This window comes from Ixodes scapularis, unplaced genomic scaffold (genome assembly GCF_016920785.2).
Source record: "Ixodes scapularis isolate PalLabHiFi unplaced genomic scaffold, ASM1692078v2 ptg000154l_1__unscaffolded, whole genome shotgun sequence".
In the NCBI taxonomy this organism is placed as follows: Eukaryota; Metazoa; Arthropoda; class Arachnida; order Ixodida; family Ixodidae; genus Ixodes; species Ixodes scapularis.
The window spans coordinates 310,345-454,523 of record NW_024609924.1 but is presented as its reverse complement, the minus strand read 5'-3'; the positions used below and the strand labels follow the sequence as shown (position 1 = coordinate 454,523).

The 144,179-nt window shown below is 46.0% G+C and overlaps 1 protein-coding gene across 1 annotated transcript; it reads right to left on the bottom strand.

Annotated features, from left to right (window-relative positions):
* Positions 1–48,438: 48,438 nt before the first annotated feature.
* Positions 48,439–129,570, bottom strand: LOC120838454. Its single transcript, XM_040500247.1, has 5 exons — positions 129,406–129,570; positions 59,214–59,276; positions 49,486–49,947; positions 49,287–49,413; positions 48,439–48,956 (listed from the first exon to the last, which is right to left on the bottom strand). Exons 1-5 carry the CDS (start codon positions 129,568–129,570, stop codon positions 48,439–48,441), a joined length of 1,335 nt encoding a protein of 444 aa, XP_040356181.1.
* Positions 129,571–144,179: the final 14,609 nt, after the last annotated feature.

The following is a 144,179-nucleotide window of genomic DNA, read 5'->3' as shown; positions in this document are numbered from 1 at the left end:
ATAATAACAGCCTTAAATTGTACACCTCTAGGTGTGTGGATGCGAAGAGAACCGTGCTTCTTTTCTCACCGCAAACACAAACTTCGCGCCGCCAAACACTGCGTGGACGTCAAAATGTAGCTTGGTGTTGGAACCAGATGCAAAAGTTCCGAATTGTCCGTTGTCCGACTCGACAGTAATAACCGATTTTCAAAAAATTTGAATGACAAAATGACGATCAACAAAGTCCGCGAATACATGGAGATCAATGGCTTCTGATACTGAGAACAGGCCCTATTTTATTATGCAAAATGTTCGAAAGTCGCTTCGAAACTTTGAATCAGACCACGGTAAGTTCTGGCACACTGGCATATGATTTCAACCACTAGAGCTAAATTTAGGCGTAGACTGATTTTTCGGCGTGGCGTAGTTTATTTTCTGAAGAAGAAAAGCACGTTTTTTCCTATAGGCACGGTATATGTTTACCCTTACATGTGAAGATGAATAAGTTTACACTCGCAATAAATTATAATTGAACACTTACGTGACGTCAATGTAATATATTCATGTACACGCTTTGGTGCTATCATTCAGGCTCTACTAAAGACGCTGTCAGCAAACGAAGGCCAAGGAGATTTTTTAGTTAACGAAACAGGTACAGAAAATGAGCGCACAAAGTGTGCACCGTGGCTCCGATGTACAGCTGTAGCTGCTGCGTTGTGGAAGGAGGTCGCCTTCAGCCAGTGTGCTGTACAATGTTCGCAATGGGTTCTTTCGCTTTCAGCGGAATTGATGGAGGAGGCGCATGTGACGAGATGTGAGTTTTGATGGAACGATTGTGCGAGGTGTTGTATCTGTTAAAGAAGGAAACCGAGACCTTCTTTTTTCTTTGGCTGGATAGTTCTTTCAGAACGGGGACGCCCGTCACGTCACCTGCGGTGGAAGAAGCGAGTACGCACGGCCACTGTTGTGTAGAGGCGCGGAGAGTAGGGAACCTGGGAGGCGGCACCGGGGAGGCGAGGGAGCGTGTCCGCACAGCGGGAGCACTTGGATATTTCGCAAAGACGGCTGCCGGAGGGTGGGTGTGTGTGTGTGTGGGGGGGGGGGGAGGGGGGGGGGGAGCGGGGGGAGGGGGGAGGAAGGGAGGCGTAGCGGGAGGGTACGTGAAGGAACGATGTGGAGGCGAAGAGCGCTGTCGGTCGGCTCTCGCCGTGATCACGTGGGTTCTTCGGAACACCGCAGTCCTACAGGGGCGAAGGGGGGGGGGGGGGGAGGGGGGAGTGAGAGGGAGCATTATTGTGTGTGAGAAACGATGGGAAGAGGGAGAGCAGTGCTTCTGCTGTAGAGTAGGGTTTTGCGTTCGTACATGAGTCTTTTTTTTTGCCGGAAAAAGAAATAAAGATTAACATAAACAACTACCAATGTAAAATAAAAAAAAAAATTCTTCGTTATTGTCTGTTTTTGTTCTTGCGCTATCTTAGAGTCAGAGAAAACCCAGTTTTTTCTAGTTTCACGGTCTTTAGACTCATCTAATCTGAAAATTCCCCAGAAAAGAATGCATGATTGAAATTCCACAATATTAAGACAGGCACGCTAATAGGGTCGATGCTGATTACCGCCGATAAAAGTCAAGGAAAGGCGGGAGACTGCAATATATGTTTGACTGCAAACCGAGAAAAGTGAACCATGTTTTTCCTACTGGAAAAGGGAAAACTATGTATCGTCAATCGCTCCAGACTCAGTTACAACATAGCACTAAATGACATGAATGATATCTGACTCTAAAGCTAAACACAATTTCTGAAAAAAAAAAAAAGAGAGTTCGTTTTTAGCATCAGACGCTACTTGCCCCGTAAATTCGCGGAAAGTACTGACCGCTCGCCATTTTTTTATTGAATACTTTTAGAAAATCGTGTTTATTCTTTAAACTAGATAACTTAAGCTATAGAAAGAAAAAAGAAAATACTCTTACAAAACATCGCTCGCCTTGGGATGACACCCCCGGTGTACGTTCTCGAGTTAATGAACATTGCCCGAAAGGGTTCTGCTCATCCACGAACTCGGCTTCCAAACTCTACTCGTTTTTATCCAAAATAAAATAAAAAAAGCGAGTTTTGCGTTTTGCTTGTACGACCCGAAATAGTTCTTACAAGATTTGGTTGTCGGAGGAAGAAACGATAATTTTGGAGTTTGGAAAGTGCACATCTTGATGCGATAACATATATCTCATTTAAAATGCCCCTATATATTTTAATTCTCCACATAAAGAAGGAACCTATATACTGTTCCGTAAGAAGTCGGAAGTTTTTTTTTTTTTTATTTTTTTTTATTCCCGTTATCGGGGTGAAACCAAATATAAAGCTGAAAACTTCAGAGGAGACAGAGACGGGCAAAATACCATGCAGACGTAACAAACATACCAGATAGAAGATCTATGATGGATGGAGAGGTCCGTACGGCTGGACCATATAAAGCTGGTGGTGACTTGCGCCACCGATATAGCGTAAAAACGACATCCAATGGGGGTGAGTTAACTTCAGTCGGAAGACCGTCTCTGCGGCTCTTCAGGCCTGCATAGCCTTGGAAGAGTAGCTGACGCACGTTTTGTGATAGCGCTAGAAGCTCCCGCATGTGGAGAACTTGTTTCCGCTACTCTTCAGAAGTCAAGACTATGCAGCTAGATTGGAGAGGGGCGATGATAGATAAATTAACGGTCAGTGAAACTACATTAAAGGGGGATGGTTGCTATCGTGTAGCTCTTTAAGAGAAAGGGTGCGGTTAGAGTATATTGCTGATGCCTGTACTCACCAAGAGAGGCAAAGCTTGCCCCGATTTAGGATTGTACGGCCGCCACTAGGAGCCATTTTTACGCAAAAAAGGTCGCCCTCTGGAGAATGAAAAGTCGCATCATCATTATCATTTCTATCCGTTATATCGCTTAACGTTGACTTTTTTATTGGGAGGAGAGCAAGATGAAGGGCCCGCTGCCTCTGAAACGTCAGGCGCGCTGGACACCCAGGCAACCTTCGAAGGTTGGATTGACGTGGCCGAGGGAGCGATGGACATCACGGGCGTCGGCCTGCAGCCTCGCCTGGAAGCGAACCGGTGGTCGCTCCTCTACTTCGCCCTGTTCCTCGTTGTAGGCGGCCTTCTCGTCTTCAACCTTTTCGTGGGAGTGGTCATCGACAGCTTCTACGCCAAGAAACGGGAGGCAAGTGGTACTGGACGATACCACGTCGAAAGACAAGCCCCATCTGTGTCCGCTGTCGATTGTAGCGTGAAGGCTTCAAACTTCGAGTGCCCAAACCTTCCTATACTCCGTTTCAGACCATCCGCATGTAAAGCTACGATCCGATTTGGCCAATCAAACAGCGCAAAAAGAAGTGTACTGTCACGGCGCTCGTCTTCTTTGTACGTTTTCTATCACCGTTTAAGGCAACAACGCAGAGGAAAAAAAAAAATGCAGAATGACGCCACATTCAGTGCGTGTGATTGGTTCAGCCGATGACAGCAAACGCACAGAGACGACGAGCGCTATGACGATACACTATTGGCACTGCCTCATTGGCCCCATCGTATCGCTGGCTACGGTCGAACATAATAGGGAGTTTTAGGGAAACGTTTTTGTGCATCTGTTAGGGTACGATAACCCCTCGGTACGAACTGCGCATGCGCTACTGCAGAAGTCTCCCATACGCGCAGTTCGCACTGGACGTCACCGTTTTTGCACGTCCGATATGGTACGATGGGCCCTTCGGTACGAACTGCGCATGTGTGAGACTTCTGCGGTAGCGCATGCGCAGTTCGTACCGGAGGGCCTGTCGCACCGCATCGGGTGTTCAAAAACGGTTCCCTAAAACTTTCTAGTAGAGTGTTTTAGGGAGCCGTTTTTGCACGTCCGATATGGTACGATGGGCCCTCCGGTACGAACTGCGCATGCGCTACTGCAGAAGTCTCCCATACGCGCAGTTCGCACTGGACGTCACCGTTTTTGCACGTCCGATATGGTACGATGGGCCCTTCGGTACGAACTGCGCATGTGTGAGACTTCTGCGGTAGCGCATGCGCAGTTCGTACCGGAGGGCCTGTCGCACCGCATCGGGTGTTCAAAAACGGTTCCCTAAAACGTTCTAGTAGAGTGTTTTAGGGAGATGTTTTTGCACGTCCGATATGGTACGATGGGCCCTCCGGTACGAACTGCGCATGCGCTACTGCAGAAGTCTCCCATACGCGCAGTTCGCACTGGACGTCACCGTTTTTGCACGTCCGATATGGTACGATGGGCCCTTCGGTACGAACTGCGCATGTGTGAGACTTCTGCGGTAGCGCATGCGCAGTTCGTACCGGAGGGCCTGTCGCACCGCATCGGGTGTTCAAAAACGGTTCCCTAAAACTTTCTAGTAGAGTGTTTTAGGGAGCCGTTTTTGCACGTCCGATATGGTACGATGGGCCCTCCGGTACGAACTGCGCATGCGCTACTGCAGAAGTCTCCCATACGCGCAGTTCGCACTGGACGTCACCGTTTTTGCACGTCCGATATGGTACGATGGGCCCTTCGGTACGAACTGCGCATGTGTGAGACTTCTGCGGTAGCGCATGCGCAGTTCGTACCGGAGGGCCTGTCGCACCGCATCGGGTGTTCAAAAACGGTTCCCTAAAACGTTCTAGTAGAGTGTTTTAGGGAGATGTTTTTGCACGTCCGATATGGTACGATGGGCCCTCCGGTACGAACTGCGCATGCGCTACTGCAGAAGTCTCCCATACGCGCAGTTCGCACTGGACGTCACCGTTTTTGCACGTCCGATATGGTACGATGGGCCCTTCGGTACGAACTGCGCATGTGTGAGACTTCTGCGGTAGCGCATGCGCAGTTCGTACCGGAGGGCCTGTCGCACCGCATCGGGTGTTCAAAAACGGTTCCCTAAAACTTTCTAGTAGAGTGTTTTAGGGAGCCGTTTTTGCACGTCCGATATGGTACGATGGGCCCTCCGGTACGAACTGCGCATGCGCTACTGCAGAAGTCTCCCATACGCGCAGTTCGCACTGGACGTCACCGTTTTTGCACGTCCGATATGGTACGATGGGCCCTTCGGTACGAACTGCGCATGTGTGAGACTTCTGCGGTAGCGCATGCGCAGTTCGTACCGGAGGGCCTGTCGCACCGCATCGGGTGTTCAAAAACGGTTCCCTAAAACGTTCTAGTAGAGTGTTTTAGGGAGATGTTTTTGCACGTCCGATATGGTACGATGGGCCCTCCGGTACGAACTGCGCATGCGCTACTGCAGAAGTCTCCCATACGCGCAGTTCGCACTGGGCGTCACCGTTTTTGCACGTCCGATATGGTACGATGGGCCCTTCGGTACGAACTGCGCATGTGTGAGACTTCTGCGGTAGCGCATGCGCAGTTCGTACCGGAGGGCCTGTCGCACCGCATCGGGTGTTCAAAAACGGTTCCCTAAAACGTTCTAGTAGAGTGTTTTAGGGAGATGTTTTTGCACGTCCGATATGGTACGATGGGCCCTCCGGTACGAACTGCGCATGCGCTACTGCAGAAGTCTCCCATACGCGCAGTTCGCACTGGACGTCACCGTTTTTGCACGTCCGATATGGTACGATGGGCCCTTCGGTACGAACTGCGCATGTGTGAGACTTCTGCGGTAGCGCATGCGCAGTTCGTACCGGAGGGCCTGTCGCACCGCATCGGGTGTTCAAAAACGGTTCCCTAAAACGTTCTAGTAGAGTGTTTTAGGGAGATGTTTTTGCACGTCCGATATGGTACGATGGGCCCTCCGGTACGAACTGCGCATGCGCTACTGCAGAAGTCTCCCATACGCGCAGTTCGCACTGGACGTCACCGTTTTTGCACGTCCGATATGGTACGATGGGCCCTTCGGTACGAACTGCGCATGTGTGAGACTTCTGCGGTAGCGCATGCGCAGTTCGTACCGGAGGGCCTGTCGCACCGCATCGGGTGTTCAAAAACGGTTCCCTAAAACGTTCTAGTAGAGTGTTTTAGGGAGATGTTTTTGCACGTCCGATATGGTACGATGGGCCCTCCGGTACGAACTGCGCATGCGCTACTGCAGAAGTCTCCCATACGCGCAGTTCGCACTGGACGTCACCGTTTTTGCACGTCCGATATGGTACGATGGGCCCTTCGGTACGAACTGCGCATGTGTGAGACTTCTGCGGTAGCGCATGCGCAGTTCGTACCGGAGGGCCTGTCGCACCGCATCGGGTGTTCAAAAACGGTTCCCTAAAACTTTCTAGTAGAGTGTTTTAGGGAGCCGTTTTTGCACGTCCGATATGGTACGATGGGCCCTCCGGTACGAACTGCGCATGCGCTACTGCAGAAGTCTCCCATACGCGCAGTTCGCACTGGACGTCACCGTTTTTGCACGTCCGATATGGTACGATGGGCCCTTCGGTACGAACTGCGCATGTGTGAGACTTCTGCGGTAGCGCATGCGCAGTTCGTACCGGAGGGCCTGTCGCACCGCATCGGGTGTTCAAAAACGGTTCCCTAAAACGTTCTAGTAGAGTGTTTTAGGGAGATGTTTTTGCACGTCCGATATGGTACGATGGGCCCTCCGGTACGAACTGCGCATGCGCTACTGCAGAAGTCTCCCATACGCGCAGTTCGCACTGGACGTCACCGTTTTTGCACGTCCGATATGGTACGATGGGCCCTTCGGTACGAACTGCGCATGTGTGAGACTTCTGCGGTAGCGCATGCGCAGTTCGTACCGGAGGGCCTGTCGCACCGCATCGGGTGTTCAAAAACGGTTCCCTAAAACTTTCTAGTAGAGTGTTTTAGGGAGCCGTTTTTGCACGTCCGATATGGTACGATGGGCCCTCCGGTACGAACTGCGCATGCGCTACTGCAGAAGTCTCCCATACGCGCAGTTCGCACTGGACGTCACCGTTTTTGCACGTCCGATATGGTACGATGGGCCCTTCGGTACGAACTGCGCATGTGTGAGACTTCTGCGGTAGCGCATGCGCAGTTCGTACCGGAGGGCCTGTCGCACCGCATCGGGTGTTCAAAAACGGTTCCCTAAAACGTTCTAGTAGAGTGTTTTAGGGAGATGTTTTTGCACGTCCGATATGGTACGATGGGCCCTCCGGTACGAACTGCGCATGCGCTACTGCAGAAGTCTCCCATACGCGCAGTTCGCACTGGACGTCACCGTTTTTGCACGTCCGATATGGTACGATGGGCCCTTCGGTACGAACTGCGCATGTGTGAGACTTCTGCGGTAGCGCATGCGCAGTTCGTACCGGAGGGCCTGTCGCACCGCATCGGGTGTTCAAAAACGGTTCCCTAAAACGTTCTAGTAGAGTGTTTTAGGGAGATGTTTTTGCACGTCCGATATGGTACGATGGGCCCTCCGGTACGAACTGCGCATGCGCTACTGCAGAAGTCTCCCATACGCGCAGTTCGCACTGGGCGTCACCGTTTTTGCACGTCCGATATGGTACGATGGGCCCTTCGGTACGAACTGCGCATGTGTGAGACTTCTGCGGTAGCGCATGCGCAGTTCGTACCGGAGGGCCTGTCGCACCGCATCGGGTGTTCAAAAACGGTTCCCTAAAACGTTCTAGTAGAGTGTTTTAGGGAGATGTTTTTGCACGTCCGATATGGTACGATGGGCCCTCCGGTACGAACTGCGCATGCGCTACTGCAGAAGTCTCCCATACGCGCAGTTCGCACTGGACGTCACCGTTTTTGCACGTCCGATATGGTACGATGGGCCCTTCGGTACGAACTGCGCATGTGTGAGACTTCTGCGGTAGCGCATGCGCAGTTCGTACCGGAGGGCCTGTCGCACCGCATCGGGTGTTCAAAAACGGTTCCCTAAAACGTTCTAGTAGAGTGTTTTAGGGAGATGTTTTTGCACGTCCGATATGGTACGATGGGCCCTCCGGTACGAACTGCGCATGCGCTACTGCAGAAGTCTCCCATACGCGCAGTTCGCACTGGACGTCACCGTTTTTGCACGTCCGATATGGTACGATGGGCCCTTCGGTACGAACTGCGCATGTGTGAGACTTCTGCGGTAGCGCATGCGCAGTTCGTACCGGAGGGCCTGTCGCACCGCATCGGGTGTTCAAAAACGGTTCCCTAAAACTTTCTAGTAGAGTGTTTTAGGGAGCCGTTTTTGCACGTCCGATATGGTACGATGGGCCCTCCGGTACGAACTGCGCATGCGCTACTGCAGAAGTCTCCCATACGCGCAGTTCGCACTGGACGTCACCGTTTTTGCACGTCCGATATGGTACGATGGGCCCTTCGGTACGAACTGCGCATGTGTGAGACTTCTGCGGTAGCGCATGCGCAGTTCGTACCGGAGGGCCTGTCGCACCGCATCGGGTGTTCAAAAACGGTTCCCTAAAACGTTCTAGTAGAGTGTTTTAGGGAGATGTTTTTGCACGTCCGATATGGTACGATGGGCCCTCCGGTACGAACTGCGCATGCGCTACTGCAGAAGTCTCCCATACGCGCAGTTCGCACTGGACGTCACCGTTTTTGCACGTCCGATATGGTACGATGGGCCCTTCGGTACGAACTGCGCATGTGTGAGACTTCTGCGGTAGCGCATGCGCAGTTCGTACCGGAGGGCCTGTCGCACCGCATCGGGTGTTCAAAAACGGTTCCCTAAAACTTTCTAGTAGAGTGTTTTAGGGAGCCGTTTTTGCACGTCCGATATGGTACGATGGGCCCTCCGGTACGAACTGCGCATGCGCTACTGCAGAAGTCTCCCATACGCGCAGTTCGCACTGGACGTCACCGTTTTTGCACGTCCGATATGGTACGATGGGCCCTTCGGTACGAACTGCGCATGTGTGAGACTTCTGCGGTAGCGCATGCGCAGTTCGTACCGGAGGGCCTGTCGCACCGCATCGGGTGTTCAAAAACGGTTCCCTAAAACGTTCTAGTAGAGTGTTTTAGGGAGATGTTTTTGCACGTCCGATATGGTACGATGGGCCCTCCGGTACGAACTGCGCATGCGCTACTGCAGAAGTCTCCCATACGCGCAGTTCGCACTGGACGTCACCGTTTTTGCACGTCCGATATGGTACGATGGGCCCTTCGGTACGAACTGCGCATGTGTGAGACTTCTGCGGTAGCGCATGCGCAGTTCGTACCGGAGGGCCTGTCGCACCGCATCGGGTGTTCAAAAACGGTTCCCTAAAACTTTCTAGTAGAGTGTTTTAGGGAGCCGTTTTTGCACGTCCGATATGGTACGATGGGCCCTCCGGTACGAACTGCGCATGCGCTACTGCAGAAGTCTCCCATACGCGCAGTTCGCACTGGACGTCACCGTTTTTGCACGTCCGATATGGTACGATGGGCCCTTCGGTACGAACTGCGCATGTGTGAGACTTCTGCGGTAGCGCATGCGCAGTTCGTACCGGAGGGCCTGTCGCACCGCATCGGGTGTTCAAAAACGGTTCCCTAAAACGTTCTAGTAGAGTGTTTTAGGGAGCCGTTTTTGCACGTCCGATATGGTACGATGGGCCCTCCGGTACGAACTGCGCATGCGCTACTGCAGAAGTCTCCCATACGCGCAGTTCGCACTGGACGTCACCGTTTTTGCACGTCCGATATGGTACGATGGGCCCTTCGGTACGAACTGCGCATGTGTGAGACTTCTGCGGTAGCGCATGCGCAGTTCGTACCGGAGGGCCTGTCGCACCGCATCGGGTGTTCAAAAACGGTTCCCTAAAACTTTCTAGTAGAGTGTTTTAGGGAGCCGTTTTTGCACGTCCGATATGGTACGATGGGCCCTCCGGTACGAACTGCGCATGCGCTACTGCAGAAGTCTCCCATACGCGCAGTTCGCACTGGACGTCACCGTTTTTGCACGTCCGATATGGTACGATGGGCCCTTCGGTACGAACTGCGCATGTGTGAGACTTCTGCGGTAGCGCATGCGCAGTTCGTACCGGAGGGCCTGTCGCACCGCATCGGGTGTTCAAAAACGGTTCCCTAAAACTTTCTAGTAGAGTGTTTTAGGGAGCCGTTTTTGCACGTCCGATATGGTACGATGGGCCCTCCGGTACGAACTGCGCATGCGCTACTGCAGAAGTCTCCCATACGCGCAGTTCGCACTGGACGTCACCGTTTTTGCACGTCCGATATGGTACGATGGGCCCTTCGGTACGAACTGCGCATGTGTGAGACTTCTGCGGTAGCGCATGCGCAGTTCGTACCGGAGGGCCTGTCGCACCGCATCGGGTGTTCAAAAACGGTTCCCTAAAACTTTCTAGTAGAGTGTTTTAGGGAGCCGTTTTTGCACGTCCGATATGGTACGATGGGCCCTCCGGTACGAACTGCGCATGCGCTACTGCAGAAGTCTCCCATACGCGCAGTTCGCACTGGACGTCACCGTTTTTGCACGTCCGATATGGTACGATGGGCCCTTCGGTACGAACTGCGCATGTGTGAGACTTCTGCGGTAGCGCATGCGCAGTTCGTACCGGAGGGCCTGTCGCACCGCATCGGGTGTTCAAAAACGGTTCCCTAAAACTTTCTAGTAGAGTGTTTTAGGGAGCCGTTTTTGCACGTCCGATATGGTACGATGGGCCCTCCGGTACGAACTGCGCATGCGCTACTGCAGAAGTCTCCCATACGCGCAGTTCGCACTGGACGTCACCGTTTTTGCACGTCCGATATGGTACGATGGGCCCTTCGGTACGAACTGCGCATGTGTGAGACTTCTGCGGTAGCGCATGCGCAGTTCGTACCGGAGGGCCTGTCGCACCGCATCGGGTGTTCAAAAACGGTTCCCTAAAACTTTCTAGTAGAGTGTTTTAGGGAGCCGTTTTTGCACGTCCGATATGGTACGATGGGCCCTCCGGTACGAACTGCGCATGCGCTACTGCAGAAGTCTCCCATACGCGCAGTTCGCACTGGACGTCACCGTTTTTGCACGTCCGATATGGTACGATGGGCCCTTCGGTACGAACTGCGCATGTGTGAGACTTCTGCGGTAGCGCATGCGCAGTTCGTACCGGAGGGCCTGTCGCACCGCATCGGGTGTTCAAAAACGGTTCCCTAAAACGTTCTAGTAGAGTGTTTTAGGGAGCCGTTTTTGCACGCCCGTTACGGTACGGTGGGTCCTCCGATATGAACCGCGCATGTGCGAGTCGTCTGCTGTGGCACATGCGCATTTCGTACCGGAGGGCCTATCGTACCGTATCGAATGTGGGTAAACGGTTCCCCGAAACTTTTTAATAGGGACATATAGTAGACCGTATGCGAGAGATTCGCTTTGTTGCCGGTAGCTCGTGCCGTGGCTTCGAAGCACCTTTCGAGCACGCGCCCACTGGGCCCGCTTTCCGTAGGGTACCATCTTCTAAAATTCTCAACTGTCTCGGTACAGCGCCTGGAACGCATCTCAGACTGACGTGCGTACCGCGTCCACGTGTGTGCTCCCTCGATTTCCACTTGGTGATGTAACACCTGTGTCATGTCGTTGCCCGCCGTGGTCTTGGCCGGTGGCACAGCAACGGTTGTGGATACAACACACTCGTGTTCTAATCTATGGGTCTCTGTTCAGCTTGACGGCGGTCCACTGGAACTTCAACTGCCACAAGATCGGGACGCCGTCATGAATGCGACACTCGCGTTCGCTCGCTCTGTTTTGCCGAAACTTCTACAAAGAACTGCCAGGATCGCGACATGCAACAGCATTACACGCCGGCTTCTGTGATGTCATTTGTGGCCACCTCGAGACCCTTGACGCGTGGGCTTATTAGGACGCTGAACGCACCACTCAAAGATCGGTTCATAGGCGCCGTAATTTATGCGGAGAGAAAGTGTCTGCTTCTAGCACAGGAGCTGCGGTGACGTCAGGACGACACCGAGCTATATGATTAGCTTTGATTAAAAGGATAGTGGGTATGACCTCAATGGCTAGATGCCTCGAGGTCTACCCACTATATTTTTTTTTCAATCAGCCAATGAGAGCTCGGCGTTCTGACAACATCGCTAGCCCTTCAAAGAAGCAGACGAACTTGCGCTCTGCATAAGCACTGAGAGGATGAGAACGGCAGGGCACCTTTTTTCAACACCCGGCCTCCGGCACACACTCGTGGCCTTCCGCCGTGCTTTAGTTTCGCGTGCACGCTCGACGCTCACGAGACGCCAAAACCTCGTCGAAGGTCGAAAGCTCGTGCTAGAGGCGGATCAACGGAATGTTCTCTCTGCCGAGGGTGTAAGATAGACAGGTGGGGAAACGGCCCATAGAAACTACCGCAGCGCCGTGACCGAATTGTGTACTCGTCTGCTTGCGGGTACCCCCGATTTACGACAGATGGTGCTGCGGCGAGAAGAAAAAAATTGGAATCGAATTAGCATAGAACTTTATGGGAGAGTGCGCAAAATGAACCGAGAGAATGACAGCCCTTCATTGAAAATCCACGAGAAACCTCCTCCGTCGGTTTAGCCGGTCGCCACCGTTCGCCCACCCGGAGTGAGAGTTCGCGGTGCTCCACATAGATGACGCCACAGAAAAAAAGAAAACCGAGGGGGACACAATCCGGTCGCTCATTTGCTCTCGTTTCCCCACCTGTCTATCTTACACCCTGTCTCTGCCGTTTTTATCTACGTGCGCAGGGGGTACCCTGTCTACGGGACACCTAACACTAAGCATCTTGTCGGCACCTTGGGAGCGGTCCAGAATAGTTCTGTGCGCTTTATTATTACTAATTTTCATTGTAGATAACGTGTAACATAAATAAAAAGTACACTCTCAGAAATAGGGTGTGTACGGGGGTACACACTTTGTCCCATATGTAACACCCCAAAACTACATTTCAACGTTTTGTCTACCGACGTCAAGCTGGCAATACAAACTTTTACGAGCGGTTTTATCGTCGAGTGATACAACTTATTAAAATAGCTAATGTATTCATTAAAGGCTACAGTAAGCTAACAATAAGCTTTTTTAGCTCTGCTGCGAAACCTCAGGGAATTTCTTATGGTCTTTGATACTCACATTAGCTATTTAGTATGTTATATCTAGCAGCTATCAAGCCGCTCGTAGGAGCTGGTAGTGCCAGCTCGACGCCAGTGGACAGAATGTCGAAATGTACAGGGTGATTCAAGGAGAGTCCAGGCTCTTTAAATCGACTGCAAAATTCGGTGTCTTAACCTATCGCCTACGGCTTTGTGCAGCGTTGCCCACAGATGGTGCATTTATTTTTGTAAAATTTGCAAAGAGCGGACTTACCTGACAAAAAAAGTAAACAAAAAAAAAAGGCTTAGCTCCTATGGAAACGCAGCGAAGCCACCGGTCTCCAAACAACGCGGCGCCGTTTCGCACGGGAGACAAGAGATGGTGCAACGAACGCCGCCAACGCACGAGCATACGGCGCCGAGAGCCAGCGTCTTTAGCAGACGATCTTTTCGACTCAAAAGCGGCGCGCGTTCCGCAGGCGGCGACAGGCGCGGTAACAACAAGGAACTGCAGTTCCTTCTCTGCTAAAGACGCCGGCTCTCGGCGTCGTATGCTCGTTCGCTGGCGACAGTTGGCGTCGCGACCGCTTGCGCCATCTCTTGTCTCCCGTGCGAAACGGCGCCGTGTTGTTTGAAGACCGGTGGCTTTGCTGCGTTTCTATAGGAGCTAAGCCTTTTCCTTTCTTTATTTTTTCCTCAGGTAAGTTCGCTCTTTGCAAATTTTACAAAACAAATGCACCATCTGTGGGCAACGCTGCATGAAGTCGTAGTGCGATAGGTTAAGAAACCGAATTTTGCGGTCGATTTAAAGAGCCTGGCCTCTCCTTGTATCACCCTGTAGTCTTGGGGTGTTACATATGGGAAAAGGGGTGTACCCCTGTACACCCCCTATTTCTGAGAGTGTAGTTTATCTTTGCCTAATATTTTTTTAGAGTGAAACTTTTCTCGCTTATGTTTGTTTCAAAGTTTTTTGTTTTTTTACAAGCCAATTTTGAGTTCTGAACTATACTGGAACCATTCTACATATCTTAACGCAGCGATCACCTACATAAAGTGGGGATTTCACAGTGTTACACCAATGACTGCTCTCTAAATCATATATATATACCTCTTACGTTTAAGGAAGACAGAGCCGAAAAACCGAAAGAACTAAGGCAAAAGGGTCAAGGCAAGGTGTACAGTGGTTAGCGATATGAGCTAGAATGCGCAAACGGGGACCAGGTTATACAGACCACGCGGTCTAGCAGGCTGCGAGTGGAGAGTCAAGACGTCAGTACAGGTGCATGTGTATACACTAACCCGCCGCCTACGATACCTCTCCGACTTCGACGCAGACACAGTAACGGTGCTACATCGTGGCTTGTACTGCCCGGTGGACGTTCGCGCATTCTAGCTGATATCGCTAGCCACTGTACATTTATTGACTGGCATCACCTTACCACATCCATAGCCACAATTCTTGATCATGCTGATATTGAAAAAAAAAATGAAAGCCGTTTAGAACTCCCTCTAACGCCGGATTAGAGCGCAGCTCTTGAGGAGGAGGGGAAGGTATGTCCTTCCTCCCCCCTCTAACGCCGGATTAGAGCGCAGCTCTTGAGGATGAGGAGAGGAAGGGTACTGGAGGTGAAGGTGTATCCTTCCTCCCCCCTCCTCACCTCCTCATCCTGTCTGCTACTGCTCCCTCCGAGCGGCGTCGCAGTCGTCTCACGAGGGTCACGTGACCTCACGTGCGTCACGTGACGACGGCGATGACGTCATCAGTGACGTCACTGATTTCGTCATCAGTGACGATGTCGATGCGGATGCGGATGACGTCATTAGGGACGATGACGATGCAGATGCCGATGACGTCATCAGTGACGATGACGATAACGATGCCGATGACGTCACTGATGACGTCACGCGTCCCATAATGCACCGTGCGGTTACGCCGACGGCGACGCCGCTCAAGCCGGAAACGGGCGCCTAGGAGCTGCGCTCTTAAAAGGAATACTGTTTCCGGATCTGCTAGAGTCTGTCTCATAATTTCCTTGATTTCTCTAATTTAGTTTTCGTTATAATCCCCCCCCCCCCCCCCCCCACTTCCCTCTCGGTAATGCCCCACGACCCTGAAGGTACAAATAAATAAATAAATAAATTCTGCGACGCTCAGTGAAATTTAAGCTCTATGATAAGTTGTCAATCACTTGACCGCACACCTGTTATCAAATGAGGCGTAGGTCACTAAAGTCTACTTTCAGAAGCAGCAGCACCGTTCCACATGACCAACCTGATAAAACAGAAAGACCGACATTAGCTCGAGAAGCGGGCATGAACTTTCCATTTAGCCGCCGTAGTTCGATTTCTCTACCAAGGGCGCAGCCGATGGTCGCTTGATAGGGCGTCCCTCGCTGATTGGGGGGCCCGTATCGATTTGCTCTTTCTGAACGACGGTCAAGGTTCGTGGGTGACGGCTATCTGGACGTTCGTCGTCGGCGCAAGTACTTACAGTGTTATTTGAGGCGTACATTTTGCTAAAAACAACAGTATAGCGCCGGGCAGGTGTGCGGCCTTACCAATGACTTAATAGGGAGTTTTAGAATAACGTACGCAGTTTTAGCGCACGCTAGCTCTAAATTTAGTGCTTGTATTAGCGCACGCGACGCAAGAGAGTTTTAGAATAGCGTTTCTCCGTCGCGACGCAAAAGCCCAAGCAGCTCGCGCTTGCGACGCCACCAAGATACAGTAACAAATTTGATTTCACGCACGAAATGCTGTAACTTTAGAAAAAAACAAGCTTTTTTTGGTTCGGAGCACCATTTTAGATTTGTTTAAACATGAGAATGCGACACGAGCGGTTCACCGGTCGTGTCCGCTTGCATCGCCTCAGCAAGACAGGTCTCGTGTACTAACCTTCTCACATCGTACCTTCACCGAGAAATGTTTACGCGTTGCAAGCATCAAGTTGCCAGTGATCGTTGCTAAACCGAGTATACAATGTCGTCCCGAATTGAAAATCGCAGTCGCGAGGATGCCGCCGACGTCGCACTCACGACGCCGCCAAAGCAGCCGCCGACGTAATCCTGTAAGCCGCCATTTTCTTAACTCTGCTCGTCTTGGCTTTAGCCAACTTCTCATCACGAATCCTCCTTGGAGAAGCGCAAAAAATCGTTGCGTATGCACGCTATTTCCGAGAAATAGCGCACGCTAAAATTGCGCACGCAAAGCGCAAAACTTGGTTTGCGTTCGGAGCATGCGCAGTGGCGACGACGCAATTTTTTGCGTACGCAAAGCTTTAGCGTGCGCTACTCTAAAACTCCCTAATGTCTACAAGCTTGGGTCTGCTTTGACTCTGCATAAACTCTAAAGGCCTCTGCGCTCAAACGCCAGCTGTTTTGGCTATACACGAGTTTCACGTCTACGGCTTGTTTTCTTTCAACGGGAGGGTGAGGATTATGTCAATGAAATTCACCAGCTTACCCTCGACGATTATAAATTTAAAAAAAATCAGTTTCGAAAATTGCTACAAATTAGTGGTTCTGCGGTCGAAACACCTGAAATCAGATGTCTAAATATATATAAACAAATTATTTCGTAAATCTTCAGAGTTCTAAATCCAGCCTAAAAAGAATGAGTTGACTGATTTACTGGAAAGTCGGGACGTGTCACTTACACGCAGGCAACGTCTGTGCTCAGAACACCTGTTCAAAATTGAAATAGGTGTCCTAATCACCCCTCTTTAGCAATGAATAAAATAATAAATGATTTCTGGATGCTTACCCTTTAGGAACTCTGACAAGGCGCCATTACATTTATAAACCTTAAAAGCTAAGATCATAGAGAAAAACCTAAGACATATTGAAGAATATTGTACATAAGATATTGACTACTTATGACGAAGACACAAAATGCTATTATATAGCTTTATTTTGTAATAAAAAAAAAAAAGAAACATACGACGCAGTTGGCTTATCTTTTATGAGGAGAGCCAAGAAACTGCTCAAACACTGGTGTCAAGGAAACGAGATATGTGATGAATTTTTTTGAACGTTTTGTCTTCTGTATCCAATGTTTATTAACTTTCTGCCCGAATTACTTTGCATTATTCATCCTGTATTCGACCATAAAGTGATACTGTTGAATGCTGTTTTCATTGTAGTAAAAGCACGTGCATAATTTTTGAAATAATGAATATTTACTGTGTTTAGGAGTTTTGTAGGTTTGCCTGGCCCACCGAAAATCAGTCTTTGTTTTTGTGGGCCGGAACGTTCTTTATAAATTTTCATGAATATTTTACACACAAATAAGTAAACAAATAAGACGGAGGACAGGACACGACATCTTTCAACTAAGAACAAACAAGAATAAGACAAAACCGCCCACCAAACGCGTCAACGAATATCGGAAGGAGAGGGATAAATCGTGCTAGTGAAAGATGTGTCGGGTTTTGTGCTCCGTCAATAAAGAAAAAAAAAAGTTTTGTGCTCCGTCTTATTTGTTTATCCTTTCGTGTGTGAGATTGAACCCCACCAAGACTTCCAGTCTTTCAAATTTGGGGGTTTTACGTGCCAAACCAACGGCGGGCATCTGGCACTTTCAGTCTTTCCTTTTTTCATAAATAACATTCGGTTCAACCGCAATGTCTTTGGCCTAGCAGGGGATTGGAACAGGGAATTATCTTCGTTTCACAACTATGCTGGTTTTGCAAGAGAACCGCCATAGGGTAAGGACAGTGATTTTCTTGAGAGTTTTATGCGAAACTCAGAGTTCATAAAACGTCAGCTCCGGTGGTAGGTGTTGCGCGCGTACGGCTGGAAGCACTGCAAGCTCAAAATCAAGCGTTTCAGCGAGGCTCCACATTCACTGTTACATGAAACACTGTCAAAAGGCTCCCTGTGTCCGCGAGTTTTGGATCTGGTAAAAGTTGCTACTGTCTTTTCGTGTGGTGTTTCTTCCGCTTGTCCCTCGTGTCATCCGTGATTTGCGAAATCTGTGCGCACCTTCATGACTAGCATTTGGACTTCGCGTGGGAGGCCTGCTGGCAATGGATCATCCAAGAAAGAAACATGAGATTGATTGTTTCAGTCGTTTCAGTTCTTCTTCACGTCTGTGTTCGAGGCCGTGGAGATGCACTACGGGTTCCGAGTGGTGAGAAGTATGTGTCACGCTTGGAAGCTCGCGAGCTTCCTCTTTACCTCTACTGCCGGAGTGGCCCGGGACCCAGCGGACCCGAACCGCAATGTTCTTGTCCATGAGAAGTTGGTTTGCAGATTCCTTTGATGGTGTGCTTCGTGGTGCCAACTCTTGCAGGGCCCTGTAGAGTATTAAGGGCTTCGTTGCAGCCCGAATACACCGAGTTCCATTCTGTATCTACCACCACATCCACATCTTTCAAGTTTTTATTTCCATGGAGTTTGGTCATTCTTTACTCAAGGACAGCTCTTGTACCGGTCGTTTTTCGGGCATCTCCGATTTTTATGAAACCGGCGGGGGAGGGGGGGGGGGGGGTTAGCTTTCGGCGTTTATCGGTATTTACTGAAATAACGGAATCCTACTAATAACGCGAACCCACTTGAGGCATGCGAGCAGGCGGAGTTGGGCAGTTGGCGGCGCAGGTGTTTGGCAGGAGGTCAGCTGTGCAGCCTTCCACCTGCGTCCGAAGGCAACGCCTTGAGACAACACAAAATCTGAGTTGACTTGGGTTAGAACAGCGGTTGAAGCTCTGCTGCCGTAGGACCTACGAATAAGAAAATAATATCGCGTCAAACATCCGCCCCCCCCCCCCCCCCCCTCCCGGCTTTTCGCGAGGCGAGAAGCCTTTCGATTTAAGTTTATAAATACTACTCCACAAAATTGCAGTTGAAATTATATTTCACAGTTACTATGTATGTGTGAATTAGATTGCCTAGAAAAGCATTGCCCTCCCTCTCCTTTTCCAAACAAAAAAAAAAAAAAAAAATCACAAAATAATGCTACCCGAAGGAAAAATCCATCAATGTAACGCTGTTTGGCAGTCAATGTTTTCTAGTGGACCGCTGACTGTGCCTGACTGTACGTCAAGCATGTCTGATTGGCCAACAAATTACTCTGACCTACAGTCAAACTCCAGTCAGACTCCGCTTGTCAGCTTTCTGATGGTTTCCTGGTGGCAGTCGGCCGCCGCGAAATGCCATCAGGATGTCTTGGTGGCGATTCTAACTGTACATCGATTGTCTCTGACTGTACGTCAAAAAGCTTTGACGTGCAGACAGACGTACGGTCAAAGGACGTAAAGTTCGTTCGGATACCACTATTTCGTCAAATCTATGAATACAAAAAGTAATCTATGCACGAGAAAACGATTTCGGGACGTGAGCCCATAAAACCGCTGACGTTAGAGATATGACAGGCAGCGGACCGACAACCTTGGTCACAAGCCCGCCGAAGCGCCGAACACGACACTTCGCCGACTTCGCTTCGCCCAAAGAGACGTCGCCGAGCTTTCATGAACGATCGCTCTCGACTCGTTTTGTTTGCCCGCTTGCTTTAACCTGTCGATCCTGCCCGGGCTCTACAATGTCTTATGTTTTAATAGAATTTCTACTCGACAAGACCCAACCTGTTGTGAGTTCCGACGATGTAAGGGACTTTAGCGGTGTAGTTGAAGACGACAAGGTGTACCAGGTCTACTGGGCCGGTGACGCGCGAACAAAAGGATCGCTCTACGACGCGAAAGTACTGTACATGGCAGGTGAGTATAACTGAAGTACGGCGAGTGATGTACGAGTGCTTTGCATAACACGCTGACGACTTAACTGCATTTGTAGCCGAAGCATCTCGTATAAATCGAATAGTCAAATCGACTTTCCAAAGCGGAGGCATAGCATAGTGGTTAAGATGCCCGATTTGTATGTAAATGGTCGCGGACCAGCTTTTTTTTTTTTATCATTTTGTTTTATTGAGGCATTTGGCGATATTTGTGAGTGCGTATAGCTTTACTCTTATATAAATGCCGCCCTTGTTGATGAAACTCCCTTGGCAGTGGCAGTCAGACGTCATCTGATGGACCATCAGATGACGTCTGATGGTCCATCACGTTCCACCAAGGCTGCTGACTGGCAGTCAGTGTCCCAAATTACGTACCTTGATGGAATTTTCAATAGGGTATTAGGAAGTTTTGGTCAAAATGATTAAAGTGAGCTCTTAGAGCACTGTTTCTAAAAACGAGGGCGGAGTTTGGATAAGGCAACTCGCCATTGCCACTTCGTGACCGCAGATCGCGCAGATCAGATACAGCTGGTTGGGGGGGGGGGGGGGGGGGGGGGCGGCCCAACCAGCTGTATTTGATCTGCGCGAACCCCGTTGGGGTCCCGACCCACGGTTTGGGAAACACTGGGTCAGAACACAACTTGACATTAATAATTGACGCCGTCGACGTCAACGAGCGCAGATGGAGGAGTGCTTGTCGGAGCCTACGGCCAACGAGGCCCAGCGCCGCTACGCCCGGTCGCTACGCCGGCTGATCTCCCGGAAGCCAGTGCGGACGGCACCCAGGCCTGCTGGGAGGCTGAGAGGATTCCTCTATGACGTCGCCAAGAGCAGGGAGTAAGTGACGTCGCCAATACCCAAGTCGTGACGCGCAATGTCGAGGAGAACAGTTTTGGCGACGTGCGTTGATCCAGAACATCGCTGTTGGTAGGCGTAGAAGATTGGCTAAGCAATCACTATGACGTCTTTAGCTGGACATAATGACAAACGCGCTCAAAAGGACAGGATATAAGGAACGAACAGAGAACATACACGCGCACTGTGGTTGTGAGTTTTATAGTGTCTCACGATTTATGAATCTTTTATATTGGACATATAAAAATAATTCGGGCCGGTTATGACAGCGAAATTTGGCAAATACGCACTTGAAGACCTCCAGGTAACCCAGAACGGCACAAATTTTAGTCCTATTTCTCTACGTGGTCCTTCGAGGTGTGACGTCGCCCGCTATCACATTTTCGTTGACAAGTAGGACCAGCAGTCCCCTCTCCATTGCAGCCTTCTGTTGTTTCAATTTACCATGAAAGTTTATTAACAAACTAATATTTTCCGCGCCGCGATATAGTATTGCTACACATCTATGGTAATATTGAAACGCGTTTTTCTTCTTTATGTAATTTTGGGGGATCTTCACAAATTGTGTACAAAAATTTCTCTTTTATTACGGTCCTATTAGAACCAAATGTGACATGCATATACTATAGAATATATAGAATGCAACTATATGGGTTCGGTTTGATTGTGCATTTTTATATTGATGATAAATTGAGAAAAAAAAGTCTCTTAGGTCATTGAATTGTCATTTTACTTTTTTAAATTGTTTTAGATTGAAAGAGACGTCACACGCATTTTTTTGTTGTGCATTGCCCTCATTGGTTTTGAAGAAAGATATTTGATTTATTTTACTAGGCTTTCTTAAGGGTGTTTCCATGACTCACGTGTGCAAAGGGACGTTTTTTTCTTCATGTATACATTGAAACCAGAATCTAAAAAACAAGCTATATCAAAGTTAACATTAGATTTATAAAGGGAGGACTAAACGCCATGAACTGTAAAAAATTCGTTTCGTTATCGAAGGGTATATATAAAAAAAAAAGATAATGTTTCTACTGGCGCATGAAGCCCCTAAAGGCTTACGACCAGACACGTGATTCTGCAAGGCAGAAGATCCTCCTCATCCCGGGGGGGGGGGGGGGGGGGGGGTGAGGAAGGCAACGGTCGACAGGGTAGAAGGGGGAGAGGAAGAAGCGGTGGAAAAGTGGAAAGCGGAGCTGGTCGTCGGTCCTTAAGGAAAGTGAAAGAAGAGGAACCAGGTAGCGAAAAAACAAACAGAAGACGCGAAAGTTTCAGTTTTGGGTCAGCGCCTGTGTGTTCTGTGTTTGTTCCTTCTGTCAATTTTTGTTTTTTAAACGCGGTTCGTTAAGTTTGTTCAATATACCTAAACCTTCTGCACCGGTGTAGATAAGTGTAGGGCGGTGTACTTCCGGTCATATTTCGGTACAAATAGCGGAAGTACACTGCCCTACCCTTTTTTTTTGCGCCGGTGCAGGAGTTGCAGGCAAATTGAACGGGCCTAGTATGTTCAGAGAAAACTGGCTAGCCCAACTTACAACCTTGCTGCAGTATTTAGCTAGATTGTTTTTGCTTTCATGGATGGAAATTTGAGACTAACACCAGACTGCCCACGCTTACGGTGCTGGTTTAAGTATGGGACGACTCCAAGTTTCCGTTGTGCGTTTATACACCCCATCGAGCTGACGTCACGGCGTGGCAAATTCTAATCGTGACATCACGAATAAAAAAAAAAAATCTAAGAAGGCAGCACCACTATATCAACAGCCCTGCGCTAATAGTCACTGACAAAATAGGAACGACACGGCGTCCCTCTCCGATGCCCGCACCCCCAGTACGTGTTTGTTGTCTCCTGTCGTTCTTTTGGTAGCGCGTGTACGTTTGAGGTTTACGAAAAGCCGAAGCGTTATCTAAAAGAGAAGGCTCCTGCAAAAGACGGAGCAACTATTAAAGTACTTCCCTACCGCTCTAATTCCAGAGCGATTTAATTCTGTGCGTTTTAGAAGTAGCGACTAGTGCGACTATACACGAGGCTTGTGCCTTGTGCGGCCTTTTTTGAGCAGATGGCGGCGTATCATTGTAATGAGTCAAGGCGCCGGGCTTTTCTTCGAGTACTCACTCTTGCCTAGTGTTTCGTGCTTTTTCCATGACTGTGGCTGTTGGTATACCGTATTTTCCGGGCTATAGTCCGCGGACTATACATGTTTAAAAGTTGAAATTTCTGGCTGTGCGGACTATCTACGCGTGCGGACTATACAGGAATTATGTTTTTCAAGATCGTTGATTATGACGAGACGTGACGAATTTTGTGCACGAAAGTGTATCTTAATGATGATTTATGCACATGATAGGCTTTATTGTGAGCTAAAAAGCAGACATTTGTAAACGTGTGCCGTCTATGAGAAGATTTTTTATGTCGACTGAGCACCAGGTTCGGACTATGCACCGGGTGAGGGCTATGCACCGGGTGCGGGCTATCTAAGCAAAATCTTTTATTTTCGACCCCAAATTTCCCCCTGCGGACTATACACCGGGTGCGGACTATAGTCCGGAAAATACGGTACTTGTAAAACACGAGAAGTGTGAATGTCGTCAAGGCACTATGGTGCGTAGAACGCGTCTCCGACTGGTGCGTTTAGCGTCATGTGCCGCCCATACACGCGAAAAGTAAGCCCTAAATGGCAACAAATGACTCCAAAGAAGCCGGAGTGTCACGGTGTCTGGTGTTGCGATCCTGGCGGTTGGTCGTATATTTGCTGCCTCCTAACTTGTTGCGGCCGAAGCTTCCATGAACTGTCGAGCTGGACAGCGACCTGTAGCTGAGCAAGCCGCTGCCACATTCGCCACAGCTGCTGTAACACCGCTAGGGTCGCGGCCGGCGACAGCATGACGTTTGTATGACGACCTCAAGCGGAAATTGAGGAAATTATTTTTTTGACGTGGTGAACACACTAGTTGGAGACGTGTTCGAGGCACAATAGTTTTAACGGTGTGTTTATCGCATCCTCTAATGTTGTCCCTCGAGTTGCTCGTGAAGACGTCGTAAATGTCATGGTGGAACCTTTGGTGATTCATACAGTGACTCAACTGCAGAGGATGGTACGGCAGTCTCTTCTTCTGCTATAGGTCGCTTTTCAGATTTACGGTCAGTGAACGCTTCAGCTGCCTGCAGTTGGGACGTTGAGACGACAGGGTCCCAACATGGCTGGGACGTCTTTAATTAAATCATTTTATGCTTTTGATCCAACTCGGTGTTTGAAAAATAGTTGCTAATTGCTTTTTTCTTTTTTCTAGGAATAAAGGGCTGTTTAGACAAAACACAATTTCTGCTGTGCATGGCAAAAAAAGAAAAAGGCGTGCGCGTTTTTGAAAATTTTAACATTTTGGCGCGCATACGAATTTAATGAAAAAATCAACACCGTAAACAGCGTGATTTTTCTCATTGTTCCCTCCCTGTTGTCTCTTCCCCTTTCTTGTTTTCGGGAGGTTGGGGACTGAAAACAGCAAAGGAGACCTTGACGACAGCTAGCAAAGTGTGTGAACGGCTACGTCCTGCCCTGCGCAATGAGCACGCTCCATGGCTTTTTCTCAGGGCGCTAGCTGAGGGTGACTTCCCCTCCCAGGAAAAATAATACAAAACAAAAAGAGTCTTAAAGAAAACCGGAAGAGGAGGAAGCAGTGCACAGCACAAAGCGTCTCCTGTGTGGGCAACCTTTAGTACCCAACCTCGCGAAAACAAGAAATGGTAGGCGACAACGGCGAGCAGTCGAGGTGGAAACCCAAATAACACATGGTCATCCCAGGGACATTCTTGGGAAATCTCATTGTGATATTGAAATATCCTAGGGACGTGTACCAATATACGCCAGATATTCTGGGGACGCATCCTCAGAATGTACAAATGGCCGCTTTAAGTTTATCCCAGGGAGCTACGTGACAAAACATCAGAGGTGACTGCAGGACATTCGGAGGAATATCCTGCAGTCAACCGGGGGGATATTGTGCGTTACCTGGGAAGCCGCACTGTTTGCGTGACTGATGACCGCACTGAAAACGTACGCGCACGATGGAACGTTCACATTTTCTAGACGGTCTTTTTTGTAGTGCGTAAGCATTAACTGTCTTATGGAGCGAGCTGACGTCATTAGTTTGAAGCGCGGAAAGGGCTCCTAGTTACCACGATTTCGCCATCGGTTCCATATGGGCTAGCGCGCGTCGACGGGGCTCCCATTGGCCGCTGCGCCATGGCCTCCGAGATCTCGAAGAGAGCGCGCGCTGGTACGCGGCAGACGACAAAGGGAGCGGACGAGCGGCTGGCATGCATTCGCATTCACACTTCATAAAAAGTGCCCAAGTGTACGTCGAGCTTTTTTTTTTTTTTTTTGTTGTTGTTGTGTACACGTAGAACGCGTCCTGTGTGGATATTCCTTTACCCGTCTTCTTTGTGCTCGCCAGATTGGAGTTTGTATCGACGTTGAAGGTGCTGCTTGACGGCATGCTGCTGGCGAGCGAGCAGCACAACTGGAGCTACGGCATGCGCCGCTCTCTGGGCAAGGCCCACATCATCTTCCTGGCCGGCTACGCCATGGAACTAGGCATCCACGCCGGGGCCGTCGGAGGCGCCTTCTTGGCCTGCAAGTGGAGGCAGTTCGAGTTGTGCACGCTGCTGCTTTCGCTGCTCGGTGAGCCCTTGGAACGTCATAGGAGTTTGTGCAACACCTCCTAGATAAGAAGGGCTTAGTGCCAATTTTTTTGCGTCCCTAAGATAGGTCATAGAAGGGCGCAGATTAGACTCGAGCGCTGCGTCATCCTTGGGATGGGATTCGTGATCTGACTCAGTGAACACCAGTTCCTGCCGAATACCGACGAGGCACTTGTGGTGGATCATTTTAGTGACGCTGAAAAATGTATCCCTAAGGGTTTCTTAACTGGAAGGTGTGGGCCTGTGCACCAGAAGTTCGACGTTACAACAGTGAGATTGAATGAAGGAACAAATTGGACACGAGAGCTGGGCCTTTTCTCCAATCAGTGCGTCAAAGGACGCTCGGGATCGGGCTCAGGCCCAATTGCCGAGTTTTCGACATTCAACTTTGATGACCGTTCCACGAGGGCAGAGGAGCATGTCCGCAAGCCTTGCATATTCTAGGTGGTGATGGTAGAAGCGGGTAGGAAAAATTCCCTTTCGTACGCTGTCGGCCTTGCAGAAGGAAATTCACTATTAGCGCCGAAATGATTCAGTGGCGCCCTTTCATGGTTCCGATTTGAGACGGCACAATCAGTATTGACCCCGCCGTGACGTCACGAGAGGTTAACTTGACTTCTTACTGTCAGTAGCGAACGGAAAGCTCGATGGTCTGTGTGGAGAGCGCGGTGGAAGATTGAAGTAGTCGCATTCTTAAACCAACACCGCCAACGTTTAGGTCTGACAATGTACTTTTTTTCCGTCGACGAAAGCATAAGTAATCCCTGTTAAGAACGTCGCACTGAGCGTTTGGCAAATCCTGAAAAGTCAACCGCAGCGACGCTTTTGGTTGAGCACGTCACCGTACTAGTAGGGAGTACAAGAATAGGGAGGGTGTGGCCTCCCCGGGCGGCCGTTAATTTGTTGCGATGTGCAAGCACGCCGGTGAGGGCGCTGTTTTGTGGCAGAGCGCGGCCATCCGACGGCTGACAGAGGCCTTGTGGTCACAGCAGAGACGCTTTATTCGACGTGAGAATGGTCGTATTCTTCGCTCATATTTGTATCCTCGGCTCTGAGAAAGAATAGGTTTCATCTTATCTCATACACCTGCAAAAAAACGTGACTCGCGCGAGCGACACAAGCTAATGCCGTTTGGGAGCGGTCGGTGACTTACGTAGTCTCTCTTTTTTATTTTTTTTATTTTTCTTCTTCTTTTGTTTTGTTGTTATAGAAGAATAATTGCCTTCTTACCTTACATACCAGCATTGAGAAAGCGAAATTTGATTATGACATTATATGCGATGCTTTTCTCTTTACTTTAGTTACAAAGCTCTTATAACTATTTGACAGATGTATACAATTTGCGGACCTTTAAACATATAGCTTTTGTTTTGGTGTGAATTTATCTTTCTTAGAGCGGAGCTGTTAAGGGCCAGGTTCCCCAGTTTTGTGTCCATGGACGAATAAATCTCGACAGAACCTTCTGGTCAGCTACCGCCATTTATAAGCGACGGCGGAAACCAGACAACCGGCTTGCCGGTTGTCTAGTTGTTGCCGACGCTCACTGATGGCTGCGCATAGTACAGCTCCGCTGCTCTTCATTCTTTACCTGAGTTAGAAGGCTGAAAGGTTTGTGTAGCATGGATTAAAAAAAACGAGCCTTTCTTGACTTCAGCATTCTCAGTTCAAGGATATCGCCTTGGAAATTTCCTAATTTATTTGATCTAGTAAGCATTCATCATGATAAAACAAACACCAAGACTGGCAAGGTAAATGGAGCTACTTCTATTGCTTGGAATGAAGAGCAATCCCACTTCGACCGCTTGGAGTGAAGAGCAAACCCGCTTGGAGAAATTCGTTTTCTCCGACATGCCACACAGGTCAAACTTTAATCTTAGACTTTTTTTTTTCTGAATCAGATTTGGTTTTTACTTTTATAAATAAATGCCAACGCTTGACGAAGTACCATTTTTTTTTTTTGAAAGGGATGATTCTATTTCGCGATCAGAGAGGCGTAGCTCGGCGTCCGAAATGAGGAGTGTTTTTCTTTGCATGTGTTGTGGCCATGGTTGCACGCCGGTAGGAAACACCATCGCTCTGTCTTTTTCTTCGCAGTATTTGACGTCGTTCTGAGTGTCTTGTCTGTTCGGCACAGCTAGAAGTCACACAACATTGTATAGCTTCACACACTTAGCAAGACAAGAAAAAATAGTTACTACGCTTCCCAGGCCAGCCTCGCTAAAAGATGCCCGACCGACCTCCTGGCCCCACTGTGACTGGCAATGCCACCCCAGGTCCCTGCGGAAAAATGGGGCAGCACGACACCTAGCTCCTATGGAGAGGCCGATGCGGTCGCCACACCTCCTAGTTCTAGTACACCCTAGCCTTACTCAGCGATGTGACAGGCGTCTGGAAGAACAGAGAACCTTCTAAACTTCTTTATATTATGTTATAGCCAAATGATTTTGAGCCTCAAGAAAGTTATTTTTAGCGCCCTTCCTTCAGCACAGTCTTGGTTTCCCTGTAATATAACCCTGACTGGGCAGACAGGCTAAAGACTGACGTATGGAGGCTTTAAGTAGGTTCCAGATTACAGCTTTTATTGCTGATCTTCTCTTGTCTTACTGAAATACCGAGCCACTGAAACGGCCATTGACGAGCCTCCACAAAGGCCAATGCTGGAGAAAACAACACAATAGAAGCTAAAGTGACAATAACCTGGCTCGCTAGATCTGTTAATGATGAAGTGAAGTTAACGAATTAAGGAGAAACAAAAACTGAAGGTCCGTAATGGTGGCGCCTATGCACAGCTGCTTGAAAGGGTCTATAGCGTCTGAATATCATCGTGCGTTTTAAAGGTGCATACAAATCTATCCGTAAAAACAGCAAAAAAAGAAAAAACGAGAAAAACAAAAAGGAATGAATATCTTAGATGGAACATAGAAGCTATAAAAAGACACTTAAAAAAAAAAAGACAAATTACATGGTGCGAGACTTTATTTTGAGTTTGGAGCAAAATCAGCGTGTGCTTTGTGCTTAGCTCTCAATTAACGGGAGATGCGATTGACGCTTGGACTGTCGGTTATACGATTTTTGCGGCGTGCGGTGATGGTCTTTTGTTCAAAATACTCTTGTAGTCGAGAAGCAAGCGATCAAAATGAAGTCCCTAATGTTTGTAAAATACTATCTGTACTGCCTTGTGTACATAATACAATGATGCTCAAAACGCGTCTCCGACTGGTCTCTTTATCGCATTCTCAAATATCGTCCCTCAATATCCGCCTGATGACTTCATAAAAGTGTCATGCTGTTGGCTGTTGCGATCCTGGTGAGGGCACAGCAGCAAAGATGGATGTGATTGACGCCCGTCCTGCTGCAGGCCGCTCTTCAACTCGACAGTCCACGGGAGCTACAGCAGCCAGGAGTGGGAACAGCACTGCGACAGCGACACTCACATTCGCTCTTTCTTTTTGCCTGACCTTCTACGACCAGTCGCCAGGATCGCGAAATCCTCCAACGTGACCGGACGGCCCCCGTGACCTCCTTTGTTACCACTTTTAGATGCATGAGTGATATCGGACTCTAAAACATGTCAATTGGAGGGAGGGTGTAAAATGGGCAAGTGGGTAAACGACCACTGAAATCTGCCGCAGCTGTGCGACCGGATTGCGTCCTTCTGGTGGTATCTTCACGACAGGTTCCTCCACCTTGCGATAGATGGCGCGGCGGCGTACGGAAGGCGACGGACTCGGGTTTGTGTGGAACTCTGCGAGGGAACGCAACGTGACAGCAATGTGGAGCGCAAGTACGTCTGCTACGTTTGCAGGTGTTGTTGTGACGTCAGGACGCCGAGCTCTGATTGGCTCTGGTTCAAGAGTAGTGGATAGACCTCAAAGCAAGCTGCCTTGGTGTCTACCCGCTATCCTTCAATCAGAGCCAATCAGAACTCGGCGTTCTGACGTCACCACAACCCCTGCAAAGAGAAGCAGACAAACTTGCGCTACGGATATTCTTTATTTGGTAGTAGAATTTACTAAATTCTGGCAAAATTAAATTACCACACGATTACATAACAACATTTTGCTTAACCTTTATGCATTTTCCAAACCGCGTGAGTGGCTAGCAATATGGACTCGTCTGAGAAACATCTGACGTGCTGTTTGCTTTTTGTTTTGTTTGTTTTGTCCCCGAACACGCTTGAAGCGGACGAATTTTCTGGTAGCAGACGAAATTGTGATTTCACGCCCTTTTTTGACGCCTCGGGACGGCCAAAAGTCTTGAGATGTGGACCGCTGGTGCTGTTTGTTGAACTGTTGGTCGGGTCACGACCCGAAGAAAGAAAAAGCGGTGATATTTAACGCGGGCGATGGTGAGTTCGAGTTACTCTGTGGTACTAAGCAGCGTGACCACAGTGTAGCGCGATGGCGTACCGCTGGCTTCACATAACGTCGAACTAGAGCTTACTTTGCTCACACGTAAGCTACGTAAACTTATAAGCTAGATCACCGAACACATTGGCAGGCGGAGTGAAATCGATGCCGTCGAGGCATTCTAGACATGCCTCAGCTTTGCCAGCGGGTCGCGTTGCGTGCAAATCTCTTCAGGATATTTTGTTTTTTGTCCCTTCTCTGCGTGGCGCAATCTATGTGGAGTGCCACGAAACCTTCCCGAAGTGGGGACACAGTCAGATTGCTCAGTCGGCCTCTCGCACCCTAGTCGGAGGCTCGGCCTTTCCGGCACCGAAGTGCAATAGTGAACGAAACGCGTCCTCGCCTTGTCGTGTGTTTCGAGTCCTGTCCCGCCGCCCACATATTAAAAGCCTGTCTCGAAGTGGCAACAATATTTTGTTTCAGCTTCGATCCGAGCGCGACCGATGTTATGAGCCGAAGGGCCAATCATACAGCGCAAAAAGCGCAGCGTCATGGCGTGCTCTCTGCGCTTGATAGGACAAGCCGGCGGAGGAGCGCACATAGAGAGGCTGCGAATACCGGCTGGTCCTATCAACTGCAGAGAGCACGCCATGACGTTGGGCCTCTTTTGTTTTTTGATTGGCCATTCGGCTCATAACATCGGGCGCGCTCGGACCGAAGCTGAAACGAAGTATAACGACGTCACAGGAGCCACCGTATACTCAGTTTCTCGTTAAGTGCCGCTGAAGCCGAGGCAACGATCTGATGAAACGAATCAAGCAGCGCTAACAGTGCATCGTCACGGCACTGGTTGTCTGTGTTCGTTTGATGTGACTTGGACTAAAGTTATCACGCGCAGGATCGCAGCGCACGTATACCGTGCGTAGCTTCGGCTATAGGGTCGGACTGAAGTTGAAACGCAGCAGAGCACATCGTGCTGACTGCGACGTCGGGGCCGCAGGTTCCTTCGGTCTCCCGCTGGCGCGCCCACTCGACGCACAGTGGGCCCTCCTACGCGGCCTGCGTGCCCTGGCCGTCCTGAAGGTGTTCCGCAGCCTGGTGTCCGTCCGGGCCGTGCGGCAGATGGTGCTCATCTTTGTCGCTTCCGTGCCGGCCTTCACCAACGTGGCGCTGCTGCTCTTCCTCGTCATGTTCGTCTACGCTGTGCTCGGAGTGTCGCTCTTCAGCCAGATCCTTCCAGACGACACCGACAGGTCAGAGAGAGACGACGCATACATGCAGCCCGTCATTGACGAACACCTTGCTGCTAGCAAACCAGCTTTATTGAATTTCAGGCTGATCGGGTGGTCGCCTGAATTTCAGGCGACCACCCGATAAAGTCTCACGAAAAAATTTACTCTGACATAAAATGGCGCGCAACCTGCGCCCTCGAAGCGGCTGGTCGCCAAAAAAAAAAAAAAAGTCGTGTGGTACGGGGTAAGTTGGAGTTATTTTTTCAGTGGCCACCGGTCGCCTATTCGCGACTCCAACTAACTATAGGTGGCGCCACTCATTTTCCAAGATGGCGGGTTTAGTGAGGGTCAGAGATGCGTGCCGCTGTTGAGCCTGTCTAGTGTGCTGGCTTCACTGAGCGACATAAATTATTTCTGGTAATACGAGGAAGGTAATGTTTTATGAGCGCAGGTCACCTCTTTAACCTGAAAACAAGAACGGTGTTTAGCGCGTTAATTACGGAAGGATGCGCGTTTTAATGCTGGATCGAAACCGAAACTTACCTCTATTTTGGATTTCATTTCTCGACAGAGGTCTTAATTTCGGATTCTTGCATGACTCAGGATGTGTCTCACATCGTAATTATTTACTTAGAAGAGTTGTTCGCGGAAACTTTATTTTGTGACATACTGTTCGGTCCAGGCTGATATTCGTAGTTGTTGAAAAAATCAGTGCTGATATCTGTGCGTTTTCGCTGCCTTTTTCTCGCTCAGATAATTGTCAAGGGAAATAATGAAAATTACCCAGCACAAGATTAAGAGAATAATTCCAATTATTACAATATGTCCACGAAGTGCATAAACTAATAAACGCTGCTCTCACTGCAACAACCCAAGACGGAATCCGAGTCGGACAGCTGAAGTGCGTCTGTGTGTGTTTTTATAGCACCGCGTGACGCGTACGACTTCATATTACATCCAGCGTTTAGCTGTTTATCTATCTTGATGACTATGTCAGAGTTTTTCATATGCTAAAAAGAAAACGGAAATATAGCTTTCTGGAAAGACTATTATGGTTAAATAGAGTATTCTCGTGATCTTGGCGTTAATTAGAGGAATACATTGCCGCGATTTGTATTAATAATAATAATATTAAAATTCACATATTTGAATAAGTAATTCTTCAAGCTCTAACATAATTTGTTGCTTATTATCTAATTTTAAACGCGCGAAGAAATATTACAATGAAAACTGCTAATTATCATCACTGATTCCAATTGCCGCATTTTAATTACAAATAAATAAAAAATAATCTAAAATCAGTGAAAACATTCTAGCTAATCTGAGAAATCCATGTATAATTACATTAATTGTGGGTAAAGTATATTGTGCTTTCCAGTTCGAAGGAACGCCTACCTGCTTGCACGTCTGCTCACTGCAGCACGTTTCGTTGGCGTTGGAAGCCGGTGAAACCGTAGTGAGTTTTAACATTGCGTATACGAGCGAACTCAAGCCCTGTGTGTTTGCGTTAGCTTTGCGCGTTACACACTGCGCGTGCGCGGAGCCCGAAATCGCGGTCTTGGATGGCGCATGGCGATGAGGCGCACGCACAACGTGGGGCACGCAACTCTAACGCAAACGCACACCGCTGGCGTTTGCTTCTATGCGCAATACAAAAGCTCTCCAGTAAGGTACAATCCCATACCGGCTGCAGCACTACGTTGGGACAGTGAAGAGTGTTGTTTGCATTCGGAAACGACATTTCGCGAGCCATGATCGCGAGCAGTTCCCCCATGCCCGCTGAGCAGGAGAGTCGGGGGACCCTCACTAGGGCGCTTCCCGTTTCCGCCGCTGGAGGGCGAGCGTCGAGCTGGAGACGCGAATAGAGGGTGCGAGTTACGCTTCATTACAAGTGAAAGTCAATTCATCCTTACGTATAACTTCTCCAACTTGAAGACTTCTCCTAAAATCGTTATACAATCACATAGAGACTCGTTCATACGCTTGCGTTTGCGTGTGTTCGAGTGCGTTGTGCTCCCTTGTAATTACTTTCGACTAACAAACACACTGGTGCCATTTAAAAGGGTAACCCTGAAACGCTTTCGTTTTGCGCATATTTAATAATTATTATTTTGCCCCCGTCATGCTTTCGCCATCGGCTTTATAAACACCTGACAATGTTATATAGGCAACCATTTCTCATAAGATAGCCCTTATGTTTGATCTTTAAAAGACTGCAATGACTTCAGTCTCGCTGCACGCAGTTTCCGGGCTAACCGAAAGATGGCAACAGGGTGCTAATGGGTTCTCTGTTGGCCTGTAGATTACAAAGAGTATCAAACTGATAACACGTGGTTTAAGGTTCGTATTTGAAATACGAGTTACGAGGAGGTAACGTTCCCGTTTTGTACCGTCTTCAAACGTTACAGCCTTTCTGCCCGCTTTCCTCCTCGCCACCCGACAACGCAGCGCATGCGCACTCGCGACCGATGTCCGCGGGAGGCGTCCGCCATTAAATTTCAAACGCTCTCCACGATTAGAGATGGACCCCCTCTCGACATCCTAGGCTCTATAGCAGGGTTCTCAAACATGCGGGCGGAGAGCTGTATGTGGCCTGGGACCAGAAATGGCGAAATTACTTTCAGAAAGTAATTTAACTACATTACTAATTACTTTTCTGAAAACTGCAGAAATGTAATTAAACTACATTACATATTATCGAAGACTAAAGGTAATGACATTACATTAGAGTCACTTTTCAAAAGTAATTAAATTACTTTGACATTACTTTTGAATATCTTGAGGCAGTAACTCGCGCTTTATTTATTTACCGTATACACCAACACGGTGTGTAAAAAACAAGCCCTCGTTTGCCCACACAGCGCGTGTGCAGGAACCCGATCCGGGAGAAGCGAGGTGCTGCGCATGCGCAGTGCCGACAGCAGCGCCACCGCAGGGATGTGGCGTCAAAGAGCTGAGTTGGTCTATATGTACCCAAACTCAGATCTTCGTGTTTACACAGCAAAAACCTTATGTGCCTCAGAGTGAACCACAATAAACAGTGGTTTTGCTGGCGCACACGACGTAAGTGTTAAACATGATGAATAGCTTGTTCAGATGTGGCTCAGAAAGACAGTCCACTTACCGGTTTCGCTGTTCATTTAACGGTAAAGGTTCTTACTAAAAAGGTGATGTGTCTTCCTGATTTGAAGTGTCAGTTTGCTAAGTCGGGAAATAACGGCTCGTTTTTACGAAGTCGCCATGTGAAACGTTTCCCTTCCGCCTTTGACGCAATATAATTCTATTCTCTTATGAGCACTATACTCGGCGACAACGTTTCTTTGCAATGCAGTGGAGGGGAGGAGAGCCCGCGCACAACTTTATTCAGTGCTCAAAATGGGAGAGGGAACGCGTGCCTGTACCCTCTACTGCATTGCCAAGAAAATTTGTCGCCGAGTATAGTTGACCTATTCTCGGTCATTCCTTTCAAGGAGCATTTTTCCAAAATACCCCAAAAGCCCAATTTTTTATTTTTAATTGATGGAAAAAGAAAACACGAAGATATTGATAAGGTTTTTGCGCATTGTTACACAAGGGGCCTGGATAATTGCTAAACAGAAGCGTTGGCAGCTGAGGAATGGCGCGGGCTTCCTAAATTGTGTACTTTCCCAACAAACGGGGGGCGATATCTGCTTGTAGGATTATTCCCGAATAAACTTCCCAAGGATATGCAGCGAGGCATACCGCGAGCGGCACCTGCTGTGCTCGAGGACGCACGAAACGTTGTGGGGCTTTGACAAAGCATTTAGAATTTACTATGTATTCCGGTCGTTTGTTGTTCACAATGGTCAAAGCTTGCGGTTTGACCTTGCTTAACAAAAGCACGAGGCTGGGAATCTGTTTGTCCTGTCCTCTCAGGTTTAAAATTATTTTAACTTGCTGGTGATGTGACCGTCGCCTTGTGGTCTATGAGCCGTTCATCCCTAAGCTGACACACCCTCAGCTTAGGGATAAACGGTGGAAGCTACGTGTTTGTTGGAGCAGTCAGACATCTGTCGTTCGCCACGTAACCACGCTCTTGTTCATACGCACGCGCAGAGAAAGGGACTGGTCGGGTGATTAAAGGAAGGTGTTTGATTATTTCTGGGTAGCTTGCAGCTCCCACCGGACTGAAAGCTTAGGAATGAGCTAAGTACAGTATCGTCGTGATGACGCGACGCCATAAATCTGTCGTGCCTGGAGTTTGTAAGCCCTTGCCTTTCAGCGATGTCTACACGTAAGCTTCTCTCCCTCGCCTTTCCAGCCCTCCTCTGTACGTCTGTCCAGCTCTTCGCGCAAGGATTTGCGCTCCGGTGGTCTTCGTTTATTATCTCTGATGCTCCTTCACAACATTCCACCATGCAAAATAAATTTTCTTTTCTTTTTTAAAGCTTGCAGATGAACTTTCTAATTTAGGATACAAGTAATTGTAAAAGTAATGAGTAATTTTCTCGAAATTACTGCCTTAAAGTAATTCATTACATTGCTAAATTACTAGCCTAGAGAAGCAATTCATTACATTACTGATTACTCCAAAGTAATTACAGAATACTGTAATTACTGCAATAGAATTACAGTAATTATGTAATTCTATTACAGTAATGCCGTTACTGCCATCTCTGCCTGCGACCCGCTGGGACGCGGCCCGCTGACAACTGGCTGGGAGCCCTCATTCCCATACCTTGAGCGCTTGAAGTGGCATGCGATATTATGATCTCATGTTGACGATATATTTCTGCTCGAAACGTAGCTCTGCCCTTATAACGTATTCACATAGTTACTATTCTCTTTTTTATTTGCCTTGTGTCTTTCTTTACTTTTTGGTTTTCCAATGTTTCGTCATATTAGTCACCTGTACCACAAGTTAGCTTTTAAGTTGCAAGCTTTAGCACTTTGCTCAAGGACGCACTTCGGCTGCAAAACTCTCGCTTAGCAGAGGAACTGCCAGAGATAAAGTAAAGTGCTTGAGATTTTCGCCTTCAGAAAAAATCACCATTCAACTACAAGTGTTTTTGTAGACTGCTGCTATCAGGAATCCCCAGAAAACCAAGAACTATCACATGAAGAGATTTCCTCTTTTTTTTCTTTAGAAATATTCACATGGAACAATTCCCGAGTGAATTAGGTAACAGAAGCGACAGGGCTCGTTCTCGTAGGAGCGGTGCCATTTTAATTTTTGTTATCACATCAGGGAATGGCCCAAAGCAGTCCTATGAACAAATGAATGCTGAAGATGTCACTGACTAAACAGCGAGTTTGCAAAAGCAAAACTAAAGAAGAAAGGAGAAATGAAGCCGCAAGTGATACCGTAACGTCACGCGTCGTCAGGTCATGTGACGCCGAATAAATATTCTTGCAAAATATTTTGCCGGGAAATTTATGAACGATATCTTCTTCATTTTCCGAAACGACGTTTCGTCTTCTAAGCGACCTTGATCGATTGCTCCTTAAATACTATATGCCCTACATTATAGAACCTCGGAGATAAAGGTCGCTTGTAATTTTTATCACTTAACGTTATAAGAAGCGGAAATATCCGTGCTTCGTATGTCTCGTGCAAAGCTATACATCAAGCAATTGTCACGATTCATAAGAGGCACGGATGTCACAGTGACTCACGGTCCAAACCCGACACAAGCTGATGTACGCTCCTGTAGCGTAACGCAAGGTAAGAAAACAGTACTTTGCAAACGGGCCTTAAGTGGTGTAGTACATGCAATTGTAAAAAGAAAAAAAAGTAATGCAGGTGAGTAATTTAGCTGCGGAACAAGTAGATGTGTACACCACTGGCAATATGAAGGTGAACACCTTACCTGGTTTCTTGCCTGTTTTACGGCTCCCTAAAGCTGTATTAACTCTTAACGCCTCAGATGATACGAGCTTGGGGGTCTAAACTTTGCGTTCTAGCCCTCTTCTAGAACAGAGCGTGTTCCGAAACTTGCAGGAGCGTCAAAATCAAGAAGAGGGCTGTTGAAATTCATATCGCTCACGGGTGTACATCTGCGTGAGTGTTTCGGGGATATACTTCGCCGCTTTCTGCACGACTCACGCCAGGCGTTCTCTCGGCGTTTATGTGAATTTTCATTAGCTCACGTTCATAGGTAGTACGTGTAGCTCCAGCGACGTGCCCTTAATTCCCTTTCCTTTGCTTCAGATTTCGGCCGAAAGGCCGCGGTAGTAGTCCCATTGCAATTGGATAAGCGGAAGCTCTCCGCTTCTTTCTGTCATGTCTTTTTTGCATGGTGGTGTCTCCTCCTCTGGAGCTCAGTATAGACCTTTTTCGCAAGGGCGCCGCCATCTTGAATTGTCGTCACTTCCAGTATGGGCGAAAACATTGTTTTGCCGTCGCCGCGCCAATAGAAGTCATTTAGGATATAAGTGTAACCGCCACACATTCTCGTTTTGCCTCCCCTCTATTTTTTTACTATTTGCAGGTTGAAACATTCTCATATTTTTCCGTCGCCCATACCGGATATGCCTTCTTGGATGTCGGGGGCGAAAGTAAGCGGAAAAGGTCTATAGCGGGCACGTCTTCTGGTAGTTCAAAGCTCGCTGCTTTTGTAACTGTTTTCACTAAACAAATACTTGAAAGCAAATATCCCGAAATACATACACAAATATGTACATATGTATATTAAGGTCAAGGAACAGATGCTGATATACATGTGTCTTTCATGTAATAGGATATCCCTGAGTTACTGCTGGGAAAACGTCAAAGCGTATCGCGGAATACAGATAGAGATACAAAAAAAGAAATGATTTGTTCCCCAAATGGTGACTGGAGACAAACGTGCAGTTCATAGCGAATGCTCTTTGTGTCGGTTTATGCACCTCCTCTCACCACGAACCCATCTATTTACAACTGCCGTCCCGAATGACCCTAAAAAAGAAAACACAAGGGGCTTCTTGCAAATTGTTACCGTGCTCCGCGTGCCCAACTACTGGAGCCTTTGAAGTTTGCTTTTAAACGTGCCCCCGGAGTGATACCACGACCGAGGCGTGAGCGCTTAAAAGCTTACTTCAAAGGCTCCTGTAATGCGGTACGCGGAACACGGTGACGTTTTGATAAAAGTCTCTTTTATCCCCTCTAGTGACTCATATAGGTACTAGATGCAAACTACTAGCTGCAATGCTTGACGAAATACGTCTGCACCAAGTTAACCTTGTTTAACGTGAAGGTATGACTTAAACTGTGGTAGGAAGTTATCCTTAGACAGCCAGAATGGGGAGATTGAATAACAAATACAAATCTCAGATAGTCTGGACGAAGCCTGTTGCAATATAAAAGGAAGAGGAGCTTCTCTTAAAAGTTTTCTACTCTACATGATCTGTGGTTTTATCTTTACTCTCACGCGTCCTAGCTTTCCATCCGCTAAAATAGAAATAGCGGTCTGCTTTATGAAAGGAGCTTATTCTGCTTTTTTCCGTTAACACTTGAGAACAAATATCACAAAATACATAGGCCTGGCATCGTATCGCGATACATGTCATACGTCGTAAATATATTTCACAACTGAGATAAAAATATCGTTTTTTAAAGTTATCACGGTACAGAGATAAAGATACCGCATTTACTCGAGTAATGGCCACACTATTTATGAACAAGGCCCTTGCTCCTATTTTCCCGCGAAGCACATTTACAACCAATCATCGCGTTTCACATAAATGACATACCGAGTAATTAGATCGAGAACATGATTCTCCCTATAAATGTAATCATTACGGATGGTATCTTCGCGCGAAGACGTTATCTCTGTCCTGTAAACCGCTGGAATCATGCTGCCGATCGCGGTGATTGGCGATCGGCGTGCTCCACGGAAAAGCGAACCCTCAGGTTTCTTCATAAACAGTGCGGCTATAACTCGAGTGAATACGGTACTTAATATTCTCTCTAAAATACTATCATGATACATTTGTATCGCAATGCTGCCCAGCTGTCAATGTCTCAGCAAGTGTAGGCAAACATGTGGAAATACAAGCCTGTCAGAGTTTCATTCACGTCCAGAATGTGCGAGCTTTCACATTGGGGTACGGGTCGGGACACCACCAAACACTACCAAAAGGCGCAGGCGCTCGAGTCCAGCTCTGTTCATTGCTCAGCTTCCACAAGCCGTCGCATAAGCATCTTGATATCAAGAACATACACCAAGTTATGACGAATGCGGAGGCTTGTTTGCGTGCTGTCATTTTCTTCAGTTTTACAAATCAAGTTTTTCGTCCAGTTAATTTTTATCCACATTTCATTGATAACAAGCGTCGCCCCCTGTTTCACGGGACCTAGTTTTGACTCTTAGCACGACTAAATGTGTGGCTGTGGTCAACTTTCTACGATTGGCCAAACCACGTGCATAATAGCACATTGTCAGAATGTCAACTTTGACGTTGATAGGTTCAGAATGTAATGGCTCCTAGCTTCTACTGTGCTTTTTAAACACACGATCAAGCTTGTCGTCGTAACTGATAATAAGTAGCTCGGCAGCAACCCTTGACGACACGGAAAGGCCAATCCTGGTTGTGAGGTTAAGGATAGAAATCATAAGATGAATTCACCGAAACATATCGGCGCGAGTACTAATATGTCATTGCCCTATGTTTTTCTGTGTACGACGGGTCTGTATCTCAGCTTACTAACGTTTTTTTTGCGTTGTGCTTAGGCCACAATAGCTGGATTAGTAGGCGGTCGTTATTAGGAGTCAAGACGAGTAGGCGCTAAAGCAGATTGGCTCTACACCAATATACCTCCAGCTAAAATAACGAAACTATTGCGACGAAAGACAGAAAGAAACAATTTTGTAGGCCCGGATTTGCGTGACAGGAATAAACACACAAATATGTTATGCTCCACAGATTATCTTACTGGTGTAGGTACCACCTAAACTGGATACTTACCATAACCACGAATTAATCAAATTAACGGTCATTTAGATGTGGTGGGATAAAGGTAAATGGGTGTCACCAGCAGGGCCCCTACTGCTTTCCTCAAGTGGAAGGCCTCATCACGCCGATTTATACCGGTTTCATTGGTTACATTGGATTCTGAAAGCAAAGTCTGCATAAAAGACAGCTGTATCGGCACTTCTGGCCGATTTATCCAATAAATACCTATCGTAAATTGAAAATTGAAAATTCACTTCGTTAGTTTTGTTTATTACAATGACTACACTCTGCAGTTACAAAATTAGGCCACATTTATGAGAAGGTATTTCTTTCCCCTCAAACCCCAGGTTTACGGTGAACTTCAGCCGGTTGTGGCGAGCATTGCTGTTGCTCTTCCGGCTCTCAACATCGAGCTCCTGGAACGACCTGCTGCCTTGGCTGATGCCGACGGGCAAGGCCCTTGCCGTCACATACATCGTGACCTACGTCTTTGTCTCCAACTTCATCATCTTCAACTCGTACGTGGCCGTCCTCCTAGACGGCTACGAGCACTCGCGCAACACGGAACTCAGTGGTATGACGGACTCGGACCTGCTGGAGTACGCGGCCGGATGGGCCCGCTTGGACCTAGAGGGCAGAAACCTGCTGCCGCTGGCTTCCATCCCTGTCCTCCTGGACACGTTGCCGCCACCTCTGCGCCTGCCACTACCCAACAGACTGGTCCTTGCCATCATGGATGTGCCCATCCTCCAGGGCGACCGCGTCCACTACGTGCACCTGTTGGAAGCCATGTTGCGCGTGCGCATGAACATGTACGAGCCACTCGCCGAGGAATTGGACCGGAGCCTAGAAGCCTACGTTGCCACGGTCTATCCGGAGCTCCGGGATCCGGAAATGAAACCGGTGTCCAGTACTATGATCCGGCAACTGGAGCTGCGCGCCGCCCGTGTTCTGGCCGAGTTCTTTACGGAAGGTTGCGAGCAACTGCGGCTGGAGCATGCCGCCAGGGTCCTGCAGCGGTCCTACAGAGCAAAGCGTTTCCGCAGGGTGGTGGACATCACGAAACGCGTGGTTCCGTTTCCCCTGGTCATTCTGACCAGAACAAATCTGCAGTACTGGTAGACCTCTATGAGCTCTTATTTTTCTTATATCTTTCTCTTTATCGTGTTCTATATATTCGAACTCTTGTCATCTGCTACGGCGAAATCTGGAAACCGGTTTTTGTGAAACCTTAGGTCGCATATATGGACACACACTTATTAAAAACACGCGTGCAAACACACACTTAAGAACACGCGTGCAAACACACACAGAAATAAGGAAGAAAGGACGACACGTGTCATTTCTCTAACATCCTTTATTTGCCCTGTAGAATAATTATATTTCTGTATATATTCATTATATAGACTTGACCGTTCGGAAATCTCGCTCGCTCGTAATTCGCCGCTATGTCCGCACCCCTTGCTTCGTCGGTGACTCGGTTTCTATATCGGCCTTGATCCTAAAGACTGAGGCTCCAATTCTCCGGTTTTGTCGGGCTTCCTAAGAAGGAGTTTTATGGATTCACCACAACGCAGGCTCGTATTGCTGACGAGCCAAAACCCCGTCCTAGGAGAGTGCTGCGGTGTCAGCGGTGTCCCCGTCGAGTTTCGACATGAACAGTCCTCGTATTTCGGGGTCCTACAAGCAAAAGCTCCCATGTTTTAAATGCAAAAGTGGGACGTTTATGAACCCATTTGCAGCGCACGACCTGCGTGATTGAACAAGAGTTGGTCAAATGCAGATGATGTTTGACGCACTCCTCTTCGCTGGTTCACTTCAAATATTTGTTTCAAATAAATGTGTTACAAACGTACGAGCGCCTTCGAGTTTTTTTGTATATCAAGCTATGAATAGTGGGGATTCAATTTTATTAGTTTGGCATTTCGGCTTTCATAAACCGGGTATACCAGTTGCTAAGTGGCAACTCAGTTTGAGTAGCGAATTTGGAATTTTCGTTAAAAAAAATGAAAGAGATCGCCATTTTTTTTGTGTTTGAGAAAATCACAAATGAAGTGGAATTGTCATAAATAAATAAAAGTTTGAAGATATAGGTTAAGCCATCACAGTGATATAACTAACTTTTCTTTTTTTCTTAAACGAACGCTCCAATCTCTTACGAAAATCAGTGATTTTTCCTTGACGACATGATGAAGTCGTTCAAAAAATTATTTGCTCTAAAACATTTGGAAATAAAGCATTTGGTATTGTCACACGGAAGCGCTTTGTGACGTCATGGTTGAGCATCACGTGATTGCGAACCACTGACGTCATGGTTGTTGATAAGATGAACAGGTGATAAGCGAGCTTCTTAGCTCGCAGACGGAATTTTGAGATGAAAGTACGAGCGTGTCCCTAAAAATTTTAGGTGGCACAAGCATCCTCGCGAGACCTTTTGTACTGTGCAAAAATAAAGACTGAATTTATAAGCCAGAGTGCTAAGATAAGTGTTTACAAGCTTAAAGAGGAGACAAAAACGGGTTGTTGAAGTTTTGTGTGATAATTGTTTCTTTCTTTGTGTATTTTTCGCTACGCGTTGTCCTTTTCTTTATTTTTCCTGTTTGAAAATATTCCTGAGGAACTCTGCGTTGTTATAGTCAATCGAATTTTAAAATGCAGAACCGAAGTAGTTAGCGCGTAGTGGAACTTAGTGGATCTTTGTATTTATTCAGTTCATCGATTTGGAAGGGTGTTTAACGCAAGATACGAGACTTCGGACAAGTAAAAGTGTCCGTGATTGACCATGTAACCAACCGAAAATTGCTTACACTGCAAACGCAGTGACGTAGCATATTCATCACGTTTGATTGGTCGGCAGGCAGTTATATTAAAAATGCAACCATAGTCTCACAATTGATAGTTCTTTCTCCTCGCGTTGAGTAAAGGAGACTAGACTACAAACCGGGGAGTATTCGAGGTGCCATCGATTCTCATATCTCGGGTACCCAACCGTATAATTCACGATTGAAAAACGGTCACACTCTGATGATATTATTGTGGCCATTCTTGTTTCTAGAATTTTCAGAGTAAAGCAATTACACTTCATTCATTTGAATTATTTTATGTTATTTTTATTATCCTCACTATTAACATTGCACGTTAATCGAAGATAACACGAAATGAAGGAGTGCTAAGCTGGCCACTTTCTACGCATTTGAAAATGAAAATCAGAGCCGCCTTCTAAGAATGTCCAACGCACGGCTACACGTTTGAGACGCAGTAAATCAAGGACAGCGGAGGGCACGCTAATAATTCGGATAAGATTTGAGATTGATGGAATCACGGAATAAATAATGACCGACTGCAGAATCTCTGGTGAGAGGGACTAGTTCAACACCTTGATGAAAATCGTGAAATTCAACAAGTGAGAACACAGCGGCCACTACAGAAAGAGTCACACTTTCGGCCTGTCCGGGAGACGCGAGAAGAGAGTTTGTCATCTCCGATTGAGTGACGTCACACGCCAAGTTACGCGGGATGCGGTGAGTTTAACCAATCAGCACTTTCTTCGCTCGATAGCTTCGCTTAACGTGGCAGGATATAAAGAAACCGTTACTTTTTTTATTATTGGTCGCTATGTCCTGTCACGAGTTTGAGAAACACTTCATAGAAAACTATGGGTAGTATTAACTGGCGGTCATAGTTGAGTTCCTTGCTGCTGAGCGCGAGCTGACAATGAGCTACAACAACGCTTCCGGTATGTCCATTGTACACCACCGGGGTCGGAGTTCTTTTGAGAAGATGAATTGTGGCTGGTTCTGAGCATGCGCCGTAAAAACCACTCTCAAATATGTCGTCTCGTCAATACCAGTTATTGTCTATAGCCTGTTGAAGGCCAAGGAAAACCAGCAAATTCCTTTCCACGAGGCTTTCAGCTTGCCATGATTGATGGTTTTTTCCTCTCCAGCGTTTGATCTGCTAAAGTGGATATCTTCGCAGGAGGAGCTTATTCTGCTATTTTTTAGCTTGAAATGAGCCAACATGAGATGCTAGTTTGAAACATCGGAAACCAAAACGGCCCTTGTCTGAACTCAACGGGACTCAGACCTGAAGCAGTTAGTTGTTCCTTACAGCTACGGCTTTCAAATTCAAATTGAAAGCCGGCGGTCAACTGGCTTTCAAATCCTACGTCGGTTGGGTGTTGATTAGTGTTTCGCAGATACTTAACCGGTTTAAATGCGAGTTCGCCCACATTGGTTCTGACCAAGAAAGGTTCTGCGAAGACGGGGTGCGCGACTTAGGCAGGACGAGAGCGTGGAGATCCCCGACGGAGCACTGAGCTAAGGCACACCGACTGTTCCGAATCCCACGGCGGCACCGGCTCCTTCCACGGCATGTGAATACGTAGGTACGCCAAATCCCTACCGGTTTGTGTTAGACCGTAATGAGGAAAAGCAGGCGGCAGATTATCTCCATACCTGAGATTCTCTTAAGGTGCAGTTGCTAGGGAGATTGAAAATGTAATCTCAGAAGTTTGCGTACTTTGCCTTTTTTTTTGTTGCTTTTTTTTTTTATAGAGAGAAAACATTGGCGCTTTTTGTTATCAATATATGTAAGTTATTGAATGAAATGCACTACTCTCGTGAACGTCTCGTACACATTCCTTGAACTCGAAACTCTGCTCCTTTCATTCATAGACTCTCTCCGCATAATAACTCGTCGCTCCTATAAAGCATTTTCCTTTCATAGTCTCAACTCCAAACTTAACAGCAACATGGCGTAGAGCTTGTAAAATAAGCGTCTGGTTCTTGAGCACCTTTGAGCATCCTCAACGGCATAATAGCGGTTCCTTTTGCGACCCACCGTACTTACACTCTTCGTTTCGCTATTATGAATACGAACGTGCGATGCGATGCCCGTGTTTTCTCACGCCGGGGGTGGGCACTGCGCGAGCGCAGAAACCCGATGCTCGTGAGCTGAATGGACCGGCATGCGGATGTGACGTCACACCGCAGCGGTGGCGCCACTGGTGGAAAGGCGCATGTGCAGACGCGCATTTCCGCCAGTGGCGAAAACGCGGGTTTGTTGACAAATAGCGCTGGTGGCAACGTACTCGCACTGATTGGATCGGGTTCGCTCGCACTTATGGTGACACGAAGTAAAGGCGCTCATGGAGCCTAGAGCCCTCGTACATTTGGTCAACAAAAATGAGGGTTACGGTACACTATAACCGGCGATTGCAATGTTCGGCCGTCACCTGACGAATTCATTCGCCCCTCTTGTCTCACCATCTACCGCTTGTCTCACATAAGTAATCGTATCAAAAGAGATATTCAGGAAAAGATTCAGGAACGAGTGTTCCTGCACATAGAGTTCAGTAGGCCATCATCTCGAAACGGCATCGATAATAACGCGGTCTGACGGGATCACATCCGCTTCGATAATTACGAAAAAGGGCAACGACTGTAAACTCACCTCCTTGTCTCAGCGTCTTTCTATAGAACTATATAATTCTTTCTATGCACTCTCTATGAAACTACGCTCTAAAGAACTGCAATGTGCGCAACGTGGTACGACAGGTAGACCACTTGCCGCCGTGGGCCTTCGGCTGCACAACACTCAATACTGGACTTGGGTTTGTTTTCTTTTGTTTTTTTTTTTTCCTCGACTTTCTCGGGAAGACTACGGGAAGAAGATTGTACCTATATGTACACGAAGAACTCCTGGCTTCAGGGTTTGAGCCGGAGGGGGTTAATCGGGCTTCGCTCTTTTGGCACGTGCTGTGGTGTCGTCGAGCATGGAAGCCAAGGTGAGCGGGGCGTCCCCACTACTACGATGTCCCGAACGTGTCTTGCAATGGTGTGTTTAGAGCCCTATCTCGCCCATGAATCAAAAGCGCTCCCAAAGTGGCAACAAAATGACCTCTCTGGAGCCGTCGTGTCATACCAACTCCACCTAGAATGAATCAAAGACCGTAGACTAGAATTGTGACGTCATCGCAGTGAGATCGAGCGAAGACACAGATTCGAATTAAATGTTGCCTCAGCGCTCGGTTAAGCCTCGTGTCCAATCACCTTGTCGAAGGAAGTTCGGCCTCGGGCTCGGGTTTAATTGCTGAGTTGGCGCCATTCGACGGTGATGACATTTCATGGAGGAAGAGGAGGATGTTCGCAGGTCGGCACCATCGTTCTACGTGGTGCCGGTCAAGCTATTGGGTGTCGTAATTGCGGTGGTAGGTCGTGGAACATCCGGCCAATAAATACGAGCGAACGCAAGTGTCTTGGCTGTCGCGGCGTCCTAGCTCCCGGTACCTGAAGCTTTTGTGTGCTGTCTAGCTGGGAAAGCGACCCGCAGTAGTACAGGGGTGCTATGTTGCGCTTTTTGCACTCCTAGGAGACTTGGAAGAGGGAAGTGACGTCAACGACACAGCAAACGCAGATTGGATGTTGACAGAAGAAAACGAAATCGACAAACAATCTGCGTTTGCTGTGTCCTTGACGTCACTTCCCTCTCCCTAGTCTCCTGGGGGTGCAAAAAGCGCAACATAGCCCTCCAGACCTCTGCCGTCTACAGCTCCGCTGCTGAGCCACAATCGCAACAGGCAAGACCATATCCCTCTTCTATGACCTCATGAGGAGGAAATCGGGGGACCAAATTTAAGAACGCGATAAACACACCAGAGAAAGACGCGTTTTAGGCACCACACCACTACAGCGTGGCTCCCAGCCCCCGCTCCGGAAGCTGGGAGCGACCAGGGACGCTGCCCTGGTAACTGGCGGTCAGTGGCGCTCATCAATTCGGGATTGGTAGTGGAAGATGCACTTCTTCGAGTCAAGATCCGAGTGCTCCCTCTGGCAAAGCAAGGCAGAGCCGCTTTATATAAAAAGGGGTAATACGAAGAACAAGGGCGGCAGAATCTGAAGAAAAGCAAGAAACCGCTTTTCGAGAAAGCCTAATAAGATCATCCAACGTTTGGTTAAGGTGTCTACTAATGATCACAATATGACTGCGTGAAAATTGAGGTGGGTGCTTGGTGGAGTAAAAGTTTTATGATTGCTTTCAAGTCAACTTCAAAATTACAAAACTAAACATATTTCATTGTCATGGTTACGTGCTCGAGTTTTACGAACACGCGAAGTACGAGATAGGGTTCAGATGAATCTATGTGTGTTGCATGCGGTAAAAAGGAAAGACTGAAAAGAGAATTCAGTAAATGTAGGACCTTCTATATACCTCGCTTCCCTAGTAAAGTTTAAGCCTTATATGAGCGGCATGTTTTTAAGGTTTGTGTTTAGTCGGAGAAAAATAACTTGCTGGAAAACTGTTGTACACAAATGGGGTGTCCGAATTCGTCCTCATCTTGGCGTGCATTGCTTCGTCGGATGATAGTCCGCTCCTGACTCAGCCGGCTGTCTTCTTCGATTTCAATCAGGTGTCGTGAATCAGTATCTCCTGCAACGCCCTGGTAGCGACTGAGATATCAAAAAGCAATATCAGCCATCTTGATCACAAAACTTAGCCTGTTACTTGAGGGATAATTTGGTATGCCTCACGTTCATTTTTGGCTTAAGGGGTTAGCCGCGCTCGGCCTAGCATAAACAGGAGTGGAGCGTACGCTGTTCGGTAAGACTGAAGTGCATCCTGCCCCTACCTATGGAATAAAAAAAAAACGCTCAGTCCCTATTCAGGATCTTACGCCCGATGTAGAAACCTTTTGCCTAGCTTCGTAAGAAAACGTATCTCAGACATCTTCACAATGGAATTGAGTGCTGCAGTAAGCAGGTGCCAATAAAGTAAGCTTGCTCTAGATTGTGAGATTCGATTGATTGGTTTGGAAGAACTCTGATAGCGAATTATAAAAAGAAATGTGTGCTGCAGGATTCGACAAGCTAGCTGCGGCAAACCGAAGAATCGAGCGGCTAAGCGTATTTGAACATGTATGCACAGATGCCTCAATGTCAATGTCTTTGCAGGAGGGTGTCATCCGTGTAAGTATGAAAACACGTGCGGCCGTCATGTCAATTGCACTTCTTAATACGAATTCTTGGGTTGATCTGCAAAGAAAAGCGCTGATCTTCCTCAAGACATTCCCATAACTACAAAGATTTCACACCTGGTAAAGAACGTTGGCACGGTTATTACGAAAGGGATGTCACCGCCGCTCAACCAGAACACTGACACCGAGGCATCTTCAGACACGCTTTTACGATGACCCTTCACATGGCCCGTTGATGAGCGCCACTGTGCCCGGAATGCTGCCTCGACACGAGGCGGAACGCCATCCGAGGGAACCCAGGATTTCCAGTTGGGTCCAGGGATGCCACGGGGCGACTACCACGTGACCACGACGCAGCCACGGGTTCTGGGCGGCCCCGTCGGTCACTTGCGTAGGCGCCGGTGGGTCCGCCGTCATAGAACGCTCCGCGCTGTGTCGTCGTCATAGCCGCCGTGGATTCGTTGTGGTGCAGCAGCTCTTTGTTGGGCGAAGAGGTCCCCGCCTGCATTCTAGAAGGCGGGACATCATCTTCTGTTTTGGCACCTGTTTTTTGCGGCCGTCGTGCGATCCTCCTCGGCGTACCGCGTGTTTACTTTGAAAAGGCTGCCAGGACTCCCTGCCGTTCCCGGAGAACCAGTTGCCTTTTGACCCATTGGTTCTGAGGAACCCATTGCGGAGAAAGACGCCGCGGTGCGGTGTCTTTCTCCGAGCGGGTCCTCCTGCCGGCAGGGTCGCACACTCTTGCTTTTCTTGGGGGCTTAGTTGACGTCTGGCACCCGACGGTGCCTCGCCCCCGCACGAAGAGCCCTCAATGGCGAACCCAGGAGACTCGGGAAGCCCGCCATCTTGGAGCGCAGCTGGCTCCGCAAGCTCCGCGATCGGCGGTCAGGTGAATCCGGTTGGAGCAGCGGCGCCCGGTCCTGCTGGAGCACGGATATCTTGGGCGACGAAGCGCACACCAGCAGATCGGACGCTCCGGGAGCGACGCGGCAGAAGGCGGCTTCCAGCTGAAGCCCTTCGGGCTCTTCTTTCTCGGGGATCGGAAGCAGTGGCGTGGGACGTCGCACGTGCAAATCCCGGAACCGCTCGAACCGGGACGACGGCCGTGGAGGCTTCACCAGGGGCTTTACCAGAGGTCCCCGGACCGCGAGTGGGAGGGCGTTACCGGGACTCACACGATGCAACTGCCCACCGCGTCGACGTCGGATCTCGCTAGGTGGAGGAGGCAACGTCACGGTGGCGAGGGCAGCCGCGGCGAGAGCTTGAGGGCTCGGCTCTGGTGAGGGAATGTTCCGAGGTTCCGGAGACGCCGTAGTTCTGGGCGGCGAAGGTGACGTCTGCCGAGCCGTAGGGGACGCAGTCGGCGTGCGACACGTTGGCAGCGACGTCTTTGCAGCTGGAGCCTTGATAGGCTTAGGTATTGTGTGCCGATCTGGGGAAGGCTTGGGCGCACTTGTAGCGTTTTGCGGCAACGAGCTTCTGGAGCTCGCGTCTCGAGGGATATCTAACGACGATGAAGACGACGATGGTGACGTTAACGACAAGGACGACGGCAACGAGCGCGGCAGCTTCTGAGGAGTAATTGGCGCTGCTCCCTTGGAAGTACCTGCAGGTATGCCGGAGGGACCAGGAGAGACGGAAAGCCGGTCGACTTTCGGCGGTGACTTTGGGGCGTCAGGCGGTGACCTCGGCGGTGGATGCACCAGCGCTCGGGTAACCCGCCGTCCGCACAGCTCCTGGTTTCTGACGTCTTCATCGGGTGATGACACAGGCTCCTGACACCGGGGTCCTGTTATCAGCGTCACTTCTTCCGGGCTGCAGACGGGCGAGCAGGGCAGGGACTTCTCCGGTGCCTTTGTCGAGCAAGATGCACCGGACGACGATGACGCCGACGGTTCTGCGAGCTCGGACGTGCCGTCGCGATGTCTGTGGAAGCGGCACGCCTGGGCGCTGTGCCTGTAGTGGCTGGCCGGCAGTGGTTCGACGGGTTGCTCCAAGTCATGGGGTCTGAGGAAAGGCCCCGAGGTCTCGCCCAGAGCCTCACAGGGCGCGAGGAGGGCCCTGGCTCCCGGCATGACCGGCGTGGCTCGTCCGTGGGACGAGTGTTTGAGGCGCACGATCTTTGTGCGGCAGATGACGCATCGCAGGGGCAGAACCCTCTGGGACACGGCCACCTGGATGGTCTTGACGAAGCACTTGCGGCACACTACGCGATGGCCACACGGGAACGTCTGCATGCTCGCCTTGGCACTCACGCACACCACGCACTGCGAACAAAAAAAGATGGTCACGTTACAGGCCGGAAGGCTACAGCGGGACATGCTTAGAAGATTACCACTGATATGTAATATAGCAAACACAGCCGTCTAAAACACGCGAGCGGTGGCAGTTTCGTACTCACAACATCTTGCACTTGTTCTTGCACTTCGTGATTACACCTTCATTTGGTCGTCTGCTAGGCACGAAGCAAACGACGCCACAGCGATTGCCGTTGCTATATTGAGTTGTGTCCATGATAATATGAGAAGCAGCAGAAGTATGGCCGCGACTTTCTACAAAAAGAAATTAGGGTATATTGTTGCTATCAAAGTTAACTACATCATAACACAGGGAACCTCTTCTTGTTTCGGTCACTTTCTAAGACAGTTGATTTTGGCGCAAGACTGTAAATTTCGAACTACTTAAAGCGTTTCTTCCGCGCTTCTCAGCTTTAGCGTCGAGCGGCGTCTTTCAGCACCAAAAAATGCGAAGGACAATCGGCCATATTGGCGCAAATGTGGCGAGCTTCATCGGGCGTCAGCACGGGTTGTCAATTGTAAGATGCGAAGAAAAACGTACATATCCTAACAATATGCAAGCCTATATCGTATTCTGTTTTTCATCAAGGAATTTATGTGTACTTTTAAGCGCTGGAAACTAAAACGTCATTAAAACCTGACTACAAAAGCGGCGATGATATTTCAGCCATATCAGTTTCATCCTCATTTTGGTAGACTTGGTTTGCTTGACAGAGTATTGTTGTTGCGCCATGGGCAGATGTATCCTCCTGTTTAATGAAGCATGCTTCCGAGATTCTTGGCGAGCAATGTTCTCCTCAGGCCCCTCCAAACGCTCGTTTGGCCAGCAGAAGGAGTGAATAGCACCGCTTCTCCAGAGCTCCGGAAGCGAACCTGATACAGAGCAGGCATCAGGATCTCAAACGTTACATTTGTGTACGTGGCGTAGAGCGTGCATTCTTGTTGCAAATGCAAAGGTTGAGCTGTGCGAGCGCGTTGAGACACGATTCAAGTGCCGCTCATCTCGTAAGCTGGCTGAGGCAGTGCTTTCTTTCACCCGGGCTTTGCTAAGATGCGGCTTCTATAGCAAGCCGGCCTTGATTATCACTGAACAATGGGAGAAATTGCAGTAAAAATTTCACTGCGGCGAAAGGGCTAAAGTCGTCAAAGTCCTGCCAATAGCGAAGGAAGTCATCTTGAGACGACTTCCAAGAAAGAAAGTGGATAGTTTGGCCAGTTGTTTAAAAGTTTTGAAATGTAATAGTGCCTTGCGTTGTATCTTTTGGTTTTTCTCTAAAAAAAAATTGAAAGAAACGCAAATATCGACAAATGAAAACGATTGGTGAAATTAGGCATACAGAAATATAAACCAGGAGTGGACACAGTGACATGGGGTTAGAGCCGCAGACAAAACTACAAAAGTTAAGAGAACCGGAGGAAAAAAAAGAAGGGTTGGGGGGGGGGGGGGCTTTTTTTATCAAGAAATGATATGGAGGAAACAGTCCATTCCAAAGAGGACAAGTATAATTGTCAACTACAACAAATAGCACAAGGCAGCACAACGTGTCTTCAACCGCTAAGCTAAAATGAATGCATGGTTCGCTAGCCGGCTACTGCCCCAGACGCCCGTTATGCGTATCCGGTTCGAAATTACTTTTAATTTAATAAAGAAAACAAGGTCACTGGACGCATTTACGTGTCAAAAAGCAGTCCAGCTGTATGTACGTAGTATAGTACAAGGCTTTCAAGACGGTGAGCGTTTTCTTAAATACTAGAACAATTTCGCCTTGGGGACAGAAAAGGCAAAGGGGGGCACGCTTACCAGGGAGCCGCGAGCCACACTTGGACTCAAAAGAGCCGCATGCGGCTCGCGTTCCCCAGTTTGGCCACCCCTGATATTGACGAATGCAGGCAAGGCCACTGGCCGTCGCGTTGTCTCTGCTCGTGCGTACAAGCCTGTGAAATTTCAAGCTTGCCAAAGCTATGTTCACGAGCAAGCTGCACGTGTTTGCGCTCACGGGAGAACAATCGGGGCGCAATTCTTGCATTTGTCTAGGGAACAACTCTCGGATTTTAACCAAACGCTTGTTTGAAAAACCAACTTCCGTTGTGCGGAGTGCAACTGGGGCAAACCAGCGTATTTTTACTACCCGGTCCACTACCCAAGCAAGTCCGAAGATGACGATTTTCGGCCCTGTAACTAGCGCTACCCCAACAAAAACAAGCACAAGCCCCCTTTTTTTTTGTTTTATGTCAGTCTTTCCAGGCGTATGGAGTAGCCGGATGCGTGCTTAGCAGGCCAAGAATCTCGGAGGCCATGAATGAAGATGACCATTTGTAGAAACTGTCACATGGACACTATGCCTTAAGCTATGCACACGCGCGAGTGTTTCTTTTTCTCATTCTTACTTCCTAGTAACTGTTGAGAATGTACGCGAAAATAAGTGCAAGTTTAAGAACCACTGACTCAGAACTTCTACCGAATATGCCTTCTGATCTCAAAGTTACTGCACTGTACCTGTTTGTTTTTTTGCGGGGATGATTTGTTTATGTTTTATTTCACCATCTCAGCGAAGTTAAATCATGTAATAAAGTTCCCCTGACGAGAACCTGGTGTATTAAAAATGATTTGAAATAGAATTTACGCGAAACCAAATAACTATCGGAGTAATGCACAAAGTAATAGGAGCGATTTTCAAATCATCTTAGCACGTCCAGCTGCCTCCCACACTCATCGCGCGTAGACAATGGCAGTTGTTTATTCATTTGCTCATTGGCGTACTCCGAAGGATTTTGTGCTCATGGATGGTTTATGCATAAATACTAACCAGATGATCCATGTTCCAAAATCTACTCCTGGGCTGAATCTTGTAGACGACACTCCCTACTGACGTAAATAAAACGGAAAAACAAAAGTACTGACAAAATATATTAAGGGTTCACCGCAACGAAGCTAAGAGAATCCGAACTAGGAAGTCCCACACCTGTAGTCAGAGGGCTAGCGGTTTTCACCCGGGTTAGAAATTCAAGTAGGGCCTTGACCTATCAAAAGTTTATTACGCTTTTGAGTTTCATAAATGTAAATCTGGTTGACGATCCAAAAGACGCGTAAACAGACTAAAAGAATCGCGTTTTATGGTTTAAATAATGTGTATTTTCCAGCTGGAAAATGAACCTCTGCCATCCGGAAGAAGCTCTCGCTGTGTCACTGCACAAACACCAGCCAGAAAAAGTAGCTTCTATTGGTTGTACTCCGTCTCACATTATCAAGGTCGAACTGCAAGGGCTGTGCAAGCGCGATCGATTAGCCTTGGCCGCCTTGACTGGAGCACTGGCAGCTCGAGCGCTTGTGCAGCCGCCAAGGCTTCACCCAAAGCAACTAGCTCGCGCGTGTAGCATGCGCGGCTAACAATAGTTCATGCTAAAGGGATACAAAGTATAGTCTTTAGATGCTTGACATCCTAAAAGACAGGTCTTAAGGCCACGGTCCCACTGAATGTGGCAGTTTAGGTACTTTTCGGCAGGCCATTACTCATCTCCTTTTAAATACTGTTTTGTGGGATTGATGTCATTTGAAAGGCAATGCAATCCTCTTTCATTTGATATTATGTATGTGTTGGTTTTTACTGTTCATGCGCATTTGTAGCGTTGCGAATATGATGGCGCGGACCCTCACATGCTCCGCTAGTTCATGTTTTATGAACGATCCATTAAAGATAGCACGGTTCCAATATAGCAGTTTTGTTAAGATGATGTCGGAGCAGAATCTAACGATCCACTTTTTTGATATTTGCACTACTTTGTTTTTTTCATCCCTCCAAATATTGCCCTAAAATTGACATTTTTCCGCACAAATATGTTTTTAATGACAAGAGCTAGGGCAATGAACTTAGCTACACATGTAGTGCTTATAATTGGTAATATGCAGAAAAAAATTTAATGTTGTGTAAATTTTTTTTGTTTAGATATTTTATATCAAACGTAGCACTTTTTTGTGCTTCGTGTCATGGTAGTTCAAATGCCGCTGAAGAAATAATTAAACTATGATAAAATCTTTTATTACATTTAGAGCTACAATGGTTGCCCAAGAGGTGGACGATGGCTTTTTTTCATTTTCAAAGTCATAACGCTCCAGGAGCCCTTCAAACTTACCTGTTTTTGACGCATATCTGTTTTGGACATCAAACAGATTTATTGGCATTTAATAACATTTATTGTTTGGAATAGATATACATTGCGATGTATTAAATTTTCACAATGATATTGCTTTGGTTTCTTAATAGGTGTAGAGCTTAGCTAATTTTAAAAACAATTAAAAACTGTTTGGGTGTTTTGTTGCGCTACCTGGCGGATGGCAGACAAACTGCTGATTTCTAATGTTCAAAAAATTTCCGAGGGCGGCGTTGGCGTCTGTATCATCATCAATCTCCGTGTCTTTTTACCCTCACATTTAAAAAATATATTGAAAGATTTACTATCGATAACTGAATGGTTTAAGTACTGGGTCAGGCTAATAAATCTAAGACCAATATTTACACAAGCGTAGCGTAATATAATGTGTTCATTATTCGATATGATTGAAATCAATAAACAATGAAGACGAAGAGGAAAAGAATACACCCGAGTTCACTTTATGCCTAGAGTCACTAAATGAGCTTTAAAGTATCGGCACTCCGTTCCCCAAAATTGTTTTGGGCGCCGCCATTTTGGGTCTTGCTCAGAGCAAACGCAACTGCCGATCATCGTGATCTAAGAGTACGACTTCCTCAGCATTAGATGCGGTGCTAGGAAGCTGATGCAATATTGCAATGCTCTGTCGCGGGTTGTTTAAACATTTGTGAGGGAGGGAAAAGCGTTTCCAGTGATTTTAGATAAAGCTTCATATAACTGGCAACCATGATTTTAAGCCACAATATGGCCAAGTGTCGTTACTCTGAACCGTAGCTAATTTACTGGCACAAGCGGGAACAATGAAGAAGAGGCAGGTGTCAAAAGGTAGTGGCTTGTGGAATCCACGGGGCTTACGATATGGCCCCTCCAGGTATTACTGGGTGGAGCACTTCATGTGCCCTTTGCTTAGGGTGGAGCACGACATCTGGGCATTTTGTCCCCCTCTTTTATTTTTATTTTTTGTTCAGAAGCGCGTGAAAGAGCGTGTCCCTGCACGCGCTCGTGGCGCTGATTGTGCTATGGCGACATTTTGTTTTCGTCGATTTCTTTGTATTTTCCCCGTGAGCGCGTGCTGTCGGCATCGGGTACTACAGAGGGTGGCATCACCCTAAACAGAAGGACATTGAGGCACCCTAGGTATTACGAGCCTCTTGAACAAGAGCATGAATAGTGTTATTAAATAAGCTACGCTTCAGAGTAGCCACGCTTGGCCTTAGTATGGCTTAAAATTATGGTTGCCAGTTATTTGAAGCTTTATCTGAAATCACAAGAAACGCTTTTCCGTCCCCCACTTTAAACAGTTTGCGACAAAGCAAAGCAACATTACATGAGCTTCCTCACACCGAATGCTGACGATGTCGCACTTTTAAATCATGACGATCGGCAGTTGCGCCTGCTCTGCACAAGCACCAAAATGGCGGCGTTCACAACACTGTCGGGGAAGAGAGTGCCGATACTCTAAGCGCAGCTCATTTATTGGCTCTAGTTGCCGCGAAACTCCTTTTCCCTGACTGAAACTGAAAGTAAATATGAATAATACACCATTATTATAGCTTATTTAGTTATAACCAAATACACATAATGAGAGGAGGAAGCGGGCGGGTAGGAGAAACGCGGGTTTTATACGCGACCGTTCTAACCGTCTCAAAAGAGAGAACGCACGACCTTGCGCTGGTTTAGAAAAAAAGGCATCCAAAGAAAAGAGGCGGCACACTGTGTTCTTTGTTATTATGCGTCTAATTGCAAATTGTTGTGTGTATGTTTATTCAGCCGGAAGTTAGTCTGCCTTAGTGGGCGTCTGGTGTCTCAGCTGTAGATGAGCAATTTAGCCAGTGCGGTACAACCGAAAACCTTGGGTCTTCAACGTGCGCCACGCAGTAGTGATGCACGACCGCACGCCGGTACGATGCTCTTCCAGATCGAAACGGGCAGGGGCGGAGGGGGTTCTGCAGCGCGAGCTTTCGCTCCCAGTGCTCCGAGCTGGTGTGCGCTAGACCATGCACTCGGCAACCAACCCCCCCTTGTGCGTCTAATTTATATACAGGTATAAGTATTTGAAGATCGACAATGGACGTCGATCGTCTCGAGGTAATGTAACGTAATAACATTATATAAATTATAAACTGGTTGAAGGACTGAACGACTTAATTTTTCAATTCTTGGATTGTAATCTGGCGGTAGCCTATTGTACTTACTGTTGATGAAGAGCAATATGAGGTGACGAGGTAATGATTAAATGATGAGGCTCTATAAGGACGACGACATTAATGGGTGTTGAACCACGACGTACAGTGCCAGACTTGTTTCAAGTATCGTGTACCCAAAGACTTTCTTCACCCGCAACAGTATATGGTAGAATCAATGAGGATGTTGCTTTACAACTATACGTGGAACAGGAAAACTGCACTGTGTAGAAGCGCGGCTTATTCGTTAATATGAGGGACGGATTTCTAGCAGCATTCCCTGATTGACTACTTGGAACAAATGGCCTCGTTGACGTAAAGTGTCCCCGTTCCAAAAGATTCTTGAAGCATACTTAAACTGCAAAGGAGTATGAGGCGAAAAATAAGAAAAAGGAGTCTGGTGTAAAAGGTCCAGATCACCACCGTAGCTTTTACTATCAAATACAAGGGCAGTTACACAATACACAAAGAAAGGTTTGTGATTTAGTTATATTTACACTTAAGGGCATTGATATCCAACCTATTCAGAGAGATGACACCTCCTGGTCAACCAACATAGAGCCTTTTCTACTCAAGTTTTACATGGAAGGCCAGACTTCCGCTGAAATTCCTCACGTAGACGAGTTGTCCGACCGAATAAACTGCCATTACTCCCGATGTGGTTATTTCTCGATCTTTGTTCGTAAGCGATAGTATCATGAGATCGAGGGGTGTGGCTATTCTTCCGCCGAATATTGCTTCGGCGGGTTTTTTTCCGTGTAAGATGAGACCGACGCGTGCTGCCGGAACAAGAACCTGGCGATTCTTCACTGAACTGCTCCTTCCGTAAGCTTCAAAAGGGATTTTTTTTTTTTTTTGTTTCGCACACCATCTGTTCTGCTTGCCCATTAGTTGCAGGATGGTATGGTGCACTAATTTGATGCCTGATGCCATTTTGTTTCTTCAAAAACTTGTTTATTTTGTTTGAAGAAAGATTTGGCGCGTTATCAGAGAAAAGTATTTTCGGTAGGGCAAAAGTAGGTAAAAGAGACCGTAGAACGTCAATGACGTGTTTGGACGTCGTGGCAGACATCGTGTAAACTTCCAGCCACTTAGAGTACGCATCGTACATGACTCCGCAGATGTGGATACGTTTCGCCACCCACCGACTGAATAGTGGATCGTTTTCAGTTACTGTTCGAGTCTTTCCACAAAGTTAGCCCAGGTGCCAGGACTTCTGTCGAAAGCGGTAAGTGTTCGAAACGTTGACAACGTCGGTAGCCAGGTGTTGTGCTTGAAACTGGACACTTACCAATCGCTGAGAAGAAACTTGCTTGTTCGTCTGCCATGAGTCGTCCGATATCCGGTCATCACCACAACACCATCTCCCGACAAAACTGGTCTTCATTGTCCGCATGTCCATGGTTAGCAATCACGTCAACTTATAAATTTCCAAACGCTCATAACTTGCCGTCGCTAAACGCCGTTCATTCATAGCGTCTTCATTGCAAATAAACGTCTTCCTATTTCTTCTGATGGTTTCCCTAAGCTGTACTTACAACATAATCTGTGTCGGTACTTCCGAAAATATTGCAACGGCGTTTGTTTTCCGGGAACTATAATATAACAACCTTTACAACATCTTCCGGACCCCGTGAAACACAATATTTCGTGACGTTATTTTAGTCGTCATTAAAATGGTGAGGTAAGTACCGTAAATCGCGAAGCGGTTTACTTGACGTCCGCTTCCACTGGTTGAGTCTACTGAGCGTGCATTCCTGCAGAGGAAATTTTCATTGATAGAATATTGACACGTCAATCAACATTTGATTCCTTCTGGGTAAGGTTTATTGCGAAAGCACGTTACAACCGCCGACCGGATCTCCCTATATCAGACAACAATTTATAATGAATTATGAAAAAAACCAGCTGAACTAAGGAAGAGGTAGAGATGGTTCAGCTGGTTTTTTTCATAATGAGTAACCAACTAGCTCAGATTACACCAATCGTTAAACAATTTATACCCAGCCTGACATTCTCGCATACATCCGTTTGCTGGGCCACGCTACTTGAGCTAGCTGAGCAAAGCTGGCAGCCGCGCGAGCAAGGCCACGAGGGGAACGTGATGGTGCTCGAGCCATCCCACTGTGAACCAATGTTTCGGCCACCCCACGGGTGCGTGTCGCCATCTATTGGTTGAACTAACGCCTTGTTCAAGATGGCTGCCGTGGGACCGCAGCCTTAAACGCCCGTTTTTGATGAAGGCACTGTAGGCACATGCGTTGTTTTTTGTCAGCTTTTCAATAATATTTCCCGACCGTGTTGATTATTTTCTGAGCCTTATTTTGGCCTACCTGTCGAAAGCCTAGGCGATAAAAAGTACTGTTAAAAAAACAGTGAGCCTGGAATAATAATATGTAATATTGAAGATTTACTTTTGCCACTCAGAACCGTATGATGTGAAAGAAAACGTTTCTACGTCGTTTCAGCTTGAGTCCAGACGCAGTAGACGCTGCGAGCTGATGGTATACTTCGTTTCCCCTTATGTTGTACCGCAACGAAGGCTAGAAGCGCGAGCTCATAGCGTTGGCAGCCGCTCTTAAGTCACAAGAGCTTGTGCCGCCGAAATGTGTCCCAGAGCAGGGAGCTCGGGCTTGTAGCCTTTCCTGCGGTACATCACAAGGTGAAACAGTATAGTAATCAGACAACGTCAAAAGCGCGCCATCATGGCGCTCGTCATGTTTCTGTACGTGTTCCATCTATCATCTCTGAACCAATCATAAACATAAAAGGACTGGTGATTTCCGCTTTTGACGCTGCTTGATATGTCCCGTTACCTGGTAGCGTCGGCTGCGTTTGGATTTAGGCTAAAACGAAGTATAGTATGTAGCCTATCGGCAAGACTGCAAAGAAACACATGCTTACTTCTTCCTCTTGACTGGTGGCTAGTTCCGGCTCATGCTCTTCCAACTTGGTGAGCAACTTGTCCTGCAAAAGAAGTAATTATGCAAATAAAATTAATTATCATCGTAAAGTGAGCGCGTCAGCGTTTGGCCGAAAAGGCCAATTATACCTATAACTTGGGGAGAGCAAACATTTGCTTTATGGCTAGGCGGGCGGGAAAGCCCATAATGCAATTCGCTTTTATATCCGGCCATATAAACGATTAGGTGTCTGGGGAAAGCAAGGAGCCAACGATCGTATGACTCACTATATGCTCGCATCCCCCAATACAGTAAAACGTCTCTATTTGAGAAGTACGCGCATCGTCTGTTGTGTGCATTACGAATATTGAGCTCTCATGAACTACGCATACAAATGTGCGATCTAGATTTATTAGCACAATAAGCATGACACCAATGCAGTCATCACACTGAATTTGGCCTAACCACCACTATAATACTTGCCACAATGTGTATATTCTTCCCAATATCGGGAAAAATATGCTCACGCACATAGTAACGTCTCAGATTTCAAATCACCCTAGCACGTCCAGCTGCCTTCACACACTCATCGCACGTAGTCTTTCACCGAGCAAATAGAAATAACTTTTAAATGAAGCTTTGATAAAAAAGTTCAATGCAAGAATAAATAAAAAGTGAACTTATCTTTTTGAACAGTTTTTCTGCCATTACGATGTTCTATCTTATCTAATACTAGTTTTATAAGCTGTACGCTGTACGTACGCTGTACTTCATGGAGCGCTTATTATATTTTTGTTCGGCTGCCGGTAGTGATCAAATGTTAAACTTCTTCATTGTGCGTAGTGCAAGTTGCCTGGTTCTTGCGCGGAATGACGCCGAGGTCTGATTGTCTTTAATTGAAAGGATAGTTGGTAGACCTCATTCTTAGATGCCTTAGGGTCTACCCACTATTTTGTTTTGATCAGCCAATAAGAGTTCGGCGTTCTGACCTCATCACAAGCACTGTCCAAGAAGCAGACGAACTTTTACGCTCCGTATGACAACATTGGCGCCTCATCAGATCATTTGGCGCTAAAGTTGCTTTGATGCTCCAGACAATGTACATCTTCTGAATAAACTAGAATACAGTGAAATCCTTGATGCGGGGGTGAGTTTGAGCAAAGACTGGTGAACACGTTTGCATTTGAGTGTGATTGAGTGTGTTCTGCCAATACGACCCAGAAGGCAGAGATGTGCGCATGACGTCATCTTTAGTACATTCCAACGTTACTAGATTACCTTAGTTGTGGAACTCCCGCGGAACGGGGTACCCCTCTTACTCACTTCTGTCCGCTTCCCGTCGTTCGAAGCGCCATCTTGATTTTTGTTTATGAACTGGAACTGTGTGTTCCATAGATTTCGGTGGAGCGCCATCTAGATGCTGCGCTTCGAAACGTACGTATCCCATAGAATACCCTGCGGTTACGAGATCAGCATTCCGGCGCGTCAAAAGAATGGAGGCGAGTCGGGGTGAGTGAGGCGGGTACTGCCTGTGCATGCAGCGTCTATGAAGAGTTCCGTAGCTGAGCTAATCTAATAACGTTGGTAGATCCTCGACCCGCCCCGAGAGGGAAACACGCTGAAGGTCGTCGAAAGACGCCGCCAGGCGCGCCCGTCCTGGCGTCAACGCGCGGCAGCGTCGCACTCCTTGTGAGACGCTATGAGATGCGCTAGATGTGTCTGCCTGCTCGTGACTCTTTACGATGAAAGAACAGACTGGTGAACTGGCGCCATTTAAAAGTTAGCCCTGGAACTCCGCGTATATCTAGATTGAAGGTTTTACAATATTGGAGAGGTCTAATCCACGTACTATGTAAATGAGAAATAGTCAGTCGTAACGTGCTCGGAAATATTTCGGATCAACAGGAAATAATGATGCGCCAAAAGATAGAAATTATATACGCTGACCGGATACGTTCCAGGCCTACCTCATAGATGGCGGCAGTGTGGTTTTTCGTCGTAAATCAGAATAAATGAGGAAAGTAAAAAAAAAAAAAAAGCTCTTCCGCAACTTTACATTATGCTGAAAGAGCCATGAAAGGATTTTTCTACTTTCGCTAAATACTACTTAGAATCTCTCCTTAAAGTTAATAAAATAATAAACTTGCCTTAGTTTTTTTCTTTTTAACAAGCAATGGCAGCGCCAAAAAAAATTCGAGAACTATGAGCATCGATCATCCCCTCAACTCGACGCAAGAACAAGCGGCGACTAATACTCTTGCCACACGGGCAACTCGAATGCCATTTACAACGAATGACATTTGAACGATCGGCCAATCAGCGCGTGACACTCCGAGTGTGGGGCGTGCCACGCGCGACAGATCGCAAGCCGATTCGTTGATCACGCGAATGTCATTCGTTGTAAATTTCATTCGAGTTGCCCGTGTGGCACGGGTGCCTACCATATGCCATGTGGTTACGGTTGATTTGGGCGGCCTGGTGCTTACCATATGCCGCCCCACCATAACCACGCGCTACGGTCGGCAAAGTAGAAAACGCGTGCTGAGCTCCAGATTTTGTTAGAGTTCGGCTATTCTCATCACTGCAAGCTTGGAACACGAGCCTCTACCAGAGTGTCCGCCGAGGCATTGATTATTACGAGCCGAAGTCAAGTGCTCACGCGGTTCTCTTGTTCAATCCATGAGGCACGCTCAACTGTCGTCAGGTAGGTGGTTTCGATCTATACAACTACGTCATCAAGTTTAGCGAAGGCAAGATTGAAAGAAATAGTCCCGGTTATCCCCTGCAATTTCACCACGACAAAGAAGCTTATGAATCAGTGAAGGTCTGTGCGTGTATACTTGGGCCAGACTAGGACCAGTACGCCTCTGCAAAGCCATGAAGAGTCAAACTCGATATCGTTTCATCAAACATTTTAGTGAAAAACCCGAGACTGAGGTAATGACAGACGACGACAAGGAAGAGAAGGAGAACGTCTCAAACACACCTAAACCTTTCTTGAGGACAGAACCCTTTATATAGGGTTAAAAAAAGAAGGAAGGAAAGGGAACCCTTCTTCACATCACCTCTCTCCACAAAAGGTACGACACCAACTCTCTCCACCAAAGACACGGCACCGGACCTCTAACAATGGGGTCCAACCAACAAAAGAACTGACAGCACCAAAGATGACACATCAAAAAAAAAAAAAAGCACTGGGAAATTAGCAGGTTGCACTGGACCTTTCACTGAAAAAGTCAACGATAAAACGACACAAAAAAAGTTTCTAATACATTAGAGATTCAGAAATCGCTTCCATTCCGTATCTAAAGACGAATAAGGCTTGTTCACTGCAATCTCATGCATCGTTATTGCAATGGACTCTTTCAACAGGCGCTTGTGCTCCTTTTTTTTCTGTTACAATTGTGGTTGTAGTGTTCCATAAAGGCACGCAATTCCTACACTTCTGAAAATGCTTGAACACCTCGGAATACGGATCCTTGTTTTTTACGCAACGTTTGTGTTCACCTAGTCAATCATTATTACAACGCTTCGTTTGACCTATATAGCATAAACCACAATCAAAAGGAATCTTGTAGACTATATCTGAAATACATGTAACACACTCGTGTGTTACATTTCGCGCTTCAGAACGACCGAATTGTTGACGTAAAGCACATTCGTGATTAAACAACTTGCGCAACACTCGGATAAAAAAAAAACGGTATGTTTACGTAGTTACAACGAGTCAATCAAAATTTAAAGTGCACGTTTAAAACACTCATAATTTGTAAAGGCATCTAAGGACATATTTAGGGATACGGCATTGAAGACACTTGTATTCGGGTGATCTGACACACTTTCTCCAAACAACCATAATAGAAATAACGAGATTGCCAGCTGAAACGTAGAGGTAAGTGAAAGTTAATAGAATAAAGTAAGCTGGCACCAATTTGGCTACAATATATAATATACAACCTTCACATATTTCGTGCAACTCTACGACTTAATAACTTCTGTAAGGTATGAGTATCAAGTATGCAGGCATAGTCCTAAAAATATTTTCGCCCAAAATTTAGACCGTAAAGAACTCGAACCAAATTCGTTTGCAGTTTTTTTTTCTTTTCAATTTGCAATTTATCGGTTGCTGCCAAAAAAATCCCGCACAACGCTTGTAAACTCAAGGCCTAAAGGAGCGAATTGGACTACAAAATAAGTGTATAAAATACGCAATGAATCAAAAAAGTTCCCGACCCAAAGGGCACATCGGGCCCAGCAATCTTACAGTAGAACCAACAATTTGAAAGGCATGGTGAGGTAGGAAAAAGAAAGACCACCATCGAAATAAACACCAAGAAGGTCACAAACTACACACTCACGTAAAATAGGAGCCAGATGCCAGAAGGGTCGTATGACACGTCGGAAAGATACCCCCTTAGATTCACAGTGCGCAAGGCACCGCGAGGACTGAAATCGTTCCAAACGTGCGCGCCATCTACGAGCTGCTTCGGCAATTATACGAGTATGTCATTAAGTTTGATGGCGAGCACGCATTGTACACGAGGGATTCGTCAGCATTCGACTTGCACTCAGCTCGGCTCGTGACAAAAAGAAGCGTTCCGTCATCGTTCGGCAAGGACTCGGATTCAATCAGATGCCATGTGCTCATGAACGTATGAATGGATGAATGTTAATGGCCATACCCTTTGTAACGGGCGGTATCTTGCGCCACCTAGCCTAAGTCTAAAATGACACAGATGTGATTACTCTCGCCTTTCTAAGCCAATGTTCTCCCCCCTAACTATCACCAGGCAGTGTGGGATATCACCAGGATGACCTTTGGAAAGCACCAATGTTGCCTGAGGTTTTTTTATCGAAAAGGGTCTACTACAGGGTGGCTCGACTATCGGCCAGGCTCTTTAAATCGACCGCAAAAATCGGTTGCTTAACCTGTCGCGCTACGATGTTTTTTGCATCGTTGCCTACAGGGAGTGCATTGTTTCTATAAAATTTGCAAAGAAGGAACTTATCCGAGGAAAAACTAAAAAAGAAGAAAAGCTCGACTCCTATGGAAACGCAGCAAAGCTACCGGTCTTCAAACAATAGGGCGCCGTTTGACGAGAGACGAGTTAGCGCAAGCGGTCGGCAACGCCAACTGCCGCCAGCGAACGAGCATATGTCGCCGAGAGCCGGCGTCAAATAGCAAACGATATTTTCGACTCAAAAGCGGCGCAAGGTTTTTTGATGTCAGTTGCCAATGCATGATTTTATCATCCTTACTAATAAGACACATTGAATGGAACATAATCGATTAAAAAAGGGTTTGTCGGGTTATTTTGAGTTTTTTTTTTTTTTTTCGAGGAACTTATGTCCTTTGTTTTGCAGTTCCTTGCTGTTACCGCGCCTGTTTTTGTTTCTGCGACTGTCGCCGCCTGCGGAACGCGCGCCGCTTTAGAGTCGAAGGGACCGTCTGCTAAAGACGCCGGCTCTCGGCGCGGGATGCTCTTTCGTTGGTGGCAGTTGGCGTCGCGACCGCTTGCGCCATCTCTTGTGTCCCGTGCGAAACGGCACCGTATTGTTTGAAGACCGGTGGGTTCGCTGATTTTCCATAAAAGTTAAGCCTTTCTTTTCTTTTTTTACTTTTTCCTCGGATAAGTTCTTTCTTTGCAAATTTCATAGTAAAAATGCACCACATCTGGGGAACGCTGCAGAAAATCGTAGCCGAATAGCTTAAGAAACCAATTTTTGCAGTCGATTTAAAAAGCCTGCAGCCGCTATTTGAGAAACCCTGTATTATGACCGCCAAGATTCGAAACAACCAAAACAAATTTGACGTTTCTGTTTCGACAGCGGATACGGTCGGTCTGCACTTCGGGGTGTACGGCGGTTTAGACGTATGTGAGGAATGTAGCCAGTGTAGCACCGCTGACTGGGGTTTCCATCATGCACTACGCAGAAACGGTAAGCTGCCGCACGCCGGTTTATGATGAATATCCCGATAGAAACAGGAAAGTGTGGGGAGTGCAACTCTTTCGAATCGAGTGCGGAGTAATCACCGATTACTCACACCGCCAAGATTTCAGCGTTGTGCGAGGCACATGTGCAGCCTTTCGTTTCCTCTGCTTGTTTAGATGTTCAAGGCCCGACAATCTCGGAGGTCCTGGCTAAATACTACCTCGCTGAAGTTTCGTCCGGAATTCGGTCGTCTTTTCGACGCGTCTAATACGACCGGTGGGACGTTCTGTGATTAGTTTTGTCGCGAATGGGTCTGGCGCTGTCTGTCATGACTCGGTGGCCGATTTGGTTGGCGCACCGCAGTTCGCAGCGCGGGGAGCAAAATGAAGTGACCGAAGGAAGTTGAAGAATTGGCAAACCAGCGGACGCCCTGGGCAACGCTCCATGTCAAGATTGTCAAGGTGATTTGTGAATAGCTACCATGGATTTTGAAGGCATGCTATTTGAAAATACTTATATGTCATTTGAAAGGACTAGAATGTCATTCGAAAAGACTAGAATGCCATTTGAAAGAACGGAAATATCGCTTCGAAGGACTCGAATATAATACCCGTGCCAAACGGGCAACTCGAATGCCATTTGCAACGAATGACATCTGATTGGACGGCCAATCAGCGCGACACTCCGGGTGTAGCGCGTTCCACGCGCGACAGATTGCGAGCTGATTCGCCGATCGCACAAATGTCATTCGTTCTCAATGGAATTTGAGATGCCCGTGTGGCACGGGTATAATTTGAAAAGACCGTGTGACATGCAGACTTGCGCCCATTTCTTCCAAAATATAATGAATTACAATTACAAGTTTCTCAGTATTAAATTTAATAAACTAGAGGTACTTATTACCTATTCAAAAGCTTTATAAGTTCTTTACTTCCCGCGGTAAAAATCAATACGCTGTAGGTGGAATAATGGAATGCGTTTATGAAACAAACAAGCACAGGTGAAGAGTATTTTTTGTATACATTTGTTATGCCGAAATATACCTGTAATATACTTTTAGTGAACTTTTCTGTTTATCACTGCGTTCCGCGCGTCGGTTCAGTCTGGCAACTAACGGTTACACACTAATAGTAAACGTTTCATATACTAGTAGTAAGCTAGAATTAAGTTTTAAGTCTACTACGCAAAGTGTTTACTGAAATTACATTAGTTTATTTTTTGTGCATCTCTACACCAAGAGTCATAAACGTTCTAATTATTCTCACGTTTATTTAGACAAACACTACATGGTATTACCAAAGTATCGCAATACAACATATAATTTTGAAGGTTGCAAAATTTATTACGATATTTGTAGAAAAAAAGTCTGTTTGCTGACAAAGAATGCGCCATACATTGAATCTCATAGGTTCCTAGCCAGTACAAAACATTGCACGAGCACGTTCGTGCTGGTTTGGGCGAACAATTTGGTGGCACGTGAAACGTATTTTACAGACTATTTGCCGAATGCAGACTATAACGTCAGCAAAAAATTTCTCATCCACGAAAATAAGAGGAATGGAAAAACTTCAATCTCGAAGGTGTTGGTAGTGTTGCTTTAAGAGCGCAATGATTTCAAACTTCCACCATGCTCCTTACAAACACCATCGAACATGTTGTTCGCAAAGTAATGACGTCACGAAAGGTAACCACTAAAACATTTCGCCGCTAATAGTCCGCGAACTATATATGTTTAGGAATTTAAATCATTAAGCGGAATAGACTATCTGCACCGCACAAGAATTTTTTATTCATTGTGATTGTTGGTTTTGAAATTCCTACACGAACACAATCTCAGGGCTGCGGGTGTCGTCATCTTGTTTCAGCGAAATCGATAAAGATGTGACGACTACAGTGCCACGGATTGATGAGGCCGTAAACGAAGGCTTGACATCGTTGGCTGTAAACGACGTTGGTTCGTCTATTTCGTCTATTGACCGCGTGTAAGGCCTGCGTTTATGGCCGCATCAGTCCGGTGCACTGCAGCACAGCTTTGTCCTCTTCGCAGTAGCAAGATGGCGACATCTTTAGCCCTGCCAGACAACCCTCACACAACGAAATAGTTACTCTAAGAAAACCCCTTCTGCAATTAAAAACAAACAAACAGAAAGCTTGAAGCTGTTATTTTGATACGAGTTTCTTCCTTTTTTTCAGCTACAAGTCGACAGAACAAAAGCAGTTCTGTGTTGTTGTTGTTTTTTTGCGATTCGAGCAATCTTTTAGAGTGTGGCTTGTTCAAAAATGTGGCATTGTTTCGCCAATTGGTGACGTTGAAGTGTAGAGGTGTCTTAAAAAGCTCTGCGGAGAGTATCTTTGGTCGTTCGTCTTGCGCGACGAAGCTTTTTATGGGTCTCCAAAGCTGTGAAGTAAACCAATTGATGGCTCAAAATTTGCGGCGCCTTTGCTCAAAAATAGCGGAGTTCCGCTGTGGGGAAATCGTGTTATTATTTTGTGTACAAATGCTCTATACCTATGAAAGGTATTTTCTCATGTATAAGTCGCTGTATTTTTAACGAAATTTCCGGTAGTGTGTCTTATATACACTGGTGCGACCTATACATACGTCTTCTTTCTTCAGGTAAAAACTTAAACTGCGTAAATTTGCCATGCGTGTAATATTTCTCGTTTGTTTTTTGACGAGAACGTTGAAACTTTATCCCGTGGGTGCATTTATCGCGTTCACAATACACATATGGTGGTCTATTAATGAAGTTTTGGTTCGCCGTCTTTACATATAAAGAGGCGCGACATATATACGCAATGGTTCAATGCATATGCAAACTCATTTATGAAAACACTCATTTATAGTAAGGTTAGCAAGAATAAAAAAAAAACAAAAAAAACCGTTCGATTTAGGAATTTAAAAAGTACGGTAATATTTTTGTATCGCCCAAAGGTTTTTTTTTTTTTTTTTTTATTTTGAGCCCACAGCATACCGATAGCACCGATTTTGTTTATACATCCACCTGGAATGGTTACTCGAAAACTAAAATGGCGGAAACGATGGCAACAGCGGGACAATAGCAGTGAGTCGCGATTGATTCAAGAAGTTACATCTTGGGCCCATTGTCACGTGGTGTACAGCGGAACCATGCGTCCCAGCGGCTCCATCACTGCTGTCGTTTCGTAGCCTGACTCTTTCTTTTCGCACTCAAGGCTCTTTTATGCTACGGCGTTGAGCGCAGCGAACGGATACCGTAGCGCAAAACGTGGGCCTTTTGTTGTACGGCGAGCGGGAACTCGCAGTCCGTGACCAATCAGCATATATACGTGTGTGCTGCGCTACGCCGCGTTTGCTCGTTTGCTAACAGAACCGTAAGTCTGACAGCAGCCGAAGCTACTATCCAAAAGGACAGAATCAAGCGGCGCTGAAGGTGCATTGTCACGGCTATCGTCGTCTTTATGCGTTTGTTATCAGCGGCTAAACGAATCACGCGTCGATTGCGGTGGCGACCGAGCGTAAAACAAAGTATGGAGCACAAAATGAGAGCAACGAACTTGTCAAAGTCTATGGCGGATATCTCCGAAGACGCCGGAATTAGCGCTAACAAGTTATGAGCGTAACGTTTGGCGCCATCTCCCGATAGGCGTAGATAACAGAAAGCAGAGTGTGCCTGGTCCGTTCGCTGCGCCCATCGGGAGATCGCGTCACAACTCACGTTCATCGCCAATTCCGTCGTCTGCGAACGCGTATGTTGTTAACTTTGGCAAATGTGTTGTTTTTGTAAAGCGAAAAATGTGCACTCTGAAATTTCGTGAGCTAAAATGAATCACCTCAATGCACCTTCGGTGAGGGCTCGAGCTTTTGAAGCGATAGGTTTACGGGCGACACTTTGCAGAGATTTCTGCTTCATGTCCCGTCGTATATAGCCACGCCCGAAGAAGAACTTCTGTCCCCTTTTTCCGCGAGGATATGGAAGTCTTGTCGGCCGGGCCTCCCGAGGGAAGCGAAGAGGCCAGCCGGGGCGTCCCGCCAATAATCGTGCGTCTCAGGGAAAATTTCCATGTCCTTCGGCTTCAAAAGAGTTATTTTCAAACATTCCTCGCGTTGTACGAAATCCCATTTTGGCAGTATCTAGTTGCCACGCGTAATGTTGGATGGTTTTAAAAACTTCCACCGCACTTACCCACTTACTTCACGGATCACTGATGGCAGTCGTCACTGGCATCCACGACGCCTACCGCGACGGCTATGAGAATTAACCACGTCGCATCTCCGTCCTCAGCTAAATGAAGGTACCATTCCACCCGCATTGAGCGACCGTGCTACAGGTATCGCTTTCGCTTCTTCGCAAACTGTGGTTGCAAACTGTGGTCGTTTTACAGCGTAAAGTTCACTGGTGCGTCTTTCTTTCACTCCTACCCTTGCCTCTTCTTTGTCGCCGGGTTTCCATTTTTAACCGCAGAGAGAAACCCATCGTGACGGATACCCTGTCCCGGATCTACGAAATTGATCCCGCACCGGCTGCGGAGCCATATCTGCATACGGAGGTTCCCACGCGCGCGTTATTTGCCGCGTTTCTGCGCCCCGTTTCACCTAACGATGGACCGCCGCAGACGCTACGAGCGTTGCTTCCCAATCCAGCTCTTTGAGTCCATCGCCTGATTTCGGGCCCCGCGCGTCGTCCCTGAGCCCTTCTCCGGATAGTCATGTGACACTTACACCGCGACGTCGCACTGTCTCCATTGGCTCGCAGCGTCCGTTACGACCCATCGTGTGGTCAGACGGAATATAGCGTGGGCGAAGACATTCGCATCCTAGACCGGCTACACTCGCAGATTGTTTCTGGCCTCGTACGCCGCAAATAGAACGCTCCGCGACATTTGCCCGATCGCTGCTGTTTATAACCTGAAAAGATGGTATTTTGCGCGTGGGATGAAACCGCGGCCGTCTCTCGTGCTGCGTGTATGTCCCCGTCTTCGCGTGTGTGCGTGTTTGCACTTCTTTGTGTGCGTGTGCGTTTCTGTCTGTATGTGTGCGCGACTGTGCTGGCATGTTAGTGTTTGCGTGCGTCGGTGTGAGAGCATGTGTGTTTGTGTTTGTGTGCATGTATAAGTGGGGGAGAGAAAATGCGGAAATTGGATACACTCTCTTTGTCTTTCTATGAATGAGATTGATTCGTCGCGAAGTTGGAGCGAAAGTAACTCGTAGCTGTGCTTGGTAGTGGTCAGTGGCGTAACAATTTGTTTTTGAGTGGGGGGACATGCCAGCCCCCCCCCCCCCCCCCCACTCCCCCAGGGCCGGGGGGCAGTGCCCTTGGTATCCCTTGGGCGCCGCCGGCTAGTGTTTGCCCTGCTCAGTGGTGGCTGTTTCAAGGGGGGGGGGGGGGGGGGCAGAACACATGCCTTGCCCCCCCTCCCCCCTCCCCCCCGGTTGGTACGCTTATGGTAGTGGTAACCTTTCAGTTAAACTGAATCAAGGTCTTGGTGTATCCGGGGGAACGCGTTACTACAACAATGCGATGTGCTGAACAACGTGTGCAAACTGTTGCCTTCATACGCCTTTGAGCTAGCTTACAACACGATTTGAGTTTTAGAATAATCATTATGGGGATGCACATGCCGCAATGGAGTCAGCTATGCTTAAATTAAGTTTGTGCATTCAAAACAATTCCTTTTATTCTGTAGTCATTATGGTGAATTTAGTAACAAAGGTGCTTTACTTAATCGTTTGTGCGTACCATAGAGAGTTATAGTGGACCGTTCCGGTAGCTCCGAAAACGACACCTAGCGTTCCGCCGATGCGTTTGGGGATGCATCGGATCGTTATCGGATATCGTTGCGAGAGAGTTTTAGGGAACCCTTTCTGCACATGCGATGCATTACGATGGGCCTTATGGTACGAAGTGAGCATATGCGAGTCTTCTGCTGTAGCACATGCGCAGTTCGCACCGGGGGGCCTATCGTACCGTATCGGATGTACAAAAAGGTTCCTATAAACTCTCGTTATCGGGTATTGTTATTGGAGGTATCAAAACAATCTACTAAAACTCCCTAATAAGGATACCCTATACCCCGGCGTCGCCTTTCCACATAAATCGTATCTTTATCGCGTATCGTTATGGGAGCGTAAAAATGATCTACAGAAGTGTCTGCAGCTATGATGCCCGTACAAGTTCAGAAATCGCGACCAGGGAGCTATCGAATTCCGAGTTAGCTCCGATGCGAGTTTTTGTCCAACGTGTTGTTTGCAATGCCGTGACCTATATCAAAACTTCGCCAGTGTTTCCAGGGTGGACATTTGAGGTTTTGTCATCTTCTATTATGTGGACACCGTTGCACGGCACTACATCGGTATCGCCTCATCTTTTAATTCGTTTTGCTAGGTCTCCACTTAATTTATTTTTCATTCCCCCCTTCCCCCTTCCCTTTCGTGCAGTAACCCGACGTAATACCTCTCCGCCAAAATTAAATTAATTAATTAACTAAATAATATATTAATTAGGAAGGGAAGAAGGGAAGAGGAGGAGATGAGGGGAGGGGGTTGAAGGATGAGGGCAGGAGGAGGAGGTGAAGGAGAAGGATGGGGCGGATGAGGAGGACGGAAGGCGATTGAAGGATGAGGGAGGAGGAGGAGAGGGAGGTTTATACCCTCCCCTCAGTACCCTTCCCTCCTCCTCCTCTTCAAGAGCTGCGCTCCGATTCGGCGTTACAGGGAGTTGTAAACGGCTTTCACTTTTTTGTAGTATACTGGTATCTTCCAAATACATTTCGTTTAGAGTATTTGCTACTTTTTCTTAATTACACCTCTCACTATCTTGTATTCAGTATCTAAAATACATTTTGAAACCTTGGAAAAACATTTTCGTCCAGAACAATCTAGGGAACTAGGGATCTACGGAACTGCAGGGCAAAGCAGAACCAATTGCAAACTTGGAGTCAAGCGACCGAAACGAGAACAGGAAACAAGGGACGAGCAAAGCTCAGTTTCCGAATGCCTAAGAAGTACCAAATGGGTAGCCCCAAGTATGCCCACCCCTGTGCCCTCTTGACCACTTCTTTTTTCTTTTTTCTCTAGGTGCCTTTGAATGGCACGTCACGCTAAGAGCTAGCAAAGTGCTGGTGATGGCATGCGGAGTCTACATTCAGATTCCACTTTTTGTCTTGAGCTAAAGTGGTTCCGTCTGTGGTGGATTGTGACCAGCCGCAGCCGAACACTGACGCAGCACTCGTGCCCAATCTGTCGCCTCGATCGATCTGACTATGATGACGCGTGTGGAGGCCTTCTGTTCAGGTGGTTGTTCAGGTGTTGATTGTGACGCCAACGCTCGGTGTACGATCAAAATCAGCCATTTTCGGAAATCGCAGGTTCAGGGGGTTCTAGCATGATAATGCGCGAACGCAATGCGAGCGCAGGCACTACTAGCGATGTGCGCGACCAAAAGCGTCGCTGCGGTCAGCTTTCCACGATTGGCCGAACCATGGGCATATTAGCATTATCAGATTGTCAACTTTGACGGTGTCAGTTTCGGATTGCGATGGCCCCTAGCTTCCACTGTGTTTTTTAAACACACTTTCGAACTCGTCGTCGCACCTGAAGGTAAAGGGGTATTCACACGAGGGAGAAATCCCGGGGATTTCTCCCCGGCACGCGCGCATCACGAGACGAAAACGCGAGGCATTTGCACATCGCAAAGCCTGACGTTTTCGTCACCGGATGCGCGTGCCGTGGAGAAATCCCCGGGATTTCTCCCTCGTGTGAATACCCCTTAAGTAACCAGGATAACAACTGGCGACGTCACGGCGAGGCAAATTGCAGTCGTGACGTCACGAATGGAAACCATAAGAAGCCGTCACCGAAACATCTTGGCTCTAATACATCGGCCAAAGAAGTTAGACCCTGCTGGCTTTATTGAGCTGCAGTGACCTAGATTGGGCTTCTCCAACGCTCCTTAATTGTGTGCCTGCTATGGCTTAACTTTTACTCCGAAGCTCGTTCGAAAGCGTTCGAAAGCGTTGTGGGGATACTTATACAGCGTGTAGATGGTCAGCCATTAAAGTTGCGACGAGTCACACGCTGTAGATGAGCAATTTTGCCAGTGCAGTACAACCGCTAGCCTGGGGTCTTTAACGTGCACCACGCAGTAGTGATACACAACCGCACGCCGGTACGGTGCTCATCCAGATCGAAACGGGCAGAAGTGGGGCTCGAACCCAGGATCCCTGGGTTCTGCAGCGCGAGCTTTCGCTCCACGCGCGTCGAGTTGGGTGTGCGCTTTAGCCCACTCGGCCACCCCCTCATTTTTTTTTTTCTTTATTGCATGGAAGCACAGACGGTGGGCACATGGGACTTAGTTGCAGTTTTGAAACGAGAATGCACTGAGATTATACAAGCTTATTCGGATACATTTTCACCAACACTTTTACAATTCAGACAAATTTGCACAGCTCTTCGGGTGCTCAGGACTGACTCGGCTGTATCAGAAATCAGGAAACGAAAGGCACTTTTCAAGTCGCCAGTACCATCTTGGCTTTTCCCCGAGTTCGTCAAGGACACTTATTACGTGATTGCATGTTTCGATAAAATTTGATTTGGTAGTCCTTGGTGGTTCAGCGTTTCTGTCTATCATGCGAGTCTTCCAGAGACTATGCATACCAAGCAAAATAAAAAAATCTGAGGGAAATGTGTCTGGATCTTCCACAGGAAGAAAACGAATAGAGTATGCGTTGATATACAAGTCCTTTTTGATAGTCCTTTGAAGCACATCCCAGAAAAGGTATGCATCTGTGCAAAACATAAAGCAATGCTCAATAGTCTCTGGCCTGTTGCATAAACGACAGTGGACCGACCACGGTACAAAAATTCCTTTGTCACGTAGCCATGGTTTTACGGGTAGTGTGTTAGTATGAAGCTTAAAGAAAAATGTTTTTGCAGTCGGGGGAACGCGCATCCTGCGAACTCGTTTTAAAACATCTTGATCTGTACTGTTTGGATAGTGGCTGCGATATAAAGGGTCTGGAAATAGCGAATCTATTAGGTTATGGTAGAGCTCTTTTCTGGAAACGGTGAATAAATAATCGAAAGAAAAACGCACTTTCAAAAACTCAAAAGCTTCGACGACTTTTTTGAGAACGCCAAAAGGTCGCGGCATTGCCACATGATCGGATGAAACAACGAGGTCAGGGAGAAGATCCATCAAGTGAGTTTGGAGAAAGGTCCTAATGAACGGGTGGGCAGACGTTCTGAGGAACATGAAACGTGAAACAATTTTCCGTACAAATACGTGGGTTAAGCCTAGTCCTCCCGCTTCGATAGACCGAAACAGATTGTCGCGCCGCATTGGCTCCCATGAAGAGTCCCATATGAAGGTCGCAAATATCCTATGGAAACGCTGAAGGTGTCCTCGGGCACAGTGAATAACCTGAAGCACGTACCACAGTTTTGCGACTAGGAAGATGTTACATGCAGTAGCGCGGCCAAACACCGAAAGATGACTAGGCTTCAGCATGTCCGCTCTGCGCTTAAGATTTTTGACACTTTCTGTCCAGTAGCGTGAGCTATTTCGAACACATCCTAGTGGCGCGCCAAGGTAAGTAGTTGGCATGCCAGACCACGCCATTGCTGCATAATCCGAGGGCATTGTCCCCCAAGTCCCATACCAAAGTTCACAGCACTTGGAGGTGTTAACCAGCGCTCCAGAAGCCTTACAAAATTGCTGGGTTAATTGTAATGCAGCGTCGATACTTTGCTTATCAACACAGAAAAAAGCTACATCATCGGCATAAGCCAGAACTTTCACTTCATGAGATAACAATTTATAACCTTTTACGTCTATACTTTTCAGTATACTTAAACACAGAGGCTCCAAATATAATGCAAACAGAAGGGGAGACAAGGGACATCCTTGCTTTACAGGTGAATGAAGGTGAATTGGTTTGGAAAGAGCTCCGTTAACTATTAATCGAGTTGTTGCTTCGGAATAACATATTTTTATACCGTTAAGGAGGACCTTTCCTACGTTTATGTGTTCTAAAAGAGCAAACAAAAAGAAATGGCTTACGCGATCGAAAGCTTTCGCTAGGTCAATTTGAAGCATGGCTACTTGATCTTGTAAACTGTCGCAGCAATGAAGAACTGATCGCGCTACGTGAATGTTTGTCTGGATTGTGCGGCCTTTAATCCCGCATGTTTGATGAGCTCCAACCACTCTTGAAATGGCACATTGTAAACGTTTAGTAAGAATTTTGGCAAATATTTTGTAATCGACATTGCAGAGCGCTATTGGGCGATAGCCTTCAACAGTCCTTAACTTGTCAGAGTCGGAGCTTTTTGGTATTAACACGGTGTGACTTTGATAAAACGATGGAGGTAACCTGCCATACTGAAGTGAAGCTGTGAAAAGTTCAAGGAGGAATGGGCATATCATGTCTATGTGTTGCTTATAAAATTCTGCTGAGAGGCCATCTGGTCCAGGTGCCTTCGAGCTAGGAAGAGACCCCACGGCCTGGCATATCTCTTTGAGAAAAAACGGTCTAGTAAATAGTTCGGAGTCCTCGTCACTCAAGCTGGGCAGCAGTTAAACGAGAGGCGCATAATCTTCATTTGATGAGGGGGAGACCTGACCAAATAAGTTTTGATAGTGTTGTGTGAATGTGGTCATAATGTTTTCGGTATTTCTTGAGTAAGCGCCGTTACATAGCAACTCCGGAATTTCTTTAGCTAAGGCGTGCCTGCGCTCGTCATCTAAAGTCTTTTTAGTAGGTTGTTCGGCCGATACAAGGCGTTGACATCTTGATCGCACAGCCGCTCCTCGGTAACGCTGAAGCTCGTGGCGTTGGAGCTCAGATTTGAGAAAGCAAATTTCCTCATGAAAACTACCTGGTTTTTCGCATTCCAGCTCACACAGTTCGTGAAGGCTATGCGTAAGTGCACGCCTGTCAGCTTTCTCATGATATGCCTGAATACACGCACACTCAATTGCGATGTTTTTAGCTTCTTGCTTAAAACTATCCCACTGTGCAAAAATGGAAGGATCGGTATTACTACGAATAGCCATAAAACAGGTAATTAGTCTATCATTAAAGTCATTGTTTTTAAGGATATTGCTGTTTAACTTCCACAGCGCCCATTTTGGTCTAGACATTTGTTTGGGTTTCTCGCCTAGCCTCACAGTTACAACACAATGGTCAGAGAAGGATACCGGCGTTACCAAATATTCAAACGTGTGTTCCAAAATACAACTAGACACGTATATTCTATCAAGGCGTGCGTGGCCAGAACTTTGCAGGTGCGTGAAGCGATTGATGGACGTTCGAGAAGCACCGACGTCACTTAGGCAGTGTTGGCGCACAAGATTCTCGAGAGCGATACTGCTGTTGTCGCGTCTCAGACTGATCGTCGAGCGGTCGTGGGCTTCGCATACACAGTTAAAGTCGCCAAACAGGACAATACATCTGTCGGTGTCAAGAAAAGCACGTTAATTTTGGAAAAGTGAAAGTCGACTTGAAGAGTCATTATAGGCATAAACGCAAATTAGCCGCCAGTGAATTCCCTCTAAGTAAATGTCACAACAGATAAAACGACCTTCAGTGTCAACCGTGTACGAGAGCGAGGTGTAGTTCAAGTCTTTGCGGAGAAACAAGAAACAACCAGCCGATAGCCCCACAGCGTGACTCACACAAACTTCATACCTGTGTAGAAAAGGCTGGAGCGCACTTGTTGTGGCCTCCTCCGACTCTATCTTTGTCTCCTGAATCGCAACAATGTCCAGCCGCTCACGTTGCAAGAGCCGACAAAGTTGCACCTGCCTCGCACGAGATCTTAGACCTCGGACGTTTAGTGTTGTGAAATTTAGGGGAATATTCTTAGCTTCTATCCGTCCTCATAGAGACCGCATTTCAGCGTTGAACGACACTCGTCACACTTTAGGTAGCTCCTGGCTTCGCGTTCGGCTTGGCACGGGACCCCGATGCCTTCTTTTTGGCGACGTCTCCGTCGCCAACACGGTTGAGTAGTGTTGAGGACCCGCTTGAACACGAAGGTGCCTCTGTGTCAACCGGTGCCGGTCGCTTGAGTGGATGGCTGCTGCTCGAGGAAGGGCCGTCCTCGCTAACTGCGTGCTGAGGTGTAGTCGGAGCCTTGGAGACAGTCGGTACGGGAGTCGCATCAGGTTCCACGTGCGCATTCTGTGTGGTGCTGGTGTTTGGGAATGCTGCAGGTTCCAACACTGGAAATTCTTCATTCTTGTCGATGTTTTGTGATGGCTGGGTGTCTGTACTGTCCCCGGGCCGTGCGTCTCCTGAAGGATGGGCCGATTCAACGGGTGGCAATTCCCCGGTGACGTCAGCTACCTCACTGACGTCCATTAGGAGCTCCGCCGCTGTGTCATCTTCGTGTGTTTGACGTTGTCGTAACATGTCCGCATAGGTGGCGCCGTTGACACACTCCTCAGTTAGGTGACCATACCGCCGGCAGTTGGAGCACCTCGGTGTTCTACAGTAGCGTCGAATATGTCCCACTTTGTTGCAGCGCAAGCACAGCGGAGGTCGGCCAGGAATAAGGACGAGGCTCTGGCATCCGTAGACTTGAAGGAGATGTGGTATCTGACTGGCATTGACACCATCCCCTAATACCAGTACTACCTCTCGATTCAGAGTCTCCATGTGCTCAAGCTCGCTGCATCTCCATTTTTCTCTCTTGATCGATCGCACTTTGCCAAACGGGGCGAGAGCTTCGATAACTCGTCGATCCTCTAGATGCTGTGGAAGCCAAAGAAGCTTTAGGTTTACTTTTTGCTTGTCCGGGTCAATGATGAGGCACTTTCGGCCTTTCACGCGGAGCTCTCGTTGAGCGACGAGCTTTGCCTTGGTAACCGCGTTGACACACGTCAGCATCCAAACGTGAGACATCTGGAACTGTCCGAGGCTCACAACGTCCTTCAATTCGACGATGCCACGTAGGGCGTCTTGAAAATCAGGAGCTCGATACGGGTGCGCCGAGAGGTCCCCATGCAAGAAAACGGAATTCAGGCTCAGGTTACCTGATGTCAGACGTGGCAGGATTATCCGGTAGTCTTCTGTAACGTTATCAGAAGTCATAGGGTGATTTCAGATAAGATCGACCAAAGGATGGCTAGTCGACATTTTCAAATCAACTGATCTTTTTATATGTTATTGTCTAGTGTCTGGTATGAACGAATCCAAACTTAGTTTTGACTAGAAAAAATACTTGGGGACAGGAAAAATCGTAAGGCATGAGGTGGTGGACAGTTGCATTAACGCGCACTGATGGAGGGGGCCCGTTTGAGAGTGAATAACTAAAGCGATAACATTAGGAGAACTCTAATACGTTTTAGGCGCAAACTATGGGTATAGCTCGCTTGTAATATAAAGTAATCATATTTATTTAAAGTTTATTTATTTTTCTAAAAATTGACAAACATGCCTGCTCGAACGACAAATGGCAAACTTTGGAGGTCTGTATCTCATGAAATAATTTAATCATTATGATATAATTTGCAGATATTATTCTACTAATATATAGCTAATATTTAAAAAATAACTAAGGTATCTGTGTGATACAATAGTTAGGATATATTTAGTCAAACATGGAAAAAAAATCAAACAAAGAAAAATTCCGATGCAAATAAAAAAAAAACACCACCCTCGATTTTTTTTAAATTTAGGTAACCTGTTATACTCTATTTCGGCATTCATTTCCATTAAAAACATGTTGCATCATTTTATTGAGAAAGAAGATACAACTCCCCCAAGTAGGGTCTTTTTTCAAAGCCTACACTTAGCAGTGTTTTAAACAAGAACTGACTCTGAGTTCCAGTTTCATGAAACCAACACACATCTTTTATATATTTTTATTCAGATGAGGCCAATGATAACTAAAGAAATCGTTCACACACTTAAATTAAGGAGAAACTACTGTGTAGAAAGAGGTATCATATTACGGACTAGTGATCCGAGAAAAGATCATGCAGCCATCGGCCACTAGGAACTTTGTTTACTTTATTCTCCTGCGACACTATATGCTATTCCCTCTTCCGCTCTACCTTCATCTCTCTCTCTCTCTCTCTCATATATATCCCTAATATATATCCAGAACAAAAACATGTTCAAGCATTCCCTTTCTGCGTGGTAGTGTTCTGTGGCTAGCAAAAATCATTTCCTCCCTAAGCTCACGATTATGGCAAAATAGTTGCCGGAAACCGCAGACGACACTCGTCGCTAGTTCTGGCAAAACGGCCGATACAATCTTTTTTTCGCATTTCCCCGCTCGCTGTCAAGGACAAGGGGGTTCGCTTCAACCAGCAAAACATGGCCGCCGACGCCTGTTTACTGAGCAGTCATGCCTGTCGCCATCTCACTCGCTGGCGTCACGGGCGATAATATCAGGCACAAAGGGGCACACCAACCGGCAGCATTATCCCCAAATACTCAAGCCTCGCGTAAATACATAGAGTGTAAACGCTGTCGCCATGTTATCGTAGTAAGACCGCCCCCCCCCCCCCTCCCCCAACGGGGGACTCCAGTACGCGACGGCGTACTAACACAACGGCGACGATATCGACATCGCGGGCTCCGAATTTTCCCATAGTTCTACTCCACGGGCATTTCTCGAAACGCTTGATATTGTGTACGCCCGCCTGGAAGGATTTCAGGCGCGTAGTTAAGATAAGGCGGTTCTCCGCGGCAAAAGAAAGCAATTTCACAAAAGCTTAAAAGCGGCAGCGACGCGTGTGCGGTGAACGCTTGTAGTTTTGGTGTAGACAGGGTGTGTGTGTTCTCGTTGTTGACACCAGCCGGCGATAAGGCACTGCAGGCGGTAGCTCAGTACAGCAAGGGCTAATCCGAGTGACCATCAACGTAACCCCACCGCCAACCCCTCGCGAACCGGTCGCCGACACGGCTCAGGCTGTGTCATGAACCACGTGGTAGAAGCTCGGGTGCTTTCATATCAGCGCGTGGAGGGACGACAGTGCGATTCCGGAAAGTCTTTTTCGAAGGCCGCTGACCACAATTTTTTGTCTGGAGACTTTCCCTCTTTCTTCCTTTAACGTGGATCAAGCTTTGCCGACAGCCTCAGTTGTGACCTCTCTTTTCAAATGAGTGAGCTTTCAGTGAGTGAGCTCCTCAGCCTCGGACTTGTCACTTGTGCACCCAGTAGTTCTTTCACTTGGCAATTATATGCCATCAATTGGGGTTTAATTTCTATTATTTATGTATACATTATGAAGACGTCCTGGAGCTCCGAACGAGTGTTTTGTGCAGATTACTTTTGCAAACACAAAAAGACTATACCAAAGCAGCGGAATTTTCGAAGTGTTGGCGAGTTGGACCTAAACTCGTTGAAGCAAATTCTTCCGCCTGACTGTTCCACCAAAGTGAGTGCGACGGACTACCTGTGCTACCATTGCTTCATGCACATCACTAAGGAGATCTCGATGCGAAGCTCAGAGCAGTGCCCTGACATATTTGTGCCAGCTGAAGAAGCAATTGAAGATCTAAATCGCAGCATACTACCTACAGATGTGTCGCCGCTGAGACAACCAAGCGTCGTAAGAAGTCGGGACAGGCCTGCCTATGTCAAGAGAAAGCAGACAGAACTGGAGCAGGTTGCTGTCAAGAATATACGCTCAAGGCTACGTATTGCGTACGACAGGGACGCACCATCGGGGTCGTCCGAACCAACATGCTCCACATGCACTGAGTGGGTGGACAACTTTCGGCAGGCCTTTGAAACCGCCACCTCTCTCCGGGAACGTTGTCAACTGCTTACACTCCTGCCGTCAACACTGACGAAGAATGAGGTTCAAAAGATGATTCCACAGGCCTCAATGTACCTCATCAGTAAATCCCGAAAACTCAAGGAAAAGCATGGCGTGTGGTATGAGCCGGATCCTTACACGAGGTGCAAGGTGAGCCCTGAGAACCTGTCTGCTGCCCTAGAGTACTTCACGAAAGACGAGCTACAATGTTCGCGCCAAAGTCCCAACCAGAAGGACGTCATCTCTGTCATGCTCAACGGAGAGAAAACGTTCGTGCCAAAGCGCTTCATGACACGCTCAATACGAGAGGCCTTCCGTATATACAAAGACAAGCATCCCGATTCCGGCGTTGGGCTAACGAAATTTTATTCGTTGCGCCCTAGATGAGTCCAATGTATTCCACACCAGGAAGTGTGCGTTTGTGTGCGCTGCGCCAATTATTATCTTTGTATTGCCGCTCTAGAGAATGTTACAGGCTCAACATTCAACACTGGTGAAATGAACTCGGCATTTCTGTGCGACCCAGCAACAGAACTGTGCCTTCAAGGAGACTGTGGTCACTGCCCAAAAGGCCAGTTTCTTACACTCCAGGAACTTGATATCCCGGAGGATGAAGAGATTGTGCTTGCAACATGGGAGTCCGACGACCTTGTGAAAAAAACTTTGGAACCTGAGACTTTCCTAAAAGTCATCCAAGTGACGGTTGGAAGTTGGGTACTTCACAACCATATCCGGCAAACGCAAGGTAAAGCGATCTACGATGAAAAACAGTGCATGCAACGCGGGAGCATTGTCTTTCATTTTGACTTTGCTGAAAACTGGACCATCGTGCTTCCTGACGAAGTGCAAGCATATCACTAGAAAAAAAAAAACAAGTTTCGATATTTACATGTGTAGTGACGACAAGAAAATCTACAAACAGCTTTGCCATCATCAGTGAGGACCTGTGTCACGACGCCGCTCACGCTTGCTTGGCTCTAGAAAAAGTGAAGGAGTGGGTTGAAGACAACGTTGCGGTATACTCGTACCTGACGTACGTAAGTGACGGCGCCGCCAGTCATTTCAAGAATCGCTACCAGCTTCACCAATTTGCAAAGGACGATTGCCCACAAGCCCAGTGGTTATTTTCTGCATCTGGACATGGGAGAAATGCATGTGACGGGGTTGGCGGACTCGTGAAGCACCAGGCCACGCTAAACAACCTGAGAGAACGTTCAGTAAGCGCAATTCAGACGGCCAGGAGAATGGTGAGCGTTCTATCAAAGAAACTGAAAGGCGTGCATCTTGTATATCTGGACGAAAATGAGGTTGTTCGGTATCGTGAACAAAAAAAAGAAGAGTGGCTGACGGTGCGCGCCTTCCCTGGCATTCAGTCTTGGCACGCGTGGCGGCTCAGCAAGTCATCAACAGAAGGGACCTGTGACGTATATGTAGCACGGACAGTCGGATCTGCTTGGAAGCAACTTTATTAAATGGGTACAGCGAGGAAAACCTTAGCGTAAAGTGCCGAATTTGATTTCCCAAGGACTGCTCATTTTGAATGCAGGGACATCTTATTTATCACATTTTTCTTCACGGGGTATTTAACCTACTTTTTTGTTGGTGGTTACTAATAATTTTTATCTGATCACTATAAAAAAAATCCCAAAATGTTATCCTCGAGCAGGATAAAATATATCGGCTTGCCACGATTCATTCATACACCGAGAGCATCGAAGCTGCACCAGTTAGGCACTATGGCATCCGTCACCTGAAATTGTTTGTAATCGTAAATACACAGCCAACCTAAATATCTTACTATTATATCTTTGTTTTTGTGTGTGGAAGTAAAGTTATTTATTTTACTCTAGATGTAAAATATACCGGAAGGTACAACTTTACATTGCATCATCTTTTCTCAAATCATTCGTCTCTAATATGATACCACTTTGTACGCTTATGTAAAATGCTGTATATAGTTTCTCCTCCCTTTTACTGTGTGACCGATCGCTCTTTTTATCAATGACCTCATTTGAATAAATGTATATAAAAGATTTGTGCAAGTTTCATGAAACTGGAACTCAGAGTCACTTCTTGTATAGGACCCTACTTTGGGGAGTTGTTTCTTCTTTCACAGTGCAATGATGCAACATGTTTTTAATAGAAATGAATGCCGAAATAGAGTATAACAGGGTACACAAATTTAAAAAAAAAATCGAAGGTGGTGTTTTTTTTTTTTATTCGCATTGGAATTTTTCTTTGTTTGATTTTTTTCCCATGTTTGCCTAAATATATTGTAACTATTGTGTCACTCAGATGCCTTATTTATTTTTTCAATAATAGCCATATATTAGTAAAATAATGTCTGCAAGTTATGTAATAATGATTAAATTATTTCATGAGATACAGATTTCCAAAGTTTGCCATTTGTCGTTCGAGCAGGCATGTTTGGCAATTTTAAGAAAACTAAATAAATTTTTAATAAATATTATTACTTTATATTACAAGCAAGTTGTACCCATAGTTTGTTTGTAAAAAGTTTCAAAATTCTCGTAATTTTATTGTTTTAATTATTCACTTTCAAACTTGCCCCCTCCATCAGTGCGCGTTATTGCAACTGTCCACCTCTCCCTGCCTTACGATTTTTCTTGTCTCCAAATTTTTTTTTCTGGTCAAAACTAAGTGTGGATTCGTTTATACCAGACACTAGACAATGTCATATAAAAACATCAGTTGATTTAAAAATGTCGACCAGTCACCCTTTGGTCGATCTTATCTGAAATCCCCCCATAACGTTTCCTCGGCCAGCGGCCGATAAATTTTCCCCGGAGAACATGGAAAACGTGGCCGTTCGAAACGGCGTCTTCTTCTTTCTCCCGGCCACCCCCTTATGAATGAGCAATGCGGGACAACATGTCAAGTCTCCCGAATCGCAGAGGGGCGTACTACCAACTTACTGCGGAATGCGCGATGAGTCGAGCCTGCCGTCAAACTAAAGTACGGCAGGTGCACTGTCTACAATACATGAACCCCGTTTGTTCCTAAAATATTTCGGCACGCAGTATGTTGCATATCCCGAATTATTTTAGAGTAAACTTAAATTGCAGCAGCTAAGGTGCTCTCGAAGGTCATAAAGTTCACAGTAAAATGTGATTTTCATAGATGTCATCCAAATAGAGCACCCCTTCTGCCTTTTCATTCTTATATTACCAGCTTGCAAAACTGGTCAAGTATCTCCGAATGTAATTCAGTTACTTTTTCAACGTATTTCTACTCTACTCAAGATAGTTCGTACTAAAAGAAACTTGAACACTACTCTAAATACGTTTTTACTTGATATTTAACAACTTATCTTAAATACATTTGTTGAGTATTTGGCACAACACTAATTCATTATAAGCTACAAAAACTATATATGCTTCATTCTACACTATACAAAGAATGCCGCTCCACCATCTTGTGACGTCTGATTAAAGAAATTGAGACCGCACACACACACACACACAGGTCGACACCCAAATTCCCAAACACACAGGCACACGCACGCACACATACATACAGAAACGCAATCACAACATGTACACATGTGCAAGCACATACATACACGTAGACACACCCATACAGACGCGCGCGCTTGCACACACACACACACACCTGCGCGCACACATACATACGCACGCGCACACATGTACAAATATATACGTTGACATGTACCCATACACACAAACGCACACACACACAAAAAGAAAGAAAAAAGAAAGACGCAATTTCTTTGTCAGTCGCTCGACCGGGGGCGCCCGATGCCGGAAACAGCGCTTCCTTCCGTTGGCGTTCCGCACCTGGGGCTCCCAGGCCTCACGCCCTCGCGGGAGACCCGAGCCGCCGTCGACGTGCGACGAGACGCCGACGGCCACTGGGCACGCGAACCCGACGCCCGGGAGGTGCATGCCCAAGACGGGCGCTATTCCCGTCGGCTATTGATCTCTGCGCGGCAGAGTGACGTCAGTGCCGGCCGGGGACCGCCTCGCGCCCCTCACGAGAGGCTCCCCGGAGCCCCGGGCTCGAACCCCGGACGACCCGAGCCCCGCTTGCCCGGGCGCCCGAGGAGCCGCCGGCGATGGGTTGGGAGCGCTGCTCGGCAGCGGCGCGCCGCCTGCTCCGAGCTCGAGTGTTTGCAAACAAGGGCCAAAGACGAGCTGCATTACGTCTGGATGTCGCGTTGCAGAGTGATAGATACAAAACCCGAGGAAGCAACACTCGCAGTCACCATTTCTTGAGCACGAAGCGTGTGTTCGCAACCGAGTTCTTGCCGAGCGCAGCACTAGTTCTCGAGACGAACTCGGCCTGCGGAGTTAACGCTGAACGCTAATGCAACCCTCGTGCCCGAGACATGCCCAGAATGCGAAGCAATGGCGGCTAATTGGTCCTGCATTTTCTAAGAGGCAGATTCACAAAGTAACCGCAATTTGGCCGTAAGATAATAAAATCTAGGGTTAGATCCCTACGCTGCAAATGTGTTTTGATCTACCAAAAGCTGCTGTACACACCGGCTTGGCGACTTGGTGAAAAACGTCACGTGACCACAGCACTTTCAAAATGGCCGCCCCCTCGTTAGCATGCACCAGGGAGGAGCAGCGTTCGGCTATACGATTTTTGGGCGCAGAGGGCGAAACACTTGAGGATATTCATTGCAGGATGCTGAAGCACTACGGAGACACCTGTGTATCGCTTCGGCGGGTGTACGAGTGGCAAAAAAAAGTTTCAAAGTGGAGCGTCGACTTCGACGGACGCACCTCGCTCCGGCCGGACTCACACTTCAACGACGCCGGACGCATTCTCTGCTGTGGAACGGCTCATACGCGGGAACCGGCGTGTCACCATCGATGAAGTGTTTGAAGAATTGAATATTAGTCACGGCTTGACGCACCATATCATTCATGATACTCTTTAGTACCACAAAGTATCCGCCAGGTGGGTACAAAAAAACTTACGCCGGACGTTAAGGAGCGGCGTGTGGATGCTTGTAAGACGCTACGGCAACGCTGCATGCGAAGCCGGCGGAGACGATTTTCCTCGACGCATTGTCACCGGTGGTGAATGATTTGTACACTACGCCCAGCCAGAGAAAAAGCGGGCGAGCAAGTAGTCCCGACACAAAACGTCCCCAAGGCCGAAGAAGTTCGAGACAGCGCCAGCGGTGGGCAAGTTAATGCTCGCGGTCTTTTGGGACCATAAAGGCACAATTGTTGAACATTACATGTTCAAGAAACTTACTGTAAACAGTGCATCATACTGCAACCTGCTTGAGAACCACTTGAAACCTGCAGTCAGGTCAAAGCGTCGCGGATTGCTGAGCTCAAGGGTGTTGCTCAGTACGACATTGCGCGCCCTCACACGACGCGTACGACAGCGGAAAAAATCAAAGGACTGCGGTTCGAGTGTATTCCTCAGCCACCATACCCGCCGGACCTCACACCGAGTGATTTTTACCTATTCGGACCACTCAAATTGGCTGTCGGGGAAAATAAATTTGATACAAGTGATGACCTGAAAGCGGCGGTCCATTCCTGGCTCCGGGGTCAGCCACAAAATTGTTTTTCCCGCGGCATCTCTGCATTCGTGAAGCGTTAGCGCACTTGTGTCGAGCGAGGAGGTGACCATGTTGAAAAGTAATAAAGGACTTTTCATGATATCTATACTACCACGAAATAAAAAAAAAAATGTATTGCGGTTACTTTTTTACTTTGCCTCGTAGCTAACGCTCACTTTGGAAGAGGGTCTATCAGCTTGTATGTGTGCTTCGAGAGCGGAAATCTATGCGGAGAGCAAGCCGCCTGCTTCTTGCGCAAGAGTTGCGGGGACTTCAGAAAGACTACGAGCTCTGATTTCCTCTAACTGCGGAATAGCTGGTAGACCTCGAAGCAAGCTGCCCTGAGGTCTGGCCACGATCTTTCACTCAGAACCAATCAGAGCTCGGTGTTATGACGTCATGACAACCCCTGCAAAAGGAAGCAGACGAACGTGCGGTCCGCATAGTCAGCCTCGATGGACGCCTGGAGTTTCCACTGTAGATAAGAAAATTTGCCACTGCATTACGACCGCTAGCTTGGGGTATTTACCTTGCATTACGCAGTGACGATAGGCGACCGCTCGCAGTGGAGTTGCTACTTCAGGTAGAAACGGGCAAGGTTGAGGATTGAGCGCAGGGTTCCTGGGTTCTGCAGCGCGAGCTTTCGCTCCAAGTGCTCCATCCTGCGGTGCCCTGACACACTCGCCTACTGGTCTCTCGCAGCATGCGTCGTGTTGGAGTGTTTCAAGCAAAGGCTGAATACAAGCCTTTTGGTGTCTGGGGTGCGGATATTTTTTGGGGGTTTCTACCGCGCGACTCTCGATGTAAACTGTCGCCCAACCCCGTTGTTTCTCCCTTGTTTTCTTATGTAGGGAGTCAATGGGTGACGGCGCCACGCTCCTATGAAGGTATATGAGCGATTTACAATATTGAACTTTTGAGCCTTCTTCTGTAATCTGTCTAGCCCGAAAACTGTCGGCGGAAAGCGCTGCTCTCGTGTGTGTATAGGCGTGGTAACACTGTCTGGAAAGAAGTACGGGGAAATAAACGCAGTCAGAAAGTGCGCAATCATTTCTCCTCTCTCCCCCGTCTCCCTAAAAAAAGAACACCCATAAACACATGCTATTATTAAACAACTTTGTCGACAATAAAAAAAAAAAGTATGACGAGCGTAACAATTAATACGCCATTTTGTTGAATTCCTGCGCTGCGTTATGCATTGGAGTTCAAGAAGAACAGGATTGGTAGCGCGGTATGCTCGCGTGGGTCTCGCTAGAACTCCCTTAGCGCAAACTAATACGTTTGAAATATACCACATTCTAATTTGAGTGTATTTGAAATACAGTTCATAATTGTAAGTACACGAAAAATAGACCGAAAATATAAACTTATTTCTTTTTACTTAGTACTAGAATATACTTCTACAAATCATTTTAAAATACCTTTACTTAAACTACATTTGAAGTTCCCTTCATGCGTTTTGAAATCTGTAAATACTAAATTAATAGGCACAAAATACCTTTCACATATATTTCTTGAAATATTTATTTAATTCATGCAAAATATACTCCAACTCTAAAAAAATGGAGCAATCAAAAATACGTGCAGAATACTCTTAAAATACCTGAAAATCGTAAATACTGGTGTGTTATAATCTAAGTACCTTTTGACTGCAATACTTTGGTAGTTTGACTTAAACTACCAAAATATTGAAAAAACTTCCCTTCTAGAAGTTCACTTCAAGCAGATATGGAGTACACTGAAGCGCCTAAATGCAACATTTTTGTTAGTTTGTCAACCGAATTGCGCAGCATCGCACTGATAAATCAGCCCAGTTTATGTTATTGTTTCCTTTTTTCTATCAAGAACACACCTGATCAGTTCCTTGCACACCAATCACAAACGGGGTTCGGGAGCTACAACCACAACATTTCCTGATGCTGGAAAGCTTCAGCAGGTGCTGTGAACAGATACGTTTGGCGTGGTTTTGTTAGCACAATGTTAGTTCACTGAACGTGTATACTCACCATTGTACGTGATGTGAATAGTGACTTTAATATAGTGACATTAACTACCATATTAAATAGTCAACTACTAAAAAGGAAAGGCAAAACAACTAGTGTAAAATATTTATTTTTCGCGGGCTCAATATTTCGCGATTTAGGTCAAAGTTGGAGTTTTGGAATAATTCGCAAACTCTAATTTTCGGGACGCGCTGGGATCGCAATATAGATTTTAATGTTTTCACATTTTGCCGGAATTGTTCACGGGACCTATTTTTCGGGATTGTAGGCGATTCGCAACTTTGCGAGAATTAGGTCCTCACGAAAATAAAGTCATTTACAGTATTTTAAAGTGAAGAAACTGCCTTGATTCGCTTCGTCCTGAGTGGTGGTACGCAGAGAAGCAATAACATGTATTTTATGAGCCGTTTCTGTGGATATTGTTTTAGGGACTGCGCCGAATTCTTATTAGTTGTACCAATGCCTTTTAGTAAGAGATATCGTCCACGCACTTCAAAACACTGTTTCCCCTTGGACAGACTCCCGAGGATAAGATCGAATACTTGGAACCTTAATAAGCGCAGAGGTGGTCACCGAAAAAATGATTACCTTCAATATGTAGGCTATATAAGGCTCGAGAGCAGTCAACGGGACTGTGAGTGAGCTGTTCAGTGCGTCGTGGTGTTTGTGTTTGTGTTCGTTTCTAATGTAGCTTTGTGAGATGTATTTAGTAGGGCCTTCAAATACCACAGGGACACCACTTGCTGACAAAATCGAAAGTAAAAAAAAAATTGTGTAGTCGGTTTTTAATGCACAAATGGCATCTTGAGTGTGAAGGAATAATATTTTTGGTATATCTAAAATATTTTTTGATTCGTATTTAAAATGTATTTTGAATACCTTACGCGCGTATTTCGAATGCGGCCAAAATAATAGAGTAAATGCAAAATGAATATTCGTACTGAATATATTTCAACTTCGTTTGAAGTACGGCCTCTTTTTGCTAAGGGCTGGAGCCACTAAATGAGCTGCGCTTAGAGTATCGGCACTCCGTTCCCTGACATTGTTGTGGGCGCCGCCATTTTGGGGCTTGTGCAGAGCAGACGCAACTGCCGATCGCCATGATTCAAATGTGCGACTTCCTCGGCATTAGATTTGGTGCAAGAAAGGTCACGTAATATTGCTTTGCTCTGTCGCGAGCTTTCTAAACATTTGTGAAGGCTGGAAAAGCGTTTCTTGTGATTTCAGGTAAAGCTTCAGATAACCGTAAACCATGATTTTAAGCCACAATATAGCCAAGTGTCGTGACTCTGAAGCGTAGCTTATTTAGTGGCACTAGCTAGAACGAGTCTTTCCTAGATTAGGGGAGCCAGCGAGAGGCATAAAGTTCAAGACGTCGCCACGCCGCATGTGTTTGACCTTGGGGAGGGGGTCACATGACCCCCTCCCCAAGGTCACGTGGGTGTCACGTGACCTGGGGGTGTCACGTGACCACGGAGGTCACGTGACCTCGGGGGGTCACGTGACCCCCAGAAAAATTTTTCCGCTAGATTAAGGGGAAACTTTTTCCGCTAGATGTAGCGGGGAAATTTTTCCGCTAGATTTAGCGGTCAAATTTTCCCGCTAGATTTAGCGGGGAAATTTTTCCGCTAGATTTAGCGGGGGAATTTTTCCGCTAGACTTAGCGGGGGAATTTTTCAGCTAAATTTAGCGGGGAAATGTTTCCGCTAAATTTAGCGGTAAAAAGTTTTCCGCTAGATTTAGCGGGGAGATTTTTCCGCTAGATTTAGCGGAGAAATTTACCCATAATGCACCGCGCGGTTACGCCAACGGCGACGCCGACGCCGCTCAAGCCGGAAACGGGCGCCTAAGAGCTGCGCTCTAAAAAGCCCAATCACAATGACACAACAAAAGAGCTACTGTTGTCGTTCCCGAAACGTTGCCTTGATGGCTTGGTGCTGGACACACATCGATCGGATCGGCTTGAGAAGCCGGGCTGTTACTTGTATCTTATTACCAACAAGATAATTGTAGACCTATAAAAGACGCAAAGATAAGCAATTTATTCCATAAAAATGAACATTAAGTTCGAACATTGAGGCTAATAGGAGATTAATAAAAATTTGCTTACAAAATTTTATTTCACATAAGCTTTGTGTTTGAGAGAGTCTCTAGTGAAGTTCCGTAAGCTCTCGAAGCGTTATAATTTCTAGCGGGTTGCGAACGTTCTACTAAAACTTGATATTGGAGCTTGCCGCAATACATATGATGGAGGTTGTAGCGGATTGCGAATAGCGTAGCAGAGGTGACTGAACGATCTTCTAAAACTCTATAATAGTCCGCGGTGCACGTTAAAGACCCCAAGCTAGCAATCGTACTGCACAGGCAAAACGTTTATTCAGTCAGAGTCTTAAGTTGAGCTAATTCGTACATGTTAACTATACGTATCAGCTAGAACATAAACACGAAAACACAAAGGATAGAAAGGAACATATTGTGGACCTTGTGAAAGCTTGCTGAATAGGAAGCACTTAGGGTTGAAGACGCAGAAAAGGAATTATAACCTAGTTGTCAGTAAAGAGTGTGTGTGTCCCTTTTCTGATCCTTTGCGTTTTCGCGCTTATGCTCTAACCGACACCTATACCTGGAGAAACTGACCCGCCTGCAACGGAGACTCCACACGCCATCTCAATGACAGTCTTGTACACGGTACTTCGGGAGAAAATTAATCGATTACAATTAGGGTTACTCTTAACTAAAAAGCATTCACTGAGATTACTCGATTACTAGAAAAAGGAAGGTAATTGGCCGTTACGTGATGAAGTAACAGTTAATTTTCCGATTACTTCAGATCTTCAAAACGACGAATTTTCTTGCCGGCTCAAAAACGGTGGGTGTTTCGTACTGTTCAATACTGCATTGGAATAACCAAATTACGAACTTTTTATCTTCTTTGTCCACCAATTTCGGTAAACCATTTCCCCGTCGGACGCTTACTTCGATGATTCCTTGGTAGAAATTGGCGCAAACAAATGGCGCAATTAAAAAGGATGGCAAAAATGTACCGGCTGCAATTAATACTAGTACTTCCGAAAGTAATAAAATTACTGGTGGGATTAGTTCCTAATAAGAGTAATCACATGAATTTATAATCACTGCGAAAACTATTGGATTACGAGTATTTCGATTACTTATAACATCGAGTACTGTAGAAGTCTGCTTTAGGAAAAAAGGTTCAGTTTCTGAACTTTTACGCGACGTTAGGTTTGACAACGAGGTTTAGAGGTAACCCATGGTGGGTATTAATTGATCACTGTAAATGTGCAATTTCACGTGAAGAGAGTGCAGTAAGTAAGGGAAAGATACAAGAATTTGCTATAGTCGTTCGGAGCGTAAGAAAAAAACCAGGGCGTTGTTTATTATATTTGCGCCTCTTACTTTGTGATTCGTCCTTCGACTTTCGTCTGGGCCAATGTAGCGATAGCATTGGCTGCAGGATGATAAGAAACTGTTCGGGATTCGTCAGGTCTTTTGTTTGTTAAGCTTCCAAAGACTACAATATAAAAAAGAATTATTCTATTCTACAGTTTCTACTTCATGTAGCCTACTACACAGCGCATCACCGCTAGAAAATATTTTGGCGGAAAGTGCACCGCATTAACACTTGCCACACTGTAGTCGCTTTGAGGACAACCTTTTGATGACAAGAATCCGACAAGGGCGGATTCGTGGGTTCGGCTTGGGGGAGAGCAGGAGAGTTGGGAAGGGAGGGGGAATAGGGGGAAAAGAGGAAAGGAGGAGGGTTGAAGCGTTGACCTGACCAATTTTATTGACAAAATAATTGCCACTTCACAGAAGTTGAAAATGTTTTCCTAATAAAAAGCTGCTGCACGTCTTCTTCAAACAATATGCGCCATAAAGCCGGGACAAAAGGAGAGAGGGATACAACACGAAGTGCCATCTTCAACTGAATGTTCAATTAACATTCAGTTGAAAGTAGCGCTTATTGAAACGGACAATACTCTTTATAAACTTTAATGGGTTGCTCACTTACAATTTGAAATTCTCTGCTTCCCCGAAATCTAATGCTCTATGGTCAGTACACTTCTCACGAAAATTCGGTTATTAATGACCCCTCTGATCTATTTATTTTCTTTCTAGAGCCGGGACGCATGGCCATTTGTAACAATGAATAGCCAAGCTTTTCTGGGGAGAATGCATTAGTGATAGCTCATGCACGCGCGCCCAATCGTTTACTCACCTTCCCATTTGGCCCACGTATATCTTCCAGCCACTTATCGGGATGTCATAGACGACTGAAGTGGCACATGCTACGTACCGCTTAGAGTTTTTCCTTTTAAACACATATCAACTTCATCGTTTTTGTTGTTGATTTTGGAGAATAAGCAGTTACGCTTTGAGGGGGTCAAAAACAGCACCGGCACTTTAAAACGCGTTGCTAAGTTCTTAGGGTTACGTGAAAGCTCCCCATTTCGCAAAACATACCGCAAGCTTTCTTTTTTAGTACAGATGTTGAAAACAGTCATAATTCGGTAAAACAATAATACTGCTTTTTTGGTGTTCAGCAAATGTTCATTTTCGGTTTAAAAAGTTAAAATAGGTGAAAAAAAAAAGAAAACGTAAGTTTTTGTGGTGTGCTTTTTACCGGCCAATTGCAGAAGGGGTTTAGTCGATCAGTGCGAAGATCGGAAGAAGGGGCCTTAAAAAGAAATAAGTTGCCAGCCCCAGTTTCAACATGTTCGTACATCGCTTGAATACTTTCAAAACAGACCGAAGTGCACTAAAGGACCAGAAGACGATTAGAGCGCTCATTATTGTTTTTTCTCGTTTTAGAAACGAAAAGAAAAAGAAAACTTTATGGCCTGAAGCCTTCTTGCGGCAAGTATAATCCAGGGTTCAATCTGATAACATAAAGAAATCGATAGTACATTCCTTACACAGATAGGGTGTAGAATGCAAGCCAAAATAAAAGGCTGCATTCTCTTACCATGTGTTAATGTAACGTCATATTTCTATCCCTCTTTAGATAAGAGAGGAGGTGAGGTATTTTCATCCAGCGCGCAAGTTCATCCGCTCTTATACGTATACACGTATGTTTGCTTCCCCCGTAAGAAACAAATGAAGGAGTGCGTCTGGCTGCCTCGACACCATGCGCGTTCTTTGTGCGTCCTCTATGTTTATCTATAATTAGTTTGCTCTTTTTGGCGTTCCGATACTCCAGAGACACATTTTGGGACATTTTCTAGCCGTATATGACTGGGATTCAAGCCACAACCGCGGTAAATGCACCCTGCCTCAATAGCGGAGCTCGTATCGTCCCTGAATACTGGTCGTTTTGGGGAGAGATCGTAATTGGGACATTGCAAACAGAAACTCGGAAATGCGCCTCCGTAAGGATCGCACCGAAAAACCTCGGGACACGCACAAAAAGGGGACAAAGAGAACATGCACGCTGTTGTGTTTGTGCCCACTTTTGTGCCCACTCATATCCGCGTTTTTTTCAGTATGATCGCTCTCCAGCTCACCTACGCAATCCCCCTTATTTCTGTACTCCATAAGGAAACGACGCTTGCGCTGCTACGCCCACTTAGAGACACCGGCCTCGGGACAGCAATCTTAAAAAAAAAGGGACATTGAGCAATTCCGCTTCCTTTCTCGCTCTGTAGCTAGCTTTATTAAAAAAAATTGTATAAAGCTATTTTACGATCCCGCTTTCAATTTTCAGAAATCAATGTGCGGCCATGCTGGTGACACCTCTCCCGCCATTTTCCTTATCGGTTTGCATGTAGGCAATAGTTTATGATTTTGGTGGGTATGAGCGCAGGACAGAAAGATTGCGCCGACAACAAAATTGAGGAGAAATGTCGGGGACGCAATTCGGTGGAAGAAACTCTCGTTCGTTTTTATCAGTCGAAGTGGTCCGGTGTACCCGCCTAGGTTATTTTGACCGCCGACGAGTTGATGGCTCAAGCACCGGCTGGTCTTAACATAAAAAAACTGCCCTTAAAAAAAAAAAAAAAAAAAAAAACACCTTTGCGCGACATTTTGTCACGTGTCTGGGGTAGTTAGCGTATTTTGCGTTCCTCATCAAACTAAAAAAATGCATACAACGCTTTAATAAAAAATAAAAAAAAGAACGGGATAGCATTTTTTTTTACAGATTTATTGGAATATTTTTATGTCCGACACAAAATGCATGTGCATGTGTGGTTAAGCAATACAAAAATGTACGCAGGAGATAAAAACAAATTCCGAACGTTCCCCAAGCAGAATCGAACCCAGTATCCCTATGTACTGAGGTCAATGCTTAAGGGAATGGTTGTTATGTGCACCTCTTCTCTCCTTATTGTGCGCCTGCGCGGGTCGCCGGACAAGGCACTTTCGATAACTTAGTTGGTGAAAAACATTTCTCGGAAAATCAAAATCGTTGCGAGCTACACGCGTCCCTAACAGTGAACAACATTTAAAGAAACTGTGCATTACTGTTTAAGATAGTACATACGGCAGGGAGTTAGAAAAACGTATAAGACAAACCCTTTGGCCACACGTGAGATAATCCAAAATGTGAATTGAAGCGTCATCAACAACTTAAAAATAGGTGTATTGCAGATATGAGTTCTACAGCTGGAGACAAAAAAAAAAACCTTAAAATTTTCAAAAATAACTTGTTTACGCGTACAATTTTTTTTAAAAATTTATTTCCAATAAATTTATTTTTGAGGAAGTCGATTAATAAACTTTAGAAACACTTGAAACCTAAGAAAAGGAAACGAAAGAGGTTATGGGCAGGGTGCGCCATGTGATAACCCACTTGCCGTAGCAAACGCTTTGAATAATTTTTTTTTTATCTATCAGTTTTTCCAGTTGTTTGTCCCGCATACACTTCGACTGATGACAAGCTTGACAGATTGCCACAGTCCATTCAGGTTACTGTTGAGGGGGTGAGAGAGCGGTTCCGCTCGATGCTGACGTGAAAAATTCTCAGAGACCTGATAAAATTCCCAGCGAATTCCTAGGACTGTCTTGCGGATGGGTGTCTAGGTTCAAGACCGCCATTTTTTGACCCTCACTTGATCAATTCCGTTTACCAGACTACTGGTTAACTGCGAAAAGTTGTATCCATCCATAAACAGGGAAGTCATCTTGAAGTGAAAAAATTCCAGATTATTATCATTAACATCAACATCATATAAAATGCTCGAACACATCGTTTGAAACGTCTCGTAGAATATGTTGGAAATAATAATCTATTTCATAGCGAACCAAACAACATGGTTTTAGTACAAGCATGTCAACTATTAGTCAGTTTGAATCTGGACTTCAATTGTGGAACGCGCAAACAATCGTGGTCTGGTCGATGTTGTGTCCATCGACATATTTAAAGTGTTCGAGAGAATCGCGTATTCGAAATTACTTAAAAAGCTACTGCACATTGGTATAGACAAAGATCTCGTTTTTTCGGATCGAAAGACACCTCTCTAACAAAACGCATTATGTTGAAATCGACGGTTGTGCATCATTTATTTTGCCGGTCACATGTGGTGTACACCAGGGTTTTGTTTATGGGGACTGTCTGTTTGTAATTTATGTGAACGACGTAGACAAAAACGTTGACTTAGCTGTTGAAATTCGTTTGTTTTGCTGACGCTTGTTTAGTTTACGTACTCGTGGAAACAATCGATGACCAGATATTAGTGGATCATTCCTTATCTGTTATCTTTCACTAGTACGAAAGGAGGCAGATTAGATAAAATTTGGATAAATCGTCCGTCTTAACTATAAGAACAGAAAAGTGTGCTTTGTTGTTTTTGTATAAAGTAAATCGTATGGGTCTGCAAACTTGTGATTCTTTTAAGTATCTTGGTGTTACATGTTCAGGTGAACTCAGCTGGAATGCTTACATATAAAAAAAATGTCTGTGAACCTGCATATTGAAAGCTTCGCTTCTTGAGGTAAACCCTGTGTATGACAAGTTCCGACTTAAGACCCATTCACAAACTCAAGTAAACAAACTAGAGCGCATTCAAGGGCTCGCAACGAAATTAATGTTCTCTTACAGCTGAGCTGTTAAGGGCTAGGTACTCCAGGATTGTGTCCGTGTATGCCGACACAAACCTGCCTGGACATCTACCGCCATCTATAAGGGATGGCGGCAAGCCCACAGTATGGTTTCCGCCGTCGCTCGTAGATGGCGGCAACCTTTCCAGCTATAATAGAAGAATGGGTAGTTGGGCGGCGCTGGTGGGGAGTTCATCCTAGAAAACAGCGCGAAAAACAGGCGATGACGAAGAAGCACACAGCGTATCGAGTACAGCTCCGCTGGTCTTCTTTACGAGAGTGGAAAGGCTGAACGTTTTTAGACTCGGTAGGCTCGAGTTTGTTACGGATTTGTTGAAGGAAGCCAAACTATCGTTTTAGCAACAAGGCGAAAAATAGCTCGACTACTTTCGTATTTCAAGGAGACGTTGACACACAAGATTACATAAGACCGCCTGGAAGGCGATCTTGACGTTTAAATATTGAATTTTTGATCAACTCGTACATGCCCAACATCAGTTCACAACTATGTTTTTCTTCTCATGAAAACTATCGAAGATTACAATATGTTGCCTTAGAGTGTGTTTTCTGGCGTTTGTTTTGTAGAAAGACTTAAAGGAAAATTGTTTAATGTGTCCCCTGATGGGCGGAAATGTGTTTATTACAAGTTTTCGCTTTATTATAGTATGTTCAATTCAATATATCAATACAATTATGGTTATTATCTTTGCACATAACTTTTGTATTTTATACACAAATACATTGTTGTAAACCGCACCTGTACGTGAAACAAATAAATAAGCAAACAAATAAATAAATGAAATACAATAAATAAATAAGTAGATAAATAAATAAATAAATAAATAAATAAATAAAAAAATGTATTTTTAAAGAATTGCAAGCACACCATGATGCTCGCCTGGAAATATATATACATATATATTTATATATATATAAAGATTAAATCCCGGAACTATGAGTAATGGACACCGGCCCCTTCCTGGAATTTTTATTCTTATTTTCAACACGCGGCGCTCGGCAGATGTGTTGCGGGCGTTGACAGAGAGGAGGACGATGTTAACGTCGGCGAAGGCTCGGACAAACTGCTTTTTTTTTCGATGTAGGATAACCTCTTGCAGTTCGAGAAAGCACTAGTCGAGAGATAAAGAAATTTGGGTTACTCTCGGCGTTGTTCACGAAAGTGTGCAATGCATTTTTCTCTCCAATATGAAAAAAAAAAAAAAAAAGTTGAGACTGATGGCAGAACACTGCTAAAAATCGAACTAGAGGGTGACGCGTCTTCGGTGCGCGGAGAAAGATCCAGTGGCAAGAGCACAACAAAGTAGGCACTGATCGACCGGTTGGCAGACGCGAGCGCTGGTTATTGCCGATCGATGAGAGTGAAAGAGAGGAGTTAAACGACACTTCCTCTTTGAAGTTATCTAAAAAGGCGAGAAGTGCATCATTTGGCTGTGTTCGTCATAGATTTGAGCTAACGCTTGCAATCACACTTCTTAAAAATAATTTCCTTTCTTTGTAAATACAAAATTTTCAGAATTAAGCATTTAGGAAAATCCCGAGGAATTATTTTCAGTTATTTGAAACAATAAAAGGATATGAATTCGGGAGTTTTCAGTGCCTCCTGATCTGTCAGTGACTACATTATGTAAACTAACGCTTTTAAGGAAATTTAGACGGATCGCAAAAATTGATTCCTCAACGTATCGCGCAGAAATTTACTACAGAGGTAGAAACATGTGGTGGAAGTGTACAGTGAAAAAAACAAAGACATTAACTTACCTTGTGCAAAAGAAAAAAAAAAAAACGGTAGAGACACTTAAGAATGCTTGCGTGTAAAAATATGAAAGCCTTCCCACACGCAGCGCATTCCCACGAGCAGCGCGCCACGTCTTGCTTTTTCACACGGCGTTGCGGCGGTGACATCACGGTCCCCCACTGCGCGGCTTACGTGACGATGCATATGCATTCCTGTGCCTTTCTTTGTGTTTTATTTCTGAGGCACGTCCGACCTTAAGCGCCCCGCCGGTTTCCGTGACGAAGCATCTGATGTAACGCGTCTCAGCCAATGAAAATTTAAGTGCCGTCACACTCAGCCAATGGGAATTTAGGTGCCGTTTTTCGCCGGCTTCACTCCATGGGACATTTAATGTTTTTGAATTAAAAAAAAAAAAAAAAAAAAAAAACACACCAGAAACCTGTTTTGGGTAATCTACGCCGCCACATCGCAGACGATGCACGCTTAGCGACAAGTGCTGCCGGTGGATGGCGTGTGCCGCATCGAAGAAGCAACGGCCGGTCCGGGTTCATGATAGCAGACGATCCCGCGAAAGAACCCGAAACGGCCGCCGCTTCCTCGATGCGGCGTACGACATCTGTCGGCAGCCCCTATCGCTACGCACGCATCGCCTGCGAAGTGAAAGAGTAAATTGCCCAAAACAGGTTTCTGTGCCTTGTTCTTTTGAACGTGGCAAGTTCATTGCTTGATTTTTTGTACTGGAAACTTTCACCACCTGCTTGCACCTTTGTAGTAAATTGCAGTACGTTGCGAAACAAATCTTTACGAGCCGCCTCAAGTTGGTTAAAATCGTTAGTTAACATGCTGTAGAATAGCAGAAATGGTTCATTTTAAAACATGAAGTCAGCCAAATTGTTTGATCAAGTACGTGCTCCAATGCCGACGCACCATAAGAAGGATAAACTACCGATTGTAGTTTTTTTTTTTTTTTTTTATTTACAACACACCGAGCGGGCGGTTTTCGACGATGATTTCCTACAATGTCACGTCCGCCGCTTCGTTTAATGGGTTGGCTCCGACGATGGGCAGATTACATGAATTAAGCGCTCATTAGGATGCCGGTCGGTGGGAGGTTGGCAGCCGAGAAAATCGATAGCCGTTACATACACCAGTTTTGCGTCGTAAAAAAAGTGAGATATCTCGTACGGGTTGCGTCCTCAAACACAACCCGTACGAAACAAGAGCGGGAAAACGTTTTGACATTGGTCCATGTGCACTCAAAAGTGTAACCACGGGCACGCTAAATGCGATCGTATTTTTGCTTTACTTTATTCGTTGAAGCTTAAATATCTAGTCATAGGTCCTTGTAAGCATTAGGAAGCTCGAGAAAGTATGTCATTAAGATTCCTCCGCTGGCTTTGGCAAGAGTACAATTATCATCAAGCTCAATTAATTGAGACAAAATGTGAAGAAAAAAAGTTTTCTCGGGAAATTTATGTGACATAATAAACTAATATTGTCATAACAAAACGTGTCACTACCCCCGTCCCCCCCCCTAAAAAAAAGAAAGAAAGAAAACACAGCAATTAGATAAAAACTGAACATCGTTCTAGTATTTAATAAAAAAGAAAATATACTGGTTTCGTGCTTTGCAGTAACACGATTTGCAAAATCGCGACAGTAAATCAATAAATCGGAATTTTTAGTAAGAAACAAATTCGGAGCGAACGCTCGCGCTGCCGGTTATGAGATCATGCGTTGGAGGGTTCAATCCTTGCCTAATTCAAATTCAATTATGACTGGTGTCGTACCAGCGAGCATTAACTGTTTCTGCGCGTTGCGCGTAAAACCAACAAACAATCGGATTAGCATTTATATTTTGCACTAACCTCACTTCCGACTTTCATCGCCAGAATACTGCTCACTGCTAGACGCGCATTTACTTTGTGGTAAATAAAGGACCCACTCGGATATCGAAAGAAGAACAAAATAAGGCGCGTATGAGGAAGGAGCAATGTGTGTCCATCCCTAGCTTCCTATATAATGTGCGACGGACCATAGCCTCCTATGGTTCACCACTGGTTTCCTTTAGCGGTCTACAGGGTCAATAGACTATCCAAGACGCTACTTTTCCCCTGTTAAGCCTTGTCCCTCCACAAATACCTACAGCACCAGATGTGTCGCAAAAATCTATTTAACTGCCATATCCAAAAGTTCTGAAAGACTGACTTGTTTACTTTTTTTATAAAAAAAATTATAAAAAAAACTATTAGTTCAGGGTTAAACCGACTCTCTGTTCGCATAAATACGCAAGTACCTTATGGACGAAGAAAGACAATCTGAAGTCGATTGTTCTTCTTTGAATCGATGTGAGTCGTGTCCAGCGTGGATCGCTGTTGGTCGCTCCGTCGATCCCCGCTTGTTTCCAATCGAACTGTACGTCACGCCAAGGCTACAAAATAACCGATGGTCTCCAAACACGCCACTGTTGTCCTGTCGCTCATAACGCCGTCATCATTTTCATTATGTGCTCATTTCTTTCCCAATATACGGTATTTAGGTATTTAAGATTGCCGATTTGACCACCGAATTAATCATCTCAAGCATAACATCTTTTTTTTTTTTTGTGTAGGCAGAGCGTGTCATTGTTCTAGTCGATCTAGTCGACCCTTTTAACCAGTGTAAAAAGGTATTACCCCTGTGGATAACAAGCAGCGTTGTCGCTAACGCGTCACCAGTAACGGCGGACCCTGTAACGTGCTACAATTTTCGGCAACGTATAACGTACTTGTTACATTTTTAAAAAGCCTAACCCGTAGCATACTTACGTTACTCATTTCGAGTAACGGGTATAGTTACGTTACTCTTCACATCATCAAAACAAAAAAAGAACAAATAACGTTTTCATTTTTTTTTTAGGCGCAAAATCATGAATTTCTGTACTGAACCTAGAATACTTTCAAAATATTGCCCCTTTTTTTCACGTACACTGCCACTTTTTTAAACGTCGCGCTCATGCATACCGAAAACGTGAAAGGAGTAAAACGTTTGAATTCACAAATAAAAAAAAGTAACGCAAAATTAACGCGCGTTACTTTTTATCCGTAACGGTAATGCGTTCCTTTTATTATGAGGCAACGTAGGTCGGTAACGCGATCATTCTATTAGCAAGTAACTACTAACGTATTTCGGTATTTTTATTTTTTAGTTAACGTCTACAAAACTGATAACAAGGATACAGAATTGCCCAGTTTTACTCCAAAAAAAGAAGACAAGAAAAAATATATGAGAGTTTACTTTTTGCAGAACACGTGACAACCAATCACGGTGAAAGTAGAAGGATGCTAGCGAATGGCGAAGCTCATAATAAAGCTAACTTAAAAATAAAAAGAAAGCATCTATGTGAGCCGGCACAATGGATTGCGTTTCACTTACTGAATACCCATGCTCACATGGCCTTTCTTTTTATAGATCTAATCATATTGCAGCTTTGTTATTTCCTGAGATCTTCCTATTGTTCGGTCTGATTGGCTCTCACATAGTTCTACAGGAGAGCAAACTTACAGGCATCACTAAGAAGGTTATGTTCCCTAAACACGATAAAAAATCTTTACCCTTAAAGTCCTTTAATGCACGAAATGGATTACAGGAAATTGGTGAGGGAATCGGTGCGTAGTGTGACGTATAACCAACTGGTTGTTTAGCTCTCGTGACGTCAGGTGACGCGACGTCGATCTCCCCCGCTAAATTTAGCGGAGAAACTGGGTCGGGAGACCTAAGCCACGAGACGCGAGCTTTCTCCGGTAAATTTAGCAAGTAACCGACTGGGCGTATAGGTCCCGCGACGTAAAAATTTCCCGCTAAATTTAGCGTGGAAACCGAATTGTTGTTTTGGCTACGAGACGCGAATTTTACCCCGCTAGATTAAGCGGGGAAACTGAGTTTGACGTATGGGTCACGTGCCGTCCATTTCCCCAGGGTATACTGGTCACGTGACTTCAAGTGACGTCACTTTCCCCGCTAAGTTAAAGGGGCGATGCAACGATATTCAGTTGAAATGTTTTTCACTTTACGTGAGCTTGCTGGCACTAGTGGGACTCAAAAATACTCGCACGGACCACCACTGGCCAAGAATTTCCTTTGTTGCGGTGTAATTTCAAGGACAAAAGCGAGTGTCTTCATTCAATCTCTCCTTCGCAAAGCCTGATGACGTAGCTGGGCGGTCGCAGCACCGGCCAGTGACGTTATTTGACTGCGGCTCATAAATTGAGCCCGAAAATTCCGTGAACACTCGATTCCGGCTCGTGATAATCGATAGCTCGACAAGCATTCGGGTACTGTCCCGTGTGCAATCTTTGCAATGACGACAATAGCCGAACCATAACAATGTCTGGAACTCAGCGCGTGTCCTGTGACTTGCCAATCCCAGCGCATGGCTATGATCAACATTGGGGGCGTAGAATCGGCTCCAGATCATGTGGCCGCTTGTACTGGCTGCGAGTTGAGGACGTGAAAGCTGCTCGTTGTTCTTTAGTATTTTATTTGCGACTTCGATTGCGTATGATGAAAAATCAACGGGTGTTTCAGAGGTCGTTAACGTCAGGAATCCGTTCTAAGTGGTCTTTGCGTAAAGCACTAAAATCGTTGCATCGCCCCTTTACGCAAAAAATTTAATAGCGGACGGACGGGCAAACAAAATGTTGGGATTTGAAAGGCCCCCCCCCCCCCCCTTTCAAATCCCAACAACGTATGAACGTATGAAAAAAAAAAAAAAAAACATATTTCATGCTTTAAACATGAAGACAAAGGGTACGCTCATGACGTGCTTTCAATTTCCTTAAGTCAGAGTCACACTGCTCATACGTCGCACAGAGGAAGGTGTCTGCAGTCTGTATTTTGTGCGATGTATTAAGGGTACGTGATCGCCGTTTTTGTTTTCGCTTCGGAACCCAGTTCAACTCTCGCCACGGTTTATCCGGGGACATAGTGAAACGGAAGATTTTTGCTTAGATAAACCATCACACACGAGAAAACGAGGTTATTCATTGTAATCTAAACTCAACTGCGTCATTGCAAGATTTTTCATCTTGTTTTTATTTTATTTTTTCCATGTCGCGGGGGGGGGGGGGGGGGGGGGGGTTGAATATGACGTTTCCTTACCAGCTCGCCCGTACACTTTCTCTCCTCGAATATCACATATACCGTTTTACTCGAAGCCTTATTTATTCCGAAAGGATATAAGTCCCTCGCGGGACTATGGTGGGAGTAGGCGTATAATAAAAGAAGTCGTTTTAAAAACCTAGCAACGTCAGAACTATACATAGCTAGATACGTTATATATATATATAGTTTTTATTACTCTGTTCTGTAATTTTGCGTTATGATGTAAGAGCGTTTGATTTGCGTGTCGCTTGTGTTGTGATTCACCACTGCAAGACATGTAGCTTTTGGTTGGCATAAATAAATAAACGTAAACGTAAACATATATACGGAAAAAATTAGCGAGACACAGTACAAAAAAAGAAAAGTTAACCAAAGATTTTTTAAATAGGTTGGCAAAATTGCTGAATTTCTATAGTTTTCGTTACATGTGAAGTAATTTGCTTCTAAGAAATAGTTGGAAATATTTGTATTAAACCGACTCTATAAAGAAATAGCCGCATTTATAGATTAAAAAATGAGTGTATTAAAACTCTTATATTTTCGTCGTCGGTCATATACTGGGTTGGCCATTGAGTACACTCTAAGAAAAAATGGAGGAAAAAAGTAGCAACGGCGCGTCTTCCTCCCTTCTACTGACGCGCCCCCAACCGGACACGAGAAAAGGGGAGGAACGAAACGTTTTCCCCCTTCTCCAGGCAGACGGGAGAAAGCTTTCGCCCTCCCGACTCATCTTCTTTCGGTTTCGTTTTCCGAGCAGGTCGCGCACGTTGTTTAATAAATAGCTGTTGAGTTGATTGAGCTTCAGTGGCAGTGAAGGCCGCCTGTAATTCCGTCTTCTAGTCTAAACGTGCAGAACATTTCGGTTGCATTGACGCTTTTATCACTAATTTTATCAAACGAGCAAACGAAGCCGCTAGAAACAGCGAAGTTGCGGAGCAGTGCCAGCAGTGCCACGTACACTGGGGGATGGCCGTCTCCAGATTGCGGGACTCGCGCGCGCGGCGAACCGACGGAACTACAGTGCTACAGTCGCTACAGTAGCGAAACCACGCGGAACTGTGTCGACGTTTTCGACGTTATGGAAACCGCAGGAACTGCGTCCAAGACAGGCAGGTTTTGCTGCCGGCTGCCTAGGTGCCTTCCGCGCTGAGTTCGGTTCTGTTTTCCGATGCCGAGTGCAACCGGCGTTCAACGTGGTTCTGCATTTGTGCGTGTCAGCAACATAGCTGCAACATCGTGATGGCAGTGTTGTGGGTTGTGAACAGAAGACTGGAATTATCGCCGATGTGACCGTGTGTTCGCGTATCAGTGGTGTAACAACAAGATGAGATCGTAAACTGTCGGGCATTGATGCCGTTGGTCGGGCCGTGATGAGGGGGCGGGGTGTCGCAGGTTGACATTCCGCTTTACATTAAAAAGTTTAATACCACTTGAGGGATTACGTGCAATCGATCAACGTGCGAATAGTCATGTTAGAACGCTGGTCTGTACAGTAGAAGCTCCTAGCGCTATCGTACAATGGCCAATATGACTGTCGGAATTGTCTCGTCCCCGAGAGCGATTGCGCTCTAAAGCAAGGACTGAACAGTACGAAATCGTGACGGAAAGTACGTATATTTACAGTATGGAATTTCGGCATTAAAAAACAATAGAAGGTAAAATCGAAAAAAAAAGCTGCCCTTTATTTTGCTGTTTAAATATACTACGGTTCCTGGAGAAACTGCCTTCCAAGTGGCGCGCTGGGATGAGAGCGCTAGGCGTTTTTGGGCTCGCCACGGCGTAGCTCCGTACACTGAACACCTGCCGCAAGTCGCGGCTTTGACTGCATTCAAGTTGATCGAAAAGCGATTTCTCAGCATGTGAAGCATCACTTCCAGCTGAGTGAATATCCGCTCTACAGAGATTAATTCAAGACGGCAATTGCAGCTTTGCGCGAACAGCACAAATAGAAAAACCAATAGAAATACAGGCTACGACGTGCCGTGTGGGGAAACAAACTCATGGCTTCGAACCGCGTAAGGGCGGCTTGATTTATTGGCTTTCAAATAATTACGGCAGATCGAGCGTTTACTTTTAATAAGAGATTCATCCCTTGAGCCATTTAAAATACTTTCAGAGGTATGACATTGCTGGGAAAAAATCAACATGCTGGGAATATTTTTTATTGCTTAGGGGGTCACCGAAAAGTTCCGTACGTTCAAAACGACCAGTATAAAAGACAGAAACGCAGAGCACGGGTGTAGTGTTCGGGTTAGTGTGGTGTTCCGTTGTATAGATATTTGTGTGTGTGTGCCGTGTATGTGCTCAATGTATGTTGACCTAATGCTTGTAGTAAGTGTAATGTGTGTGTGTATAGTAGAGGATCCCCAAGCGCAGGAGAGCGGCTCTGAAGCGCAGTAGTGGCCTGAAGAGAATAAATTATTTTTTGTAGAACATGAATTGGGCGGTACCAAGCGCCACCTAGCCTAGCTGCTTGCAATTACTCTGCTTGACCCCGCCATCTGGTGGCTAGCGATTTAACCTTTCACGCTACGCGATAAACAGCGGCTTCGAGTTTGTTCTTTCGAGAGCGGCTTTTGGTTTCGCGGATTGAGTTTGCCCTTCTCTGTGATGTGCGGTTGACGAAGGAATTGTGACTCGAGGAACACCAAAGGTAAGACTCAAAGTGCGCGAAGTAACTGGGTATCGGTTGTCTCCGTTTAACATCGCAGTGCTGTCAACGAGAAGACTGAGTAACTGCTTTCGAAACGCCAGTTTCTGTACCTGTGGGGGGAATCTGGCTTCGGAAATAAACATAGTTTGCGGAAAGCTCGTGTGACGCTTTTATTTGCTGCTGCTCTCGTCCCGTACAAGAGACGTAGCGTCCTCGTCAAGCCTTATTGGGCTCGATTTGCTCGATTCGGGGCCGCCATATTGAGATGCAAGCGACGGAGGAACGTTGCTCCCCTGCTTCAGGGACGAACGTTTCTCCCTTTCTAAAGGAACATAGGTTACAAGACCGTTCTTCCCCTAAGGGAGGACTATCCATACCCTTTTTTCTAAGAGTGTATATACGTAGCGAACGCTGTATGATGAACACCTCATAAGTTTGAGCCATCAAAGATATCACCACAATTGTACACCTCCATCCATGGTTCAAACAAGACTTTTAAAATAAGAATTTCTGGGTATGATATGCCGCAGTTATCTCCATTCTATCAGTTCAAAGTGCAAATAGGAGCGAAACAACAAAAACAAAAAAAAAAACATTTAGTCCGTAAAAACAGTACCAAGGGCGGAAAACGGCTTAGGAACAAACATGCGCTCAAGCATACAACTTTACGAGCTTAATACTGGACAATGTTTGGCCGTTCTTTTTGTAAATTTTACACAGACAAATACGAAACAACAAATAAAATAAATATGCCAGATATCATTTCACATCATAGGTATAGAAATAACGTAACTGTAGTACGATATTCAGTACATTCTTATGGGTGTTGCCCGCTTCAAAAATTTGATCGAGAAAAAACAGAGGTGTTGCAAATTAGGTCGAAAGAAATATCTGGACATTAAAGCCCCACCTGCCATGCTGACTCAATTACTTGTCTTGCGCGATTTCTACCTCTAATAAGAGCTTTGTCCCGAATAAATGATTTCTCGAGAAACCTTTACTCAATTTCCCGTCGTACCCGTTCTCTATCGCCGAACTTTCAGCTGACCCTGAAAGACTTAACGACCAAAAGCCCGGTGTTCGCGCTGTGAAAAAGAAAAGAGAACAAAAAGTCAAAATGACGGGCGATGCAAAGTGGCTTCATTGGGAGTGTGTCATTGCGACGTCTTTCCTCCCCGCAACTTTGACGTCACCAGGATAAAGGTACGGCCTCTCCAAATGGAACGCAGTTGCAGCTGCTTTAAAAACAATACAAGAATGAAAGAAAAAAAATGAGATACACGCAAAAATAAAGTTTGAGGTTGTCTATTTTTAGCTCAACCGCAAACAGGGCACGGGAGCATATTTGCTCAAGAACAAATCTCCGCTACCCAATATTGCACTCAATATCTCAAGTTTCTTTCTATTTAACGTTGAATACTTATTGAATGTGGGATATTTAATTAGTTGCCCGATTGTCTGCTTCGCTTTATTAGAGCCCCCCTCTTTATCTCCAGCGTTCGAGTTATTTCTTTTATTAATTACTTTGTGCTTGTGAAAATGTGATGTTAGTTTTAACCAGAGTTGTGTAAAACAGCAGTTGGGGAACGCGCTTTAGTAGACCCTTTTTGATACCCCGTCAAGCAACACTGGTGGTCGCCATTTCTTGGGCATGAACCGTGCGACTGGATGCGGGACCTCGTCGAGTGCAGAACTTCTTTTCAGCACTAGCTAAGCCGAATTCACGTCAAATGCTGATGCCGCCCTCGTGTCAAACACACGATCAGAATTCGTGCCAAATACAATGGCGGATTCCAATAATCGGCGCAGCACGTACAAGGTGACGCGCACGTTTAAAAAGGTATAGAATTACATGCAGTTGATAAAAAGACTTTGTTAGTCCTAATCGTCCGTCCGTCGTTCGGCTCTACTGCAACAAGTGCAGTAGAGACGAACACAGAATTTCCGTCTACTGCACTCTCCGGACGCTTTAGAACCCGGAACACAGGCGTCCGTCGTAAGACTCTAGCGCTCCAACACGTTCTTCAAGTGCAGTGGAAAGAAGGAAAGCTAGGTTTAGATCTATTCACTAATCATTCGAATCTGAGCGCGGTGTTCTGGCGTCACCACGCGCTCCAATTTCCTATTTTCCCCCACTTTGTCGGTACAGGTGAAAGCAGACGTTTGTAGACCATGAACGTATTGTAACGTAAGCGGAACGAGTCGTTACACTGTGCCACAAGTTGACTGCCAATGTTCGCTGAACATTCCGGGAATATTTCACAGTAGATGACGTCACCCCTCAAGGAGTTTTCAATGGTTGCCACGTAGGGCTGGGTAACGACTAAAAGTTTTAACTCGATTAGTCGCCACCCCTAATCGATTAATTAATCGATTTATCGACCGCTTTGATTTCCTGCGATATTATCGACAAAAGGGCAAGATTGCGTATTCTATTCGTTTTTTATGTGATAAACGCCACAATGTATATTTTCAGCTTTTGATAAACGTCTGCAGTTGGATAAGGAAAATATTTCCTTGCAATTGTGTTTCTACAAGAAATGTCTTGGTTTAGCGATAGTAACTTCCGCTCTCCACTCTTATCCACCCCATTGACTCCACCCACTTCTCTTTACCCCATTGACTCCTCTCCACTCCATTAACTCAGTGACCCATAGACGTTCCGCGTCTGGTCGGCCTGTTCCCACAAAGTATGGGGAATGACGGGTAGCGGGTAAAGTGAATTTATGCGTAGGTCACGTGACGTAAATTTTTCCGCTAAATCTAGCGGGGAAACTGGATTTGCGTTTAGGTTACGTGACATCATGTCACGTGACGTGAGTCTGTTGCGCTAAAATAAGCGGGGAAACTGAATTTGTGTTCAGGTTATGTGACATCAAGTCACGTGACATCAGTTTTCACGCTAAATTTAAAGGTGATATTTAATTTGTATTGGGGTCACCTGACGTCAATATTTCTGCTATTTTTAACGGGGAAACATATTTTGTGTGTAGGTCACGAGACAAAGGCGTGACGTCATATTTCCCCGCTAAATTTAGCGGGAAACTTTTTACACTAAATTTAGCGGGAAACTTTTCACGCTAAATTTAGCGGGGAAACTGTGACGTCCCATATGCAACGCCCGCGGTTACGCCGACAACGACGGCGACGCCGACGCCGACGCCGCTCATCCCGGCAACGGGCGCCTACGAGCTGCGCTCTAAAAAACCAAACTGTTCTTCAAAGGGTCCTCGACGCCCCAACAACTCTTTCAACTTGTGAAGAACGGTTGCGCCTCAGGCACTATCGACTTCTGGCGCACTAGAAAGGCAAGTGGCGGATGAAGTACTCTCTCGCATAAAAAAAAGAGCTTAAAAGAAACCCTTCTGTGTTTTTCACGAAGACCTCTTTCAGGGTGTGCTGAAAATAACTTTTTAGGGTGCAAAATATGAACAAGTCTAAGAACCCCTAAAAATCTTTTACGACCAGATTTTTTTTAGTGTGTAGGTTACTTTTTTAAAACAGGTTTTCTACCGTGTAGTTATTGGATCATTGGAAATTGTAATGGCAACGCGATTCAAAAAAAAAAAAAAAATAAAGGAAACCAGTAACGTGACTTGGCATTGGTGAGGCGTGTACACCTTGAAATTAAGCCTTGTGATCGGCCTTTCCTTTATAACGCAGGAAGATCTCGTTACCATGGTAGGCTAGAAAAGGACGTGTGTTTGTCGCACGGGCCAGAGCCGTGATTCGTGCCCATAAAGCGCAGCATAATCCGTATACTGTAAGCAGAGACACCTTGCAATAAAGGGCTATAAAACAAGCAAAAAAAAAAAAAAAACTCCAAGCAAAAATTGACAGACTGAGTATTTTATCACAATCTGTAGAGGTAATGTTCTGCCGTAAATGGGAACACGACCCCTGATATTTAATTAATATATATTTCTTTCTCAGTTTTATTTCAAACCCCATTTTCGAAAACCGTGCCGCCGTTTTAGGCATTACTTTCAGCTTACTGATGGTACGATGATCATAAAAACACTCGAGAGATCAGTCGCGGTACCTACTCTCGGCCGCTGGTAGAAGCAAGAGGTGGCCGCACCCTCAACTTCTAGCCTATCAAACAAAAACCTACACCCTGCCGAAACTGTGAGAGAAAAGAAATGACATCCGGTCTTTTGACCCGAGGAAATAAACGACAGTTAGGAGAAATATAAAGCTATATCAGAATATTGGGCTAGTGGTGGGAATAGGATTCGAAAGTTTGAGTAGATAATGTTATATAGATCAATAAATAAATTAATTAATAAAAAATAATAATCAAAGTTTGTTAGGAGCCTGTACCCATCTACACTCTAAAAAGTCCAGAGCGCATATATTGTCCCCAAGAGCTTACAGGAGACCGAGTCTCCGCAATCTGTGAGGGAGTTCGGCGAATAGGGAAACAAAAATATGTATAATAGACAAAAAAAAAAAAAAGAAGAAAAGTCTGCGCTTTGACATTAAGCAAGACGTAAGCTCGTGAAATGTCTTGCTCAACGTCACGGCGCAAACTTTTTTTTAGGTCTAAACACACATTCAGTTACGTCATTTGCAGATATCCCTCCGTAAATGGCGGGCATCGGCTCTCCCAGTTGGTTCACGGGAAAGCTTGAGGTGCCCCAAGCAAACATGCCGCAGTAACACGGGCCGAAAAAAGAACAACAACCGGTAACTGCACACAGAAGGCTCAAACTTTCACCGAAATCGCACCAAGCAGGTTAGGTTTACAGTCTGAAATTTGAAGTCGCAGTACTTTTTTTTGTAAAAGAAAAATTAGAGCAGGGAGTTTTTAGAGTCAAAGTTGTGCGCGTTCGCAGACAACCGAGCTACCGACTTTTTTTAACTTCTGGTGCCATCTCCATATAAGCACAGCGAATAGACAATAAAGTCCGTCGCCTGCCTGCTGCAGCTATCGGAAGATGGCGCCACGAGTAAATAGCGTCGCTAGCTCGGTCGTCTGCGATCGCGTCTAATCTTGATTTAGGTAAGTTAGCTGCTCTCATTGTTTTTACAGAAAGAGAACTGCGCCTTGAAATTTCACAAGGTAAAACTGACCTGCTCAGTGCACACTTCATGAGCGTCTAATGAGCGCAGGCGCTCATTTTTCCGACTTGTTTTAGCGCCGAAGGTCCTCATGGGACACGCCACAGAGTCGACGGATCGTTTTGTCTGTACGTCTCTTATTACTCAGAACCAAAAAGTAATTATGGCACCTGCCGCATGATTTCAATAAAAAGAAGAAGAAAAAGAAAAATCTCATCACAAAGAAAAAAACAACTTTGTATTTCTTCGCGGGAAGTTCTTTTGCTGAAATAATTCTCACGGCGCCCGCGTAGTTTATTCCTTCATTTGACGCATTTTCGCCCTAAGCAGACGTCGGATGAAAAAGCCTCGTTGTTTTTCCTTTTTTTATTTTTTGACACTGGAAATGTCATGGGATATTGCTAAGCTTTCTCATTGAATTTCCACCACTCGCGTCATATTAACATCGAGGTTAAGGCTCCTGAAATGCGTATTTAATTTATTCAAACTAAAAAAAAAAAACAGGGTCTCATTTTTTCTCACGCAACTAAAGCAAGACGAGCCCGGCAAATAAGAATCTCCAAAAGATTGTTACGATAAAAAAAAAATCAAAACTTGGCGAAAAGTTTATCTTCCACTGAATTCTCAAATCCCTGTTTTATGAGTACCTTAAAGGCCTAGAGAGCAAAGTCCTTTCGACAACTCAATGAATCAGCGCACACCGGTATGCATGCTCAGAGTCGATATTTCGAGCAGCTTGCCGATTCTTCAAAGACGCTCGTTCCAAAAGCCTTCGACGTACTCGTAAAACAGGCGTTTTAACCTTTCACTCTGTATACAGCAACACGCTAGACTGACGTTATGCCGCCGCGGTGGTGAAGACATCAGCGAATCTCACGTGCAGACGCTTCGCTTGACGTAAATCTGGTTTCTGCGCCTGTTGTGGGCCAACGCTGACTTGTTTGTAAACACCGTGCGTGTCTATCGATTCGAGGCTTTAGATACGGATACTTGTCGTCTGTTCGGAAGCAGAAATTGGATTCCCTAGGCTTTGCTTTGGTAGCCCTGCGAAACGCTTTGGTAGCTCGCTGCCAGCCTGCGCGAAGGAGCAGAGCGCGCGAAGCAATGGCAGCCAGTGAGAACACCGCGAGCTCCCAGAGCATCGCTAACAAAAGCGGCATCCGTTTCGCATTTCGGTCAGCGTTTATGACGCGGCTCACTTCTTGTGTATAAAATTGTACGTTTTATTGCGTTTAGTATTTGGGTGTCTTCTGAGCCTCAAAGTTTTCTGCGACCTCAAAATGAAACGCTACGCTTTGGTGGTTCTATGCGCCTGAAATGTTTTGGCTCGTAAATATATTTTTTTACAACACGGCGTCTTGATAAGCCAAACAAATATGGTTCTCACACGGCTAAAGGTTGAAAAAAATAAAATGAACGACCGCAATATGACGTGACGAAATCGCGTGATAAAGATGTACAGCAAAGAAAACTCCTACAATGCAGAAGGAAGCGCAGCATCTTAGTGATAATAGGACAAGGCGCTTAAATTGCATGCTTGAACGCACAACGAACAACCCTGCCTTCGTAACGGCTCTTTAATGGTGAGTCAAATAAAGAATCTAGGTTTTTAATGAGTCTAGCCACTTTTCTATCAATATAAATGAGCCTTAAATAGTTAAGTGCAATAAATCACTCGCTTACGTCGTCAACCCATTTGAATTGATGGTTTGTTTCAGTGTATAGACCCCTTGCAACTATACGTGCTCCTGCACAATCGCAAAAAAACAACAAACAAACAAGGCAATATAAAACAAGATGTACAAACAAATTGAAGGCGTTTAAGCTTATAGCGACAAATCGGGGTGGTCGTCCGCCGAATCGTGTTTATGTAGGAGGAGTTAGCGCCTTTGAATTTTCGCGCTGCTTCGCCAGTCCTGCGTGGCAACCGTGGCGTGCGCTTTGTTCGCACTTGCGACCCGCTTCACGCTTGAAAGCAGATTGTCGTGTTCGCGCGTGCGTGATCGTGCCACGGGGCCTCGCACCGACGGCGAGCCCACTTGTTCGACAGCCCCGCCCCTGGATCATTTCAGATGCACGACAAAACGAAAAAAAAAGCAGGTTTGATTGTGCGAGCATAATGCATCTAAACGGGTAATGGCGATTCGTCGGTTGAAAGGTGCGCGCGCAACGCTTCTTGACATCCAACAAATATTGTAAAAAAAATTACATAATCTCGGTCATACTCACAAAGTGCAGGAACACAGAATACGCACAGCGCAAACTACCATTTCGCAAAAGTTGATGCCGTGCAGCCTGAGGTCAAGTGGCGCGTGGTTACGTCACGCTAATTCACGTCACATGATCTGACCACGTGATGTCGATATTTTAAATGAATATATAAAAGGGAAATTGATGTTACGTGGCTCCAGGTCTCATTACGTGGTCCCGCGACGTTTTCACTCACCTAAAATGCTCAATCGTTAATACATTATATCTTAAATTTCCGCAGGTTGAAACTGATTACGTTGCAGTACAACTACTTTTTGAAAGTAATGAAATTTCTTCAAAATTGCTTTTTAATAATGTAAGGCGGTAGGTTTCGTTTTTTTATTATTATTTATAGTATACCAGAACTTAGATCTCCGCGTTGCATCGCAAAAGCCTCATGCGCCTCACAACGAATGCCCAAAAGGTTTTCTCATTTGAAGATAACCTGATGATGCATGTCTTATGCATGATTGAAATACTTTTTCTTTATATATATTTCAAATCGAGTCCGCTTAATGTGTGATGTGATTCCGTCCTGATTTTGGAGAGGTCGTCCTCAGTTTTGGTTGGTCGAGCCATAACAGCTTGCGTTCACATGAATTCGTCCCGACTCCCACCCCTGCCCGTTTCGATCTGGATGAACATCGTACCGGCGTGCGGTCGTGTATCACTACTGCGTGAGCACGTTAAAGACCCCAGGCTAGCGGTTGTACTGCACAGGCTAAATTTTACATCTACAGCGAGTGAGTCGTCGCAACTTTGAAATGGCTGACCAACTACACACTGTATAGATATCCACACAACCCAAATTATTATTATTTTCGTTCCCACTGTTCACGAAACTGCCCCAAAAACTGTTACACCATTCAATATTTTCCTAAACAATACCATCAACTATATATTTCAGTCACAATAAAAGGTTTGCGTAAAAATAAAAATAGAAATAAATAAATAAATGTTACAGAAAATCAGTTTATTTTGAGTTATTACTGAGTGTTTGTTGAGCGTCTATGCTGTTGAAGTGTATAGGTATATTTGATGTAATATGTACCATACGAAACTTCGAGGGAGTGTTAGAGAATGACAAGCCATATAGTGTTGGGAATTTAAAATAAAATATGAATTTAATAACGACACATTCAAATTGATTCTTCAGTCACGGTGCCATCTTGTTCTCCGCTTCCCTTCCACCCGCTGTCGGGGTTGCCAGCCCTCTTCCGATCCACGGCTGCTTTCTGCGGTGGCGAGTGTCGGCGGCCGCTAACACGAGTAAGGGGCTCCGTCAAACGTTTACAAAGCTTGTCTTGTTCCATTACTTCAGCCATTCAAGTATCAGAATGTTATATAACATTTTTTTGAGTGGACTTTGGCGAAAGGCATCCATAGTTCTCTAATTCATTGCGCATAGGGACGAGGAAACTCCTAAAACTTCTTTTTCGTCACATAGAATGAGTCTAATCTTTTTGTCCCAAGAGCACTGGTCAACACATTTCCGTATATTATTCTCGATGAGTATTGTTCCAAAACAACGCAAAAGCGCAAAGTATGGCGCGTTGTCACGCGATTAGGGCAGATGTTTTCCGAGCAGAAATGTCGCGAAAGAAGAAAGAGAGGCGGCCGCTTCCTAAAATGTTTCCTTCCCCAACGAAAGACATGCGGGTCTGCGCGTTCGCTTATTCCTGAATACGCTCCACAGAGTGAAGGCAGGGGAAACGTTCAGGGAGGCATACAGCGGGCAAAACAAGGACAGACACAACTCTGCACTGTGCCTGCTTTACTCGCTTTGTGTCGCTTTCAATTAGAAGAAGCGTCTTTGCCCGCGTTGGATAAGGCTCCGCACAAAAAGTTCTGGCTGGTTGACGAGGTATTTGAGACAAACGATCACAACTCATTGTCTCAGGTTTTAAAATGTGTTGGCCCTCTTAGTGGAGCGCCCTCCGGATTGTGGCTTGATTCCATCCCCACTAACGGGGCGCCATGAAACAGTCTCATCCGAAGTTACGTAACTATTTATTTATTTATTTATTTACTGATACTGCTAGCCTCGTTTGAGTCTGTAGCAGGAGCGGTATAAACACCCAAAAACACAATTAAGAAAGGGATATCATAAAAAAAAAATCTCGGCAGCGCTCTGCTGCATTGCAACGAACACATAATACGTTACCGGTTCAATCTTAGATAAGAACAAAGACATGGACAGACTGGCGACAGTGTAAGCTGGCAAGGTATTGCATTTTCGAATAGTACGCGGAAAAGAAAAAGACTCATAAAATGCATCATTTGCAACACAGCAAACTCGCGAATTCACAAATAATGCGATTGTTTTTTTACCGTTTGCTGGACGAAATAAGTGTATTTGTTCTTGTGAATTTTTAGGGTTGTCATTAACAATCAGGTACTATAAGTTTAGTCGATCCTTCCGACGTCTACTGTCGAGGTCATTGTTTACTTTGTTGAACCCTGACTTTCCAGCTCCGTCTTCACTCGAAAGCTTTTCTTCATCCACTTTGCCCTTCACCCCCACATTTGTATTTTTTTTTTCTCGATCCCCAATCCCGAGTTGCTAGTATTGCATTTAAGTGGGCCTCGAAACAAGCGTAATTACGAGAGTATTCAGTAATTTTATTGAAATTACTACTTGAAAGTAATGCATGCCGTTTTTAAGTCACGAGCACAGAGAAGTTATTAATTTCATTACTCATCGGAACACAAACAAATATAAATATTCTAATTGCAGTACAGTTATGTCATTACTGCCACCTGTGCGAGAAATACGTATATAATTACCCTTAAAAAAAGGTGTAACACTGGAGTGTTGTTAGTGACTAAAAAAACTAGCAGACTAGAGCCTGGAAAGCGCATTTCTCCCGTGGCCAGGCACTCGTCTCGGCAGGCTCTTCATGGAACGTTTGAATTAAAAGGGTCGCTCTTTGCGCAAACAGAATGCCGGCAATAATATTGGGGCCTGAAGTAAAAACAAACAAATACTGTAAGTGAAATTTCGTGTTTTCGGTAACTACCGATAAACACCGAAAAGTATTCACCGACGCAGTTTTATAAAAAAAAAACATTTTTGAATACAAAACAAAACAATAAACAAACAAACAAAGTATCACGGAATTAAAAAAAAGAAAAAAAAATACTCGAGCACCTCTATTGTTTAGCGTCATCCCGAAACAGAGCACACCGACTAAACACTTCAATAACCGGCGTGTTTTTTTTTTTCTTTTTTAGGTCTCGCTTTTTGACACATTTTATTCTTTTATCGGTACGGGGTCTTTTTTCAAGTATAAGGGCAGGGAATGAGAGGGAGAGGAGGAGGCCAGAGTTCACAGTGAAGTCAGAACGCCCGGCTCTGATTGGAATGATTAGATGTAAAGCCCTTTTTTCTACTCCCTCTTCGAATGCGATTTCGAACGTGAGCGCCAAACGCTGGACACCGGCGTTCGGCGTTCGAACATTGAGAAAGAGACACAGGCGGCTAGCTTTTTGCGTCTCCCCACTGATCATTCGAACCGGAGCTCGGTGTTCTGACGCTCCCGAGCCCTTCTCGTCCTCGTCTTTCCCTCAATATCGACCCGCATTCAGGTCACGTGAATGTTCTTGGAAGTTTGGGGAATATGATTCCCGCCTTATGATTTCTTGAACATACGCTCCGATAAACGCCGATTTTTTCCTGTCCTAGAGCAAAAATTACACTGCAAAGCATCAATTCTAAGAAAAAAAAAAATAGAAAAAAAAAAAACGTAAAACGCCCAGAACTATTTTTGAGCTAAAAAAACAGAAAAAAAAAACATGGTAGTTTAAAATCATAATCATCAGCTTAAAATTATGAGTTGGGGCTGCCCTCGCACTTAATTTAAGAATCGGGATAACCGAGGTGGATAAGACGCGGGGCGGTTAGCGGGGGCTTAAAATTATAAGCTGCTTCTCCAGCGTACTTTTCAAAACTGAAACAAAAATGATAGGGCAATATCTAGAGTACAGAAATTGTTTACGTGAGGCACTAAAATAAACGTTAAAACTTAGTGTTCGAGATTAATCTGCGTGAGTAGATAAATACGTAGGCAGTGTAATCTCCTCCAACCAGCGGATCCTTTACGTAACGGTAATCAAATTACACACACCCAAATTTCACGAATAAGCAATTCGAAAATACTTCCGTGTTCCTGAATGTAGATTTTCCTACTATCCACCCATGTTGAACAAACCGCCTTAGACAAAACTATAAATAAATAAATAAAACAAAACATTAAAATTCGATTTTTGTTTTAAAGTTGGCTTCACCTTATCAAGTATCGTATTGAGGGAATGCATGCTTCGCAGGAGCCTGAACGAAGTGCGCAACAGTCTTGCCGAAGCAATATCCTTGCCACCTCCTCGTTAGTGCTCTCGTATCAACATCCTACACTTATACGAAGAAGTACGGCTCTCGTCTCGTTTAGAGAAGCACTCGTAATTTTTCCGCTTCCTGCGCAACTAAACAAACAAAGAAACAAACGGGATGTGCACAGAGTGAAGAAATGGGACGCATTCAGTAAGTCATAGAAAAAAAAAAAAAAAAAGAAATAGAGCAAGAAGAATTGTTTAAATTAAGGAAAAATAAAGCAAAGAAGACCAAAAATGTTATACGCATGTTTCCAAGGATGAAGCAGAAGCATCAAACGAACGGGGATTCGCCGGGAAGCTCTTCTCCCAAGTAACATCTTTACGAGGCATTCAGTGCTCGCGCATAAAACCGAAAATAGCGATAGGAGGAAATAGAAGAAAAAATAAGAGAGAAAGGCCATGTTTGCTTACTGCCTTAATGAGGCGCTTGTTTATCGCTTCGTTAACGTTGCCTTTTTTTTCGGTACGTCGAGGTTAGGGCTAGCGAACGATGGCAAGCCTCAGTCGCGTCCGGTGAGGCGTAGGCGAACAAAAAAGCTGCGTGCAGAAAAAAATAAAAAAATAAATAAATGAGGAATCGTTCTGAATTACAGCCTGCGAGATTCCTTGTAAAGAAACACCTATGTGAAAGACGGAAGAAATGAATACTTGATAGTGACTACCTACATTCTTACTGAACACGCTCTCACGCATGCGCTCACGCAATGTCACTCACGCGCGCTCACACATGTACACACACACGCACGCAAGCACGCTTATATGCGCACGCACACGCACACACACGCACCGCCCCCCAGATACATGCATGCGCACACGCGTGCACGCACAGACATGCGCACATAAATACGCACGCGCACAAGTACACAGACGGACACACACATACACCCACACAGGCGCACGCACATGCACACACGAACGCATACGCACGCAAACGAACACGCACGCGCCCACGCACACATAACACTCACGCGCACTTGCACACAAACCTCGAAAAGCAACTCGGAATTTCAGACGTGTGGCTCGGTTGGGGAGAACAATTTAGTCATTGACGGGATAGCGACGCCTCTCGGAGAAAGTCAAGGTTTATTCGGAAACTATGGGCTCGGTGCCGAGTGTGGTGTGTCAGTAATAACCCGTTCCATTAGAGGGCTTATTTACAATGTAGCGCGAAGACAACACAGAAAGGAAAGAGAGATAGGAAAGAACGCTACTCACAACTAGGTACTTACAGTACGTATTGTGAAAGAGGTAAACGAAGTTTCATAGTATTTGTCACTTTGTTTACCTCCTTCACTACACATACAGTAAATACCTACAGTCCGTTGCAACCTAAAAACGAAGGACGAGGGTAAGACGGGCCGGGGAGAAGGAAGCAGACGGAACACAGAAGAAGAGAGGGGGAAACCTCCTTCTTTCTTTAGCGTTCCGTCTGCTTCCTCCTCCCCGGCCCGTCTTACCCTCGCCTTCGTTCTTAGGTTGCAACGGACTATAGTTGTGAGTAGCGTTCTTTCCTATCTCATCTCCTTCCTGTGTTGTTTTTGCTCTAAATTGTAAATATGCGAAACCAACTAGCCCAACAGCTCATTTCGATATCGATAACGGGCTTCTGGTCGGAGACATTTCAGCAATTCAGCGTATGGTGTGGACTTTGTTCGCTATCTAAGGCAACAAAGCGCAAGTGCTGGACTGCGGCGTTTACGCTGTGGGCCTTGATCATGCACAAAGAACACAAACGACAGATGAAGAAATAGACATGACCTTGGTGAATATATTAGGGGCCTTAGGTTTAGCAATGTACGATTATACTGTGGCATGCAAACAAATTTCTTGTAACTTGTTAGGGTCTTTAATGCCTCTAGTCATACTAGTGCTCTCATTTGTTATTTATCTAACGATCGTTAGCATCACCTAACTTCCATTGAGCTCAACTAAGTTGTCCGGTGTTACACGGTACATAGGCCAACAACCCCAGTTGTGATGCCTGCCAGGGGACACAGTTGAAACCCAAACCAAACCAAAACTGATGTCACATAACTTTTTTTAAGAAGTGATGCAAATGAATTATATGCACACTTTTCAATCATTATAGACGTTTAAAAAAAGAGGAACTTCTTTTTTATTCTTAGAGTGAAGAAATAATAAGGAGAACGTCTCACATGAATTCAAGCAAGAGAGACATAACAGAAGTCCTGTCGACACCAACATTACAGTAACAGTCCTCGCCGAGCTCTTGCTTCCTCGATGTGCCGTAATAGTTCTAGCAGCAGCTCTGGCCCCCACTCACACCTCTTCCGACAATATCTGCCTTTACGATACTTTCTTGATACCTCCACTTGTTTTTCGCAAGAGTAACTGCTTTGCTTGAGCTGGCCATGGGCGGCAATGCGACGGACGCCGCCATCTTTAGCTCCATTGGGGCGACCCCCCATCAATGAGGTAGGCCAGCTCAGTTCTACTCAGTAATCGTTAACAGCTCAATGACAGTTGTCACCGCCACTGATCTTTATTGTAATCGGCTGGATCGCGGGTCGGGAGCCCGTCGGTGGCACCACCGGCGCTTATTGCGTGAAACCAGGCAATAAACGCAAATCTATGGGAAACATACACAAATGTAGGAATATTGAAGCCTGTACGCGGTGCTCGAAGGCGAGTATTTTAGAGATTGAACCGGTGTTTGTCAAGCGTTCGACGGCCCATTAAAAACTCTAACGTGCCAGCACACCCACGGCTGACCTGGCAAGATTGCTCTCGTAGTAAAGTAAACAAAGAAGCTTGCCGTCAAAAAGGCTGTCCTCGGGGTAGCCCAGAAGTCGATGTATATCGAAAACGTTCTATCTTGACTGTGACTTTCCGGCAGTGAGCGAATTCCGCGTAGCGAAGTATTCAAGCTTGTCGTCTGCTAAACTCAATTCATCAAAACCGCCACTGACTCCGCGGTAACTCTAGTTAACTCTTGTCTCATTGACCTGCACTACATTTTCGCTCAGCGGAGTTGGCTATAAAACATGTATTCCTAAAAACTGTGAGGGTTGCCAAGTTTAATGTTCTCAAACAAGCTATTTAACGGGCTTTCCGAAGAACAACCAAAAAGTTGCAGTGCCTACGAAAGCATAGAAACGGGGGAATCGGCACTTTTTATCGGTTTTCCCTCAGAGTCTCACGCATTAGCTAGTGTCAAGTGATGGCGGCCGGTGGTTCCACTAGACCGCAGAAAAAGAATCCGCGATCCGCGATTAATCTTACTATATTAGAAATCAGTGGGCGTCACGCTGTAAATTCTGTCGATCGCCATTGAGTCAACTGTCGTTGACTTAAAGGGATTGTGCGGTGATATCCGGAAGTTACTACATGTCTTCGCTGGTCACGAAGAGAGGGCATAAATATAATCATTTGTCATATTCTTCCATCGAAAAGACGCCCCAATATTCGTTATGCATGTCTGAACGTGTCATGATGTTGCATCAGGCATGGCAACGTCATGCCTGACGACTTAATCCCGGTTTCGATCAACATGGTTGATGGTGCGTACTAAGGTCATCGTCGTAGAATTGAGCTTACCTCAATACCGTAAATCTTGTCTTACTTAAAACACAGTTGTTTTACTGAGACAGCAGTCATAAGCTCAGGTGGCTCTCTTTGCCTGATGTTACGTCAAAGCTTCTGCCGTTGCGAACGAAAACACAGCGTGTTTACCAGGTGCAATTTCAACAGTTGGACTCTTCTTAAATTTGAATCACTGCTGCGGCGGAGGATTAAAAATTCGGATATTGAACGGATGATATTCATAAAAGCAACAACAGTATAACTGAATTGTTTTCTGAAAGAAATTTTTTTTTATCGGAAAATCATTTTAATGACAGATAAGAGCGCTAGTGTAACTAGGATATTTACATACGATATTAGTAGAGTTGCGAGTTTAATCTTAAAAATCATACTTCTCCTTGGTCATTCCTATCTTTGCCCTCTTTTGGTATGAACCAACAGTTAAAAAAACACACACGCAACAATAATTTTTCAGAAGGAAGCTTTTTTTGTGGCTGTGTCTATCTGGCACGATACATGCGATGCGCGGCGTGTTTTAATTGAAATTTGAATTGGCAGCGTATATGATGCAGACCACTACTAGGCTGGCGGCAGTGGTGCAATGCGGTCGTTTTGTCCTCGAGGATGTCAATACTTCAGGTTGATTCCAGCGCTTTGCAAGTTATAATGCGTCGGCGAGTCGTCGCAAAATATAGTGTAGTGAGTGTGTCTACAAGGCCTGAAGTTAGTCATCCCCAGTGGACGCATGGCGTCTCATCTGAAGTTGAGAAACTCAGCCAGTGCAGTGTACCACTGCCAGCCTGGGGTGTTTGACGTGCAACACGCAGTAGTGGTACACGGCGGCACACCCGTACGCTGCCCCACTAGATCTAAACGAGCAGGGCTGAAGATTGAGCTCGGGATCCCTGGGTTCTTTAGCGAGAGCTTTCGCTCCGCGAACTCCGAGCTGCGGTTCGTTGACACACTCGAACAATGACTCCCCCTAGAAAATACGCAACGAAGGCGGCAGATATCCCAAGATGTTTCCTGTACTTTAAAAATAAATTTTTTTTTTTAAAGATAAGACGCGCAATGGGCACTCATGGACATTACGAATCTTATCTTACTTTATCTTGAGTGTGTTATACGTACATATATATATATATATATATATATATATATATATATATATATATATATATATATATATATATATATATATATATATATATATATATATATATATATATATGCTTAATTTAGACAGTGCATGTAAAAACGATATCGGGTTCGAATCTTACGAACAGCGTATCGCTTAGTAAACCCAAAGAAAATTAAAAGTTTATCGTAAAATTACAATACCGAAATATAGAGTTTTTCTTGTTCATGGTTTTCTACTGTGAGTTTCAGTAGTCGAACGCATAGGAGGTCAAAGGGAACGTTATTTAAACAATTATGAGCCTTCAAATTATCTTATTTTTACGATAAACTGATGGCGTTTGAGCTCCGAAGCAACCAATCAAAAACAGCTTTACTTCTTACTTTTTTCCATTGCATAATCGTTTCAGAATGAAGTTGATTAAATAAGAAAGTGAGAAACAACCGAACAGCGCATCCCGCGTAAAATGCGAAGAACACTTGACAAAAAAAGCTGATTCAGGCGGTCATCCACCGAAGAGCCATTTCCACAGAAAGTTCATTTAAAAAGACCGCGTCGGAGAGCTGTGCGGTAGTGTGAACACGTTCGGCCATTCCAAACTTCGGGTGTGTCTATAGAAGTAAAAATAAATAAAATAACGAATGACTCGGCGAAGCCTATATATAAGTGATCGCGAGATAGAAAGCTTTAAAATATAGAAGTCCAAGGTTGCGGCGGCCCGTCAGCTACGTGCCGTGAGCGCAAAGCGACTCGAGCACACGTCCCAATAATCTATCGAAGCTATCGCACCAAGATTTTTCCACGCTGCCCAAACACTTCTGTTCTTGTCCCACAACTTTCGTTTCTCCTTTCCTTTTTGTTGATATTTTGCGATTGTCCTCACGTTGCTTTAATCGTGTGTGTGTGTGTGTGTTGCTGTCACGTTCTCAAGAAATATTCGATCGTTTCGCGTCTTTTTGCTGTTTGGTGTTGTTGTACGCTGAAATCAAGTTTTGAATTTTTGATCGCGCTCGCGCTCCGGGCAAAAGTTGGGAAACTGGACAAGGACAAACTCTTATCGGCAATGGGAGGGCGTTGCTTTGTAGCAACGTCGAAAATTGAACTTAGTAGGTCCGGCGTCCACGATAGGCGACATTAGGGCACGAACTTTGTGGAAAAGGTTATCGAAGGCGTGTGAAATATGTCCCTACTAAAATTCAGGTGCGTTTCATTTCTCTACAGCGGCGTCAGCGAGCTATATTAAGCAGCTACCCATCCGGTCACGTCTCAGGCGCAACGAATTGCAAATTAACATATTTTCCCAACGGTCACTGGACGTATAGGTACTTAGATGATTACGAATTTTGTAATATCGTCTCATAAAATACGAGCTGCACGAGTACATTTCCGTATGATACCGACGTGCGTTCCGGCTATCTTCCCTTCACATGCCATACACTCATTACATATATTTCAGCATATGAACACTCAATTTCCCGAACGGATATATCTTAAAGCGATTCAGGGGCAGATACAGCGAGTTGCTGGAAACAATCTAGTGTTTATTTTTCTCACCGGAAAAATGAACTACACATCGCCGAGCGCGCAGTCTCGACCCCAATGTAGCGTTAGTGGCCCGGGCCAGACTCCGAAGCTTAAAAACTAACTTTTATTTTATTGCAAAGTTACAAGTGGGTTTTAAGAACTCTCAACGGAAAAATGGGGCCAAGGTCCTGGTATACCTGACGCCTTTCAGCTCCATGTGCCCGTGGGTTTTGTAGGGTAGTGTTCTCCTATCGAACATCTTTAGAAAATCGTGTATATCTCTTGAATAAAACAAGGGGTAGTTTTGAAACTGGCACCTCGTTCGGACCGCTAGCACTACGTTTGGGCGGATACCGAGCGTTTGGCGATGTGTAGTTTGTTTTTGCGACAAACAAAACAGAGCGAGTATTTTTCGGTGACACATCGTATATCTCACTGGAGACGCGCCTTCACACACATCCGCACTAAGAACGCGCAGTGCTTTGTTTGCGCAAATGTCAGACACGAGATGGTTTCGAAAGCTTTCAAGTCGATTCGTACGTACTCCTATTTCGTCAGTCAATAAGACTAGTCTAACTGCTATGTCGTTGTGTGCGGAGGACCGACAAAAGATTACATCCAACAACTTTTAGACTAAAAAAATTAAAGCATATGAGCATACTGCAATACCGCCAGGTGTCGGAGGATCGCGGCAGGGGATATCAAGATATTTTTATTTGTTTGAAACAGGTTATAAGCTATGGAAATTACGTCGAAACATCAACAGGTCAGAAAAGACCGAAAAAAAAAGTCAACAATATTCACCGCTAATTATTCCTTGAAAGCAAACCGTTCTTAACCGAATCCACATGAACGTTACAAAAAAGAAGTGTATACAGACGGATTTAAACTTGTGTTTGGGCGAGTTGGTTCATACTGATTTAAGAGGTTAAAAAGCGCAAACAAAACGATAACTATAAAGACAAAAAGACAATAGGACGGGTCCTGTCGTCTTTGTGTCTTTATTGTCCTTGTTTGTTTTTTTTTGCGTTTTTTAACCTTTTAAATCTGTATACAGTCCATCGGTATCAATGGCATCGTTGAGCAATAGAAACATTTTTCTAGAGTCGGTAATTTCACACCATCATGTAAGTGATTATCCTATAGTATTCAGGCCTCGTCTGAAGTGTCTACCTTTAAGACCCGCTCACACACTTGCAACAGAGCAGGACCGACGGAGACAATGATGGTTTTAAGCCTTTTGCGACGTCTTAGGGCGCCAGCTTCGCAACTGCGCATCCAGTCCTAAGTCGTCGCAAGAGGCTTAAAATCCGGTCTTGTCTGAGTCGGTCCTACTCGGTTACAAGTGTGTGCAACTCGCCTTCACACTCCGGTAAAAACCCACTAGTGAACTGACAGCATCAATAAAAAAAACATTCAAATGACGCATGCTATAAAAACTGGGCGACGCACGTCCAAGCTCTCGCAACATAAAAACGGGTACACGAGAATCGAGACGAGCGTAAATTGGAACGAAAAAAAAAAATACTCTGATAGAGTTACTGAATACTTAAAAAACACAAGTTAAGTTTTTTTTTTTTTTTTTTTTTTTTTTTTTGCAGTCTTGCCTCGAGGCACGTTCTTCAGATTTTATTGTCGGCTCATCTCGCCAACTTACTCGTTGCGGAGCAAGATTAGGCCGCTTGCGACTCACTTCAAAATGCCTTTGTTCAAGGGGCACCCGAATGGGTTCTGTGATCGTTTGTTTATGATGTTAACTCCATCATGTAACCCCGTTGGAGTTATCATCCCGTAGATGGCAACAACTCCATCTACGGGGCTCTAAGCATCCTAAACTGCCCGCCCCCCTCCTCCCCGGAATTACACTAATGGGTGACCGATTTTTTTCTTAAAAACTTAAATAAAGATCGCGACACGACCCTCTTTCTGCGCCTTAGAGCAGACATCGGGGAGCGCCGTCGGTCCGCGTTTTTAAACAATAATTGCTGTATTACGTCTCATTCACCCAAATGTTCGCCGTTTTTTCTCAAATATAATGCACAACACCTCAAAAAAACGAATTAATATTAACGTTCTAAATGTCCAAGCAAATAACTCTTTTTATTGGTCAAATTTTATGGAGGTGGTGGGAACCCAAGAATGCCCCGCCAAGAGAAAGGAGCACCCGTATACTTTATTGCTGTGAGTTCACTGGGCGTGTCGCCATCTAGAACTGGTCATTTTTATTGACTAAATCCCAACAAACAATATGCCATCAAAAACAGGCTTCTACAAAAAGCACTTGACTATAGGGGGTACACTGAACTAAAAATATGATAGTGACAAAAAATGAATCGCGCCAAAAGCCACGCAGAAAGGCCCTCTATGGTCATACCAAGAATTGGACAAATAGGGTCATATATGACCATATCAATGTAAGGACGGTTTATGGCTTTACTTGCCCTAGTCTTAATATCGCCATATATACAACTCCTGTACAATTAAAAAAAAACAAAAAAAAACAAGAACAAAGAAATGGAAGGCGGAACGTTATGCAGCCTACTTGACCTTTTTTTTTTTTTGCTCTTTTTTTTTTTTTAGAAGCTTACTTTTTGTGGCCACGTTCAACCAGGTCGCCCAGCTTTCCATTCGAACTGAAAGACGATATGCAACCCACGAATCGTACGAACCACGCAAACGAGAAAAAAAGAAATCAACTGCCAAATCAAAATAACCAAAAAAGCGGCTATGAGGCTCGTGGGCGGAACGACGGGAAACGAATCCGCGACCAAGGTGCACTTTGCCGTGACCTATTGGAGAGAAAGGTTAGCGGGTTGGTCCGCCTTCGTGAGTCGGCTGACATTCGGCCTCGGCTCCGCGGAGGAAAACGAGGGAAGTCTCCCCAATCAGGGAGAAAAAAAAGAGGGAGAGCGGGAGACCTTGGGAGCGACGGCCCGAACTGCGGCCTCGGCGGCGAGGCCGCCACACGGAGCAGCCGGGCCTAATTGTTCAAGGAAATGACCGCTCGGGAGAGACTCTCGTTAGAGGCAGGGAGAGAAATATATCACGATCCCTAAATTTAAAAAGACGGTATTGTATGACGTTAACACACACACACACACACATACACACGCACACACACACACACGCAAACATACACACACACAACATTGATCGAATGACTAGTGAGTGCACGCTTCGAGTATCTGTGTATAGTCACTGATACGTTAAGAAAGGAAGGGTATAGCGAATTTCCGAGCATCTTATAACCGCGCCGCAGCCTATGAGATTGCAGCATTTGCAGATGAAAACGCCGAATGACCAATCAGAAAGTAAGAAGAGTGAGCTAGCGTATTTAGCTGTACCCTACGTTTTTTGGCCTGTTACAATGGCTATAGTCATAATTTTAGCCGTGTTTCTTTCTGCACTGTTAATATCCGGAGCATAGATTATACAGAGTTACATTTTTAAATTTTAATAATTACTTCGGTTCCAACTAAAGTCTAATTGATTGCGTAGATCGCTGCCACACACCACCCTTACAGAAGTCGGAAATCTCGGCATATCAGTTATTTTTTCGCAAAGTGTGTTATAGGTATAAACCGTTAATTTTCCGGTGTTTATTTATACCGAAAATCGGCGGATACTTTTCGTTGTTTGTTAATTTTTTTTCCCAATATCGATGTATTTCGGTGATCTGTTTTGTGGCGTAAGCTTAGCACAATAATTATCGATAAGAAAATCTCACGAAATACTAAGAGTGGAAAGGCTACGAAGGGAAGTAATATTTACTGGAATTTGTGTTTTTTTTTTTTTTGCTTAATCAGATTTTGCATTTTTGACACCGATGGATCTATATATCAATGTTTTCTTTTTTTCGTTTTAACCGATTTTGTATTTTTGTAACCGTCGGTTGCTCATCGGTGTTTTTCGGTTTTAACCGACTTTGCATTTTTGACGACGACGGTTGTTTATCTTTGTTATTCTGTTTTAATTGGTGGTGTATTTTTTTTTGTACACGGACGAATGTTTATCGGTGTTTTTCGGCTAAAACCAGAAAAGTCTGCAACCTTGTTTGAGGGTCGCGTTTTAATGTGATGAGCGTAACTCTACGCTGATCTCATGTCGCATGGCCGCTAAATTTAGCATGCAATACACTGCCCGCCAAATCTAGCGGAAACTCGAGCTTAAAAAAAAAAGAACATACGAATAAACATTACTTCAAGTTCGGAACATGTTCCATAATTATTTCCACTTCATCCATGGCATTTTGATACTTTGAAACTCATAATTATTCCAGATATCTTTAGCGTGTACATCACGGGCCAGCGTTTTCTTAAGGAGCACCGAATACTGCCTCTCCAAAAAAAGAAAAAAAGGCGGATTTCTTGATTCTAAGAGCACAGATTTAAATAGAAACACCTCTCCTCATCAGGACGTGCCCAAAACGTAGATGCGCAGCGAAGAAGCGCAAGAGGATACAAACCAAACACAACCAGCGAGCGATACCGCAACCAAAACCTTTTCTTTCACTGAAACGGGAGCGGGACTCAATCTCCACACGTCACGTGTCTCGCCGAGAAAGCTCAAAATTCGGGAGAGTACGCCGGAGAGGTCGGGAGGAAAGAGGAGAGAATCCCTGCCGACTCCGATTGCATGGCGAACGATTGGCCGGCCCGAGATTCGGGGCGCCCGCTGCTCGACTACCGACGTAGGAGACGACACCTTTCAGCGCGTTGTTTTTGCAACTATGAAGTCAGAATGGTAAGCCCGTACGCAGCTGTTTGTTCACTTAAACTTCAAGTTTGATCATTGAAGCGGCTATTTAAAGCGGAGATAAAATGAGAGAACCGTTCTGAATATCTCATCGGCTCTTACGATTGTACAGTTAGGCATCTACTGATTTACGAACCGAACGTTGCGGAGGCGGTATTCAGAATTTCTAGTAAAATATATGGTGGACGTAGATGGAAATCCTGGATTAGAGTGGGGCGAAGACGGCATTCTCAAAAAAGTACAACCATCTCTCGTTCATATGAGCCCCATTAATACGGATAGCCCGCTATGTGGAAGAACGTTCATGGGGACGAACTGGGTGAGTAGATCCGTTTATGTCTCGTTCATATGGACGACTCACATAACGAACGATTTTTTGAGAAAGAAAAGGGGGGAAGGGCATGGAGATGTTTATATGACCGTTATATGACTGTAGTAAAAAGAAATAATGGTTCGCCTCCCTCCCCCATCTCCCGCCCTCCTTTTCACAAACGTTTAGGGGTTCAACTGGACACATACAGGCATTTGTGTCTCTTTGTTATGAACGACTCATATTATGTACAATTTTTAGGGGGAACGGAGGTGTCCCTGATAACGAGACATGGCTGTAGTGGGGAATAACTGGGGGGGGGGGGGATTTGCCTCCCCCGCACTTACGATCTTGTGGTTGAGGTGTGCCAGCTCCCGCTCGGTGACCTTGCGTCGGTTGTGCTCCTGCTGCTGGCGCTTGAACTCGCTGATCTTGTAGACGAGGTACATGCCCGGGAAGGCGAGCACCACGAGGGGTTTCATGAGCGACGCGTTGAGGCCGCTGCGGGGCATGGCCCTGGGCCGCCCACCACCCCACACCCCGCGCGACGACGCCACACAGCCGCCGCCACACGCACCGCCCTCCTCGGCCGCTGGCAGACCGGGCGCGACAACAACACGGGAGAGGGGCGCCAGGGCGCGGGCGCTTCTCCGGAGGTGGCGGAGGCCGGTGACGTCAGAGACGGCGATGGGCGCAGTGCCTCCCAGCGGAGAGATGGCTGAACTAGGCGCTCAACTTGGCGCCCTAACGGGGGCTCCTCCAAATTCAAATTAGGATCGAAGTGGTCTGCCTCTTCAGATAAAAGTTTCCTATCGCTGTTAATCCCAACGCGGTTCACTCTTTCCGTAAGCACAAAGTATAAAAAGCTCGAAAGTATACCTTTATGTACAAGCACTGTTGAAGACTGCCAGTTGTTTTACAAGCGTGCGTTACGTCTTCGTTGTGGACTTGGGAGTTTGAATTAGATGAGAGCAGAACGAGGGCTAACTTGGGGTCTCTACAGTGCTTCGAAACATTGTGACGGACTATAAAGGTATACCAATGCCTTTTGCGACAGCTCCTAACAAAATAGATAACTGTACTTCTCGTCTGTGGTACGAATAAAGCACATTAACATCTCTCATAATACAAATGCGCTGTGCCGAGCCAGACATGTCTAAAGCTGCCGAAGCTATTGATACGTGTGTCTGCATGTGATGTCGGGTTCTGATGCGTTTAGTAGACATGGGTCAGCGCCTACCTCGCCCCATGTTCTTTCTTCACATGTCCGTCACCTACGCTAGACTGATGACGTCAAAACCGGCGCGTTTGTGAAGACATAGCCGGTTTCTCCTAGCGACCGTTGGAAGGCGAGTCGCTTGCTAATACGGAGCAGACGTCACAAAAGAGGCGAGGTGTTCCCGGGGTTTAGCGTTGTTTCGTGACAAGCCGAGGTCATCGTGTGCGCATGCGTCGGCTACGTAACGCGCTACGTCACAGCGCGCAAAGCCGGTCGATGGGGAGGCGCCGGAGCAGGATGGCTGGGCCGACGCACCCGCGCAGCTCAGCGCATTCCAGTGGGGACGCTTTTCCCTGACGTCGAAGAAAAAAACCCATGGCTCTGGGCACTGTCTCGTCGTCTGCTAGCCTCTGGCAAAACGTCTCCTAGCGACAGCAGCGCCTCCGTTCCCCGTGCGCGGATGACAGGAGATTTAGATCGCTTCACGTCATAATAACACTGGTTTCATTGCATGATTTAGAGTAGGAGAAACACGCGTGTGGGCTAGGTTGCCAACGTCATTATTGATTGTTGCTTTACAGCTTCGGACATGAGGGTGACGAAGTCGTTATCACCATATTTCTCGTGACGCATAAGCGAACCAAGGGCTTCAAACGGTGTTTCTGTCCGGGAACGCATCTTATGCAGCTTTGACGAGTGTCGGGTTCATCTGAAAGCTAAGCGAATAAAAACTTCCAGTAACAAACGACAATGCCTAACAGTTCCCGGGTATCGCGGGATATAAGTGGCGGCGCTACAGTCGGAAACGGCAGAAACGGGGAAATGACTCTGGCGTTCAGAGGTGGTGTAGGTTTGGATAGAGTTTCGTACCAGGGATGCTCTTTACTACGGAAACGTCTGGATGCAATAGCACGCTGTGACGTCGCTAGCAACGTCACGGCGCCTCCAGAGGAACAAAAAGCGAGCAATGCTGTGCGGTCCAGGGTTCACATGACATTGATCGGAGGGTCCCGGGGTGCTCCTGGATTCCTGAGCTTTATTTAGTGCGGCGGTTCAATCGACTCAGCAACATTTTGTGGTCCTCATACAGATGCAACGTTGTCAAGGAATGCCATTACAATTTCACGTTATTCACGAGTGTCTTCTAAATCAGTAAATGGTAAAACATATCGATTTCATTTTATTCGCACGGTCCCCTTTGACTTCCTCTGTGATAATCTATAAAAGAAAGTATTGCATCTGCACCCGGAGTCAGCATCCGTATCTGTGTATGCATCAACATTGAGTATGCACACAATTCGTATGCATGTAAGGTGTAAGGTGGACGTGTTTAAGCAAATGCATACACTCAAGCCCACGTTTGCACACGTCTACACAGAAATTTTACGAAAAGGGCACATTCTGCTCATGCATATACACACGTTGCAGTTCCACATAATACTTAACGATGAATGTGCTCTTGCAATGTGCAGGCGTAAAAAAAGCATACCACTTGTTGCTATCTTGTTTTTATCAACTTCAAAAAAAAAAAAGAATAAAGATTAGAACGTATAATATGTGCTTCTTTAAACATCTAAATTGCACAACCCTTTTTACAAAGGACAAGGACGTTTTCAAGTTTAGTTTCGTTTGACCGGAGAATTGGTAATAACTGGTTTTTATTAGCAAAATATATTAGTTTATAGAGAAATATTTTTCCAGACTGGTGGGGCCACGTCATATATCATATAGTGATGATTGTATTATTTTCCTATTTTCTTGCCATCACCCTTTTTGGAGTAAGGTTATGGCGACGGGTATATAATTATTACAGTGGAGCCCAGTGGCATAAAGAAATAAACACAACGACGGTTCATCAGTTATTTTTTTTTATTCAAGACTGCGCTACAATAATCTCTAAAGTTGGCAGTGCAATAAAAATGTACAGGCGCATGATCGTTTTTGCGAAATGCTTTGTCTCATAACCTCCTCGTGCTTCAGAAAACCACTTTCAAACATAAATGTTTGTTTTTAGATATTGCATAAATCTTGCGCCACACTATTCGCGTCGAATCGTATGGGCGTCGCTGTTCGGTGGCTGTTTGTAGAAACCCTGAAGTTAAGACACGTCAACATTTTCCATTGTGACTACCACGCATGAAGCCTTTTTTTTTTACTTGTGTGGTATATAGGTGTTATTTTTTCTCTAATGCTTTAAATTTTTTATACTGGACCTTTTTTTTAAATTATGGAATGAAAAGGGCATTGCACGCACGAGAACAATCTTTGAAGTGCCTGAAGAAGACGCACAGATCACAGAATTAAAGTTTCCCTGACAACATATTTTCCGCAATACACATTTTGAGTACATCTATTTTTTTTTTTACGTTCACATTGAAATAGAAGCTAGCTTTAAGAACACTTCAAAGTGAAAATGTCTAGTGATGGGAAAATATTGAGTTAAATTTGAGATAAAGGGGAGGGGGGATAAATTATTTTCGTAACCTTTATTGTTCATGCATTTATTTATTCCTTTCTTCATTTGTTTTCCGCTGACCGGAAGCTAGCAGAGACTAAATGCGTGATGCCTGATGAGGTTTCTGGCCCCATTACACTTTGAGCAAAAGACATATTTCTAACCTATCAGACAAAGGCACCTGAATATGTATTTTAATTTTTTTGAATTTGCGCTCATTTGATGAATTTGTATTATTGTTAAATTAAACTACAGGCCACTAAAACATAGCTTTCATGAGTACGTGAAGGGTGTGTGTACCAGTCGAACTGAGGATTGATAGAAGGCTGTTATACCCTAGTTACACGGGCACACTTAATCGCAGTTAAGTCACCTTTAACTGCAGTTTCGCGTCACCACATCTAAGTGCTATAATCTCAGAGAGCTATTTCAGAAGAAGTGAAGAGTGCGATTGCCCAGTTTTGACGAGAGCTGAAGATGCGGAAGCTCACGCGCGCTCATAGCATTGACTGCATAGCCACAGAGAGTTGTCCCAGAGTACAGTTCGGTAACTGGGGTTAAGCGTAACTGCAGTTTAGTGTGCCCGTATACCAAGAGCATTAGCGTGCTTCTAAGCACGAATGAAAGTAACAGAAACAGGGTCGCAACCCCGCGTGGCGGCGCGCCTCGACTGTGCTGACAGGTGGTACAAACGCGTCGGTTCGTCAACGCGCTGCAACTTGTATTCAGCTGTATTCAGCCAACAGCTGAATACAGCTGAATACAGAAATAAGCAACGCAGTGTGTTGCTTATTTTATTCTCGATCGTTTTTTCGTGATGTGCTCTTGGGCAATCTTCTCGGCTAGTGCCGCCATCGAGTTGGTCATCGAGTTGTTACGGCTGCGCAGCCGTAACAACTCGCTTGGTGACCACTACGTCCGGCGTTTCTAAGGATGTCATTTGCTGGAGTACGTATGACGCAATCATCTTGCGCGCACTGTTTGTGCGGCGGGGGGGGGGGGCGATTGTTTTCTATTTTCTCGTAGCACTGTTCCTCCTTGGTCACTTGGTTTGACCACCGCGAACGACTCCTCCTCCCTGTCATTTCGGTCGTCATCTTTGCCTACCGTGACGTTGGTTTTGGGCATGTCGATCTCTCACTGCTACACTATCAAGATAAAAAACGAGCGCGGTGAGGTCGGCGGGTGAGTGTGTGAGCGTACCGTATTTTGGAGTACGTGGCACAGAAGTTTGCTCTTCAGAACGCCTAGATTCTGAGCCATATTCGCAGGCTGACTAGTTTCGATCTGGATTAGCATCGTAACGATGTGCGGAAGTGTGCTCACTACAGCCTGGCAACGTTATAGGCCCCAAGTTACCAGTCGTACTGCGCCGATTAAATTTTTCATCTTTAACTAAATTTTTAAAATACATTTTAAGGCAGTTTATTGGGTAAAAATCATTTTAACCAGTTGTATATGCCCACCAGCATGGCTCTGTAACATTCTTTATTTGTAAAATAATCTGCGTACACAACCTCCTTTCAGAGATATGTGTGTTGGCGCATAAAACTTGAATATTCGTGCATACTGCATCGAGATTGTTGAAGTCGTCAAAGTGCAAGAGCATGCATTCGCCTTAGTTTTCGCGCATGAAGGGTTTCAGTTCTAGAGATTAATTATGTCTCTCGTGAAACATAGGGTTGTCTGCTCGATTGTTAGTGACTGTGTGAGCATCACAGAGTCAACCCACGGCTCGTAGACAAAATGTAAACAAACTAAAGCACGTATCCCGACGATGAGACCTAGAGGGGGTTATGCCACTGGAAGATAGTCAAATTTGATATACAGCTGTGGTACTACAGACCATTTCACGAGCGGTATATTTCCTACACGATTCTTGCAAACAACGGGCTAGCTCGGCAATAATTTAATCGTGGACCCTTCCGTTCCACAAACTCATGAAGGCCACCATGCTTGAAATCGTCACTCGACCCTCGACCACTTATGTGGCTTTAGAGACATGGACATCAGCCATCTTCAGTGTGCACCTAGTATATTATAAATTATATCTAACTTTTTTTCCTCTCTCTTTTTCTCGTTTTTTTAACTTCCTTCTCTAAATAGGTAGATTTTGAATTCTCTTCTACTTCACGACAGGGGTACCATTTGGGTTCAATGTGAGTGCGAAAGCTATCTCGGCTACATGATTTTTATTGGCTAAACAAGCGTAATTGAGAAACGAGAAGCTTTTTTTATTCATTTTTTTGCATGTCCACAACCGGGCGATACCTTGGTGAGAGCACCAGATGTTGTACGTGCTTAGAAACACACACAAACTCGGTGAGAACACTTAAGTCGCAGTCAGACCATTCATACAAAAGACGGTGATCACTGCCGACATGGTGACGAAATTATCGGAGGACACGGCTCAAGCCCCTTCGAAGCATGTTTGCTTCATTCATATCTATGATTTGAACATGTATGCAGGCATTTTGAACGTGACATGTTTTTTGGCTATATTTTGGGCATTTTGTGCGGGGAAGCCTGAATGAAAACGTGGCTTTTTTTCAGTGTGCGTGTGTAGGGGGGGGGGGGGGGGGAAGCCATCGCAATAAAACAAACTGTTCGTGCCAGGCGGGAATCCAACCCATATAATTTAGATTATTAAGCGAGCGTCCTTCCAGCACGTCACGGCACATCGCCCTGAGCTGAGGTGCCATTTGGCGGGAAAGCCCTTCGGATTATCCGCTCTGTGTCCGGCAGATAGCCACTTGACACCCTGTCACTCATTTTACCGTGAATTCGTTCATCGGCTAGATGTTCGGCGTTTCGGGAAACCCAGATAAAAGCGTGACCGCGAGGCTCCACTCTGATTATCATCACTTTTGGTTGGAAGAGGAGCAGCGAGCTGCTCGACGCTGATTGGTTAACGAGAAAGTCATTTGACCAGAAGGGTAGGTGAGGAGGAGCTCCGCCACCTGTGCGCACTGAGGGAGAGGAGCTCTAGTGTATGGATGGCTGTGGACGACGGCCATGATTATCAGCCCGATTAGCGATAGTATCGCTTCATTCTAGGAACAGCTACCGAGTGTACGTATGCCACGCGTTGAATTGTCTGGTGAAAAGCACCGTGAACGTAGGCGTATGACGTCTGGAAACTCAGTGTACCCCTAAACGTTTGTGATGCAAAAACGTTTCACGTATGAAACACAATTGCGTAGTAATTCGCCATACAGTTTTTTATGACTAATGTGGTAGCCTGTCATACAATGAACAAACACGCCACCGACAGTGTCTACTAACTGCCGTTTGTATGACGTTTGAGTAGTGTGAAACCGGCTTTACAGATGAATGGTCCGAGATGTCTTAAGGTTTTGCATGTGCTTGTGTCAAGTGCTTTCTTGCTCACAGGTGGAATTGTTTAAGGCAGTAAAACGACTTGAAATTTGCAAACGAGGCAGGGTTTGGCAATTACTTCCTTCGGAAAATAGCGGACGTTCACCAGTTAAGCTTTCTTTCGATCACTTCGCAAGCGAAACTCAACTCGCAACAGTCAATCCGCCTTTCTCTACTTCTATTAACAGACGACGTGCGGTGGCTTTTTTTTTTTTTTTTCATTGTTGACGGCAAATGACATTCGGATCAGACAAACCACTGTTCTTTTCTCGTGTTAACAGATGAGCTGGCCGCTTACGATATTTTGCTGTTGCTTTCACGACGATCTAAATCCGTCCGGAGCGGCTAAAACATAGTTTTGAACGCATTAAAACCTTATTGCATCTCACATGAAAGCATACGCGAAGGTGCAGTTTGTCGGAGTTTTATGAATGGCTGCCTTAAGTTTATTCATTCTGTTTTCCTGGGCGTGTGTGAACATATAATAAAGCCGTGGAACAAAAGAGGAGCTAAACGAAAGAAAAGGAAATAATGCGCCTAAATACAGAGAGAACAAAAAAGATAGTCCAACAACCGTGACCAACCAACACCCTCCAAATAACAAAGCCGTCCTGACGCTGAATTTTGTATCTGTCTTGCCGGAAACCGGCGCACGGCCACGATCGGGCGTTCAGTTAAAACTTTTATCCTCGTCGACCGAACTTAAGATGCAGCCGAATTCTAACGCTTCACTCGCACGAGCTCTGTGCCCCACACTGGTCTACTGCACGTGACGCAGAGAATCCAGCACTACGGTTTTGTTTTCTTGACGGTGTTGGATCAACGCCAAATTTGGTGTCGGCTCAACAACCAAGTTGGTGTTGGCAGGCAAAAGACAGTGGGGTTGGTTCTGTCGACCGACCAAACAAAACAAACCATTAGACATACTGCTTCCTTACCCAAGCATCAAGTAGAATGCTGGGAATGAAGGTCTACGCGCCGCGTGCGCTCGCCTTCCCGGTATAAAAATATTATAAGTAAATAGCCGAAATAAGACGTTGCCGAACGCGCGTGCCAGGTGCCATTTGTTTTGCGCTTTTGATTTAGAACAGTTACTGCTGTAGACACCAGCACGTGCGGCGCCTCGATCTGTACGCCCCCTGCATACTCCTTGGTACTGGGGTAATTAAGCAATAAATCCATCGTCTTTTGCGACCAGAGAAGTCTTCTAGGGTTTTCGCTCGCTCGAAGTTCTATTCTTCCGCCTTTCGGTTGGTGACACTCACGCGTAAAATAAAGATTACTATATTCACTGCTATACTACATTTCAGCTTAAATCCCGACGCAGCCGACGCTACGAGGCAATAGGACAAACCAAGCAGCGTCGAAAGCGCCAGTCTTCCTGACTTTTCTGTTTATGATTTGTTCAGCGATGACAGAACATGTACAGAAACACAAAGAACACCATGATGGCGCGATTTTGAAGCTCTCTGATTGGTCCCATCAGCTCGTAGAGTCAACTGAAGTAAACCTTAAGAAACCCAGGGCGTGGTTTAATATGTGTCGCGTTTTGCTACGCAGTTCGTTCCTCGGCGTTCTTACGTTCTAGCAACCTGAATGGTTGCGGAGCTATAAGAAAGTGCACGGGGCTCGGCAAATCTCGCGCTTCTCAGGCTGCTAATGAGTATAACGAGGCGCACGTGACATGGCTGAGAGCAGCGTTTCTTCAGTTTTTTTTCTCGCTCCGGTGAGAAGAGACCCAAACGATCGGATGGAGCGCACGCACCGATGAAAGTGCCGACCGAGCAATGTCTAGGTTATTATATTTTCTTGTTCTTATGCTGGCAGCGGCAACCTTTTGCGGTCTGAGTTGGGCCGGCGGTGGAGCGGGATCGATGCCAGGACACCCGGCGGCGATCGACGCCGCCAGTCGCGCTCCTGACTTGGGCGTCTGAACCCTGGCATTTGGCCTCGCCGAGACAGGTTCCGGCTTCTCCGAGCGGCGGTCCGCCCGAGGCGCCTTTGGGCGGACACGACTCCTACTACTCTGTTTCCACTCCTGTTCCTCTCCTCTTCGGTGGCGGGCTTAAGGAAAAAACGAAAAGAAAAAAAAGAGAAAAGAGTGTGGGGGGGGGGGGGGGGGCTGTGGAGGGAAGCGGATCTGAGTTCTTATTGATTTCCGTGTTTCCCCCTATCTGCAGTTACGGGTTGCGCTTTTACGTTTAATTTACGTTTGTTTATTTATACTGCCATAATTCAACATCAACGGTGAGACAAGCGTAATACTATTGTTAACAAATATAACAAGGATGAGCAGAAAAGAAAGAGTGCAAGAAAAGCAGCTACTCAACAGAAACCTAGTTCAGATGTTTAATACAAGGTGCGTTCAAGCTGAAAGTTATCGTAATCGTTTCTCCAATTTGTGAACAGGCAGAGCTATTAAAAGCATCCCACAAGATAAGACATTTGATTGAAAATGTGGCCAAGACACAAAAAATGTACTTATAAAGTTGCCAGACAATTGTAGTCCCACCTGGTATCACCGATAATTCGGACACTAAAGCGGTGTCGCCCACCTACCGAAAGCAGGTTACTATTTAGTTCTCTGGAAATGCATTCGATCAGGCAATCTTGCAATCTGATAAGGGCACGAATTGTAATTTAATTAATTGAATCGTCGCGATGCACGTGATATGAATGCCGAATTTTAATCCCTACAGCAATGCTAGTCGGAAGAATGAGAGCGCTGCGACTTTCCGCCGCCAAAGTGTCGCGCTGACGCCAGTGCGGAAGAGACGGATTGTGGCCAGCTAGGCAGCATGCTCGAGAGATGCCTAACTTGTCACAAGTATAGCAACCCTAGAAGCCTAACTTTGGCTTAAAACGGTTTGGCACCAAGGCCTTCTTTAGCGCCAGAGTACTTTACACTAGCGTTTCTAAGAATTTTCTCTGGCTAGTCACACAATTGTTAAAGTGCCCGACGTTAGCCAAAGATGCCACGTGGGAACCGAAGTACCAGCAGTGAGGCCTAAATCTTGCACTTGCTCGTTGAATTAGCGCCAGGATACCCAGGTCCTAGACAAGGAAGGTCAAGTTTGGCTCTACCTTGGCTTCTTTTCGGGATTTAAGAAACTAAATTCCCAAACAAAAACCAAATCCACCCCCACTCCTTTTCTCGAAGGAACTTCGAGAAAAGGAGTGGGGGTGGGCACGTTCAGGAAGTGTAGAGACAACATCTTCACCCACTACGTCCAAAGTGGCGGCTGCATCCTCCAGAAAATAATAAAAAAAGGTTCCTCCCGCATAAAAAAACAAACACAAAAAAAACATTAATTGGAAATGGCCGCAGTTGCGATCTTGCATCACAACAATGCTCTGGCTCCTCGGGCAAGAACTTCTTCAAATATTTTTTTCTGAAAACAATTTTAAGCTAGTTACTCACACTTTCTGCTCTCGTGAACTTGCACCCAACATCTTTGGTTGTTTCCGACTATTAAGGGCATTCTACGTAGTGTAGAGTTTTCGCGGCGCTCCACTGTTGCGTCGGCAATACTCTGGCCCAAAAAGTCTTTGCAGAGGCCTGGCAATCGTGGCGTCGACAATGTCAAAACTGTATAAAATTACACCGTGACAACGTAAAGAAGTGACATAGTTTCAGCTTTGTGTTGCACATACGTTTTTATCAATACATTTCGAGACGTTGGAACTTGAATGCCCCTTGTACTATAAAGGCAGTCAATGTTTCCAAGATAAGAACGAGTGCCAGGAGAATTATTCGAAATTCGCATTGTAGTTAGGAAAAAAGAAACGGAACCATGCAAGTTTAAGTACCGGTTATGCAAGCATTAGACGATGCTCGTTGCTTCTGGATTGTTGATTTTTAAATTAAAAAATTACAGAAACGAATCCGGCCCAAAATAACGCAACGCTCGATCCACAACACATTGAGGCGTATGTCACATTAGACGGTGCTTTATTTTTGTTAATGCCAATTACAGAGGCTGATGATTTATCTTCCTTTTCCGTGAAGTAAGAAAGATTGCTTATTGGTACTTTGTTCCGTGACGTCACTCCTATCTGTGAATTCAATGGCGGAGTCTCTCTCGCAGTTCTTAGGTTACAACAGGCCAGAAAAGAAGAATGAGACTTAATGAACGCCTTACATATGTGTGTTCTGGTATACTTTATTGCAAGTAAGTTTCGAAATCCTGGAATCTAAGGACTTAGAAAGCCAATACAAGCGTCAAGGAGAAGTACTATCGGGAAAAATGAAATGCGAACAGAGGAGCGCGTGGCGCGCGGTACAGGCTGCGCCGCCTGGAAGTGAGCCTAGGAGCGAGGGTGCGTGGCCTACTCCGACGTGTTTACGCCCCTCCCTCTGCACTCCCCAAGCTTCAGCAGTGCGCCTCTTAGTGCGCTGAAAGCTATCACCGCTATCTTTGCTGGCTCAGCGCGTGCAGTGCAAAGAAGCTCGCCGCACTCGCCGAGCAGGCAAAGATAGCGGTGACAGCTTTCAGCGCACTGAGAGGCGCACTGCCGAAGCTGGGAAAGCGCCAATCGAGGGGCGTGAACACATCGAGGTAGGCCACGCACCCTCGCTCCTAGGCTCACTTCCAGGCGGCGCAGCCTGTACCGCGAGCCACGCGCTCCTCTGTTCGCATTTCATTTTTCCCCGATAGTACGTGACAGCATATTGCCTAATTGTATTCAGGAGAAGCGCTGTCACGTCTGTTTCTCTAGCCCATTCATTAGCTCGCTGAGACAGTAAGTTTCACCGTTTGCCGGGTGTTGCTAACTAGAACAGAATATAGAGTGTACACGGATAGGGTATTGAACCATGGTTAAAAGCGGTAAAAAAAAAAGACGTACACAAGATAGGAGACATACACGGGCGCTACACAAAAAGCTGGGCCCACTGTAGAAGAAATGTCTTATATCTTGTATACGCCTTTTTAACGCTTTTAACCATGGTTCAATACAGTCAACACCAACTAGCCCAACAACAAGTTCGTTTACACGAATAGGGGAATGCACAACTGTAATTTAGGTCACTGTATTGGTAGACTGCGCTGCAAAGATCATGCGGAATGCGATCTTCCACTGCGTTAGTTTTAACACCATTAAGCTTGGTGTATGCACTGTGTGTAGGTTATAACTTATATCATTTAAAGAAATTCACAGTGAAATTGCGCCGCCCGCTAAATTGAAGCTGGGCTCTTACGAGCGAACGATCTTCTTATAAGAATAGAATTAGCACAGTAATATTGTAGTGCATTTACACAGAAATATAATGAAAGCTTCCCTGTCGCGAGCTCAGACCACCAATATGTCCGATCAAGTGACGTCACGCTAAATGAAACACTCCTGGACATGTACGCGTTACAAACATGTTAGAGAAACTCTTCACGCTAAATCCCTTTCGCCATCCGTGCTCTGTATGCTACTACCTTTGGCGCAAGAACGATCTGAACCCCCTACCCGATGCTCACTTTGCAGTGGTTGTCGACGCAATTCAGGCGGACGTGTCTAGGTTCGAGGCGTGTTGCTCTTGTATGCAGACCATTCGCCGAGAAAGCATCTCGAACTTCTCCACGACAGCAGTGTCTACGAGTTCAGCACGGACGCGATCCAAATGGGATCGTGTGGGTGTTGAACTGAAACCTGGACCTGCAGGTCATGCTCGATGTGTACCCGTGTGCGGCATACGTGGCCGAATACGTCAACAAAGCTAATCGAGGCATGTCAAACCTGCACAAAGCTGCGCGCGGTCTATGACGACTCTCGCGACTCGAGCTTAACGTACAGCCAAGCTCTCCGACAACTAAGCGTCATGATGCCGAAAGCAGTCGAGATGCCGGCGCATGAGGCGGCGTCGTATGTGCTCGGCCTAGGCATGTCGTTCACGAGTCGCGTTGTGGTCGTTTCCAACACCTCCTGACCCGAGCAACGAGTTCGCATTATAAAGAGTCGGGCGTCGATGGATCGTAACGGGTGGGATGAGAGCAGCACCGAAGTTTGCACCATGCAGGACGAGAGTACAGACGTACGAGGACCTTCCGGAAGATCAAGCCGCGCTCACGTACGCCGAACACCTGTCATTGTTCAGCGACAACGGCCGACCGAGAGCGCAGCCTGTGGTTCTTCGCTACCACGCCTACCCAGTGTTTGACGTGCTCAACTTTAAGCGCGAGTACATGCTTCTCTTCCGCCCGCTTCGGTGCGAGGTATATTTCCCAGCCCAGATCAACTTCGTCGAAATGTACAACTGCGTGTCGGAAATCCTGGCTGTCAGAGCTCGCTTCAGCTGTCCGGGCATTGACCTTGCAGGAATAGAAGAACTGTGTAACAGTGTAATCAACGAAGAAGTTGTTCAGCGAGAGGCTTTCGACAGAAAAAGAGAAACGGAGCGCAGGATGGACCGACCGAATCGTGGACGTAAGTGACAACTCCGACATCCTCGGCGAGGCCGATGAAAGCACAGCTGTGCACCAGGTTTAGCGCAAGAGTGCTCAAGCGGCTGGCACGAGATGTACGGCCGTCCAGATCTGCACCGACGTCACGTCCAACAATGTCTACTTGAAATCGTGCGAGAAGTCATTCATCGCCTGACTACGCCCGACTCGGAGATTCAGCAAATCTTCTGTACCGGAGCAGCGGGTTGTGCTTGTGGCAAACCGTTCGTGTTGCGCACCGTCACGGATGTTGACAACCGCTACTTGAGAAGTGAAAAACCCGGATATAGGTATAAACTCCTTCAATGCCTGCGCGACCAACGGCAAAGCAGCCGTCGCCATCGGTGGCGTTACCTTACACACCGCCTTCAAACTCGTCATATCTGTCAAGGATCCGGACAGAAGTCTTCGCTCGAGCGACGCTGATTTCTTCTGTTGCGTCTTCAAAAACGCCCAGTGTAGCATCGTCGACGAGATCAGTATAATGTTGGCTGACACGCTCGTGCTGATAGATATGAGACTTAGCAACATCTCCCTCAAGTACACAGAACCCTTAGACGGATTCAATGCAATTCTGCGCGGCGACCATGGGCAGCTTCCGCCGGTGAGGGCGGCTGAGGTGTACACGTGATCTAAATTTCACGAAAGTGCCTTTAACACGGAATGTACGCGGTGGAAGATACTCTTCTACTTTCAGCTCAAGGATGTCGTACAGCAGAGTGACGAGCGGTTTGCCACCATTCTTACCAAGATCGGAAACGGGAGGGGGCTCGCTCAGTACAAGGTGTCTTACTTGGAAAGCCGCTCTGTGACCACCGAAAAAGCCGCGAATAGGTGCCCGTCCGGAGTGCCTCTTGAACACAAAGGTGCTGAGGCCTTTGACATCGCGACCGCTGAGGCCTGTACCGAATACGCGATCCACTGCCTGGCTGTAGACACCATTTGTGGGCACAGTTTTGACGAGGAGTACGCGCACGCTGAAGCCAGAGTCGCTACCATGTCCAAAGTTGAGATGGCCAACTTGACCCACAAGGTACTGCTGTGCCTGGGGAAGCCCTACATGGTCATACGTAACATCGACGTGACCGAAAGTCCCGCCAACGGCAGTGTGGGGTTCCTCAAGCCCGTGCGAAGGGACACCGGACAAAAATCCGCTGCGCTGTTGATCGAGTTTACTAGTGGTGTGGGTGTAGCAGCTTTGCCGAAGGGACGAAGCTAACAAACCAAAGATGCTTACATCAGCGGTAATTGGGTTCCCATGGAGCTCATCGCCATCGGGTACCGCGTGAAAGGAAACGGGCTGAGTCACGTAACCGTCAGGCGCAAGCGATCCTCCATGGTTCAGGCGAGAGCCATAACCATACATTAAGTTCCAGGGTGGCATCAACGGCAAGGCCGCAGAACAAGAAGCTCGGGTACTTCGCTCTCAGCAGGGTTACCTCCATTGACGAGTTGTACCTGACGAACAAGGACAACGACCATCGGCTCTATTATGCCAAGGACAACACGGATCGCGCTCTTGCCGACGAATTCAGGTGACTCGGCAGGCATCGTCTGCAGATTATCAATGCTGAGTGCAACAAGATGCTGGCCGAGTACTTCGTCACTGTCGTTTGTGTCAACGTGCGCTCCCTGGGT

Bases quoted from the DNA above. Each gene is read 5' to 3' on its own strand.
- LOC120838454 (XM_040500247.1), bottom strand. From the start codon at position 129,570: ATGCCCCGCAGCGGCCTCAACGCGTCGCTCATGAAACCCCTCGTGGTG. The intron at 49,948-59,213 runs GTAAGCATGTGT...TTTTGTTCGCAG, and splicing joins CCACCAGTCAAGAGGAAGAA to TGCGTGGTGTGCGTGAGTGC. The intron at 49,414-49,485 runs GTGACGCTGATA...AGAAACCAGGAG, and splicing joins CCGTCTGCAGCCCGGAAGAA to CTGTGCGGACGGCGGGTTAC.